General features: G+C 29.4%; 10 protein-coding genes, 1 long non-coding RNA gene and 1 pseudogene across 20 annotated transcripts in view; 5 read left to right on the top strand and 7 right to left on the bottom strand.

The window, feature by feature from the left end:
- The window catches only part of LOC114176419 (uncharacterized), a 1482-nt gene extending 946 nt beyond the window's left edge, over nt 1-536 (bottom strand). The window contains exons 1-2 of the mRNA XM_028061460.2: nt 251-536; nt 9-179 (exon numbers count right to left, since the gene is read on the bottom strand). Coding sequence (XP_027917261.1) covers nt 9-179; nt 251-531 — 452 coding nt within the window. The 5' untranslated portion in view covers nt 532-536. The remainder of the gene's footprint in view (nt 1-8; nt 180-250) is intronic.
- Nucleotides 537-3982: 3446 nt separating this feature from the next.
- LOC114177385 (transcription factor bHLH146-like) lies at nt 3983-6031 on the bottom strand. 3 transcript variants are annotated; one of them, XM_028062704.2, is made up of 2 exons: nt 5165-6031; nt 3983-4618 (listed from the first exon to the last, which is right to left on the bottom strand). In XM_028062704.2, exons 1-2 carry the CDS (start codon nt 5723-5725, stop codon nt 4532-4534), a joined length of 648 nt encoding a protein of 215 aa, XP_027918505.1. In that variant the 5' UTR covers nt 5726-6031; the 3' UTR covers nt 3983-4531. The 3 variants fall into 3 exon arrangements, with proteins under 3 accessions (XP_027918505.1, XP_027918507.1, XP_027918506.1); XM_028062706.2 differs by having other exon boundaries at nt 3983-4645; nt 5165-6024; XM_028062705.2 differs by lacking the exon at nt 3983-4618 and having other exon boundaries at nt 4956-6012.
- A 4964-nt stretch (nt 6032-10995) lies between these two features.
- LOC146888010 (uncharacterized) lies at nt 10996-12122 on the top strand. The gene is made up of 3 exons (XR_014993544.1): nt 10996-11541; nt 11824-11907; nt 11989-12122. It is a non-coding gene; the product is annotated as an uncharacterized LOC146888010 (long non-coding RNA).
- A 16990-nt stretch (nt 12123-29112) lies between these two features.
- Nucleotides 29113-29942, top strand: LOC146888009 (uncharacterized; annotated as a pseudogene).
- Nucleotides 29943-32963: 3021 nt separating this feature from the next.
- LOC114178425 (plasma membrane ATPase 4-like) lies at nt 32964-39931 on the bottom strand. Of its 2 annotated transcripts, none has more exons than XM_085670987.1 (16): nt 39751-39931; nt 37384-37503; nt 37055-37291; nt 36115-36876; nt 35893-36015; nt 35702-35806; nt 35465-35609; nt 35176-35340; nt 34918-35072; nt 34709-34741; nt 34532-34613; nt 34261-34421; nt 34014-34181; nt 33727-33909; nt 33454-33635; nt 32964-33290 (listed from the first exon to the last, which is right to left on the bottom strand). In XM_085670987.1, the coding sequence occupies exons 1-16, from the start codon at nt 39808-39810 to the stop codon at nt 33194-33196; spliced, it is 2778 nt and encodes a 925-aa protein (XP_085527113.1). In that variant the 5' UTR covers nt 39811-39931; the 3' UTR covers nt 32964-33193. The 2 variants fall into 2 exon arrangements, with proteins under 2 accessions (XP_085527113.1, XP_027920124.1); XM_028064323.2 differs by having other exon boundaries at nt 34834-35072; nt 39751-39930.
- Nucleotides 39932-66305: 26374 nt separating this feature from the next.
- Nucleotides 66306-71727, bottom strand: LOC114175608 (homogentisate phytyltransferase 1, chloroplastic-like). 3 transcript variants are annotated; one of them, XR_014993942.1, is made up of 14 exons: nt 71403-71727; nt 71251-71304; nt 70505-70782; nt 70289-70372; nt 70121-70195; nt 69214-69297; nt 69027-69116; nt 68520-68621; nt 68036-68131; nt 67867-67938; nt 67695-67790; nt 67266-67392; nt 66944-67048; nt 66393-66590 (listed from the first exon to the last, which is right to left on the bottom strand). XR_014993942.1 is itself a non-coding variant. In XM_028060370.2 (13 exons), the coding sequence occupies exons 1-13, from the start codon at nt 71452-71454 to the stop codon at nt 66549-66551; spliced, it is 1230 nt and encodes a 409-aa protein (XP_027916171.1). In that variant the 5' UTR covers nt 71455-71723; the 3' UTR covers nt 66306-66548. The 3 variants fall into 3 exon arrangements, 2 of the variants coding, with proteins under 2 accessions (XP_027916171.1, XP_027916172.1); XM_028060370.2 differs by lacking the exon at nt 67266-67392 and having other exon boundaries at nt 66306-66590; nt 71403-71723; XM_028060371.2 differs by lacking the exon at nt 67266-67392 and having other exon boundaries at nt 66306-66590; nt 71251-71298; nt 71403-71723.
- An 11741-nt stretch (nt 71728-83468) lies between these two features.
- Nucleotides 83469-86815, top strand: LOC114176341 (hydroxyproline-rich glycoprotein family protein). The gene is made up of 4 exons (XM_028061357.2): nt 83469-83810; nt 84744-84841; nt 86266-86336; nt 86426-86815. The coding sequence occupies exons 1-3, from the start codon at nt 83567-83569 to the stop codon at nt 86317-86319; spliced, it is 396 nt and encodes a 131-aa protein (XP_027917158.1). The 5' UTR covers nt 83469-83566; the 3' UTR covers nt 86320-86336; nt 86426-86815.
- A 9327-nt stretch (nt 86816-96142) lies between these two features.
- Nucleotides 96143-104378, top strand: LOC114178072 (Transducin/WD40 repeat-like superfamily protein). The gene is made up of 15 exons (XM_028063768.2): nt 96143-96586; nt 96687-96869; nt 97254-97659; nt 97785-97903; nt 98006-98083; nt 98680-98820; nt 98895-98939; nt 99070-99233; nt 99468-99546; nt 99629-99714; nt 100245-100374; nt 101137-101269; nt 101495-101640; nt 103033-103222; nt 103618-104378. Exons 1-15 carry the CDS (start codon nt 96290-96292, stop codon nt 103821-103823), a joined length of 2403 nt encoding a protein of 800 aa, XP_027919569.1. The 5' UTR covers nt 96143-96289; the 3' UTR covers nt 103824-104378.
- Nucleotides 104379-108393: 4015 nt separating this feature from the next.
- On the bottom strand, nt 108394-112413 carry LOC114179072 (putative receptor-like serine/threonine-protein kinase At5g57670). The gene is made up of 7 exons (XM_028065276.2): nt 111914-112413; nt 111580-111834; nt 111286-111443; nt 111096-111175; nt 110883-111018; nt 110586-110735; nt 108394-108772 (listed from the first exon to the last, which is right to left on the bottom strand). The coding sequence occupies exons 1-7, from the start codon at nt 112101-112103 to the stop codon at nt 108608-108610; spliced, it is 1134 nt and encodes a 377-aa protein (XP_027921077.1). The 5' UTR covers nt 112104-112413; the 3' UTR covers nt 108394-108607.
- Nucleotides 112414-125296: 12883 nt separating this feature from the next.
- On the top strand, nt 125297-130151 carry LOC114179751 (U4/U6.U5 small nuclear ribonucleoprotein). Its single transcript, XM_028066177.2, has 2 exons — nt 125297-126186; nt 129863-130151. Exon 1 carries the CDS (start codon nt 125408-125410, stop codon nt 126167-126169), a length of 762 nt encoding a protein of 253 aa, XP_027921978.1. The 5' UTR covers nt 125297-125407; the 3' UTR covers nt 126170-126186; nt 129863-130151.
- A 2040-nt stretch (nt 130152-132191) lies between these two features.
- On the bottom strand, nt 132192-133379 carry LOC114176527 (ribulose bisphosphate carboxylase small subunit, chloroplastic-like). Of its 2 annotated transcripts, none has more exons than XM_028061596.2 (3): nt 133031-133379; nt 132805-132948; nt 132192-132557 (listed from the first exon to the last, which is right to left on the bottom strand). In XM_028061596.2, the coding sequence occupies exons 1-3, from the start codon at nt 133175-133177 to the stop codon at nt 132327-132329; spliced, it is 522 nt and encodes a 173-aa protein (XP_027917397.1). In that variant the 5' UTR covers nt 133178-133379; the 3' UTR covers nt 132192-132326. The 2 variants fall into 2 exon arrangements, with proteins under 2 accessions (XP_027917397.1, XP_027917398.1); XM_028061597.2 differs by having other exon boundaries at nt 132805-132936.
- Nucleotides 133380-136244: 2865 nt separating this feature from the next.
- On the bottom strand, nt 136245-141463 carry LOC114176014 (VIN3-like protein 2). 4 transcript variants are annotated; one of them, XM_028060903.2, is made up of 6 exons: nt 141220-141463; nt 140995-141087; nt 139309-139990; nt 138212-138531; nt 137157-137597; nt 136245-137072 (listed from the first exon to the last, which is right to left on the bottom strand). In XM_028060903.2, the coding sequence occupies exons 2-6, from the start codon at nt 141017-141019 to the stop codon at nt 136399-136401; spliced, it is 2142 nt and encodes a 713-aa protein (XP_027916704.1). In that variant the 5' UTR covers nt 141020-141087; nt 141220-141463; the 3' UTR covers nt 136245-136398. The 4 variants fall into 4 exon arrangements, with proteins under 4 accessions (XP_027916704.1, XP_027916705.1, XP_027916706.1 ...); XM_028060904.2 differs by having other exon boundaries at nt 136245-137045; XM_028060905.2 differs by having other exon boundaries at nt 136245-137033.
- Nucleotides 141464-144179: the final 2716 nt, after the last annotated feature.

The raw sequence follows: 144179 nt of genomic DNA, 5'->3' as shown, positions 1-144179 counted from the left end.
GTCGAAACCTGGAATTGTTGATTCTTGGGGAGGAGCGCGGAGGCGATGATTTGAAGGACTGGCCACCGATTCTACCACCAGTCTTGGCAGCAGATGCATCCTGAACCGACCCAAGTGTCAAGACCCCAGCGGCCAGTGCAACGAGTGCTAACTTTGCTAACTTGTTCTCATTCTTGTTTCTGTTAACACATTAAAAGTTATGGAATTGAGTGAAATTGGAAGATGAAATAGGGATGGGGGTGATGATTACCTTGGAGATTGGTGTTGTTGGTGATGTTGCGAGGAAGTGCAGCGAACAGTGGTTTTGAGAGAAGGGATAGAAACAGTTCTTGCCCTGAAGTTTGGGTTGTTGTGGGTTAATGGAGTGAGGGCGTTGGTGAGGAAGGTGGGGTGAGAGGAGGGTATGCTGCTCGACATTTCTGGAATCACCCAAGATTTATGTATGTCAAACTTCTGCTCCGACCAACCTTTTTTATCGCTAACCAGACTCACTACCATCTGATATTTTAATTTCAACATGATGCTCATCATTTTCGTGGTTCTCCGATTGCCACGCGCCACCATGCTAATTAAGACTTTTCTTTTCTGTATATAAAACTATGGATGATGCAAATATATTAAATATATTATTATCGCGAAAATGATATTATGATTTTTTTTTAACATTGTTCCGTGTAATCGTTAATTAATATATTATTATTACTATTTTTAAATAATCAATGACTTATATTAAATTATGTCAAAATATAAAATATGATAGTCAAAAGAAATATGAATCATTTTTTTTTATTTTCATAAAAATATTACTAGTCCTTCTAATTAATCAATTGGATAGGTTTTTAATTTGCATTTAAATAGATTGGATAAAAAAGTTTTTAATTCATTTTAATTAATTAAAAGTTGATCTCATTTATTCATAAGATAAAAACCTAATTCAATCCATGTAATAATAATTTTGACACGTCCTAAATGTTAATATTGATTTAAAGGAATCAAACGAATAATATATTTAAATATAATAATCAGATTATTAATTAAGTTAAATTAAAAAACAAATGTTAACTTTTTTTTCCAAGTACAATAAATTTAAACCTAAATCCAATTTACAAAATAAATAATAAATGTGTGGCCATTCTTCAACCGTTTTCCTACTTTCAAAACCATTTGAACACCTACAAGCCTTACCGTTCTTCCAACTCTCGTTAAAAATTTTCAAAATTGTCAAATAAAAGAACCGTTCTTGTTAATCACATTTTATGATGATTCAAGGAAGAAGAAAAACGAAACAGGGCAGAAGAAGAATACTGAAAAAAAGAAACAGGAAAACTCAAGAAAAGGAAACATAAAACTCATACAAAAAAACATTGCGTATCTTTTCTTGTACAAAAACAGAGGCCCAAAGGAAAATGGGTCAAAAGATACGAAAAGGGCCCAAAGCTTAAACAGGGTACTAAAAAGAAAACTCAAAACAAAACCCTCCCTCAAGCATGAAAAAAAAAATGTTTAATATTCCCAGTTTGGAAACCATCTTCCTATGATTGCCACAATCAAGAGCTTTGGTGAAAAACTCCATGTTGATCAATGTGTGTATATATAACTGTGTACCATTTTCTTTTTCCAATATTAAATATGTAGGTAAAATATTTTAGCATTGTTTAGTTTGTTTTCTGATCAAATTTTCCTTATGACCAGCATTCATACATGAACATCAGGTGACAAATAAAATTAAAACAAGTACTTTTATATAAGAAAAATAAGATAAAAAATTAAAGGAACTGTCATTTATTAATCTTCATTCAATTTTTATTTCTTTTTTATCTATTTATCACTTCATCTTTATTTAAAAAACAAACACTTATTTTCACCAAATATTTTCCTATTTCTAATGAATTTCATTCATTTTCATCTATCATTGATTTTTTTTTTAAAAAAGAAATATACTTTAATAGTATGAACTTTTTTGATAAATAAACAAATAAGACTAAGTTTTCATTTTAGAATAAGCATTCAATTGCCAATAGCTTTACTGGAATACACGTGTTTAATAAATAAATTTTTCTCACTGGTTTGTTAATATTTTCAAACTTTATGTTTTCATATATTACAATTTTATCCAACTTGTATCTTGTAAATATTTATTATTTTATTTTATATTTTTAGCAACCACTTTTACCATGTCAAATGTTTTTAACTTCATAACATATTTTTAAATTTTTAACTAACTTTTTTTTTCTATTCTTAACTAAATTATTAGAATTTAATTAGCATATTAATAATTTAAACAAAACCTTTTTATTTTCCTTCTGCATAACTAGTTAAAAATCTTGCATCTTCAGAAATCACATTCCTCAAAATAGTGAACTTAGAACGTTACTTTTTTTATGGATATGTTTGATCATTAGTATTTACTAATTTTATGGAAAAAATATTAGTTAATTGAAATTGAAATTGAAAAAATTGAGGAAAAATGAAACAGGAATGTTAGATATTGGTTTCCTCTTCATTGAAATAAAAATAAAAATTGTCAAAAACATGAAAATATGTGACGTTGCCAATTAAATTATAGTAAGAAAATTATTTTTCATTACCTTCAAACAAATATGAAAATATTCATTTTATTTTTGTGCTTTCAAATATAAAGAAAGATGATGTGAAACAAATGTCTCCTAGAAGGAATGAATGACCATGTATAATGAGTAACATACAAATATGTAAATTTTAGGGTGTTGATATGTCAAAATTCATAATAATATTTAACATTACCTTATTTAGAATAACATACAAATATTTATTCACCGGTTAATTAAATTACAAGATTTTGTAAGTAAGCATACAAAATCCAGATTTCACTTTGAACAGGAATTAATACTCAAGTTTATTAAATAATAAACTTACAGATTCTTAAACGAACAAATGAATTTTTTTTTTTAATAAAATAATATTATTACCCATTACAGTGAACATTTGCTTAAGTACACATTATGGTTCATATAATTACACGATAAAATATTACGAGTGTTAAAAATTTGTAAAGATTGTAAAAATATGAGAGATAGATATAAAACATATGCTATAAGAGAAACTTGTTATTATTATTATTATTATTATTATATATATATATATATATATAAAATAAAGTGTAAAAGAATATAAAGTCAAATGACTAGATGTGATTTTTTGTGAAAATAAAGTCATAAAATTATTGATTCGAATACTTTCTCTCTCCAAATTGAGATTTAAACGGGATGCAAACTTAGATGAGTGTGGACTTAAATGAATTTTGAATGTAATTAAATCTAGCGTATGATTGAGAATTTATTTTCAAAAAGAAAATAAAAGTGAAATAAAATGCTGATTTTTTTCATAAATATTCTTTAAATTTTTTTTTATAAATACAATTAATATAAAATTTATTTGTAAAATTTATTTTCAATTATTTATCTCTTTAAAATATTTGCTCCTTTTTTTCATTTCACATGTCTCCTGAGAGAAAATGGACGAGATATTTTACATATACATCTAATATAAATATCTAATATAAATGTATATATAAATAATGAAATTTATAATCTATTTATATTTATAAACTGCCCAATTTATAATTAGTTTTTTCACCAACATTTAATGTTAATTTAGTGTATATTTTTTATTAAATTAAAATTACTTGTTTTATATGTTGGAAATATTTCACTATTTCAATCTCAGTAAAATTAAGAAACAATTACGTCCTTACTTTATATGAATTACGTCCTTGCTTTATAGAGCATGCATTCAACAGATGCTAAATCTAAATTAGAAAGTTGTTATTCCGTACCAATACCATATACATATACATACTAAAAAAACATATATATGTTACGTACGTTGTACGGATATAATATTTGCCTATCATACGTTAATGAATTATAAGGTATTATAATTGCATAATAATTGGTAGGGAAAAGACACAAATGTAATTAAGAGAGCTCACATCGATGAGATGTTTGATAAAAATCTTGGCTTCCATGACACACATTCAAAATCAATGGAAGATCAGATTCTTAATTAGAATCCAGACATGGATTTGTTGATTGGATGGGAGAGTTAGGTCGGATATATATACCACCAAAAAATGAAAAGGAACAAAAAACAAAAAAACTAAAATTACATTTATTATTTAAACGCTGAATTAATCAAAAACTTTTATTTTTCTTTTTTCCTGATTGAATAAAGATATATATATATATATATATATATATATGGCTCCCTCCATTTAACAAGTTGAAATCCAAAAGGTTTATGAGTGGGGCGAATGTGCATGTGATTCTCCTATCCTTTGAGTTAAAACTTAAAAATGTGTCTACTTTGTAAAACCGAAAATCCCAAGTGTAGTCCCCCTCAATCTGGTAATGGAAAAATTTGTCTGGTACTTGAGTATTAATGATACGTGTTTGTTCCTTTATAAGGGGTCTTCAGAAAATGTTGATCACTTCAGCACCTCATAAAAAAGTAAGCCAGTTGTATCATCGTTTTTTACCTGCTGGCAAACCTCTTAATGATGCATCACTTTGCTGCTCCTAAAAGGACACTTCGTAGAATGCGTAAACAAGGCCAAACCAATTCTCCGGATAGCTAGGTGCTGCTAGTGCCAAAAACAACCCACCATCTATCATATCAATATTCAACACAAATCACAAACATCATCAACAACTCACCTACCTCCCTGTTTTAACTCACTATAATTAACCAAACTCAATTTTCATCCAATCTCATGAAACACCACAATATATCTTCATTGCTTTGGAGATAATATTACAGAAACAGCTTTTGTTAATTGCACCACTTTCTTTCAACCTTTTTGTACTTCTTTTCTGTCCCGAACAATTTTGGAAAGGAAAAATAATATTTCCACACCCAAAAATACTAATGAGTGAGAGATAAAACAGAAAAGAAAAATGATAAATGATGACCGGGTGTTAAAAAAATGAAGTGTTTGGTTGCTCTTTGAAAAATATATATATGTGCAATAATCATATTCAAATTACATCAACAGCAAGAGGAAATATAGAACAATTAATTATATATGTTGAATTGAACATAGTTTATGGCTAAATTTGTGGAAATGCAGGAGGAGATACAAATTAAATTAACGAGTCTGTGGCAGCAGAAACTGTAGAGCGTTCACCTGCATTTGCAAACAGCTTATGTAACTCTCAAGCTCTTTAGCCATTTGTTCATCACACATCTTTTCTCCTCCAGGTATCAACCTCCTCAGCCTCTTCCACTGCTCCTCCATGTCCCCATCTTCATCATCATCATCATCATCATCTTCTCTGGCCAAATCCCTTTTCATTTCTGACATGTCCTTGCACCTAGGCTTCGAGCTAGGGTTTGAAGAGAATTCCATTGGGACAACCTCATTGTCCTCACAACCACTTGATGAACCTTCACCAGCCCCATTTTCAAGAAACGTAGAGCTTTTAGCTGCATTGACACGAACACGATCGTTTTGAAGCTTGACTTTGAGGCCGTTACTCCATGCAAAACCTTGTGCTGACAACACCATTGCCATGTCCACCTCATACTTCACAGCACGGTTAATATCACAATGGCTTCTATCTTTCTCCTTCATCTTCACCAACGCTGGAACTAAATGGTTCAAATAATTCCTAGTAAATATAGATTGCACTATCTGGTTTGGTTCCACAGAGTACACACGTCTGCGTTTAGCCACTTGCCCTTCCATTTAACAGATGGTTCCAGCAAGAGAAAGAGAATCAGAATGGAGATGGTTGGTGAGAAAGAAAGGGGCAAAGGCAAAGCAAAGTAATAATGATAAGAATAATAGGAGACGATTGAAGGAAGTTGATGAAGGTATATTGGGTGAGTAAGTGAAGTTATGAGGAGAGTTTGGTAGAAGAAAAAATGAAGGAGATTGAAGGAAAAGCAAGGAGAGAAAGAAGAGGAAGAAAGTGAGAGAGATTTGTGTGGAAAATGTTGGGAGTGGTCTACTTATTTAGAATGGCACATGGACTCACATGGTTCTTGCTTTCCACAACTGCCCACAGAACGGAGTCTCTCCCATGTGCACTAGAAAACAAAGACACGAAAACCCCACTATAAATGCCCTCACATGACTCCACCTCTTTAACTGGTACTCTTTCCCTTTGCTCCTCCACCCTCTCCCTAATTACAAAACCTTTTCCCCTCATTTCAAATCAACCAGCTCATCCTACTCCTACTCCTATGTGCCAGGGAGCACTCCAACTCAATCAATTTTTCTCTTCTCATTTTTCACTATGCTCATCATCATTTCTTTATTCAATTTCTCTCATAACATACAATCACACAAGCCTCATAAAATCCTTTACCTTCTTGCTTATATACTAATAATCAGTGAGAATAAGAGGTTTATGGTTCGAGAGGATCCTATAGTAGTAGATATATTGGAAGTCTAAAGTAAAACTAAATGCCAACCACCCTTTGAAGTTTGTGGGACAAGTGTGCATGTGAAGAGTCTGAGAACTCAGGTAATTAGTGTAAGGTAGGGTTGGGATTGTGGTAGTTAATAATTGTTACTACGTTAGTGGTAATATATGATAAATATCCTACCTGAGGCAGAAACAGTGGTAATAAGGGTATGTGTGTGTGTGTTTGTTGTGTAGGGCCAGTAGAAAAACAAGGATGAATTAGCCATGGTAGTAGCTAGGAGAGAAATAAAATAAAGCACTAACATTGATTGAATTGAGTTGAATGTTGGAGTATAGTGGTAGTGGTCTACAAGAGAGATTGCATTGACGAGTCATACACAATTAACGGGTTCGTCAATTTTTCGTCGATTTGTCAGAGCCTACGTCATTCATTGTTCTACGCTACCCTTTCAACAGCAACGTAGTATTTCTCACTCAACACAACAACACCCACTTCTAAGCAAATCTCCCTCACTGTATCAATTTAAACGTGTGAATATATATATGTAAGCAAAATTGTATCCTCAGAACCTGGCACCAAGACAATTTTTTAATACAAAAAAAAAAAAATCATGTCAATGGATGAAAGAGAGTCGTACTACAGTAGTTTTTTCGGTTGAAACATTGCACTTATAAAGTAGCTTTCGGATGTCACTACGTACCTTTATTTTCATTTAATACTCATCAATGAAATATTTTACTTTTGTACTACACACAACCTAAATACTAATAAAATGAATGCGAGAGATGGTTTTACTCGTGAAAAGTAGATTGTTGAATACACGCAATCAATCTACTAACGTTTTTTTACCCTCTCACAGATTTGCTCTTTATTCCTCTTGTACCCGATCTTCCTCTTCCTTGATCAATGGTGTATTTTAACAATTTCAAAGATGAAGAAGGTTGTGCAATGGTTGTTTGACGCCACCAACACTGAAAATTCCTTTGTCGAATGATTTTCTCTAAATTAAGTTTTTTAACCTTTCCATTGTAAAACTCATAAATTGAAGAGCATATAACGTTAAAGTACCATCAACTTAAGAAATTCGCCAAATAAAATTGAATATAAGATATTATGAATGGACCGTACATCTTTTAGAAAAATCCCCAACCAACATAACTGTATCCGAGCTTATATTCTTAACAAATAAATAGTAACCAGTCAAAGAGACAGAAACAGAGTTTTATTGTGAGATATAACAGTGTAAATTATTTTATTTGTTTGGATTGAATATGATATAAGTTGTGGTGTTTGAATATTTAGTTGTGTGATATAAAATTAAAGAAAAAAAAAATTGAAAGATATGGTTGGATTTTGAGGGACAGCAGAGGGAGCATTTAGTTTGATCACGTGCCGAGTGGAAAGCATACAGTTTGAGATATTTAATGAGAACAGTTAGAATTGCAGTTATATTAGATTGTATCTAACTGCAAGCCCAAGCCCAAACCCAAACCCATTCACATTCACACATATGATGATTTGATACCCAAATTGAAGCATAGGAAGAAATTGATCCACGCCATTCCATTCTTGTTCACAAAGTTGTGAGAAGGGCTCCACATTTGTTTGAGGTATTTTTGTAGGTAGACACATTTATTTAATTTTAGGAAGTAGTTTTGTTATGTTTGTGAAATGTTAATTTAAATATATGGTAATGATGATGCATTAGGTGTTAAGAGAATCGAAAAGGACATTAGAGAGTGAAGAGTAAGAGGTAAAATATTTGAGATGAAGATGGTTGAAGTGGCAATATCCGCATGTGTGCGTCCTTAAATATCTGAGATAGACATGCATGAGAATTGGCATGGGTGGGTCCAGCTATGTTTCATCCCACTAACATCCCAGGGGAATCTTATGTTTCTCACTGCTTTAACATTATTACTATTTATCCCCTTATTTTCGGATCTTTTAAAACATTTTTTAAATTACATGTTTTATGCATTATAATTTATAATAACAATAAGAAGAACACAGTATTAATATTACGCACATAATCATTTCAGACTCGTAATATAACTAAAGATCTTCACTTTATTCTCATCTCAACATAGCAAATAAAATTTATTAGTTGTAAATACCATGCAATATCATATAAAGAACAAGATATTTTCTATTTATCTCTCGATTTATCTCTCTTATCTCTTTTCCTAATATTAAATAGACATTCCTTATGCTTCTTTTTAATTCCCCACATTTATTCTACATAAAATAGTCCATGAATGATCATATATTTTTCTATTTATCTCTCTTTTCCTGAAATTTTAAGCATTTGTCTTGTTCAAAATTAAATCAATAAAAAATATTAAAAGTTGATTGAAAAAAAGGCAGTAGTTGATTACAATAAAAGAATAGATTAATTTATTTATTTTTAAAACTGAATAAATAAATTTTAAAATTAATTTAGATTTTTTAAAATTTTTTAGTTTGATTAAATTTACACAAATCAGTATAAATTCAAATTAATTATTTAAATATTATTATATTATCTATTATTTTATTGATATATAATACATGTTTATTTTACTATAAAGCACTTACAGTCAGTTCTCTTCTCTTACAAATTATACAACTTTAGTGATTTTTAAAGTTTATATTATTTCATCTAATAGTCATAGTGTTTTACATATGAAACTTGATGCTATTTTGATAAATATTCCAAAGTTGACAAAAAAAATTATAAAAGCTATGTTAAATATTGTTTTCTCGTAATATATTTTAGATATTTTACTATTTCAATTTGTTAGTATATATAGTTAGGAATGAGAATCACTTTTGAGTTATAGACAACCAATCTGAGAAGAAGAAAAAGATCTTATTGCAAATTTGAAAATTGATTACTTTTAAAAATAGTATTTTAAAAGAATATTTTATTAGAAAGTTGATGAAAAAAAGAGGAGGATTTCTTCAAATTAAATAAAACCAAACACACATAGATGTTAAATTTGTCATCAGTCACTTTCATTTTCGAAAGAAATATCAATATTATTTATTATATTTTTATTATTTTAGTTTATAATGCATTGTTATGATTTTTGAAATTATATAAAGAATGTCGAAAACATTATGTAGGCGACTTGTTTATTATTATATAATAAGGTAGAGACGTACAGATGGATTTAAAATTGTAAGTTAATCTTATTTATTATGGATTTTGAATTAAGTTGGGTCGAAAAAAAAATATTTTTAAATATGGATTAAACTGAATTTGATTAACTCCTTGATTAAATGAGTTTGAATTGAATTGATGGGTAACTTACCAACAATTATTTATTGTTTTTTAATTATTTGTTATAATTATTTACTATATTTCTAATTATGTAAGTTGTACAAATTTGATTTTTTTAGATAATGTAATGATGTTCAATGATGTTTAAATTATTTGAATGTTTAATTTATTTGTTTGTCAAATTATATAGATTGATACTTTAATTTGTAATTACTATTTTTATAATAATGTTTGATGAAATAAAAAAACGTTTTTTTATTGTACTCCTATAAACACATAAATTGAGACAATACATGATGATTGTATTATAATAAATATATTAAATAAATAAAAATAACAAAACAGGAGTAACTCACCTAGCTTACCAACCTTGAGTTGAATTATAAAATTTTAGCTCATCAAAATAAAATAAAAAAACATAGTTAAGTTAGCTCATTTTTACTTTAATCGGTAATAAGTTAATTCATCTTAGTCAAGTCGATTGATTTTGACACTTTTACGAGATTAAAGAAAACAAATATCTACTATATATCTAAGAAAATGTTAGGATAGTGAAGTTACTGAATTGACCATTCTAATTGATTGACACGTGTCTCAAATGAAGGATTTTTTCGTCTTTTCTGTCTTCTTTAAGATTTCCCACTTCTTCCTCCTCAATGGCTGATAAAATTTTTGAAAGAACCACATTCAATGCTTGATTAAAATCTTGATTTACGTCTGACAAATAATTACTAATTTTTTTTCTTCTCCGAGAAAAACTATTCGCATTCTTCTTCTTCCACAAAAATTAAATTTACAGAACCAAAAGAAAACTCTCAAGGTTGTCTTCTTCTTCTTCGTCTTTGTCTTAAGTCTTCTTCTTCTTCTTCTTCGTCTCCTACTCCTGCCGTCATATCCAGTTGAAGGTAAGTTATAATAACCCAACTTTGTTTTCGAGTTTTCCTTCTCGATCTTCATAAAAGGGTTTTTTTACTTCTTCTGATAACAGTTAACATCTGAAAGTTAGGTATTGTTTAATAGCTTGATTTCTCCTTCTTCATTAGAGGTTCTTCTTCTATTTTTTTAACTAAACTTTGTTTCTATTTTGTCTCTGCAGGTCTCCTTCATCAAAGGGTATTTTTCTACTTTTTATTCGGTGAAATATATCCAAACATTCTTTATCTTTCTGAAATTCTAGGGAGCATAATCTTTCATCTATGTTTGTTTTCTCTTCGGTCTTGATCAGGTAATATTTATTTTTATGTTGTATTCAGACGCTTTTTTTTGTTGTTGTTGAACTTAGGTACTTCTCCTTTGATGGTGTAGGACATATTATGGGTTTGATTTTCTTCAAAACTACTGTGATGCCCTAATCATGCCAAAAAGACCATCGATTATCGATTATCAAGTTGGTGCGTGCCATTAATTTTTCCCTCTTGATATATTTTCTTGCTAATGGATCGCCAAAAAACCAAATTATCTTTTTAGGTTTTTGAAAAATATTCAAGATTTGAGGTGCGGGAAGAGATAAGAAGGCATGACGAAGGAGCACAAATGGAGGGAGCTTTTGGCTACAGAAAACCATTTATTAAGTTGGACTTCTTTAAAAACCCTTTTTATTTTATATTATTAGTTGGTGTGTGTATTTTTTTTCTATGATTTTCGTAATCAAAAGCAGAGACATTGTTTCCTCTTAGTAAAAGGGTACTTTTTTTGTTGAGCTCTATTTGATTTATTTTTTATTATGGTTGTAATTTTTATTACTCATTTTGGTTTGTATGTGTTGTGAAGGATAATTCATCAAATATTCAAGGCTGCCAAATCAATCAAGGATAATATGGCTTGAGATATTTGTGCCATTAGTAATTAAGGAGGCACTCTTGAAGGTAATCTGCTTTGAATGCTTGAATTTTTATGCTCGAAGCCTCAAGCAAACTGTTTTCCATTTTAAATGGTTTGAAACAAGATAACAATGTTGTACCCCATTTTTATCAAAAAATATAACAATCACAATGATTTTCTGTGCTCCAATAAGAAATTGCTCTTGATTTCTATCAATTTTACAACGGCTCATAATGTTTGAAAAGAATAAGCATTCATGCATATTTTTTCTTTGAAAGATACAAGGTGCTTCATACAATTCTGTAAAATTATAAGTTTGATTGTAGGAACTTTATTCAAGAGCAAGAGGCAAGAGGCAAGAAGAGGAGTTCCTCTATTTCTGTGAATAAATTTCTTTTGTCTACTTGAAGGTACAAAATATACACATGTTAGTTATATCTATCTCTACATTTTCAACTTTTGAGGAAATTAACTAAATTTAATGACAGCAGGAACTACAGTTGTTGAATGAGAAACGCAATCTGGTGAGACAACTATCTTAACTAAGCAAGGTTAGTAAATGTCTTTGTAAATTATAGTTATATTTTAACATCTTACTTATATGATATTAGTCTTAAACTTTGAATGTCAAACATGTCAAATTTATATGTTCCAAATTATTCTTCTCATACTCGGTCAAGATTATTCTTTTAATGCGAGCATTCATAAGTTGGTAAAAGTTGTTTGATATTAGATTTTGTTCTAAAAATATATGGATTGTGATATATGTTAATGGTAATGTGGTATATGAATGGACAGATTGGTGTCCCATGGTACAAAGAACACCTTCTCCAGTAGACATCTCTTGGTTCTATTATTGTCATAATTCTTATGAGAACTATACAGTATCATTTGATGCAATTATATCTCATGTAGGTTATTTAAAGAGTTATAGGACCCTTCAGATGTTAGTGGAATAACTGAGGTATTTATTTACACTTCTAAAGTTTAGGGTAGTCATTTTGAGATTTCTGTCATGGGAGGTGCATTATTTCACACCATCGGAGAATAATGCATAAGAGCACCTGCAAAACTTTGATGCCAACATTTGGCCTTGTCTTGCAAAGTATAACTTATGATAAAACTTTGGAATTGTAATTAGTGGTAAGTTTGTCAAAGCTCTTATACTTTTGTTGTGTTATTTTTAGATATTAGAAAATAGTGCATGAATAATTGCTTCTAAATCATACTTAAAACTAAAGTTTTATTTTATTCTCATAATTTAATAAAAGTGGTTAGCAAATTGGTTTTTTACAAGATTTTCAATTTTCTCCCAATTGTAGTGAATAAACTATATATCATTGAAAATTCATCTTTCTCATTAGCTTTTTCATTGTGCAGCAAGTGCATACAAAAGTTTTAGTCCTTTGGAAGAGCAATATGCACAAGGAGAAACAATTTTGAATGATGATGGTGGAAGAGAAATTCAAAGAATTACAATTCAACATCAGAGCAAATACAAAGTTTGGGTCCTCAACACTAGAAATAAATCCTTTTATTTAAATTTTAGACTTATTTGCATATTTGAAACATTTTAATTTAAAGCAAATTGTTATCTTCATCCTCGGTTAGTCTTTGTAGCTTGACTAATACCAACTGAAAGGAATCATGGACTACAACTTGAAGATTAGTTAGTTTGGCTTTTTAATGAGCATGCCAAATGTTGTAGTTCCGTTAGGAACTAATATAGTTGGTACGTTTTATCAAGATAGGCCGCGAGATGTAATATTGTTCAAAACTTTATTAGCTTATAATATATTTTGTAACCTTCTCATCTTTATCACTATAATTAGTGATTGAAAATGACCAAAATCCATGAGCAGAACAATGTGAAAATAAAATGTGTATATAACTTAGGATTTTTTCAATCAATTACAGACCATTGGTTATGTATTAGCTCAAGTAAGTACAAATTGGAATGGATTTATACTATCAATAATTATATGATTTGTTTCTATTTTTTTTATTAATTGACCAATTAATTTCATTCATTGGTTTTAATGTTCTAATTATGAATGGATTTTTTTATATTATCAATTAATTGATTTCATTAATTATTTTAAATTTCTTTAATTATAAATGGAGTTTTAATTGGTAATTGCTAATACTATTGTAATTATTAGTATTTTTGTTATTATTATTTGAATCAATAAATTAAATATTTATTATATATAATAATAATAATAATAATAAATAAATAAAATATGTATATAGCATTTATTATGTAGCGCATAAAATTGATATTCTAATATATAAAATTGAGTTTATGCATCATAAAATAGATTTTATATTTATATTTATGTTTTATTATATTCATATATATATATATATATATATATATATATATATATATGTTTATAAATCTTTGTACAGATGTGATAAATGATTTAAGAAAAAAAAGTATAATGTTTTATAAGTTATTTTATAATGATTTTTTTATTTTTTTTCTAATTTTTAGACTTCTTCTTCTTATTATTATTAAGAATAATAATAATAATAATAATAATAATAATAATAATAATAATAATAATAATAATAATAATAATCAAAAAATATGTATACAACATTTATTATGTAGCGCATAGAATTGATATTCTAATATATAAAATCGAGTTTATGCATCACAAAATGGATTTTATATTTATATTTATGTTTTATTATATTCACATATATTTGTTTATAAATCTTTGTACAGATGTGATAAAAGATTTAAGAAAAAAATATAATGTTTTACAAGTTATTTTATAATGATTTTTTTTATTTTTTTCTCTAATTTTTAGACTTTTTATAAATATTATAATAATAATAATAATAATAATAATAATAATAATAATAAAATATGTATATAACATTTATTATGTTGCGCATAGAATTGATATTCTAATATATAAAATCGAGTTTATGCATCACAAAATAGATTTTATATTTATATTTATGTTTTATTATATTCACATATATTTGTTTATAAATTTTTGTACAAATGTGATAAATTAAGAAAAAAAAAGTATAATATTTTACAAGTTATTTTATAATGATTTTTTTTAATTTTTTTTTTCTAATTTTTAGACTTCTTGAGTTTTTATTGTCAAAACAAATAACATCTAATTGTGAGTATGAGTCTTACTTACTTTAAGTGTACAAGTATATTCATTGTATTAATTTATTGATGTTGTACTCTCTATGTTCTATAATTCTTTAAATAAAAATAAGAAAACTAATAATACATGTCATATATCATAGATAACAGAAACTATAATATTAATCCCAAATTCTTAGTATCTAAATTGTATCCAACCTAAAAAAAGTTAAATGTCTCATAAAATTTCAGGATCCATACTAAATATATTAAGAACTAATTTTAATAATTGTTATAGACGAAGACATGTCCTCAGACCAATTCCAATACGGTCTCTAGCCCGAAATCCATTTGCAGAAAAAAAAAAATTGTTTCCACCCATAATTGAGATAGAATTGTCTAACATATATTTATAATTATACATAACTAAATTATTTAATTAAAATTATTTAAACAAATTGTTGATTTAAATATAATAACAATAATAAATATTTTAAAAATATTAAAAACTAAGAAAAAATAAACAACGACCCCGTATTATTATTATTATTATTATTATTATTATTATTATTATTATTATTATTATTATTATTATTATTATTATTATTAGTATTATTAGTATTAGTATTATTATTAGTATTAGTATTATTTATATATACATATGTTTCTATTTAAAAAATTTACATCAATTTTGTGTTTTATTTATTTTTGTAAGAGACCATATTACATAATATATCTACATTTAGAAATTTTAATATCAATCTTATGTTGTATTTATTTGATACGGGACCATATTACACAGTATGCCTACATTTTACTCTAACAACGACCCTAACATATGCATTTCATCTTAATGTAATATACATATGTTTGTATCTGCATGTGTTTCTGTTACTATATTTAAAAGTGTTAACATCAATTTTATGTTATATTTATTTTGTACGAGACAATATTATATAATAAGCCCACATCTTACTTTAGCAACAACCCCTGCAGTATTTCATTTTAATCTAATATACATGTGTTTATATCTACATGTTTTTCTATTTAAAAATTTTAACATCAATTTCATGTTGTATTTATTTTATATGGGACCATATTATACAATATGTTTGCATATTACTTTAACAATGACACATTGATACACATTTTATTTTAATATAGTATACATGTATTTATATCTACATGTGGTTTTATTTAAAATTTTTAACATCAATTTCATGTTGTATTATTTTATACGGGACAATATTATATAATATGTCTACATTTTATTTTAACAACAACGTCCCGTGAATACACATATTATTTTAATATAATATACATATGTTTATATCTACATGTATTTCTATTTAAAATTTTAACATCAATTTCATGTTATGTATATTTTGTACGGGACCATATGACACAATATGCCTACATTTTACTTTAACAATAACCTGTGCATATGCATTTCATTTTAATGTAATGTACATGTGTTTCTATTTAAAAATGTTAACATCAATGTCATGTTATATTTATTTGTGTGGGACCATGTTACATAATATGATTACATTCTACCTTTAGCAACGATCCATGCATACTCATTTCATTTTAATATAATATACATGTGGTTGTACCTACATGTGTTTTTATTTAACAATTTTAACACCAATTTTATATTGTGTTATTTTATACAGGACAATATTACACAGTAGGTCTACATTTTACTCTAACAACGACTCGTGGATACATATTTTATTTTAATATAATATACATGTGTTTATATCTTTCTGTGTTTCTATTTAATGACTCATACATACGTATTTCATGTTATATATATTTTTTGTACGGGGCCATATTACATCATATGTTTACATTTTACTTGAATAATAACTTATACATACGTATTTCAATTTAATATAACATTCAAGTGTTTATATGTACATATGTTTCTATTTAAAAATTTGAACATCAATTTCATGTTGTATTTGATTTATACGGGACCATATTACATAATATGTCTACATTTTACTTTAAAGATGACTCATGAATATGCATTTTATTTTAGTATAATATACATGTTTTTATTTATATCTACATGTGTTTATATTTAAAATTTTTAACATCAAAATTTCATGTTGTATATATTTTATACGGGACTATATAACATTATATGCCTACATTTTACTCTAATAACGATACATGCATATGTATTTCGTTTTAATATAGCATACAAGTGTTTATATGTACACATGTTTCTATTCAAAATATTTAAATCAATTTTATATTTTATTTGATTTATACAGGACCATATTACATAATATACTTACATTTTATTCTAACAATGACGTATACATATACATTTTAATTTAATTTAATAATAATATTATTGTTAATAACATTAATATTATCATTATAAATTATTACAATTTCTAAATGTAGATATATTAAATAATAAAATTAATTATATGTAATTAAATCAATAATAATAATCATTTAAATAATTGATTTATATAATAACAACAAAATTTTTATTTTAAAAATTACATAACATAAAACGAAAAAACGCGACCCGTGCTCCTACTAGTTAAATTAAAAATAAAGTAAAAATTTAAATTATTGATCATTATATAGACAGATATATAAAAAAGATAAAACTGAATATCTATCCTAATCAAAGTTATACAATAAAATCATAAAATTGATCCTAACAAAACTTAAAAAAAAAATGTGTTTGATTTGATCAAATAAAATATAAGCATATATAATTTTTATATATGATTTAAATGTACTTTAACAAAATATCAACCAACTTTTATTTGGACTAAGAGATGAAAAAAAAAATAATAATAATTAAACTATTTGAAAAATAATTAGAGGAAGATGAAGTAAGACGATGAGAGATGATGAGAGATGAAGGGAGAAAAAGAACTAAAAAAAATAAAGAGCAAAAAAGAAAACAGTTTCAAAATAAAAGGTAAACTAGATTTTGTATAAAGGAAATAATTAAATTGAATTTTTTTTAAGAAATAATATGATTCAATTAAATAAAAAATATATGTAAAAATCAATTTGATCATAAATCTATATATAAAAATTATTAGTTGTATTTATATTATTTAAAGAATTTTAACAAAATATAAAATAATTTTTTCTTGAAAAATAATTATTAATTATAAATAAGCTGCAACATAGTAGTACCGTTTCAGCACAAGTATCGTTGTTTTCTAAATGAAAGTTTGTTTTCTTAATCTTCTTTTTACTTTCCCACATTTCTTACATGAAATATCATGTGAAGAACGAGATATTTTCTATTTATCTCTTTTCTTAATATTGTAAAGGCACATTCTTTATATTTTCCAAGAACAAAAACTCATTTTTGTTCTTTTAATTCTCCCACATTTTCTTCTGCGCCGAATAGTTTATGAATGATATATGTTTTCTATTTATCTCTCTTCTCTCTTTTCCTCAAAATTTCAAATATTTGTCTATTGTTAGTTCAAAATTAAATCAATAAAAATATTAAATATTGATTAAAAGAAGCAGTAATTGTTTAAAATTTAAAATTTGGAATTTTTATTTATTTTTCTAGCTGGACAATAAATTTTGATTTAATTTACACAGTTAAATTGAAATTAATTATTCAAATATTACTATATTATCTGTTATTTTATTTAATTATAAAAAATGTATATGCAAGAGGATAATTAAAAGTGTTTAATTTAGTTTACTTCTCAATTTTTTTTATCCTTGTACTGGGGTGTCACTTTCTTTAGGATTGAAAGATAAAACTTTGAACGTTTTAACTGATGTCATTTGTTAATGATACTAACTTAAAACAATCATTCAGTAATTCCATATTCAAATAATATAAATGAACAAATATATACTAGGTAAATGAAAATGAAGAAGATGAATGTGAACATAAAATATAAGTATAAATGACATTAACGAGGAGAAGAATGTAGATGAAGATTAGAGAAAGAAAAATAATTGAAGGAAATTTATGTGAATGAAAAAGATGAGATTGAATGAAGAAGATGTATATGAGTAGAAAATGTAAGATCGGATGAGAGAGATGAATATGGTGAAAGAGATGACTATGAATAAAGACATGAGTGTCAGGATATTTATGAATGTAAATTAAAAGTATAAGTACGAAAATATTTATATAAAAGATCAAAGAAGAAAATAATAAGTGAAGAAATTTTTCAACTTTAAATATGAACTTTAGATTAAAAATAATTTAGAATCCATATTAAATATAGAAAAATGCACACAAAATCAGAACATATAACTTTGTGTGGCTTAGTCTACACCAACTTAAATAAATAAATGGTTAAATATGATTTTTTTCCTTGGATGCAAAATTGAATTTTGTTTGTGTCTGATACTTTGATATATTTTCTTTAAAAAAAAATTGATATAATCTCCTTAATCCAATTCTGATAAATTTTGTTTTTACGTATTAAATGACGTTTCAAGGTGACATTTGATCTATAATATGTCAAACTATATAAACAACTCAAAGACTAACTTGAAACGCTGCTTAATATGTCAAATTTTTTTATACATATACCTTAGAAGGACTATATTTATTCATTTTCAAAGTTTAAAAATCAAATTGTATTAAAGTTTGGATTAGAAACAAATTTTAATTTCACATTTAAATTTAAGAGCTAAAATCATATTTAACTCATAAACTAAATTATAAGTGATAAATAAGGTTAGGTCTGATGTTAATGTTACTTATTTTATTTAGTGTTCACTAAATTGAAAATAACACAATATTTATTTAATAAAAAAAATTGTAAATAATTTTACAGTTTTTAAGTTTTTTTAAAAGAATGAAACTTAATTTGGGTTAAACCAAGCTAACAGGATATTGATTTATTTATTTGTTAAAAATAATTTTAATTTCTTTTTAATTTTTTAAATTAATTTATTATATCAAATTAAAGTCGGTTAAGTACACGTTAATAATATTGTAATCTGTCCGAGCTAATTTATATATTTATATGTGCCATATAATTATAAATTATTATGACTATAGATTAATAATTTTACAAAAAAAATGTAAACTAATTAGAGCAATCAGTCTTATTAGTTATTAATATTATTGATACATTTGATTAGTAATAATATTGTAGCATAAATAAAATAAACTATTTAATTTTAATGCAGAAAATAAAAGACAAGTAAAGCAAACACAACCAATGGAAGTGGTTGACAAGTGAATAGGAGAAAGAGGTTATTATGCCTTCATTTAATGCATGTCAACACTCACAAAATTATTCATCTATGCTTTCACATGCAGAGTTAGATGTATTTACTAGTTACACACTAAATTCAACCAAAATTTCAACCACACCTATTTCGTGTGATTGCCAAATTCATTTAATTACTTCTCACAATTTAGTGGGGTCAAATTTATTACGATGTCAATTGTAATAAAAACATTGAGGGGTTTTTATAATTTGTATAATTATTATATTATTATTATTATTATGAAATAAAGCGAATAACATAGAGAATGACGACAGATAATAGAAAAGAGAAGAAACAAGAGAAAATAGAGAATGAGAGAATAGGGAGCAACTCATCTGTGTCTTATTATTGATAGGAAGAGTCCTATTTATAGATACAATATGTAATCCATAAAGGAAACAAATCAACTTAGTTAATACAAATATCTACCATAAAGAGTAATGAATCATATGAGTAAATGTATCAAATCAATGGACAATCATTAATTCATAACACTCCCCCTTGAGTGTCCATTGATAAAGAATGTGCCTCGTAAAACCTTACTAGGAAAAACCCTTTGGGATAAAAAAAACTAGTGAAGGAAAAAGAGTACAACATTCTGTATTCTTTAATACAATATTGTTTATCACATATTCTATTTCTCCCCCTCATGTAAACTTACATCATTAAGGTGACAGAGTCCGAATTTGTGAGTCATTTGCTCAAAAGTTTTTCTTGGCAAAAACTTTACAAATAGACTTGTCATATTTTCAGATGAACGAATTTTTGGATATCTATATCATCCTTTCAATTGAACAATATACTATTGTCTTCATATATGGTTGTTGATTCCATCTTTCTCGGGGATAGTCACAAGTTTCTTGCACATGTTAAATTATAAACCTTAACCAAACATATTCACAACTTTCCTCGTAATTTTGTATGATTAGACGATGTTGCTACTATGGTTTGTTTCATATACCTTAATGAAACCATTGTGCTACCACATTTGAACAAACATCTTGTTTGTGATCAACCATTGTGACATTGTAAGAATATGTAAAATAACATGCATATCCATAACCCATTGGTCTGAATTTGAATCATTTGGATGGAATATATTCGTAGTACCCTTAAAGTAACGAAGTATATGTTTTACTCCAAACCATTTTCTTCTTGTAGTTGAAGAACTATATCTTGCTTAACAAATTTATAGCAAATGCAATATTAGATCGAGTATAATTTGCAAGATACATTAGTGTTTCTATGACACTAAGATATGGTGCTTCTAGACCAAAAAGATTTTCATCATTTTCTTGAGGTCTAAGAAGAGTCTTTATCAACATCTAACGACCTCACAACTATTGGAGTGCATAATGAACATGACTTGTCCATTTAGAACATTTTAAGTACCTTAATCATATAAGCCTCTTGACGTATAAAAATACTTTTATTTAAATACTCAATTTCTAATTTCAAACAAGATTTTGCCCTTCAAAGATCATTAATCTCAAATTCTTTCAATTGCCTTGTGAGCTTATTAGTAGTTTCAACGACGTTTATGTCATCTACATAAACAATAATTATGGCAAATTCATTATTTGGATCTTTTCATATAAATACAAGACCAAATAGGATCATTTTTTATATCCTTCTTTTAATAAGTACTCAATAAGACGGTTATGCCACACACGTCTTGATTTCTTTAATCAATAAAAGAGCATGTTCAATTTTATTGAATAACCCTCTTAAGAATTTGTCTTGTTGGGCAAATAAAATCCTTCAGGGATTTTCATATAAATATGATTCTCAAAAGAATCGTACGAATAGGTTGTAACATCATCCATTAGATGTAAATGCAAACCTTGTTGTGCAACTAGGATAATCGAATATTGCAATGTTGTTGCATCCAATACTAGTGAATATGTTTTTTCACAAATCAATACAAGGTTTTGTGAACAACCTTGAGCAACCAATTGTGCTTTGTATCTAACAATTTCATCATTCTTAATTTGATTTTTGCGCAAAAATTCATATGTACCCAACGGGTTTCATAACTTCAGGTGTGCGAACTATATGTTCAAAAACCTTTCGTTTAGCAAACAAATATAATTATGCTTCTTTGCATATTTTCATTTTGGCCAATCTTTTCTTTGCCGACAATCTTCAATGATCATTGCTTATTGATCCTCATTGTCATTCATAGCATTCATCGCTATGTTATAAGTAAAAGTTTCGTCAATGTTAACTTTATTTTGGTTCCATATTATATGATTGATGACATAATTTATTGAGATCTCATCATTTTCAACCATTTCAGGTACCTGAGGTTCTTCTGGAACCGAACCATTAATTATGTCAAATGAATCTTTTTGGGATTTCAACCTTTTCGATTAGGTCATTTTGCATATTAGCTCCCTTTCTCATTCTAAGAGTTTTTATCTTTGGAACCAATAGGTCTACCACGCTTCAAACGTGTCCACATGAGTTTTTCAACCCTTTTTTTTTCGCATCATAATAACTGATCATGTCAAACAAGGTAATCATTTTGATTTGTAAACTTCTGGTTTACCATGACATGCATTTTAATTGTACTAATAAACTTGTAGTACAAACTATAAGAGAATGTTGATAATTTCTCCAATACACTTTCTTTTTCAACTCAATCATAGAGATATAAAGATATTTCATATCTTTTTCATTGTTTGTCTCAATATAATATCCATTCAGACAAATATCATTGAAACTTAATAAGTTTCTATTCAACTTCTTGGTAGAAGTATAGTAGCTCTTTTAGAGTCTTCAAATATATTTGTAGTACTATAAATAATACTAACATCGATGTCTCACATTATCAAACAAGAGAAAAATTTATTACTCTTGAGAATTGTATAAGTTGTTGCACTATCAATAAGACGCATATCTTTTGGTACTAGTGCAAAACATTCGTTTTTCATATAAACGTAAATATCAATATGAGATTTTTTTTCAACACTCTCATAATCAATTAGGTGATCAATGCTTTCATTTGCTTTAGCAAAGAAAATAACAATATTAAGATGAGTAGCATCCATATGGCCATAATCAAAATCACCATCTTCATAAGTAAAATATGTTTCTATATTTTTCTCATTATTTGTAAGATGCTTTGGTGTACAATAAGTACAACTCAAATGGCCTTTACCACCATAATGATAATATATACTTTCATCTTTTTGTCAGCATTTTCACATTTTTCTTTACCCTTTTTCACATTATTGTGTCACTTCTGGTGACAAAATGTGTCTTTGAAATTTTCTTTATAACCATGTCCATAATCAATATCATGATCACGATCATGAAAATATAAATCAAATGTTGCGGCATTCACTTCTGGGAATGGAGCAGAACCAATTTGGACAGGTTTCTTGATTTTCTATCAAAAGCTCATTGCTTTGTTCAGCCATACAAAGGCATGAAGTAATGAAATAAATTCATATATTTATTGCTGCATTCACTTCTGGGAATGAAGCATATTAGGCGGATCTCATGATTTTTCATCAAAATCTTTATTGCTTTGTCCAGCCAGCCATACATAGGCATGAAATAAATCCATAATATTTGTGAAATCTCTTTTCACAATATTTTTGTCGCATGAGCAAATTAATTGCTTAGATGCTTTATTTCTTTATTCAATGGTATCCCAATATCAATTGCATATAAATGTATTTCAATATTTAAAATTCCAATATAAGGAATTCTTCCTTGTAATATCAAGAGTCACAAATCCAAATTTTGCAACTTTTCGCGTGTTTAAAACTAGCATATAACATAATAATATTAATAATAATAATAATCACCATCATAATAAAAATGAAAATAATAAGATGAAGATGAAAATTGATAAAGTTAAATAATTCTTATCACAAGAGGAAGAATATAAGGTAAAATTATAATTTGAGAAAGGATTAGAAAGAGTCTGGATTGAGACACGCATAACATTGTCGTTATAGAGAAAAAACTTCCACTAGTCCTCAATTGGTTGGAGCATCGTGCTGATAACGTATTATGAAATAAAGCGAATAACATAGAGAATGATGACAGATAATAGAGAAGAGAAGAAACAAGAGAAAATAGAGAATGAGAGAATAGGGAGCAACTCATCTGTGTCTTATTATTGATAGGAAGAGTCCTATTTATAGATACAATATGTAATCCATAAAGGAAACAAATCAACTTAGTTAATACAAATATCTACCATAAAGAGTAATGAATCATATGAGTAAATGTATCAAATCAATGGACAATCATTAATTCATAACAATTATGAAATATTAATAAATTAATTAACATATTTTTTTATTTAAAAATATTTGTAATAGCTTTAAATTTTACTGGTCATTCCCTCACAGATAAGTATTAAACATAGTTACATTATGAACTTTATATTAGTTTATATATTACTGATTTTAATCACTCAAGAGGAAAAAAAAATAGGAGAATGCATAAATTTCATAAAAGTAAATTGTTCAAAGACCGATTAATGCATACATTTTTAACTCAATTTTTTTATTAAGAAATGAATATTTGAAGTAAATAATTGGATATTTGTAGGTGGTTTAACAAAAGTTTAATAGTAGATAGCACAACAATTATAATGAATCATCGCAAAATACAGACAATGATTATGGTATTATCTTAATAAATAATGTTATGTTTAAATTTACTTCTAATGAGGTATGTGTTCCACTTAATAGTTTAATTATATTTTTATTTTATTACACAATTTTTTACATCGATAATAGCATTTTAAGTATATATAAGATTAGAAGTTTTGAAGTTGATTCAATAGAAGCGCGAGAGAGGATGACAAACAAACCAATTCTAAGTAATCTTATCAAAATAAATTTTGAATGTGTTTAATACCATCTTAATAAGTAAATTTTTTAGCCTACTATACTTCTATTATACTTTATTATAAGGTTAAATATGTTTTTGGTTCCTTAACTTTTAGTTAATTTTAAAATTAGTCTATTTTGAAATTTTGGACTAATTTAGTCATTCATCTTTCGAAATATGTAGATTTAGTCATTTTAATCAAATTTTATTAGGTTTATTTGATGTTTTGTATGTATTTCACAAGATTATATTTGAGTTGTTTATAATATTTGATATATTTTTATTTTAATGTTAGGTCAAATACTAGTATGAAACGACTTGAAATGTCAAATAAACTTAATAAAATTTGATTAAAATGACTAAATACATGTATTTCGAGAGATGAAGGACTATATTGGTTCAAAATTTCGAAATAGATTAATTTCAAAATTCACTGAAAGTTAAGAGACAAAAAAACATATTTAACCCTTTATTATTGTTATTTAATGTATTGACTCACCGGTCTACTATAATACGTGACAATTATCAAATATCACTCTCTTTTTTTCGTTTAAAAGATAATATTTGTTAGTGTTTTAGTTGCCAAACTAAATATGCAAAATGTCATATTTCTAGCACCAGCTTATTTTTTGAACTAGACTATTTTTGTTTTGCCTCCCAAACTGGTTATATATAGTTTTTGTCTAATCTCAATTTTTCTTTTCGAAGCTTTACTCACAAGAGAAAAAAAAAACTGACAAATTTAGTTAATAACTAGAGATTTTAATTTTAAACTAACTAAGGAAGGTGAGTATAATTATTCAAATATATGACATGATTTAAATGCAAGAGACTTTTATTTATTAATTTCTGATTTATAAAATCATACTTTATTAAATTAAATAAAGCAAAGTGTGATGCAAACTTATTTCACGGAAACTGATTCAATGAATTTTTTTCGAGAAAAGTCACGTATCATTAATTAATTTTTGGCACAAAGCGTGGTGTTGTTGAGTGCAACGTGATACAGCATTTAGCACTTTAGAAGAAGATTATTATATGTAATTATTTTATCATTATGGAACATTAGGATCTTTTATGTCGATATTTTGATAAAAGTACTACTTTGGGATATTTTTTCCACATAAATCAAATAATTAATTAATATTGTTGATTAATCATTTTAGTGTTAAATTATTATCACTATTTATAATTGTATATTATATTTTGAATTGTTTTTTTAAATTATGAGCTTAGAAATCTCTAGTGATTAATGAATATAAAATATCTATATTCAAAATTAAAATTATCATTATTTTTTTATTATTTAGGATGATAAGGAATATTAGAAACATTAATTATAATAATGATATATATATATATATATATATATATATATATATATATATATATATATATATATATGTGTCACAAAATACCTTTAGTGCCACATTATATTGTGACTAAGTAAGATCTATGACGTTGTGAGGAATCACAATGCGTATATATCAGTAGTTGTCAATAATATTAAATATGATAAAATATCTTTATTGTTAACCTATTTTTCAAACTTATTTTGAAAAGTTTCACCGGCATTGTCCATTTTGGATAAATACCATTTGTTAGATAGTGCTCCATATGATGTTGGAATCTATCCACCTCGAATTGTACAGTCAAAACTTGTTCCAATCAAACCTTATTCAATACATGTAATGTGTTAAGCACACTAGTGTAGTTAATGTCATTATTTGAATTTGCACTGTTAAAGAAGACGTATCAAATTCACAAGTACACTTACCTTACAATTTCAAGTTTGATTATAGGTTTTGCATGATATTTCGACGGATTGTCCATTCCAACTTACTAGACAATATTCCGTTCTAGTGTATATAATCAAGAAAACCTAACATACTTTAAAAGAATCACATGTGTCTCCTGTTTGAAATAGTCTTTCAACGTCTGAAATATTTGTTGAAATTTTTTCATATATGTGATATATGAGATATTCATATTGTTAATTATTTTTATAGATAATTAATTTTACAATTATTGCATAATTTTTTATACTGTAACTTCACATAATTGACAATAATTTAGTATGGTAACTATCTGTGATAGATAGAGAACTCTTCAAGTGTCACATGTGCTATGTGCTTTGGGTCATCAAACAAAAAAGTACATTAAAAGATTTTCATGACCGTGACAATGGTGAAGGTTAGTCCTTAATCTTCTTTCCACATTAGTTTTACATTTGGTATCAGAACAAGGTTAAATACTTTTGCTTTATTGTTTGAATCTGTAGTGGTTCTCCTTTTGGATTCTTTAAATATGTTTTTCCTGTGCATAATATTATTGGCATTGGAGGTGTCACTATTGGTTAGGTGACGCTACCCACGGTTGGGTTTTGTGGTTATGGGTATAGAAGAGCTCAGAGTATCCGCATTATGGACCTTAGACTTTGCCAAAATCGCTTTAGGAATCCAATATTTGTTTTGTGTACTCATTTAATGCAAAAAGCGATCAATGCTTATGGAAATTGACACCATTCTTGGACAGTGGGTGTGCTGATTATTTTAAGGTTGAAGATGAATTAAAAATCCACTTTTATGTTGTTAAAATAATGAGGAGTATATAAATTTCTTTTATTACAATATGTTAACGTATGGTGTGATAGTTGAGTAATGTTGTTGTTTGAATTATTGTATGACTTCATTAAGTAAAAACATATGATTTTTACTTTTAAATACTATGATAAAAGAACTCTTTCATGTAAAACTAAAGAAAATCGTACTATAAGGTTTTGTATGTACTATAAGTTTTTGTACATAATATATGTTTTGATACGTATTATAAGGTTTTATACATACTATAAATTGGTTTTCTACGTACTACATGCTTTGTACGTAATATATGTTTTTGTATGAAACCAATAATAAAGTATAAAATCATATGGTTTGACACAATTATTTTGTGAAGCTTTAGACTCATTTCTTTAATGCACCATAAGAGGGATAATATAAATTATATGGTGTATGATTAATTTATATACGTGAATATTATTATTTATCTTGGTTGCATTATAAATAATGTTGATGCAAATATTTATTTTAAATGTTTGTATAGTGAATATATTTTTAATGAATTAGGGAGTGACCACATTATCTTTGATAGATTGATATTTATTGATCATGTAATAAACATTAATTGTAATTAATTATGTGTGATGTGATGAATTTTTACCCACATGAATTTTCTTACATCTGTGTGATTAATTAGTGTTAGAAAATGATTACTCAAATAATACTAATAATAATATAAATATGAAATAATATAATAATAATTATTAAATCAATAATAATACTAAGACAAAAGGTAAGGTAAGGAGTAGAAATATCCTGGGTTGAGACACGCATATCGCTATCCTTAGAGAGAAAACGCCCCTACTGCACAGGGCTAAACAAATATATCAATACACAATCATATGTGTTTCTTATCATATGCGTTTCTCTCCCAAGATACAACAACCGTCAGATCGATCGAGTGTAACGAAGGATCTCCGAACCTTATAAACACCAATGTCTTAAAGATAATATAGAGAAGAAAAGAAAAATACTTTTAAGAAAGACTCTAGTGTTTGTTATCTTTGTTGTTGTATTTCTTCATGCACCTAGGTGGTGGTATTTATAGGTAGAAAAGGGAGACAAAGAAGTAAATAGTAATAAGAATATAGTCGTTAGCCATTAAAAACATTAACTCATAAATTAAAGGTTTATAAACACATGAGCAACAATAGAATTTTTATTTTAATTATTTATTTTTTAAAATATATTAAAATATTTCTAACAATTAGGATGAAATATTGGATTATATTTCTCAACTTGCCCACAATAATTGAGAGAAGGAATATAGTCTGATAATTTTATCATTTGGTTAGATGAGTCTAATCGAGTAAGACTTTAGCCCACAAGCAAGTTTTATGTCACAAGATTCTCTCTTTAAGACGCGTGTTTACATCAGTAATACATAATAATCAATAGTTTTATCATTTGGTGATGTAAGTCGTATTGAGTAAGACTTTAGCCCATAAGCAAGTTTTATGTCACTAGATTCATTCATTAAAATGTGTGCTTACATCGGTAAAACATAATAGTTAATAGTTTTATCATTTTGTGATGTGAGTCTAATTAAGTAAGATTTTAGTCCACAAGCAAGTTTTATTTCATTATATCCATTCATTAAGACGCGTGTTTACATCGGTAAAACATAACAGTTAATAGCTTTGTCATTTGGTGATGTGAGTTTAATTGAGTAAGACTTTAGTCAATAGACAAGTTTTATGTCACTAGATTCATTCATTAAGGTGGGTGTTTACATAAGTAAAACATAATAATTTTATCATTTATGTCACTAGATTCTCCATTTAAGTTGGATGGACATTGATTATACTATTATAAAAGTAGAATCGTCATTATTACTAAGACCAACACTCTAGATGTTGTTGATCTCTATAAAAAGTGGGAGATATTAAATTGTCTCTTTATGATAACAATAAAGACAACATTTTCTGTTGTTATTCGGGGTTTTATTGATCAACATGACAATGTGAGAGATTTTCTAGAGGTTATTGATGAAGAATTCTTCATATTTGATAAATCTCTTACCAACACTATTATCATGTATTTTCCAAAGCTTATCGGGACTAAGGGAATGCATGATCAATCATGCGCATAAGGGACATTGTGGCTCAACTAAAGGCCTTAGAGGTTATCATGTCTGATTCCCTTCTAGTACATTATATTTTGTATATTTTGACTCATCAATATGCTCCATTTAAAATTGTTCATAACACACATAAGCATAAGTGGTCTATTAATAAATTAGTGACCATGTGTATCCAAGAAGAGGAAATGTTGCTATGAAGGAAGGTCAAATTGTGAACTTGACTACTTATCTTAAGAACAAGAAGAATCAAGTTAATGAGAAGAGAAATATGTTTGCTAAGCCAATTATAAAGAAGGAGTCCAAGTGTTTCTTTTGTAAAAGAAGGGACACAAGACACATGAAGAAGGATTGTGCAAAGTTTAAGAATAGGTCAGTGAAGAAAGATAATTATTTTGATTTTGTTTGTTATGAATCTAATTTGACTAGTATTAATCATCATAGATGGTGAATTGATTCTGGAACTACAATCCATATTTGTAATACCATATAAGGTATGAAAAACCTAAGGAGACCAATGGGAAGTGAATATTGCATCTATTCAAGAAGCAAGATGAGTTCAAATATAGAGGTCATTGGGACATGCAGTTTGATTTTTAGTAGTGGTTTTATTTTGTGTTTAGAAATTGTCTTTTGTATTACTAGTTTTGATAAAAACTTAATTTCCATTTTGCGATTTGCACCTTTGGGTGTTATTTTTTAATTTTATGGAATATGGTTTTACTTTGTTGAATAAATCGATAGTTGTTGGTTTTTATGAACTACGTGATGGTCTTTAATCCATTAAATTAAAATTTACAATGCTTATAGTTCAATGCATGTTTATGTTAGGTTAAACAATGTGTTGTGAATGAGAATTCCTCTATGTTATGGCATCGGGGATTGGAACATATCTCCATTAAGAGAATTAAGCAATTAATAAATGATGAAGTACTTAGTACTTTATATTTTGCTGATTTTGAAACTTGTGTGGATTGCATTAAGAGTAAGCAAACTAACAAGTCCAAAAGAGGTTCTAAAAGGAGTTCAAACTTACTAGAAATTATTCATACAAATATTTGTTGTCCAAATATAGATGCAAGTAATCTGCGATACTTCATCACCTTTATAGATGATTACTCATGATACATGTATCTTTACTTACTTCATTGTAAGGATGAAGCTTTAGATGCCTTTAATGTTTGTAAGGCTAAAATAGAGTTACAATGTGGAAAGCAACTTAAGATTGTGAAATCAGATAAAGGTGGAGAGTATTATGGTAGATACACTGTGAGTGGACAAGCACCTGGTCCATTTGTGAATTTTCTTCTAGAACATGGGATTGTTGCCCAATACTCTTTGTCTGGTTCTCTGGATCATAATGGTGTGGCAAAAAGAAAAAATTGAACTTTAATGGATACGGTGAGAAGCATGAGAAGTCATGCAAAGCTTCCTGAATTCTTGTGGATTGAAGCACTTAAGATGGTAGGGTATATAGTGAATTGAGTTCTAACCAAGACTGTTTTAAGAACACTTTTTGAGTTATTCAAATGTTGAAAACCCAATTTATGCGCATACGCCTTTGGAAATGCCCATCTAAGGTGACATTTTATAACCCACAAGAGAAGAAACTAGAACCTAAGACTATTAGTCGGTATTTCATTGGATATGCTGAAAAGTCCAAAGGTTATAGTGTTTTATTGTCCATCTCCTAACACTAGAATTGTAGAATCAAGGAATGTAAAATTTCTTATAAATGACTTGATTAGTGAGAGTGATTTAATTCAAAATAATCATAATGAAGTACAACCCTCTAAATCGTTCAAGAGTGTATTAGACAACTAGTTATTCGAGTTCCACAAATTGTTGGAAACAAATCAAGTTGTTGAGAACAAGTTGAGCAAGTTTCTAATCCATTATTTTCATAGATGTAGTCCATTTATCAATCAATTTTATAATTGTTACATTTTTTTTTTATACTGTAATCTCATATAATTAGCAACAATTTACTATGGTAACTATTTTGTGATGGACAGAGAATTCTATAAGTTTTCACATGTGCTTTGGGTTATCAAATCTATATTATACTATACCATCAAAGTTTTAGAGAATGAAAGTTTGAAACAAAACAAAAAAACACATTAAAGGATTCTCATGACATTGATAATGGTCAAAGGTTAGTCTTTGATATTTTTTCCGCATTAGTTTTATATTGTTAGATCTCTTAATTATTCATCACTAAATGATCTTCCTACTTTTCTTACATATCTATATATTTACTTATGCACTCCATAATCATCATGAATAATGAACAGATCTAACGATTCAAGATGTTGAAAGACTACTTCAAATAGGAGACATATGTGATTCTTTTCAAGTTAGGTTTTCTTAACTGTATGCACTAAAAACGGAATATTGTCATTGCACTCCATAATCATGCTTTCATCATTTCGAATATAATTATCTCTTTATGTATTGCATATCTACATGTCAACACACACAAAAACATAAATACACAATATATCTATTTATGCACTCGTATCCACATTTACATGTCAATACACAAAATAGTAGTGTATTTATACAAAAGTGGAAGGCCAATTTTTCCAATTACACCAACCCTCATTTACAAATATTCATCATGTTGACAAATCTATGCAATACTTATTTTTTTTAAAACTAGAAATTTGATTAATTATAAATTACTTTTGGTTTAAGTTTGATAAAAACAATTATATACTCGATGAAACACCCATGTCCATTTCATTCTCGATTATTTTTATTTTTGTATACCCATTTATTTTTTCAAATATTACTTAAATATCTTTTTTACAAAAGTTAAAAATTACAAGAAAAACATGGTATTATCAACTATTCTATATCAAAAGTATACACATTTTCTTTTCTTCAATATAAAATATCAATAAGGAAAAAAGGATAAAATTGCTTAGAAAAAGGTTGAATATAAAATGTTCCAAATATTAGTTAAATATTTTTTACAAAAAAAAAATATCAAAATAAGGAAAGCATTATTAAATATTTACCTTTTATATATGAATATAAAATAATTATAAAAAGAATAAAAACGATCAAATTTATGTCTCAAAATTAAGTTATAAAAGTAAAAACAAAATAAAAGTTAATATATGTTTATTAATGAATTTAAAACGGAATTTGAGTGTGAAGATGACAACTAGTAAAGAAACAGATAAATTTAAATAATACTCATAGAAACATATTGTTTTGTCATCTCTAATAAAACTCGCATAAATAATGAAAAGGGGCTTCTAAAAAAAATAAGTACTTAGGTAATGATTAAATTGAAACAAAATTTAAGCCTAAATTGTATTATTAATATACCACCAACATGATTATGAGTAAAAAAATATTAATTCTTTTAGTAGATTAATTTCTTAAGCAATTTATAAGTGCGTAGATACTTAATTATTATCTTCACTGACGTGTTTAATGATTTTACAATTTGGATGATGCTGGAAAAACTTTATCTTGAAAAATCACAACGTTGGCAGAATACGAATGGTGAGAACAGAAATGAAAAAGCGGCCAAAGTAATACGAAAGCGGATAAACAAGGACTATTATAGAAAGAAACTAACACTTTGTCTCTATCATAAAAAAGAAAAAACGGTAAAGACAACCATTTATGCAGAACCAAAAATACATGGAAAAGGGAAAGTACATTGCTAAAGCTACATGACAGGCGAAGACATCCTCTCATTTTGTTTCAGACATGCCACTGGATTTCTACACTTTTCTTATCTACAATTTTCCAGTGTTGTCTCACACCGTGTAGTGCTGCTGGATAGTATCAATGTCCAAACCCTTCAGCTTCACCACAGACTCAACATGTCCTTTCAGAGTGTGAAGCTCACGAAGCCTGTAAACATAATGAATTAGTAATAAACACGCAGAGATTATAGAATCATAAATATTTATAGACAATAATTTCTATGCTTAGTACTATGAATTTTTTACACCGTAAACCAATCAGAATCATGTAATGTATGACCTTTAAAGACACAAAGGTGTGGTTGGCTTACCTTGCAACTTCAGCTCTTTTCCTGGCCTGCTCAGCAATCTCTGAGAGTTCTCTGTAACTGTTTTTCTCATTGAAAATGCTAGAAGTTTCTGGTGGTTGAAGTCCATGCAGGGTCCTCTGAGCATGAGCCCACTGAGCTTCCCTCTCCTCCTTGCCGTAGTCTTTCTTGGTGGTGAAGGCAGTCTGGCAGATTTTGAAACAACCAATTCAAATCAATTGTCATGAAAGCTTTCACCATTATAGAAAGAAAGCTAACACACGAACAGATACATACCTTGTTTTCTAGGAGGTTTTGCCAAGCCTTGCCACTCAATATGTAACGAATGGCAAACTTCATGAGGTCAAGTGGAAAGTAGAAGACAATACTGTATAGCCAGATGACTCCTGCCCAACCCCAACCAATTCCTTTCACCTTTGCAAAGCTCCAATCAGCATACACTGCTATGATTGTAGCAATCTGCAACAAGACATACAATTTGATCAAAATGGTGTTCCCTCCCCCTCTGATCTCGTAGCGTGGCTATAACAATTCTGGGAGATTAAAAGGAGCATCATGCTTACCAGCTGAGCAATAACGAAAGCGATAACTAAAAGCATTCCAGGGCGTTCAACAAAGGACCAGCTTCGAGAACGCGTAACAAATATCAGAGCCTGGCTGACTATACTGACTTGCAAATACAAAGCAGACATCATTTCATCATGAGTCAGGTGTCTAACTCCGAATTTTTCCTGCAAGAACAGTCAAGGGGGTGTTATTTGTTTGATCCAAGAAAAAGAATTGAACCTGTTTCAGTTGAATAATTCTTACAGGGAAGAAATCAGTTTCTCTCATTGCCCAGAAGAATATGATAGTCATCAGTGCCAAGTAACTCCCAAGCACAACCCCAGTAGCAAATATTTCTTGCAGTTTCCAGCTATCAGGCAAGGGAGATGGCTTCACTCTGTCCTTGGAAATTGTCATGATTGTTCCTAATAGTATGCCAATTAGTGTGTCAGACCTCTCATGTCAATCAGCATAGTAATGAAGAGAAATCAAGTTTAATTCAGAGGATTATCTGCCAAAATCATAACAACTTTACCATCATTTAGAATGGCAATGATCAAAACCATGAAAGGAGAGAAATCGAACTTCCAGATCAATGCTATGAACATAAAGCCAAACTGTAACCAAAACAAGAGAGAACCCAAACTTATTGATATGCGCTCATTCTTTATCGTGACGATTACATAAAATCATAACATTAGTATCTACTTACCACTATTCGGATAGTGATAGATACTGCATATATCTGAAATACAAAGAATATATAGCAAACAATGTTAATTTAGAAACAACAAGCACAAAAGAGAATGTTTATGAAGAAAACAGATAGCAACCAACCGTATAGTTTTTCATTCTCTGGAAAATAGCCCTGCTGGTTAAGACGGCACTAATAATAACACTCAAACCAGGTTCTGTCAATACAATATCAGAAGCACTTCTTGCAGCATCAGTTGCATCAGCAACAGCGATTCCGATATCGGCCTTCTTCAAAGCAGGAGCGTCATTGACACCATCTCCAGTCATTCCACAGATGTGCTTCCTATCTTGCAACTTCTTGACAATTTCGTACTTGTGCTCTGCAGATACAAAAAGGGGTTGGTGAGGACAATGTATAACATTCAGGAGAAGAAATGAAGATGAAAAGAAAATCATCGGGGTCAACTGGTAAAGAGTGTGAACCTGGAAACACTCCAGCAAAACCATCTGCCTTCTCAATAAGCTCTTCTACTGGAAGAGCAGCAATACTTGCATCTTTGTCTTGACCAAGCAAGGAAGCAGATGGGTACATATTAGTTCCCATCCCGAGTCTTCGTCCAGTCTCCTTAGCTATGGCAAGTTGATCCCCTGGGGTGTATAACAGACAAGACACAGGACATTAAGTTGAGCATTATTGGCAATAAATACCATTTCATTCAAGAGACTCTTTGAAGGGAAAAATACTTAGGTTTTAATGAATTAGATTATTTACCAGTAATCATCTTGACATTTACACCAAGATGGAGAGCTCTTCGGATAGTTTCAGCACTGTCATGTCTGGGAGGGTCGAACAGTGACAACAAACCAACAAATTGCCATGAACTACCAGCGCTTTCTTTTGTTTTCTCAGGAACTTCCTGCAGAAGTAGGACAAAAGGACCAAGAGGGATTGGTAAAAGGAAATCCATAGTTTCAACACAAACTTCAAACGTGAAGATGCTATGAAAACCTGTCTAGCAACAGCAAGTGAACGAAGCCCTCTCTCTGCAAACTTGTCAATAATACCGTGAACCTTCCTCTTGGCATCTTCCCTGAGGTTACAAAGGGTCATGATCTGTTCACAAAATAAATTACATTAGCATCATCATTGGAGTAACAAGAAATCTCACCATTTCTGAACAAATTGAGTCATGAGATTACCTGCTCAGGAGCACCTTTGCTTGCACGGTGCCATTTTCCATCGGCATCAATGTAAGTCAAAGCAGTTCTCTTGTCAACAGGATTAAATGGCAAGAAATGCACTTCTCTTACCCCAGCCCTTGCCTACAGAATCACAAATTTGTTCATCATAAACCGTCACATATTTTTTTTAACAATTAACTGAAGTATAAAGACCGATGCAAATGAAGATAAGTTTAAAACCTCTTTTGGATCAGCAAGCATTCCAACAATGGCAGCATCTATTGCATCCTGGTTTTCAGTCCTGGAAGCCCTTGCGGCAAGAAGGATCACATGATCCTTGTCGACACCCTTTGCAAAGACCTCAATCAAGTTCTTATCTACACTCAACTTGTTAAGGGTCAGTGTACCTGTCTTGTCACTGCAAAGAACATCCATACCGGCCATTTCTTCAATGGCTGTCATTCTCTTCGTGATAGCACCCTGCTGAGAAAGCCTGTGAGAACCAATGGCCATTGTCACTGACAACACAGTGGGCATAGCAATGGGAATTCCTCCAATCAAGAGGACCAGAAGGTTGTCAATTCCATCTCTGTACTTGCGGTGCTGAATCGGGTACATGACTATGATCTCAGCCAACATACCAACTGCAATGGAACAAATACAGAAGTTTCCAATTGCTGTAAGCACTTTCTGGAAGTGGCCAACTTGGTTGGTACTATCGACCAGGTGAGCTGCTTTCCCAAAAAATGTGTGGACACCAGTTGCAATGACAACAGCTTCAATTTCACCTTGCTTACAAGTTGAGCCAGAGAAAACTTCATCTCCAGGACCCTTGGTAGCAGGAAGTGACTCTCCAGTCAAGGCGGATTGATCAACCTTCAAAGCATCACCCTCGAGAAGACGAGCATCAGCAGGAATTATATCACCTAGTTTGATGCTTATGATGTCTCCAGGAACTAAAATAGCAGCTTCTTGCTCGGTCCATTTACCATCTCTAAGAACCTACAACAACGAAAGTTCAGCCAGCCACTTAAACATACTTAAACTTGTTTCTTCTTCGAATTACACAAACAGTTCAAAATAGTATGTAAGTAAAACAGATACATTATAGTTCACAACGATATAGTTTTATTTTTAAACAATGAGAAGTTCGAATTCTCATTAAACTTCAATTCGTTACCTTTGTCTTGGGGGCAAGACCAGCCATAAGAGCAGCAGCCGCATTACCGGCATTATTTTCTTCAATGAAACTTATGGTGGAGTTGATCACCAGCAAGCAGACGATACCCACAAAATCTTGCCAATCTGGGGGTCTCCCATCCCCATTTGCAAGAGCAATTGCCATAATAGCAGCAGCTTCCATCACCCATGAGAGAGGGTTCCACATGAACCCAAGAAACTTGAGTAATTTGCTTTCCTACATCAATAAAATTGCTACCGATCAGCATTTACATTTAACAACTGTACCATAGAGATATATTAGCCAAAATGTATTGTAATGAAAGGAACCTTTTTCTCCTCTAGCTTGTTTGGCCCAAATATCTGAAGCCGATTGGCTCCTTCGTCCGAGGACAATCCTTCTCTGGAACATTTCAGCTGCTGGAACACCTCCTCAATAGGAATACGTTCCTGTGAATCAGCAAATCATGTTAGAAAAATTGATTCCTTAGCACATTCGCCACATGCATCATCTCCCCGCTCAACAAGTAACCGTAAATTTAGTCGCTTCTTGAATACCATTTAGCAATTGTTTGCTTTTGCTTTTCAAAGATTTATGAACGCAGTTATTTAATTTTATTCATTCATGCATGGGTATGTGCTTCTGGTTTAGGTAATATTTTACAACATACTCAAGAAAGAGACTTTTTTAATAATTTTAAAAACAACTCTCTGTTTCTACGTTGACTTTGAAAGTGAACCAAACTGCGCACAGCGGGCTGTGACCAAAGTCAGTGGGTGCAGTAATCACAAAAGCGTTGACTGAACACCGCCCAAGAAAGTGTTTCTGTCAGAGAGGACAGAACAACTATCCCTCCATGTGTAACACCTTGCACCGCCTTCCACGTTATTCAATTCAATTTTCTGTTCACATCTCACCAACAACTTCAACAAGACCAAATTGCTCTACCTAGTAACAGTAAATTACTGGTACAACTTAATGTGAAAAATAACTCTGGATTTAAATAGCAAAGTGATTCCTCTAAATAATTCTTTGATTTTAATTTTTCATTGCACCTTGAATTTATTTTTTATAATGATGGTGTTGAAAATTGTAAAAGGGTGGTGTAGTTGTAGTGAGTTTGTAAATAAAATAACTATAAAAGCTGTGGACCCCGGTGTGTCAGGGCTAAGGATCATGGCACCATAAATGTGAAAGTTACGGTTAAGCAGGTGGGTCTGAATGTACAGAAAAGAAAAATAAAAAAATGAAAAAGCCCAAAGTACCACGGAAAAGTACTTAAAATTCCTTCAGACCACACACGGCGCATAGAAAGAGACAGATAATACATAATAGGCATATAAATTAATCGAGTAATTAATTATGATAAAAATATGCTTTTTTAATATTTGTTTTTAGCTTTAAATTGAATATTTAGTAACAGTTTCTTAATACTTTAGTAAAAAATTAAAAAATAATAATTAATCATTTTTTTAAAATATACAGACTAAAATCACGAAAAATATTACCACATTAATTATTATTTACGTACTGTCAACACGGAGAAAAAAAATATGTCAAAAAGGAGAGCATGTTGTGCAATTTATCTTTTTTTTCATCTGACACGTTAGATCCATTAGAATAAAAGGTTGAGCTTTCAATTTATGAAAAATTCTATTACGTAAGCTTTTGAAAGACTTAAAAGCTCACAGAATTATTATATAAATCCCTAAATATTTGGGCGAATATTAAAAAAATGATAAATAAATTGATCCTGAAATATTTTTTTGTTTTTACAAAATTGTAAAAGGCTGTTATATCCTTGCATAAAAATACTGACACAAGATTCGGTGATAGAGTTGTTTAAAAAAATAAAAGAAGGTTTTGTCTTTACAAAACTGAGACTAAATACTGGAAACACTGTTCTGGTATTAAATTATTCCCTAAAATATATATAAAAGAAACTGACACGGTGATAATTTTTAAAAATTATTTTTTATCGTTAGAAAACTTACAGAGAATAAAACGTTCACAGAGATATATTTTTAAAGCAGTGTAATCCTTTGCTTGATTAAATTATGCGAAATTCACGTGTTTGATAGCAGAAAAAGTGGAGAGATTTTTTTCTGAAAAAAAAATTAGAATCCCAAATCCCATAATTGCGGGTTGCTTTTAGAATCGTACCAGGTCCCTTTCGGAGCATGTTGCCTCACCTAAACTTATAGCCCTCTATAAATCATTCCCTAATTTTTCTCCACAATCAAATAGAAAAAAAAATGGTTGCAAAAATATGTAAAATGACCACTTTCTTACTCAGATCAATCTCTCAAAAAAGAAAATATTTAATTCAACTTTTGTTTGAAAAATAAAACCAGAAAGAATTTTTTTTAAAATGAAAATATAGTTAATTCGAGTAAGACGAGAAGAAAGAGAATTTGAATGCAAATGTGTTACGCAACCTACACACCTCACTTTAGGTGTACAGCAGAGGGAAAAAGGGATGAGAAAGATGGTGAAGAGAGGGAGAAAATGCAATAATGTGGTAAAAGAAATTGGTTGTACATTTAGCATTATGCTGTCATTGCAAAGAAAGCTGAAAGGGAAAGAGGAATCGTAGAGACCGAAATTGGAAAACGGGATCTTAGAAAGGTTTTGGCACATAAACAGTAGAAAACGGCAGAACATAAACAAAAAGTGCGGTGGGTGAGAAGACATACCAGATCAACAGTCTCGTTCTTGATTTGGTCGAGGGTGATTGCTGCTTTGTCAGCAGCCATGTTTGAGATGAAAGAGGCACAGAGCAGAGAGGAGAAGAGAGAGATCTACACCCCCAAACTCACCCTAGTGATGAGAGAAGCAAAGAGGAAGGGTAAGAGATGAGAATGAGAATACGAAAGAGAAGAGTGGTGTGTGTGTTTTATACCCAAAACTCACCCAAGGACGGTATCACAATTAAGACTTCTCCCACACAATTATGATGTTGACCGCGCTGATGTGCCTTGGACTTCAACACCCCTCACTTAAAATATTACTCTTTTCCTTTCTTTTTATCTTCTCTTTTTCTTTTCATCACTTTCTAAAACTTTCTAATTTCATGTATATTTTCAGTAAAAAAATAACTCCAGTAGGCCAAACATAAATATCTACTCACTAATTATCTTATGCGGTTAATACTTATAATAAAGATAATATAAAAAATAGATAACCGTGTAATATATAAATAATGTCTGAAAAACCTTTATTTCTAATCATAAATTATCCTTATAATAAATTTTCTATTTATCTTTTGTAATAGCTACCATAAATGTTTATCAACATATATTTATAATTAAATGACCATATTCAATTAAACATTCTATAAATTTATTAACTTTTATAATAAGTATCTAAAAAAACATGTTTTATTAGTTAAAATTATATATATATATATATATATATATATATATATATAAATAAATAAAGAGAAGAGTTAAATATAGTGTTTGACAACTTTCTACTTAAATAATAGGTGAGAATAATATTTGAAATGTAAAATAGACTTAATAATATTTGAGTAAAAGAATTAAATTTACACGTTTTTAGAGATAAAAGATTAAATTAATTTAAAATTTTAAAAATAATTAATTAAAAATTAAAAAATAATAACATATTTAACCACTAGAGAGAACTACAAATTTAACCAGAGTTATATTTTCTTTATTATATATATATATATATCAATTTTATGAATACAAATTTTATATTATTTATTAAGATATGTAAATGTAATATTATTCAAAATTAATTACATACTTTTTTAATATTAATTAAAAAATTAATTAATAAGATGGTAAATTGAAATACTCATTCACTAATTTTTTGAGGCATTTATTGACAGCACCTTTATCATATTGTTGACACATCCTTACGATGTGAACAATTAGTTTTGAAATGGTACTTTTTTTCTTTCCATTGTACCATCAAAATAATACTTTTTTATGATGCACTCAAATACACTAAATAATTTCTACCAAAAAATACATTGTATAATGACAGGTTTTATATTTTAATTAAAAGTAAACATAATCAGTGATGAGAATTTAAGTGTGTGTTTTTTAATTGCGGTGGAAACACGGTCAACTAATGGTGAATCTTATTAAACTTGGTTTGACTAAAATTTGTTAAAATGTTTAGTTACCAAAATAAAATTATTAAATACTAATTAATTGACTAAAGTCGTTGCAGTGTAGATGTGATAAATAGTTGTTGTTAATCTGTTCAAATAATTTTGCTAAGTTTTAGTGTTCTAACTTTTCCAATTTCCCCTCATACTTTATATTTTAATCTTAAATTAGGCACTTTGTCACTTATAACTTCTACCTTATTTCCTTTAAAATCTATATGTTTTCAAAAGATATATAAATTTTATTTCAAAAATTAAAGGCTTGAATATGTTTTTTCCTTCAATTTTTTTTGTGAAAATTGAAATTAATCCATCTTCAAATTTTGAGACTATATTAGTTTTTTGTTTTTAAAAATATGTGAATTTAGACTTTTTAACCAAACGTGTTAAACTATCATAAAACGTGTTTAAAACATTAAATAAATTTAACAAAAATTTATTAAAAATATTAAATTCATGTATTTATAAATATAGAAGACTAAAGTGGTCAAAAGGTTTAATGGTAGACTAATTTTAATTTATAATAAAAATTAAGGAACAAGAAACATATTTAACCAAAAATTAAAATATTATATATTTTTGTTTAATATAGAATTAAGATAAGTGAAAAAGTATTAACTTTATTAATTTGTTAATGTATATATAAAAAAATAGCTAATTATTATAATAAAAAATAACTAATACATGATTATTTTTGTGTGAATCTAAATTAAAATCAAATATATTAGATATTTTTAACATAAAAATGTATAAATTATTGTCATCATAAAAACATCATTGATTTATATATTAGATATTTCATTGATAAATATCGATAAAATATCCTTAAATATTATATATAAATACGTGTATAAAAATACAAATACATAATACAAATTGAAATATGAGTACATTTGAGCAACACCACTTAGACTTGTTGAATTAACAACATGATGCTTAGGAAATATTTTGTCTAAAAACACCCCGAGATTGTATTGCATTTGAATTCTCTAATTTATCCAACACTCCAATTTCATTTCACTACATTCGGATTCAATATTTCATCATAATTCTTCAACACATGAAAACGTCCTAAAAATTCAAAAAAATAATATATTTTTTAATTTCATAATTATCAACGGATTCATTTGTCTAAATTTATACTGATGCATTATATCATCAATATACTTAAATATATCATTCATTTAAAACAACTAACATATCATTTAAGATATAATATTTTCTCTTTACCTAAATTGAAGTGTCTTTTATCCAAACACCATTTAAAAATCCATAATAGAAGTTCACAATTAAAGTAAACTTTAAGGAAACAATTTTACAATGGCGAGATCTCTTAATCAATGCATTAAAAAACAAAATAAAAATTTTAAAACTTAAATAATTAAGGTGGATTATATTCAGCCAAAAATCAAGTTCTAATTGATCTAACTCAATTTACTTTTTTCCATTTTCATTATAACAATCTGTCAAAATTTCTCATATAATTAGAGAGAATAAAAAAAAAATTTTTTTTTTCAAAAAACTAAAAAATAACATGCGACTTAATAAACACCACATCTAATTTATTTTTAAATTTATTAATAAAATATTACAAAAACACATATATTAACAAATATTTAAAATATATTTGTATATATTAAATTTGTCATTTACCATATGTATAATAATAAACTTTGAGAGCATAATATAAATTTAAATTTGGTAATAATCATATACTAACTAAAATCAAATTTTAAGTAATATACTTTTTTTTCAAATTTATATAAAAGTGTGCTAGAATTCACCATGCATACATAAATACGTTTGATTATCACTCTCTAATAAGGCATGAAAAACAAATATATGTAAAAAAATAAATAATATTTGTTTAATATGTCTCTACATCCATATTTAATGCAATGAATGGAAAGACTGTGATTTGTTTGGTCTGATTAACAGAGATTTCATGCATCATGCCATCCATGCATAGACGTTAATATATCTTTATTTAGTTAAGTGTGCTTTTTTTTATCAAAATTTTGTTGTAAAGTTGAAGTTTGTATATATTTGAAATTTTTATAAATTATAGTTTTTAAATTTTAAAAATAAATAGATATATGTATTTTAATCTAATTACATTAAAATTTCTTGACATATCAAATATGTTTCTTAGTAAATATTAAGAAAAATGTCAAAATATAACTTAAATATTAATATGAAACAAATTTAACATGTTCAAAAAATTTAAGATAATTAAATTAAAATATTGTATTTATTTATTTTAAAAGTTTGAAAATTAAAATATCAAAGTTTAGAAATTAATAAAATACTTAACCCTATTTTTTTTAAAATGTGTGAATTGTTTTTTGTACTAAAAAAGAAAAATACTAAAAATAATGATAATTGATTATAAATGATAGAATCACACTCATTAAATATTCTAAATAAATATTTATATATATAATATTTGTATTTATAATAAAGCAATTCTATAAATTCATAAAATGTCGATTCTTTCTGTCATTCTTCTAAAGATCAACTTTTAGGAAAACCAGTAATAAAATTTAAAGTTGATAACAAATGATAATTTATTTTTCAGTTAAAAATATTATATATATATATATATATATATATATATATATATATAATAATTTTTATTTATTGTTATGAAAAAGAAAACTTTGATCAAAGTTGAGTTTTGACCTTTTTAGATTGAGTTTTATTTGTTTTTTTCTTTTGTTTATGGGCTGCTTTATAAAATGAATGATTATAATTGAGATATTAATAAAATTTTTGTCATTTGAAAAATAAATAAAATATACATTGCAATAAATTTATCTAAAAGCCTTATTTTATTTTTTTTTTCAGTAATTACAATTCACTTATTAATATTTGTCATATTGAAATAAATTAAAAAAATATAAAATGACTAATATTATATCATTTATTTTATTTATGACAAAATAATTAAACTTATAAACATTAAGAAAATAAGTTAAATATATTAAATTATACTAATATTTTTTATTTTTTTAACATCTTTATTATTAATATTGTAATATAAAAAACACACATAATAATAATGTAACTAAAAAGATGACATTATTTAAAATAGAGTGAAAATGTTATAAAATAACATTATTCAAACTTCTAAAATATCATTATTCAAACTTTTTTTAAATTTTTATAAAGTATTATAACTTTATTCTTTATGTTTCGTAATTGCTCTTTTATGTACATTTTTTTTCTCTTTTCCAAATTTAATAAACTATTTTCCATAAAATTATAAAAAAATAATGAAAATAAGTTCTTTTAGTTACTTTTTAGAAACTTTTATTCATATTTTTAATATGAATTTTGGAAATATTTTTCATTTTAGTAATTATTATAAATAATTAATTTTCCATTATCATATGAAAAGGAAATACATGTACGTACTTTTATACAGCAGAAAGTAAAAGTAAAAGTAGTTAAAATATGTTTATATTTAAAAAAATAAGATAATAAATAAATAGAACAATTTAAGAAATATTTCTTTTACCGCTAAAAACTGCTACAAATAATTTTATTTATGAATAAAATCCAATTAATTTTATCAGTTTTCTTAAAATGATAGCCATGAGTCGTCTGCGACTACTCAGAGTTTCAGTGTACACTAATGAGTACGTGGGTCATCAATCGTAAGCATTTTGGGTCAACTCTTATCCAATATAGCGATCTCGCCTCTATCACGTGAGATGACATCATATAATCTCAAAATGTTTTGCCACGTACATCTCGACCGTTGTTTCCCCCAAGAGGTAATTATCGTGGCGGTGCTATGCCCTAGATTTATAATTCATTATCGGATGCGCCAAATCCCATGATATGTCGTCTTCATCGTCTCATTTCCCGAACTCATCACACTACAGATATGAATGCAAATTTTCATTTGTTTCTATGGTGAGTTATAAATGAAATGTCTTCTTTCGTATACAAAAGTCTGTGTAATAAAGAAAGGGATTTAATTACTTTAAAAACAAAATTAAAAGTAATTATTAATCTATTTAATTCTAAATTAATTAAAATAATTAGAATATTCTGTTTCTCTCATATGGAGGAAATAATATTTAGTATGAATTTATAATATTTAAATATTATAAGTTTGTTATCTGATACATATTATAAATACTATAATATATTGTAATGTAATTTTTTCTATTCCTTGTTAATAATTATGTATAATTTGTTACAAATAATAATTTATAAAAATTATTAAATAATTCAATTATTTAAAGTATTGAATAATAATTTCGCAGTAAAAAGTATTTAAAACTATAGTTTATGACAAAAATATTATTAATTATTTTTAATCAAATTAATCATATATATATATATTGTTAATTAAAAAAGTAAACAATTTTCTCTGTTTGTTATAGATAAATAGTAGGATGACAAAAATACTAATAAAGTACTCATATTTGTGGATAAAATTTGTTATTAGAGGTGTTAATTGGACAAATGGTCCATATATCTTGTTAAGTCCCCTTAAGGGAGTCCTAGATGAGAGGATAAAAAAAATCCTCAAGCCCCAAAAATCCCTCTCTAGTGAGTTAGAGTTAGAGCCAAGGACCCAAGGTAGGTTTAACCCAATAAAATATTTTAACTAAATCTTAAAAGTAATATTTTGAGTTTGAACCAATATGGAGTCAAGTTGTCTTAGGCCGTCGAAACTAGACAATCGGACTAGGCCAAACCAAAGATCGAGACGGGTTAGCCCAGGCCGAAGGTTAAAATGGGACATCTTGGGCCAAAGGCCAAGATGAGCAGGAACAGTTTGGACACACAACAAATAAAGGCCAAGTCGAGGTGACGGACAAAACGGGTCAACCCGAGCTTACAAACGAGACAAACCAGCCCAGGCTCGTAGCTAAGACGGGTCAACACAAGCTAAAGGTCTAAACTGTCTAGCATGGGCCGATGGCTGAGACGAGCCGACATGTGTCGACGACTGATACGGTCCAGCTCGACCCCATGACCGAGTAGGATCGGCCCGAACCGACGCCAAATATGGGTCCAATGCCCGAGACGGGTCAGCTCGGGCCGATGTCTAAGATGGGCTGGTCTAGACCGACGGCAGAGAGAGGTTGTCCCAGGCACATGATAGGGACAGGTTGTCTCGGGCTAACATTCGAGACTAGTCGTTCTGGGTCCACGTTCAAGACAAGTCCATCCAATCCATGGTCGACATTTGTTGGCTCGGGACGATTGACAAGATGGTCCAAGGTCGATTGTCTAGTCAGGTTTACCTAAATCGAAAGTTTAATGGCATATTTAAATAAATAATAATATATTTTTCATGTTTAAAAATAATGCCCATGGGTTGGTCCTGACCCACAAGACTTTTGTGGGCGTTTTGGTCCTATGAACTTTTTAAGTGGGACTTTTTGGTTCTATGGGTTTTTTTAGCCCCAACTCACGTGGGCTAAAGCCAAGCCCAATGGGCTGGGCCAAATTGACGGCTCTGTCCCCCGTGGATGGTTGGTACATGTAGGTATCTATTACTTGTTGATAGCATGCATTTTAATACCTACTTATCAACTTTTGGATGTGAGTATCATACTACTCGTACCCGTATCTATCAGTTAACTACAAAAAGTTAAAATTAAAATTTAATTTATATTTTATTGAGTTAAATTTGATTAAAATTAAATTTTAAATTTAATTTTATTACATTAAATTTAATTAAAATTATATTATATTTATATTTTTGTTATTTTATTTACATTTTACTTTAAAATTTTATAAAATGTCTTTGTTCAAATATCTGCAATTACCCGATACCCGTGGATTTAAAAGAACCTGAAAGTATTCTTTAAAAAGGTTTCCGACAAGTAATGAGATGTGTAACGAGTAAATTATTTTGTTACAAGTCGAATAGTGAGTAAACATTATCTGTGCCCGACATGACTCATTATCTGTGCCCGACATGACTCATTATCATCTAATAAATACATATAATTATAATAATAAAACTTAAAAGTAAGAAAAGAAAACTAATTTTGTTTTTTATAAGTTTTACTCTTTTCAACATGTTATCTACATGTGTGATATATTTTCCTTTTTACCAATAATATATTAAGTAATATTTCAAGTTCACTATTAAATATAGGTTAAATTACTATTTTGGTCCTTGTTTTTATTAAGAAGTGTAAAATTGGTCATCCAATTTTTTTCATCTCAATTTGGTTCTTATTCTTTTACAAATGATTCAATTTGGTCATTATCGTCAGTTTGACCAAACAATGCTAAAGTCAACACACGTGTCAATTTGTGATTTTTTGAATTTTATTTTATTTACACATACTTCACAGTAATGCCACATGTCAAGAAGTCTCAATTTAGTCAATTTAGTCATAATTTTGTAAAAATAGAATAATGTTGTCTCTCCTTAAATTGATTTTTTGTATAAATGTTATAGTGATATTCTTACTAAAATTAACATTTTTATTAAATATTTCTTGAAATATTTTTAAATTAACTTTAAAATCTATACGAAATACATGTTTGAAATCCTGTTAGTTAGAGTTTGGATGTGATTATTAGATTTAATGTGAAAGACAAATCATACAACCAAAAAATACATGAACAAATTAAAATTAATAAGTTGAACAGCAAAATTTTAAAGATTCAAGTATTAACTCCATACCAGTTCACCCATGTGAGTTGTCCTAAATAGTTCGTATAAATTTTAAAGTTTGTGTAAAAACATTTATACAATTATTTAATAAAAATGTCAATTTTAATAAGAATATCAGCATAAGATTTATACATAAAGTAAATTGAGTCTTAATTTAAAGAATGACAATATTGCTTCATTTTTATAAAAATTGGGACTAAATTGAAACTAAAAACAAATATATAGACCAATTTGAAATTTCTTGACATGTGACACAACTATGAAGTGACATGTGTAAAGATATAAAAAATTTTAAAATAATAATTTTTTTTAAAATTTTTAAAATAAAAGAAATAAAAAATGCACAAATTGACACATGACCTTGACTTTAACACCGTTTGATCAAAACTAACGGCAAAGACCAAATTAAATCATTTTTAAAAAAACAAGGACCAAGTTGAGATAAAAAAAAAACTAAAGAACCAATTTGTCTTAACAAACACTGGCGGACCTTGCTTCGGACTAAGGGGAGTCATGTCTCTCCCAAGCTTTTTTATTTATTTATATATATATATATATATATATATATATTTAAAATTTGTATTTATATTTTTTTGTTTAATTTGATGAATCTTGGTCAATAAATGGATTAAAGGGATTAATGTTCTATTTCTAGTTATAAGATTTTTTCATACCAAGTCATTAAGAAAGTGCGAAGTTTAAAAAAAGAGAGAGAAAAGGCAGATTGAGGAAAGATAGTGGAGGAGAATAGAGAGAACAAACGATGCATATTCACAAGATCTCATTAATTAGTATCCTAGTATAATTTATGTATGTTAAATTTATGATTCTTTCATTACGATTTTTTTTTTTCAAATTAAATTTTTTCCAAATTAGTATGAACCCTAACTATAATTTTAAGAATATTTTTATAAAATTGGCATGAACCTTAATTACATTTTTATCAAATTAGTATAATCCTACATTATAAAATGTTGATATTTTGTATTTTTGGCTGCATACAGTAAATTAGTTAGTATAATCTTAAATTGAAAAAGAAATTAGAATAATTATTTATGTGAATTCAATAAATTTTAAAAATTGAAAAATGTGAATAGCCGTATGAGAATGATTTAAGTAAAAAAAGTATTTTTTTTAATTAAAATATATATATATATATAGAAAATCTAATTTGATACTCTGAATATTTTATCTGAGTTTCGTCATTATTGACAAAAATAATTTACCCTTAAATATAGTATTTTGAATCACATTTTTCAATATTTTCTCTGTGACATATTTAAATCTCCAAGATTTCAATTTGGTTTTTCACTTATTCAGGGTCTCATCTAGTAATCTTTGAGTTTAATTTTATACCTATGGTAAATGTATTGGAGATATCATAATAATAACTAGACACTGAGTATTAATAAATAGGAAGAAAGAATTGTTATCTAATGTGTCACCCTAGCGAACAAATAAAAGGAAAGATCAGGAGGAAGTTCGGTTAAATTCTTTTATATTAATTTAATTAAATTTAATTAAATTTTTATTTTATTTTAAATTATATACTATTTAATTTATTTTATTTTAAAAATTTTATCATATTTATTTATAGTTATATTATTTAATTTATCTTAAATTTTGTATTGTTTTATTTATTTTTTCCATTTAATTTCTCTTTGTACTACTTTTTTATCTTCTGTTATGTTTATTTGCATCATCTAATTTATTATGTATTTAAGTCATACTTATTTAATTTATTTTTAGTTATGTATTGATTTTCTTATATATTTAACCTAATTTATCTTTTATTCATTTTTACATACTTATTATAATTATGCCATTTAATTTATCTCGATATCGAATATGTTTATTTATTTTGAGCTATCCATTGGTCATTTATATTAATTTATATTTTTTATTATATTTGTTTATAAAATTATAGTCCATATGTAATTATTTATTTAAAGTGTTTGTTTTTATTTTATGTTATTTAATTTCTATGATTATTTTTATAATTTTTGTACTTATTTAGATGGTATATAAATTATTAATCAAGAAAGAAAGACATGTCTTAATAGTCATCATATTTTATGATTTTTAAAAATAGGATGACAAAAATATCTATATTTATGAATATTTAGAAATGAAATTATAATTGATATTTATTTTAATATACGTTTATAAATAAATTAAGTGTGAGTATTATATTCTTCGTACTCAGTATTTGTTACACATAAAATTAAAAGTAAAAATTTAATTTATAACTTATTAAATTAATTTTAATTTTAATTAAAATTTAATTTATATTTTATTAAATTAGATTTATTTATATTTACTTTTATTTTTTTGTAATTTTATTTAAATTTTACTTTAAACATTTATAAAATATTTTTTAAATATCGAGTATTCATATATTTTAAAAAACTCAGACATATTTTTTCTAAATAAGTATTCTATAGGTAATAGAAGAAGAAATAGATGAATTTTATAATTGTAGATAAGTAGATAGGAAGTGTATCTATGTCTGACATGATCCTTTAACGTCCTAATGTGAGTTGAAAAAGATTCTTAGGCTTGATTTCAATGAGATAAAATTAAATGTGTTTGGAAAATTAGAGTCTGGTGTACCGCAGGATGAAAGACAATTAGTGGATTTTAAATACAATTGAAGAAAAGAAGATAAAATCCAACATTTTACTCCCGCATTCAATTAAGCTCTCTATATAAAAACACATTGAATCTCGAGATAAATACTCAATAATCTTATCAAATCCTTATAAATACCATATTTGTTGATATTACGCAATACACTTGCTGAGATTTGATTGATAAGAAAACCATATCAATACTTATAAATTTGATTTTGGCTCATGCAGCATAAATACTAATGAACTAACTCTGTTAGCGTCGCTTTTTATTATTTTGAGTGAATTTGTTGGAGTTGTAATTTTTTCTTGTAATGTGAAAGGAGGTTAAAACAAATATTATATCATATAAATTATTATTTATTAATAAAAGTTTTTAAATCTATATTATTTATTTATTCATCAGTGTATTGTACTCTTAAAAAACTATTATTTTAAAACCGATAAAATATTCATTTAAATCTTATTCAACGTACATGTAATAAAATTCATATTCAAATAATTCTTGATTTCATTTTCAATAGAATTAACGTTACTAAAAAAGAATTAACGGATCAACTTTTACCAACATGTAACATTCCGTCTTTTTTTAGAATTTCATTGAGAAATGAGTTCCACAATGTTGAATTGGATATATTTATTTATTTTATTTCTGTAACATGTTATTTACAAGGATATTGTTATATTATATCGTGTCTGTAGCTATGAATTGAATTTTAGTATGTTGTTTGACTATGTTGTCTATGTATAATTAATGTAAGAAACGAGAGCTGCTTCTCGTAAATGACACGTTTAGTTTATCCTCCCAAATCTTTGTTCAATAAAATATCAGTGTGAAATCCTTAGTCAGAATTGAAATTCGAACAAACAATGATGAAAACATAAAAGCTTTTAAAAATGAATAAATTGTGTCACAAGTTAAAATTAGTTTATGAATAAATAAATATGTATTAATTTTTTTATATTAAATTTATTTATAAGTTAATTTTATCTTATAAAAAAGTTATCTAAAATGGACCTTAGGACAACACAAAAGTAGTTGTAAACCTCCATTTCTGGAACAAGAAGAAAAATTCAGGTTAAACCGCCAGCAGTTATTTGGTGACAGTAACAGATATTGATAATAAATTGTATATTTTTTTTGACATTATACATCATCTAGAGACTTTATTTTTTTAATTTTCTTGAGTACCGATTAACATGTGTCTTATAACACATTTCTTTATCAAAAAATGATAATTTCGCCGTTGTTCGTGGATGTTCTTTTCAAAGGAATTGTAGTTATCAGATTTTTTTTTTTTTTGTCCGCAAATATATATTGCTGCAATTTCTATAAAGATAACGATTATCATTTGTGGAGTTTTGTTAGTGATTTAGCAAATTAGTAGCTTCACCTTTATACAATTGATTTTGGTATTGGCCTTTTCATAGTCAACAGATTTGAATGTATTTTTTCAAACGAATAATTTGTATTAATCATTCACCAACCCATTAATTCTTAAAGCTTTATCTTAACAGTTACTATTTTTTTCGGTCTTTAAGGTTTACTAGTCAAAAAGGAAAACTCAACCTAATTGCGACCTTAAAAGGATATCAATAAGTTTTATGAAACTATAATGTTATAACGACTTCTCCGTCCTTTAACATTCCTTTAACAGTTCTTGAATTATCTGATAATTGATTTTTTTTCAAGACTGTATTAATAATTTAAGGTCTACTTAGAAAAGTTAATGATTTGAGTTTGTCCTTGAATAACATGTATATATATGATTGAGTTTTAAGGTTAAAAATCATACAATTCTCATGTAAAGCTATAAACACGTCTCAGTTAAAAAAAAATAAGGCCAAAATCATTTTTTCCTATTTTTGTTTTAATTATTTAATTTGTCTTTCTTTATTTTAATTAAATTTTATTTTCTGTTAAAATTTTCAATTTAGTCATTTTAATTAGATTAGCAACGATATATTTAACCATGTCATATGTGTAGTACTTTTAGTTTTTTCTTTAATATTTTATTTTTTTGGTGTAAGGTATTATCAATGTTACTATCATTACAGCGGCACATAATAATGTAAGTGTTTGGTTTTAATTTCGTCCTTATTTTTTATTTTTTATTTAATTGGATCTCAATTTTTTTTAGTTAAACAATATTGTCTTATAACATAGAATCAAATTAATAGTTAAACTTAATTAAAAATATTAATATTAAATTCTTATCGTAATTTTTAAATTTTAATATATAAAATAATAAAAAAAATATTTTCCATTTTATCTGTTACTACCAGTCACAGCCGAAGGATACGTCAATTACTTTGAAACATATTTAACTTATTTTTTTTATAATTCTTTGACTTTGTAACCATTCGTTCCATCTTATTCTAAATATTACGTTCTAGATTTTTTTTTTTCTATTGATTCAAATATGTGATCCTATATTTAAATAAAACACATCCAAAATTAGAATTATAACTTCATCACATATTTTTATCACGAATACTGAATATGGGGACACAAAAGTAATATTAAATGATATCAAACATTGTTAATTACATAATGTGATAAGAAGATAAATAAGAAGATAGATAGGAAAATATTAACAAAGGAAAATACATTTTTTAATTATTTCACATGTTACAATTTAAAAATTACAATAAAAATTACATATTTTAAAAAATTATAAATTTAAAATAGGTATTTTTTAATTTTAATTAAAAAATTAAATTAATAGTGAAGTGATTTGACATATAAATTTTAAAAACTTATTTTAACATGAATATATAAGTTATATTAGACTTAATTATTAATTTGGTCTCATTATTTTAGAGAGATAACATTGTTCCATATAAAAAGAATGAGACAAAATTGAATACAAAGAATTAACATTGTAATGTAGCATTGATATTGACACGTGACATTAATATTAACATTGACACATGAATGATTTGAAGGTGATATATTGTTCACTTATGCGAATTTGAGAGAGAAGAAAAGGAAGGAAGAGCGGGCTTACTCTTTTTTCCAATCATCTCACTTATGGGATGATTTGAAAAGAAATTCAGTCAAATTACATTTATGACCTCAGTTTATTTTTCGCTTTCTTAATTGAAAAGATCATTCATGGGAATTTTTCATGCCAGCACCAACACTTGTATTCGGTTCAGTGGGCGGTTATCTAGATCTATACGTGCGAGAAAGGGAAATGTATTAGATTCATCATTGCATAATCCTTGCGTATCTGGATATACACGAGAGAAGAATGTATCCAGATTCAATCCTTCTATATATGGATCCATTTAAAAGTAATTTTTAATTTTTTTATTAAAATATTTTTATAAATATTTTTTTTATTAAAATATGTTATTTTAATTTATTCATTTTAATATTGTTTATAAAATAAATTTAACTCAACTAATTATAAATTTTAAATTACTTTTAAAATTAAGGGCAATTTAGTAATCTTGTTTTTCTTTCTATTAAAATAATATTTAATTTAATTTTGCTGTTAAACCCATTATAGGAAATTTTATAAATTGTATTAGATAATTATGGTAGAAGTAAATATAATTAATATAAAATTTACAAATTATTGGGATTTTGAGTTGGAAAATTCTGGTGAATATTTAATATTTATTGTGTTTGTTTATTTTAATTTATTTTTTACCATATTCATAAAAATACAGTTGTCCTCTTACTGTCTGCCTTGGTGGTGGTAGAAGTTAGCTTTTGAATATTGACTAGTTTATTGAAAAAATACAGTTGTCCTCTGACATGTATTGATGGTGGTAGAGGTTGACTTTTAAATATTGAATGTTTTATTTTAAAACAATGAGAGAGGTGAATGGTGTTTTTTTTAGTGTTTAGAGGAGGGTGATTTCTCTTCAAAGAGAGTTTGTTTTGTTTGATTTGATTATTCTGTGAATCTAGGTAAGTTTTGTTCTCTTTTTTGAATCCAGGAGAAATAGATAGTTGAGCTTATATGTACAGAGTAAACTAGTAATTTTATTTTCTTATGAATTGAACTATTTTTTTTAATTTATCATATTCAACATCACTCACTAATTCTCATAAACTTTTCAATCATTTCTCTTCAAATCTTACCATCTTTCGTTTGATCTAAACAACTAAACTTCACTCCTTTTTTTCCTTTAAATTTCTCAAATCCAGTCCCTGAAGCAAACACATGCTTAAAGTGAACAACACAAATATTATCTTCTAATACACTTAAATTCATCATCTTCCTCTCCCTCAGATCTTCACAAGTGAACACCCCTAATATGTTTTATTTGATCTTATTTTTATCGATATTATTTATAATCAAACATGTATCCACAATTACTGTTTCATTTTAATAATTATTTTCTTATTAAAGATTGTTTAGTTTCTGATTATTTTTATTAATATTAACTAGATTATCTTTCATATTTATTTCAAATTATGTATTTATTAAAATTTTATTGTGATAAAATTATTATATATTTATGCGAGACAAATATACTCCGCTTTATTTATTAATATTTGTATTTCATTGTTCATAATTAGTCTTGAATAATAGACTTACTGAGAATAAATCAAAATTCTACCCATTAGCACACAATCACTCAATCTTAGTAATAAAACTTGTTAAAGATTATATTGTCTCTTGATCTTGAACGATATAATTTGTCATAATAATAAATCAAAATCACAACTTCTCAATTTTGAATTATAAGCTTTATTCAATTCAATATATAGGTTGGGATCATACCTATAAAATGATAAAACTTATTCAAACAACAGTCCAAATTGTAACTGTTACAACATCGTCTTGGCTCATCAACTATAATATACTTCACAACATAAAACTATACTTCTCTCTACACATTTTGAAGTCACGGGAAAAATTCTACAGATACTTTTATGAAATATCTGTCTTGACTCATTTTTTTCTATTAGGTTAAAATTATACCGCACACAATTGACTCACACGTAGAATCTAAGTATATTATAGACAAAAATGGAGATAATTCAATTGATTTTCACACCAAATCAATGATCTGTTCCACATGTTCCAACATGGCTAAGCTAAACAAGTGTGACAAATTACAGCGAAGTGACATGACATAGAAAAATGAACGCATGATTTGGTAATGATTCTGTCAGACTAAGATTTATTGGTTTGGTCGGCTATGCATGCATGTATATATGTTTTCAAAAAATAACGATTTTTGACTATTTATTTATTTATTTTTAATTATCACATTACTTTAAAAAAATTAAAATAAATAATTAAAGTGATAAATTAAAAAAAGTAAATAAAAGTAGATCAAAATATCATTATTTATTTCAAAAATAAATTATTGATGTATTATTCAGGGTAAACCAATAAAGTGAATGGTTACGTAGAAGCTTATTCTTGAACCTTATTTGGAACCCCATTAATTTGACCTTCAGTTATAGCACAACGATTATTTGGTAGGTTAGTGAAAGACAAATTGACTCTTGCTAAATCTCCGAGACTGGCGCATGAAATAATGCTCCCATTACATGTAAACAGTTCAATTACACACTAATTAACCTGTAACCATGTGTGGAGACAACAACTCATTCATCACAACAATTAATTTCAGTATGACTTAATTTCTATATATATAAAAAATATAAACAATAAAAATTAAAGAGGTGAGGGTAATTTTTTTAGTTAAAACATTATAATATAAATAATATTTAAAAAAAATAAAATTTCTAAGATTTGGTTGTGAACTAAATGAATGAAAGAAAAAAGTTGACCGAACTTAATTCAGGTTCAATTTTTTGAACAGAGTTTTTCAAACTATTTGAGTTGACTCATATTAGGTCGATTTCGTACCTCAAATTCTCACCACCGACTTTTTTTTCATCTGAACATGTTCTTAAATAAGCCGATGTATCTAAATATATAAGACGGTGCCCTTATTGCAGCACAAGTAACTTCTTTAAGATTTTCTGTCAGAATAATTACTAAATAATTTTATTAATAATGGAACATGGATAAAAAAACAAATTAATGGGCAAGAGGAATAATATTAATAGTAAAAAAAATTGGTCTGAAAGTTCCTTGGAAATCCGTACTTTTTTTGCTGAGTTTTTTGTCGTTTTTGTGGTTAGCAAAAGGCATGATTTTTAGGGTTAAAGTGGAATGATGTGTTCCCATGTTGATGAGCATTTTACCAATGAAAGGTGAGTGTCCTTTGAGTCTCCCTTAAAATTACCCGTTGGGTACGCGAGAGGTCACACATGGGTTGCCCCTCATCTGGAGAACAACACCAAATGTTGTGTTATATTTTCTTCTTACACATGTTCATATTCATAACTCTGCTCTTAACTCTTAAGTTATCATGCTCTTGCTGCCATTGTACTTTCTTTGTATTTTTGTACCTTTCTTCGACCTAATTATTTGTCTCTTCCATTCTAAACCTAACTTACCAAGCCTCACATAAAAAATTAATGAATTGGAGAAAAAACAATGCAAAGAGGGAGATATTGCCCCTAAAGAGCAAAGCATATCCAAAAGGAATCTCATGTTATTGTATATCATTTTTTGTCTATCTTTAATAATACTTTTGACTCATTTTACCACCTACTTTTTATTTTTAGTTTTTCAGGATGAAAAGCTATATGTTAGTATTTTTTTTTAGTGATCTCATATTAATTAATTACAAATAAAATCATATTACAATATACAAACTTATTAAATTTAGGGTTAAATATGGTTTTGGTCCTCAACTTTCAGTAAAAATTGAAATTAGTCTCTCCTTGAAACTTTGGTCCAATTTAGTTCCCCAACTTCATAATTTTGTGAATTTAATTCTTTCAAGCAAATTTTGTTAAGTTTATTTAACGTTTCAAATACATTTCATGATAGTATCTTAACTAATATTGAAGCAAAAATGTGTCAAACGGTGTAAACATCTCAAATGTTATCATGAAACGCATTTGAAACATCAAATAAACTTAAGAAAATTTAGTTAAAATGACTAAAGTCACGCAATTTTGAAGTTGGGAGACTAAATTAAGCCAAAGTTTGGAGAAAAGACTAATTTTAATTTTTACTGAAAGTTGAATGATCGAAAACATATTTAACCCTTATCTAGTTTTCATCTTGAGAAGTGAAATTATTTATAATGCAAAAATAATAATGAGATTGAAATTAACTAGTTAATAGATTTTTCTATTACTAGACAGTATGAAAATTTTGGTGGGCAATGGTCATAGGTTACACTTTTTCATATGACCTATTTTCTTCCTTGTCCTCTAATCATGCCATATACATCTTACACTACCATAGCCCCCACCTTTGTTCTTTCTTCAAATGGGCCTCTCAATTTCAAAGGGGAATAAAAGAAAAATGTTACCCAACTCATGTCACCAATCCATGGAAACACAGTTAGGTATGAATATTATCATAGATTCTCGGGTCCACAAGATTTCGAAGCTTTAGAAATTATGATGGTAATGCAACAAATGGTATACGGTTGTTGGTTAAACTCAATTCACGTACAATGAGAACCATTTTTTTTAACCATTTAAAGCAACGCTCACTACAATTGACCAAATAAACCCACTCTATTGATAGTTAATAAAACGAGTTAGGTTAGATTGAAAAAAATATAGTAATATATTGATTCTAATCAACTTTAATTTGATTAGTTTAGTTCATTTAAGCTCGATCAGTAGGTAGGTTTGTGAGCGGATCTATTTTTAAAAGTAATAATAAGAAAGAAATATTATTTTAATAAAATATTTAGTATTTTACATCAAATTGTTACATTTAAAATTATAATGAATTTAATTTCTGTAACTTACATTTTTTTATTTTTTTTAAAAAAGTAGATTTCATTTTTAATTTTTCTAAAACTGAACAAAAATAACTTTTGCTCCAATATAAGAATGGACCAGACCAATTATGTCATAGACCAAAGGAAAACGTACGATGATTTAACTGACTTTTTAAGAAAAACAATATAATAAAGGTCAACATTTTTTAATTTTATAATATGATTTTCCTTTATCTCACCGTGGAAAATGTGTGTTTGACTAAATATAAGTTAGTGTTAACGTTTATCTCACAAATTTATATAACTAAGATAGTAGAATAACTTACAATCACTAGTTTATAGTTTTTTCTTTAAATGACACTTCATAAAGTCTTTGAGATTATATCACTTTTTTTTTTTTTTAATTTCTATCATCACCATCGTATTAAAACTTCTCCTTTATCCTTTTTTTTTCTTTTTGAACTTAAAAATCCTTAACATGTCTCACTCTCATCAAAATATCAAATATTATCAAATTTATAATACAAATTATTTGTAAAACCTATTGAATAAAATAAGCTCAAAACAAGTATTCTTCCAAAATATAAGTTGATAAAGTCATTTAAAATACAAAAGCAAAAGCATTTAGAATATATATATATATATATATATATATATATATATATATATATATATATATATATATATATATATATATATAATGAAGTTATTGTTACTAAATAAATATGTGTAGCCTATTATATTTTTATTCTAACACTTATATTGGTTAACTTTTAGTTTCCAACTTTGGTAGTATTTCCAATGTTTTGTCAAACACCTGCCACACCCAAAATGAAAAAAAAAAAAAAGAGACTAATTTAATATTTTTTTTAACTCTTTGGCACTCATGAAAATCATGTGGGGCCTCATGAGTCAGTTATGAATTATTAGAAGCAAATTACTGCACCAACCTAGAGATGGCAAATAAACCCGTGCCCGTGGGTATCACCCAAACCCGTCCCCGTTTTGACGGGGAATCCCCGCTTTGACTGGGTATGGGTATAGGTATGGGTAATACCCGAAATTTTCAACTGGGGATGGGGATGGGGATGGAGATATATATATATACCCGCCCAAATACCCGTCCCCGCTTAAATTACTAAACTATTTATAATTTATTAAATAATCTAAAAAATATATATAAATAAATAATATATTTACACATAAAATATAATATAATATAATATAATATAATATAGTATATATACATATAAATAAAATATACTTTTATATATATATATATATATATATATATATATATATATATATATATATATATATATATTTACACATATACATATAATATAATATAATATAATATACATATAATATATATAATATATACGTATAAAACAAATTAATCATTTAACTAGTGAGATCTTTTATAAACAAATTTATAACATTACAAATTTATAAAAATTTAAAAGAAATATATATATATATATATATATATAAAAGTATATATATATATATATATATATATATATATATATATATATATATATATATATATATATATATATATATATATAAAAAAGCATAAAATATCTACGCATATACATATAATATATATATATATACATAATAATATAATATATATTATTATATTTATATTATTATATAATATAATATAATATATACTTAAAATAAATATATATCTATAAATATATATATATATATATATATATATATATATATATATATAAACATAAGATATCCACACATATAATATATATACATAGTAATAATAATATAATATATAATATAATATAATATATATAAATAATTATATATATATATAAACATAAGATATCCACACATATAATATATGTATATAATATATAATATAATATAATATAATATAATATAATATATATATATATATATATATATATATATATATATAACATATTTCTCATTCTCTTTGTTTTTTGTTATACACTTTGTTTACTCTCTCAATTGTCTGGTTTGTTTTTCAAGATTTAATTTTGAAGGTAATTTTTCTTCTTCTTATTACATAATTTTTACTCTCTGTACATGGTTATGTTCAAATAGGTGTTCCTCAATTTCATTCTATGAAATAATTTTTAGGTTACACATTTGATTATCTTTATTTATTTATTTATTTTCATGAAAATGTTTGACTCTTATTTTGTAGCTCTTCTTTTTGTTACTTTGGTTATACACTTTTTTACTCTCTTTTAATTGTTTGGCTTGTTCTTTAAGGTTTAAGCAGATCTTCAAGGTACTTTTCCTTTTATCATAATCTTAATTATACATTTTTTTTTCCGTTATGTTATGTTTAAATGGATATTCTCAAATTTGGGTCACACATTTAATTATCTTTACTCCTTTATGATAATGAATCTGATGAAGAAGGTACATTATATTCTAGTAATTAAAATTTTCAATTTCAATTATTATATCATATCTAATTTTTCATTTTTTTTTCTATGTGTAGGTGGATCGAATGCAAATGAAACCACTGATCATTTGTAAAATTAATAAATATTTTGGTTATTATAAAATTTTAGTAATGTGTAATTTTTTAGCTTTTATATAATTATTTGAATTTTATTTAGTTGTTATTTGATACTTTAATTTGAGATTTATACTATTATAATATTTTTCTTAATATTTGACATCATGAAAATCAAAAAGAGTATGTTATTTTAATATTGAATATTTTGATAGTATCATGATTCCGTTGGTGTGATTTTTAAATTTTTTTTATAAAAAATATTTAATTGATATATGGAACAATAAAAAAATGGGTATGGGTATGGGTATAAGAAAATACCCGTTACCCGGTGGGGATGGGGATGGGTCAAAAGTTGTATACCCGTTGGGTTTGGGGATGGGGATGGGGATGAATTTTTATTATGGGGATGGGGATGGGATCATGATACCCGTACCCGCCCCGCCCCGTTGCCATCCATACACCAACCTCACAAAACTTAGAAATTGAGAAAAAAAATGATAAATGAGACCACTGACCTGATTACCAATTACCTTGTTCTTATGTTCAGATAAGCATGCGCAATTTTTTATTTACTATTTACAATATATAAATTATGAAAAGCTCATAATTAGAAATTTTTTTAGGACCATATTATGATTTTGATGACCACATACTTAGAAATATTTTTGAACCAGTGTTTGCTTCATTACTCTGATTCATATTTGGATTTGTAGGACCTCATATCAAGAACTTTCTCCATCCCAATTATGAAGTTTTGCATCATGGAGCATGCTCATGTCACTTTGCTTTCACCAACTTTTATTTTATGTCTATGCACACCACCCTTTTTAGCTAACAAATTACTATTTGTCTCACTAACTCAATCATGCTGTCCAAAATATGGGCCAGAAGTAAGCCCATATTGTTTTAGAGGTTAGGTTTTTGACAAAGGCCTACACTGGCTAATTACTAACTGCAACCCATACTAAGAAAAAAAATAATCATTATTACTAACTGCACCCTATATACTAAGAGAAACAAATTAAATATCATCTCTCACTGCACCTGTGTCATTACCGTTGTACTCCCTTCTTAATTACAAAGGAAGAAGAGAGAGAGCTCGTTCTTCTGGAAAACAGCTCACCCCAAAATGCATTACGTGAAGCTTGTTCCTGAAATTTTATTTTAAAAAATTTCAAAAAACTTGTTTCAAAAATTTCTAGAGCAAGTAATTTGAAAATCACTTTCACAAAAAGGAAAAATGGTTACTTTATAAATTAAGAAGAAAAACTATACAAAAATTGATTTTATAATTTTCCAAGAAAATTTACCCAATTAGCACTCTAGATTCAAGGATTATACACACAATTATTAAAACAAGAATGAAAATGTTGAATGATGTAAAAAATTGATTTGATGGCAAACTTTTTTTACCCGAATATTACCTTCTAATTAAATATAAATATAAATTCTCAGTCTTTTATGAAAAGCTTTTTGTTCGTTTTTTCCTTTTTGAAGGATGCAGAGTTTTCTTACAAGGTATACTTTATTCAGAAACCAACTCTTCAAATTTAACTAATCTTAATTTTAATCTGAAAAAAAAAATTAGATCTTCACGTACCTTATCAAATTTTGTGAGCGTAAATTTGATCAATCTCATTTTCAAATTAATTTTTAAACTTTATTAAATCATATGGAATTAATAGACGTAGTTATAATATATTTTAATTCAAAATTCTTCTTCATAATTTATTCATTATTTTATTTTAATTAACTATGTAACTCTTTTATTCTTATATATTGTAATATAGTCTTTATTCTATATATAAATTAGAATAATTATTTTAAATAATAAATAAATAGACATTATTCAATTAGAGCATAAAAGCTTTTCAACATTTGAAAAAAGAAAATTAATTTATCATTTTAATTTCTTCATAAATAGTAAACAAAGTTATCTAATTAATTTGTTATTTAATATAATACAACCTTCATTATCCTCTAAATATAACTTACTCCAACATTTGAAATTGTATTTTAAATTTCAAATTCATCTTTTTCAGATTTATAAGTTTTATTTTAAATGTCTAGAGAATTATAGATAACTAATTGGGAATATAAATTGTTTACCATATATCTAAAATATAATTTATATGTTCGAACTATAATGTATTGTAAATTATAATACAACTCACATGTTTAGTTTTATTTATTAATTGTAAACGTTTGCTATATGTCAGATATATTAGATTAGATATTTTATATCTTCTTTTTATTTGTTATTATTTTTTATATCATTTGTAATTTGGCCTTAATCATAATCTTTTTATTATTAGAGTATCTATTTGTATTTTCTACCCAAAGGAAATTAATCACATACCTAATTTTTTACTATATTGAATATAATATCTAGAGTCAGGTTCTTTTGACAAACTTTTTCGTCACCTCTACTCCTGCAATTCTTCTTATCACTGTCGTCATCGGAGTTTGTCATTGTTTGTGCCATATCCACCATTGTTTCTGATGTCTCCATATTTGTTTGCGTTGTTGAAGCGGCTTTTTAGGTTAGCGATCCCCCCAATCAGATCATTCGAGTCAGGTGACCATCATGTCGTTGAGATTGTCGCTATCGAAGTTGCCATGTGTAATCACATGCCTTTCAACGCTTTTCGGCGCACGTGGAGACCTGATCTGCCTCGTCTCCAACAACAATCATCATCATCGAGATCACTTCTTCCTCCTCTTTTTGGATCTAGACTTGTTGAATTGATCAAAGCTCTTTGTTCTTTTAAGGATATTTAATTCTCTCTCTTCTTCCACAACTTCTTTTGTTGCCTTTTCAAATATTACAGACTAATATGCTATTTTCAATGAATTTTTCAAATAGAATAAGGATCGTCAAAACTCTAGTTTCACTACTTTTGTTGCACGCACACGTTTATCTTTTGATGGCTTAACTCAACCTCCTTATCTTGGACCTTGGGTTCTCGACTCAAGTGCCCCCGATCACATTACTGGTAACAAATCTTTTTATTCTATTCAAATAATTTACCTCAGTTACAATGGTTGATGAGTCTAAGGTCTTATCTCGTGGTGTTGGAATTGTAAATATTCTTCCATCTTTATTCATTGATAATGTTCTTTATGTCTCTGAGTCCCCCTTTAACTTATTATTCATCAGTCGTCTAACCCGTTTTCTAGATTGTGTTATTTCTTTTCCTAAATATTCTATTTGTTTACAATATCAGAGTTCGGGACAAATGATTGGCACCGAATATGAGTCTCATAGTGTTTATCATCTTCGGCCTTATACACATGTTATCACAATTATGGAGTCTCCATCTCTTCTTCATGCTAAGTTAGGTCATCCTAGTCTTGCTAAATTGCAATAACTTGTTTCCAGTTTGTCCAATTTGTCTAGTTTGTCGTGTGCATGTCATTAGGAAAACATAATCACAGTTTCTTTCCTCGTAATGTCTCACAACGTGCTTCATCACCTTTTACATTAGATCACTCTGACATTTGTGAAACTAGTAGTATTAAGTCTAATTTAGGTTTTGAGTATTTTGTTACTTTCATTATTGGTTGTTTTTAATGAAAAATTGTTTTGAGTTGTTTTCTATATGTCAAAGTTTTTATAATGAAATTAAAACTCAAATTAGGATTTCTATTTTAAGGTTATGAAGTAATAATGGTCGTGAATAGCTTTTCTATTCTTTTAAACATTTTGATGGCTTGTCATGGCATTCTTCTTCAAACTTCATATGCTTACACACCTCAACAAAATGGGGTGGTTGAGCACAAGAGCAGACATCTTGTTCAACGCACATCCATCCCATTTTGTTGAGATGTGTAAGCACATAAAATTTGATGTAGAATGTCGAAAAGCCATCAAATGTCTAAAAGAATGAGAAAAAAATTCACGACGATTGTCACTTCATAAAGTTTGAATAGAAATCTCAAACTGAGTTTAATTTCATTATAAAAGGTTTGAAAAATAGAAAAGTAACTTAGAACGATTTTTCATTCAAAACAACCGAGTGCATCTCGAATAATCATCAATAAAAGTAATAAAATACTAAAATCCTAAATTAGACTTAACACGACTAAGTCCCCAAATGCCAGAGTGAACTAACGAAAAAGGTGACAAAACACGTTGTGAGACACTATGAGGAAAGGAACTACAACTATATTTTCCTAATTGACATGACTCACACACCAAATTGGACAACATGGATAAGCTAGGAACAAATTGCTGCAATTTGGCAAGACTGAGATGACCTAACGAAGCATGAAAAAGAGATTGAGACTCCATAATTGCGTCAACATGTGTACAAGGGCGGAGATAATAAAGGCCATAAGACTCACATTTGATGTCAATCACTTGTCTTGAACTCCAGCCATGTAAACAAACATAATATTTGGTAAAAGAAATAACACAATCAAGATAATGAGGTAGACAACTAATAGATAATAAATTAAAAGGAGACATAAGGACATAAAGAACATTATCAATAGATAAAAAGGAAAAAAAAATTAACAATCTCCATACCATGGGCTAAAACTCTAGATCCATTGATCACGATAACAGAAGGCAAAGTATCCGAAGAGGATAAAGAGAAAAACAAATATTTATTATCAGTAATGTGATCGGTGGCTCCTAGGTCAAGAACCCAAGGACTAAGAGAAGAAGATTGAGTCATAACAACAAAAGACATACTTGTGCATGCTACAAATGCAGTGGAACTAAAAGGTTGTTAATCCTTATACCATTTGAGGAAGTTACTGAAAATAACAAATTCGTCAGTGATATCTGATGAAGGAGGATCCTTAGTAGGTGATTGTGAAGGAGGATTTGTCTGAGCAACAACAAATTGAGGAGGATGGTGATATAATGCATAACACCTGACAATCATATGACCTAATTTGCCACAATGGTCACACTTGTGACGTCCTTTTTTTGGCTTACGAGAGCAATTACGATCATCACGTTGAAATGCCAATGCAGAGGAATCATCAACAGAAATAAGTGTATCATTGATTGGTTTACTTGGTACACACAAAAGAGCGAAACAAGTGAAAGTCAGATTAGGTACAAAAGTGAACCAAAAACTTGATCACGGACATTGAACTATTTATCAACAAGTTCGTGTAATGACAATATTATGAAGAACTTTGATTGTTACTCTATTTCTTGGACAGGAGACAATAACTCATTAAATTCATAAAAAATAGCATGAATTTCATTTGTATAATCAACTATAGAGTCTTGATGCCGAGGAACAACATTGAAAAGATCATGACTAATACCATAAAGACATTGAGTATTATTAGTGTATAATAATTTAACATGTTCCCATATTTCAGAGCATGTTTCATAGGAACGAAAAAATTGTTTTAAAAAAGAGTGAAGAATACCTTTGAGAACAATGCATAACTGAGCTCAATTTTCTGTCAGGTAACCTCGCGAGAAGCAATAACAATCACTTTAGGATACCAGTTATTCGTATGTTTATAGACAAAAGAAATGAGAAGCGCATAAGGTTTAGTTTTCCTTTCTTTTCTAATAGTAACACGTAGAAAAATCATAAGAGAAACCACCGAATGCAGAGCAGTACAGAAAAATGAAAATCCATCAGAAGTTTATTTAAATTGGTAATTATAAACACTTAAAACTAATGGAGCCCCATTAAATCCAAGCTGGCCAGGGTCAAAGGTAGCTCCATTTAAACAAAACTATTTCTGAAGTCAACAACAATGCCTCTGCATCCTCATCTAACAAAAGGAATGAGTAAGTACTCTGCATAAAATAGCTGCAATAAGAAACAAGACATCAGTACAAGATTGAGTAAACAATTTAAAATTAAATATACAAATAAACTGGAAATAATTCATGTCCCTATTGTCACGTGCTTTCAAAAAGAAGCATTTTCATCAGAAGATAAAATTCGACCAATTTCTTGACTATCTTCACCAATTTAGATAGAAATAATTTCACTGTAGTAACGTACCCTGGTGTGTTATATATTTCAATTGGAAATTGGAAGATAGTAGAAATCAAACAATCACTGTTTCTAAAAACGGAAAAGTAATCAGATAGCTATTCCTTATTTCTTTTGAACAACGACCTAATAGAATGATAAAGTCTTTTAAGGTTGGCAATTACCTTCCAAATAAACATATAGAAGGATGTTATCGAAGCTTTGCTTTTCAAATCTACAGATTTGGCTTGATACCAGAGAATTGAAGCCAACACAGCGTGTCCAAGACCCTAACACATTGGCAGAGAGTAAAATTCAAATATTGTAAAAAAGTTTACATTCACTTAGCATCATTCTAAACAACAATAGACCTAAGATTGCTTCTGAAAGTGTGCCCGTCTCCTTTAAAGATAAAATTGAATTGTGCAACAATAACATAGACAGCTATACTAAACTAAAGAAATATTTCCTTATAGTATATGCTGAATTGCAATTGTAAAGGAGCACCTCGGTTTAGTAATTCAGAAGACAATTGCCAAAAGGCACAAGACTACAACCCAGTGGGGTCTGGTGAGGGTAGATGAAGATAGCCTCGGCCCCTCTACAAGTGGAGAGGCTACGTCGAGATTTGAACCTGTGACATCCGGGTCACGAGGTCAATGTTACTTATCTAACATGCAGTAAAAAAATGCAACACGAGATGGGAAGCAAGTTTGCTGAATGTTGATACTAAACAACTCACGTACAATAAAAGTACTGCACGTGAAGGAAGGTAAGAATATAGATCAACTTCTTGCCAACTTGATATATAACGAATCCAAATCACAACTCATCCTCCTCACCCTAGAACCAAATATATAACTGCTAAAAGCGAAGCAGGATCCAGCACACCCATAACTGCAAGTGTATACATGTAATCACTAATAAGTACAATACCGTGGCAATTTTGCTCCAAAGACAGGGAGATGAAGCTCCCACCAGGAGGGCCACTCCGTAAGCTATTTCAAGGAGGGATACACAAGTCCAGAATACCTGCAAAAAGGATAGTTAGGTACAAACAAGGGATGTAAGAGGGCAGAAGCAATTCTGCTGAGATAGTATGACATACCGGCTTCTGACCTAACCGTACTGAAAAGGATTGGATGCCAAATATTTTATCCCCTTCAATGTCAGGAATATCCTAAAAAATGAACCCAAAATTTTACATTAGGCAACATAAGAACAAAAAAATTGTCAGTGAAAACAAACGTATTCCACAAGAAATTAAAGGTCTTTACCTTAAACAGTGCTATAACTACAGAGAAGAAGCTCATGAATGCAGTAGCAAAAATCAGTGGTCTTGAAAAGACAGGTGGCCTCTTGTACACGTGAGTCTGGACGTTGTTACAAGAATTAGCAACCAAAAACATCAAATTTCCTAGGGATATTGATTTGTTGTAAGGAAAGTTATGACATACTAGTCAGATACTATAACACAATTGTTGGAAAAATGCATTGATTCCTTCCAATTTTTTTTCTTTTGTCGTAGTGTAATACTTATGAACGGTAATTAGAGAATATATGCCTCACTGGGACAAGATGGTGAAGATAGACCAATTCAAATTGACGGCAGATCCAAATAGTTTATCACGAATCCAACAAAGAAAAAACATAAAAATTTGGGATAAAGATTAGTTATTGCTGTTAATCATGCAAAAAGCTAATGCATGTTCATTCAAAACGATGAGTCTCTAAAAAGAACAGTTAGCTATAGGACATAACCTGCATGTGAAGGAAAAATGCAAGTTGAACTATTACAGCCCGAACAGCAAGAATGCACATAGCTGCGAGGACTGCAAATCTCTTCCATCTCAATAGAGGCACCTGAAGTTTTTCAAAACGACAAAATTTGTAAACAATGTTGTCAGCACTCAATTACAATACAAGTATAAACGCAGTTAATATTTTTATGAGCAAAATCAATATCAGATGCACAGCTATTATTGTCCACTTAATTTTCCATTTGATGAATTGCTATTGCTAAAATTTGAATCTCAGGGCTAACCAATTTCAACTCAAAAATCCTCCCCTTTAGTTTGGATTGACTTTTTTGAAAAGGAAAAAAAATGGATAGTATTTGACATTTATTGCCATGTAATTTGGCAATGCAAGTAATGTGCAAGACCAAGAACAGGCACGATTTCAGAATTGAGACATATCATGACTCTTAACTATGCTTTTAATAATGAGGGGGGAAAGGGAGATTGAACGCAATCCAAAATAACTCACATTGATTGAATAAGCAGTCCCTAGCACAAAACTTACGAAAAGAGCCCAAAATAATGGCCATGAACCTACTATCCAGCCAAGCCAGAAACTCTGCAGAAAAAAAATAAAGCAATAAACTTCCTTCCACCCAGTCAATACATTTTGTCTTGACCAATATCATTGAAAAAGGGACTAATCGATATGGTACCAAAATTGAAAAGGATGCAACAATAGCAACACCAGTTCCAAAGGAATATTCCCCAGATGCCAATGGAAGATATGGCTTGTTTATCTGGAATAAAACACAAAGCATGTATTATGGAATAGCTCACAAATTCACTCAAAAACATCTTACCACACAAACAAACCAGAAAACAGAGATAAATAGCAAGTGTCGGAGATGATAGAAGGTAAATAGAGGAAGAGAACATTAAACACACAGAAGTTAACGTGGTTCAATTGAAGTATTAACAAACTTCAGTCCATGTCTTCGGAGGAATTCACCATATTAGAGATTACAACTCAGGTTTCTCTCTTAGCAACTCTCTCAAATGTTCAACTCAAATGCTAGCTTTCTTATGAAGCCACAAGGGACCTATTTATACAGTTATAACTGTCATGCATGAGACACCCTATACAAGTTGTCGACGCTATAAGACTAGTCGTCTACTTACATGTTCTACTATATTATAGAATCATCTAATACATGTCAACTGGTCTAGGAACCTTCTATATAACATTTTACGGAGCCAATTTTTCACAGCATGGATTAATAATAATACAATCCATATGGTAGTTCTCCTGAAACTTTTGAAGCTGTAAAAGGTTGCAATTTTTAGTAACATTCAAAGCTTAACAAAATCATGTTTAAACCAGATTCAATGGTCAAGATTATATAAACTGCTCAAATTGTGCATGTGAGCAGAGAGACTCTTGTATGCACTTAGTCTGTAGGAATTATAGTATCCATCCAAATTTAGATAAACCATACAGGAATTTTGTCAGTATAATAAATACTATGCTTTTACAGAAAAAATTGAGAAGCCTGGAACACAGTGGAAAAAAGTAATTCATGATCTATGTCAATTGTTTATTTCTTTTAGTAAGTTTCATACCTTGTCGATTTCAACATCAGATAATTGATTCAACCCAACAATATAAATATTCATAAACAAGGCAGCAACCACAGCCTGAAACATATAAAAGAAGTCAAAAGTATTGATGAAGCTAGAAGGGAGGAGCAATTGGTTATTTAAAGGGAAACAACATATTTGGGGTCTCACCTCCAACACACCAGTAAAAAATAATGGAGAAATGTCTGATATTTTCTCAACGGCAAGGAGAGACACAGAAATTATGCTTAATGCCTGCCCAAGCACAGAAAAAGAGAGCCATTTTAAAACCTTCAGAATATTAGAATTATCTTGAAGTGCAAATTCATTGTATTAAGCATTCAAGGAATAGTTCCAAGATATATTTTACAAAAGCTTGAACTTAACTGTTCCAATAACTGTATGCGGCCTTGAAAACCTGTAGAAAGCATCCAAGGAATTTTTGACAGAGTCCAAAACGCTTTTTGGAACAAAAGCTTGAGATTCGGACCCAAAAGATTTTTCAGAGGTGGCTTTCACAACAAATTTTATGTTATATTTTTGAAACGTATACCCTCCCCCAGTGCCTTTGTAACGATGGTTCAAACTTGGCTTCCGAAGCCTCAAACAATTATATTCATTTTGGACTTTCCTTTTGTTCCACGAAGCATTTGGCCCATAAGAACCTAGACCACCAAATGTTGGATGTTAGTAGCAGTAATCATGCACAATACAAAACACAAATAATTTCCTGTTTAGGATGAATCAAAAAACATGTACATGGAGAGTTTTACAATCAATATCAAAACTTACGGAAACGAAAAAATTATATACTGCTCTACCAAAACGTATACAGTTCTCAATATGTAGATGGACATTAGAGATTCAACTGATTGAGACTATTATCACCAATGCTAACTTCTCAATGACATAGAAGTAACAACAAATAACTCACACTTCCAAACCTAATTTTATATCTCAGTAAGGTCACACCTAAATTCCAAGAATAGTCTCGTATTTTATTTAATCTTCTCTTCTTTTTTTCTTTTAAAGAAAATACAAAGTCACGAGTGTTTTCCATATTAATAATTACAACAATAATTGTGAGAGGAAAAGAAAAAAAAGGAGGGGGCCTATCTGATTATCAAACTTACTTGCATAGGAGATGGCAGCACAATGTCTAGTCCTGCAGAAATCTCCACCTGCCACTATCAACGGTTGCTGCTGTTAGATGGCTGTTAGATGTACGGAAAACAGATAAAAAATTTCCTCAGAAGAAGAAAAACAGAGATAGAGAAATAAATACCAGCGGTGAGAGAAGAAGCATTAGGCAGAGATCGGAGAAGCACCGAATCCATGTATTCCTTCAATAATAAGGTTGATTTTGAGTTGCATGAACCCAAACACACTGCACACTCACACTTCACTTCGTTCTCTTCTCCTCCCACCTTCCCCGTAATTTTTAGCACATACTACCAAAACAGATTTTTTTTTTTTGTTCAGAACGCGCCCTCTACTCACACGAACACGTCACCCTCAAATGAAGCCAGACTAAGATGCCACGTGTCGTCCCATGTGGATCCTCCATCGAACAACATCAAGGAGCACTGCAATTAAACTCTTCCTTTCTTTTTCTTCTCTCTCCAAAGCTAACCCATTACTCAAATGAAAATGGATCCATTCTCATGTCACATGTAAAAACGTGTTGCGTTTGATTTGATGTCTAGATTTTTTATGCCTATGGTTTAGATCTAAACATATCTCAAATTAGCTTCAACTTACGTCTACATCATAAATTTTAATATATCTTCACTACTTATTTTTCAATATTTATAAATTATTTAAATTGTAAAAGTAATAATTAAAAAAGTATACAAATAGCGTAACGGAGAGAAAATAAAAATGATGAGTAAATTATTACACTTAATAGTGTGGATGTAATAGGAAAGTTGAAAACAAAAATTATTATATTAAAATATAGAAAACATGTTTTTTTTTAAATAATTTAAGTAAAATATGTTTAATGTTTTCACGTAATGTATGATGGACTTGCAATGAAAAGTATCTAATAATTTTTATGAATTATAACTATCAACTAAAATAAAGACATAGACATAAAGCAAAATCATTATCCTTGGACGTGACGTCGACGAACTCTCTTTCTTTAGTCATTCTCAAAACTTTCGTTGTCACTTTCTTTGATTGTGTGAGTCAATCGATTTGGATGGATCGCAACAATCAACTTTTCTAAATGCTTCCCCCACCTTTACCTCTTGTTTTAGTATTCTTCATTTGTTCAATTTTTTATTTTTTAAAATACTAATTAATAAACTCTATAAGAGAATAGGTGATAGAGTCAAAGAGAGATGTACTTCTATGTTATTAAAAGCTTTCATTTAATTGCATGTATTATAATTGAATACATGACATATATAGATGCTCATGCTAAAACTGAAATGTGTATTAGTTATTAGGCCATTAAGTTTCTAACTTCCCCGACTAACTCCTCATACTTTTGGTTTTAACTTTATGTTATCTTAGTACTGTAATAAATACAACACAAACTAACACTTTTTTACCACTAATATAAAATGATGGACCCTTGCACCTCTAAATCAATTATTATGATTCAGTTGAGTTAGTTCTACTTGTTTAATAAAAGCACGCCGAACCTCCACCAAACTAAACTAATGTAATGTCATTGCATTGATTAGTAATATAAGTCTGTAATATCTACAAACTCTTTTTACTTGTGAAAACTTGTTTTAACAACAATTGAAAAGAAAGTCACAAGTTAATGTTTTGGGTAATTAAAAAATATACAATTGTTTTATATTATTTATTTATATACAAGGTAAGTGAAACAATATAAAAAACTTACTTACAATGCTTTGCCACCTTTTGCGTCAGATTTTCAAAAGACAGAAATACAAAAGTTTTGAAGATCTTCGGTGATAAAAAAAAAAAAAAAATCATCAAGAGAGTGAAGAAAAAATAAATAAATGATATTTTCATGTATTTAATTTCTTGTGTTGTTTAGTTAAATACTTATTATTTGTGTTGTTAAGAGAATATCGTTTGTTGATGTTTAAATGTTTTGAGAAAATTTGTAGGGTACCAATTAATTATTAGTAGAAAAATAAAAGAGTGATCAATGTTTCATGTGCAAATTTGTGCATATAAGCTAATTTAAAGAAAAGGTTTTATGCACATTTCATATATTTGGTTTCCTCTTTGTTTAGTTAAATACTTGGGAATATTCTTGTGTTGTTATAAGTGAGACAGACGAAACTTCTCTATCCTCTAGGGGGCTTGACCCCTCCCATTTTTTAATAAAAAAAAATTATATACAAAAAAAAAATCTTTTAATTTTATGTATGTGAAAATTAATTTAATATTATCTTGTATTGAAATATTTTAACCTAGTAAATTTTATTATTTGGAATTGTTGATTAAATACAAGATTTATAATAATTTCAAAACTTCAGTTCCATTATGAAAGCCCAAACAAACACAAATCAATTTGTTTTTCTCAACTTTTTGCTTATGGTTTGCTTATAATAATTTTGAAACTCCAGTTCTAACATGAACCCAATCAAACAATTCAATCATTTAACTTATTCAATTTCTTATCTTTTTTAAATAGGAATAATTAGTTAAACATTTTGGTGCGTATATGATAAATTATTTTTAATTTTTAATTTTGTTTTTTTTAAAATAGGTATATTAATAAAAAAATAAAAGAAAGATTATTTTTTTAAAAGTGATAAAAAGAAGTCTACACGTAAAGATAAAAATAAGATAAATTTAATTCCTTCACATATTTGTAAGCATGATGATAATAATCCAATTGTTCTAATAGAAAACCTTTTCTCAAAATCTTATCAAGTGAGGAGTTTGATATTAATGATCTGTATAGTAATCCAAAAACATGTAATCAATTATGGAAATAAATACACAATAAGTGAAAGAGTTGAAATTAGAAAAGTTACTTTAAAATAGGATCCATATTAAATATAACTTCAAAACTATCATTTTTATAAAAAGAAACATCCAAGTAGATTTAAGGTTAAAATATTTTTTTTGTCTCAATTGGTAAAGTTTTGTCAAATCAGTCATAATTTTCTTTTTGTGTTTAGATAGATCCCAATTTTCGTCAATTTTGTTCAATTTGATCTTTTTTTGCTAACACTCTTTAAATGATTAACTAATGAACAGCGACTACCACATGTTACTTTGTTGTTTATTTTTTATATTTTTTAATTTTCTTATTTTTTAAAATGTCCATGTGGCTAATTTTTTTAATCCCATTTTTTTAAAATGAAGCAATTTGGTCAGTTCTTTTACAAAAATGAGTGGCTTTGATCCATTTATTACAAAAATTGGTCAGTTTACTAATTAATTACATGGTAGGGTCAATTTACTAATGATTTGACTAGTTTTTTCACAAAATTGGATCGTTTTGATTTATTTATTACAGAGATGGGTCAGTTTATTAATTAATTACATAGCAGATTTGACTAACAATTTGATTTATCTTTTTTTTTTAACTTTTATAATAATTTATAAAGTTTTATATATTTTTTTTAAAATAAATTTTTAATAATTTGTTTAAAAATATTTTAAATAAAACTTTATTATTGTAAATTTTATAATAAAATGAAACAATAATTTAAAATATCAAAATTTATATAAAATTTTATTTAAAATATTTTTAATAAAATTTTATTATTGTAAATTTTTTAATAAAATGTAATAATAAAATCTAAATTATTAAGTTTTAAAATATCAAAATTTTAATAATTTTTTTAAAATATTTTTAATCAAATTTTATAATAAAATGTAATAATAAAATTTAAAATATTAAGTTTTAAAATATCAAAATTTGAATAAAATTTTATTTAAAATATTTTTAATCAAATTAATAAAATTTTATTTTAAAAAATATATATAAAACTTCAGAAATTATATAAAAGGTAAAAATAAATAGAGAGAAGTCAAATCATTAGTAAACTGACCATGTCATGTGTAAGTCCCTAGAAAATGGCGTTTTAAAAGTGATAGTGGTTTAAAAATAGTGAGACTCGATTATTTTAAAATTAAAAGGTATTAGTATAAAATTAAAAATAGTGAGTTTTCGCTCTCTTTTGTAGTCTTTCTCTGTTTTCTGTTGCATGCAAGCCCTTTTCCGCTTGCATGTGACGTTTTAATCATCAGTATGAGTTTCTACTGATCAGTGATCATAACGATATGTCCTTATCGTTCTTGTGATGTTTTTATGTGTAGATAGAGCATCTTGTGGAGTTAGAGGTGTTAACGTTTTTAAGGCGTTGATGTTTATAAAGCTATCTAAACAGGATAACAGGTAAGGGAAGCTAGCCTTTTGCTCAAATTCAGTAGAAATCTTCTATGAGAACTTAGATTTGCATGATCCTATGTTTGATTGATGTTTGAATTAATTGTTGTATGGAAATTGGGTTTTCTGGTATGAATTGTGGGGCTCTGCATGTGAAAACAGATTAAAATTTTGTTGATTTCGTCCAGGCGAGCAGCTTTCGCTTGAGCGAAAATACCAGAAATTCACCCCTGCAACTGCACGAGGTCTCGCCTAGACGAGCTGGATTCTCCTGAGCAAGAGACACTCTCGTCTAAGCGAAACAGCTTAGCCTGAGCTAGAATTCGCTCAGTTTCAGAGTTGCCCATTGTTTGAGTCTCACCCAGGCGAGAGTGACTCGCCTAAGCGAGAATGACCCTCTCGCCCAGGCGAGAGCTTCTAGCTTGGGCGAGTTCCTATGCAGAATTGTTGATTTTTTCCTCTGTTTTAATTATTGGAAGTTATAATAAATTATTTAATGTGATGTTTATTCATATTATGCTTGGATTATTGTGACTGGTAGTACATGTGGTATAAATTGTATAAAATCATATCATCAGAAGGTGTGGTTGCACTAGAATTTTGAGGGGAATTCTAGAGAATAAGTTAGTGTATGTGTAAGAACATGAGGACTCCTAATTTGGTTGGTATCTTGAAACTCCAATAATCATTCACGCTCAGGTAGAGCATAATGGATTATGTCGTGAGTAGTAGCAGGAGGTTCTAGTCTTTGGACTTGATCAAGTCTTAGACGCGAAGGGGACTTACCTTGTGAGCGGTCGGATGATAACTCCTTGTGTCCAATTTTGCAGAGTTTGGGAACCGTCACAAGTGCACGCCACCAAGAGATCTAATGTCACTTACATAATTCGGATATCGAGTCTAGAGTAATATATATGCATTGTGTTTGTGGTGGTCTATGTGATTCTGGTGAAAATGAGAAAGATTGCATGATTTATGTTTATAATTGAACTGTATGATTCCTTTAATCAGATTAGCTTACCCTTGCTTTTTGTGTTCCTGTCTTGTGTTGTATGTTTCCTTTTGCGATGATCACCTATAATGGTGGGAGCAGATGTGGTTGCAGTGTCAAAGACACTTCTGGAGGATGAAGAACCATCGTTTTTCTTGTTGAGGAGGAGGTTTCCAGTGGGAGCTTTAGCAGTAGTCAGTTTAAGTATAGAGTTTATTAGTTCCGTTTAAGTGTATAAGTGATATATTTTTATAGTCATATCTTTTGTAAGACTGTATTAATATATTGTGTACACTGAATTATCTATTTTGGAACTATGATGAAACTCCCTATTTTTATTAACTTTATACGACTGAAATTGGGATGTTACATCATGTAATTAATTAGTAAAGTGATCCATTTTTGTAATAAATGGGTCAAAATTACCCATTTTTGTAAAAAAACCAATTTTGTTCATTTCCAAATTGAGACCAAATTGACTTAAACAATATTAACTTTAACACGTAGCACGTTGTTGGGTTGACACGCAAACATTTTTAAAAAATTAAAAAAAAAATAAAAAACAAAAAACATTACGAAATGACACATGACCGTCACTATTCATTACTGTTAATAATTTAAATGATGTTAAAAAAATCAAATTAAACAAAATTAACGAAAACTAGAACCTATTTAAACACGAAAATAAAATTAGGTCTTTGACAAAACTTAACATAAATTAAGACAAAAAAATATTTTAAAGTATATTTAAATACCAAATTATGTACTTTTATTACATTAATAACAATGATTAAATATATAAATTTTGAATATATTATTTTCGTCCTTTCGAAACTTTTAATCAAAATCCAAGATTCACTTGTAATTATTATTTACCTTGTTGATTAAGGATAAAGAAAATATTATATATATATATATATATATATATAATATTTTTAAAAACTTTAAGAGAATTTATGATGTATTTATTAATTATTATTATCATCAGTGAATGATTTTATAAAATTAGGATCGATGAATTTTTCTTTTATATTGTGGTAGTTTATATCTTCGTTGTTTTCTATGTTTTATTATTTTACATAGTATTTATATACAGAATATTTGATTTGAGCTTTATTTTTTCTTGTTATTTTTGTTATTTTCTGAACAGAGCATTAAGAATTAATATAACTAGTAATTGAAAAGAGCAATATAAAATAGTTATGAGGAATGGAGGAAGAAAAAGACAAAGTAGAAGTTGTTATGATTTTTGAATACTCAAAGCAGATAAAAGAAATGGATGTGCAAGTTTCGAAATGAAGGAAAGGTTGTTACCTGTTACAGGAGAAACTAGGAAGTTTTGTTGTCATCAAACACAACATTGCAATTTTGCAAGGAGATTCCTTCTTTTTTTCAAAGAAAGCAACATCTTGGATTCATTTGTTCAATAGTAATTGCATTTGCATCCAACAACTTGCACACAATTGAATCATGCGCAATTCTCAAACCTCATTATTGTTTACCCATTAATGTCTTGCTTTCTTTCAGTCTGACCCGTATCTTAGTTTTGACCCCTATACATAAGAAAAACTTGTCAAATCGTAAAATCTTAATTAATAATGCAATTATGGAAATGAAAAGTTTCAAATCAAAACCTCCAATTGTGACTCTTGCTGCAGTTTTCAGCAAGTGAAATTAGGCAGAACGTAGAGAGATCCTCGCGTAATATAAACATCTTTCTACCAAGTTCTTAAGAGATTTTATTTTTTAAATTTAACGATACAATATGTGATATTTTGTATTTATATATTAGCGATATATTCTTACTATATTTTATGTTTTTATTATTGATGTGATTTTTTTTATACATATTTAATATAAAGGAGATTCTCATTCCGGTATCATTTTTTTTTCACTTTTACCTCTAAGTTATGGATTTATGTATACCTATATATAAAGAGTATTTCTCATTTTAGTGTTTTTTTTTTTTCATTTTTACCCTTCGAATTACCGTTTTATTTAAATTTAATTAATTTTATTAAATTTAACCATTTTTAAAAAATTTAAATATTTTTCTAAATTAAATAAATAAAAACCATTTACTAAATAAATAAAAATCATCTACAAAATAAATAAAAACTATCTAATTCTAAAACTTATTCATATTTATTTTCATAATTATAATTTTATTATTTTTTGTTGTAAAAAATATATATATACACATGTGCACGTATTTTCATTAATAATAAACACGAAATCATGTGAATGGTGAGGATGAGTCAAGATTTTTCTTCCTCTTTTTCATTTACTTTCTTTTTAGACCACTAGTAAGGGACATATTTTTGAAGTGAAGACGACATATTTTGTTTTGTTTTTATTTTATTTTTCCATTTTAAGTTTTTAATTTTCTTTTTATCATATTTTACATTTTTTTTTGCTAAACATCTCATTGGTCTTTTTGTCTATGTATTTTGTCTAATTAAAAGTTTAAAACTTCTTTTATATTCTTACATACTGTGGGCTCTATTTTGGGCCAGTTTTTCTTGTTTAAGCTTTTCTTCGTACATTTCTATAATTTCTAATTGCGCCCTATAACTTTTAAAAGGCCCATTTTAGACGTTGTAAAAGTGTCTTCTGAATTGTTTGTTCTAGAAAAATTCTAGAACGAATTTCTTGAAATTTTCAGAGCATGGCTTCTGTAACTGAATTTTCATATTAGGATTTTTAGTTTAAGCTTTTCGAAAATATGAAATACAAAACACACTTTTTTAAATATATGTGACACTTTTTAGAATAAGTTTTGTAGAGCACGTGAAATGTGTTCCAAAATTATCTCTCAAAGAAAAAAAAAATCCTGAACAAGTTTTCTAAATCATAAATGACAGCTTTCAAAACAAGTTCTCTAAAATGACTTCTATCTCTTCTTTTCTTTTAGTGTTCAAATATTATATTAAAAAATTTAAGCATAACGGAATGAGATAGTTAAAATCAATATTATAGTATGTTCAAGAAATCTTACTTCATAAAATCATAACACAAGTAATATATGTTACATTTTATAAAACTATTATATATATATATATATATATATATAATTAATTAATTGAGATTCATTCGGTTGAAGGGGTACAACAGGAAAACACGATACCCATAACTTTTTATTGAGTTTGAATTTGATTTTGGTTGAAACTTCATAATAACATAAATTTAATTAAATTTAAATTTTATTTATCTTGAACTAGTTCATCCAATGAGGTGGTACAGTGGATAATTTAGAAAAAAACAACAATTTATATGATTTTATTTAACTATTCTAACAGTTTTTTTCATACCATAATCAAGAGTGAAAGCGTAGGATGAGAAAAAGTTGGGTTTTTCTTTATGCACCCCTATTTTTCTTCCTACACCCCAACTTTTTTATAATTCCATTGCTACCCTTTTGGTTTGTAGTTACCGGCTTTCAGGAATTGATGTTAGTGGCTTCAAAAATCGGTGTTACCAGCTTTCAGAATTTGGTGTTGTTGATTTTCAAGATGCAGGTGTGCCAGTTTGTGAAATTATGTTTTGACTATTTTTTTTTCTTGGTTGGCGACCCCTCAAACCCTTGTTGACAAGCCAAAGTTGTTGGAGAAGTGAAATATGAGTACCAAAAAGGACTTGAATATCCTGAAGGTCCATACGATACCTCTTTACTCAGTAGTTAGTAAGATCATATGTTCATGCTTCCTCATCTACTTATAATGGAAAAATGTTGTCTTATTGTCCATTTGGATATTGTCGGTGCTATGGCACCACTAATTTAGTTGTTAGGGGTATTCCACACGAGTTTACTTGTTGGATCTTATCAGGTGCATAATTTTTGCAGACAATAGTGGAACATACATCAGTATCTTGTACCTATTGTTGTTCAGAGATCTTACGACATGTGGTGGATATGCATGAGGGGTCGTTGCACTGGTTCATATGTACCCAATGTTGCCATGACATCCTAAATGATGTACACGTACCCAAAAGAACAAAGTCATTAGGCAGTCTACGAGTGAGTAACTTTATTTACATAATCATTATAACACTCTCATTAGATAACATTCTTATGTTTTTACTTGTTACCGTTGCAAGATGAACTAAGACGCGTTGCGAGCATTGCACATATGATGGTTGTGAAGAACGTGTGGTGAGTAATTGAGGAGATCGAAACGTTTGTGGTCGATGTTGATCTTAATTAGGGATGACAACAGGGTGGGACGAGACGGGTTTTGTTATCCCATACTCATATCTAAACTTTATATTTTTAGATTACAGTATCTCGTCATGGTTGTAGTATGTCACAAAATTTATTTTATTAAACTATAGGATCCAATGTTACTGGCGTTCAAAAATAGGTGTTACTGGCGTTCAGAAATCGGTGTTACTGGCGTTCAGAAATCGGTGTTACCGGTTTTCAAAAACCGGTGTTATCGACTTTTATAAATGGGTGTTACCGACTTTCATTATTGGGAGTGCCGGCTACAAACATATTAGTTTATAATTTATATATATATTTTTTAAAAGACATAATGGTCTTCAGAATCATACTTGGAGGGGCAGGAAAAAAAATTGGGGATATAAGAAAAAGCCGAAAAGCTTTGGTTTTAATGAAGCATTATACTTAAGGCCCAAACCGAAAAATTGGGGATAACACTCGAAACAAAGCATTATAATTAAGGCCCAAGCCCAAAGTGAGAGTACCCACTGTCTAAACTAGAGTATAAAACAACTGTCCATCATTACTCAATCACAAACTACTAGAATTTTTAATGTTTATAACTTTTTAAAATGATGTAAAAAAATTATCTCTGATTAATTAACAGCATAAAAATCATATTAACAAAAAACATTCTTCCTGTGAAGAATATTGATGTAAAAAGGATGTTAATTCCCGTTAAATTTAGTATTATTATGATGGTGGAGACACTTATTGTTATTCTAGTTTTTCTTTTAATACAATAATAAAACATATACGGAAGACTAAACCTGTATTGTAGAACAGGTACGTGTGCGAATAAAATATTTCTATACTGTTTATTTAGAATGCGGTTTGGTTAGTTGACACACAGTTTTTTTTTTGTGGTAGTTTATAATCATGTCGCAAAGCCCAGTTTTTGCACATGTTTTCTTTCCATATTTTGGTGACAGGCTCTTTGTAATATAGTTTAAGTTATTATATATATATATATATATATATTTAATTGAATAAGAAAAAACTTTCAAAAGGGTACTAGATAAGTTAAATCGTATTTGTAGTACATTTTGATTGATGCCAAACGGCACCAAAAGTACAAAATACATGGTATAATTTCAGTCAATTAATTATTTATTTTTAAAATTAAGATTTCCTAAAAATCCTTTTACCTAATTCTCCACCTTCTCCCTTTCTCTCTCTTTTATTTGAATTAGTATTTATTCCAAATTCACTTAAAATAGAATGTTTAAAATTTATAATCCTACAATCTACACATTCTTAAAAAATATTAATTTTACATTAATTTCTGAATTTCTATTTTTATATCTCAAGTTTATTACAAAGCTCTGAATATTTAGACATGAAATTAAAAGTATAAGTAAATTAATAGGACAAATTTGGTTGGATTGTGGAAACCGAAGGGCTTTGGTCTAAAAAAAGTTAGGCGACTAAGTCTAATTAAGATTTAAGTCCTAATTTTTGTATTATGATATATATTCTCATGCGATTTTTTTTTATTTTTTATTTTTTTACTTTTTGAAGACTGTTCTTTGCTATCTCAATTTTAATATGGTAGTTTTTTCATTTCTCTAGTTATCGAAAGAAATTTGTTGTATGTACAATGAATTGAAGTTAAATGGCAATCATATTGTTACCCACAATTATGATTTGTTTGAAACTTTATGCGTGATTTATGTAGAACTATTACAAAGGATTGTTTTTATAATCATTAGTGTATTGCATATTATATTATACATTTTATTCTTACAAATATGACTCGTTTTATTTATTTTATTATTTATAAAAGTACTATTTAACCTTTTCATAATTAATTTTTTAATATATATACATTTTATATTTTATATTTTAATTTTTTATCATTTCAAAATAAAATTTTCTATTTTTTTAACAACATTGCCATACTTAATTATTTATATTTATTATTATTATCATCATCAAATAACATGATAATTTTTAACTATATGATAACGAACGTTTTCAAATATTATTATAACTTTCTTTTTTACCGTAAACGACTACAAGTCTTTACATAACTTAATCATTTTCAATTTCATAATAACTAAAAAATTTTAAATACTGTTATTGAACTTTCTTACATTTTAAACAAAAATTAACATAATTTTTACTCTTCCTTACCGATTATCACAATCTCTTTCATGCATTTTTTTGGAGGATGTGATGGAAAATAAATAAATATATTAATTTTTATATCAATAAATATACGATGTTAGTTATTTTTATATTAAAGCTTTTACTATTTTAATATAAATTTAATCATTTCTTTATTTTAATGTTTATTATAATATTTTTTTTAAATAAATTTTATTAAACACGTCTGTTTTAATGTTAGCATCTTTAACTATTTCTTATAATTTAACACCAATTTTGTTGTGGAAACTTTTTTGAATAAATTGAAACAGTTTTTTTCTTTTTCATGGTAATTACTTTATGTGAAAAGAATTCAATTTAACTCCAACATATCTAATATCGTTTATAATTTATACAGTGGCAATGAGTTTTTGTTGGTCTTGTAAGATTAAATGTATAGAGAAATCCCTTGAATAAACGATAAAAGCTTCACCCAAGAAGCAGCATCTCATAAAAGGTTTATTATTGAAAAACATAGAGAAATTGCCACTGAAGTTCCTCTGCATTGCATTTTCACTTTATGAACCCTTTATCATTAAAAAGTTCATTGCTTTAATGAAACACTGTAATAAAATAAAGAAAATAAATAAATAAATGTAGAGTTGAGAGAAAGAAAAGAATGGAAAAGAAAGAACTTGTGAAGTACAACTAAGATAGGAAGACAAAAGATCCAACATATCACACACAACACAACACAACTCAACACTCACTCTTTAGACTAAGCATTACTTTCACACTCTCTCTCCGACCAAAATGCCGATTAACGCGGAATCTACGCCGCCACCGGTTATCGGAAAAATCGGTCCTTACACTGTTTTCATGACGCCGCCGTCTACTCCCAAACCTTCCGATGACACTGCTACCACCACTACCACCACCAAGATCGCCCCTCCGCCGCCTCAGATTCCTAAAACCGTTCCTTCCCCCAAACCCCTCTCCGGTTCCGACGATTCCCTTTTTGGCATCTTCAGAAACGCCGTTAACAAGGTTCAAACCGGTACGTACTTTACCCTTTTCAGCTCTTAGGTTAGGTTAGATTCTGTGTCGACGAAAACAAAATGTGTCAAACATTTATAAAAATATAAAATTAAAGTTATAAGTAAGGCCTAAAGTTGGTAAGTTAAAGCTGTTTTTGGGTTATTTGGAATTTGAACTGAGTTGCTTAATAGAGTGTGACTGTTGTGATGGATGACGTTTATTTTTTGTAAATGGTTTAATCATAATTCTATCTACTTTTAGAAACACCTTGATTTGATGCCAGAAATATATATTATGCGTGCGACTCCAGAGTTATTATAATGTATGACCTAGTCTTGTTGGAATCTTTTTGGGTATTGGCATTCTTGTTGGTGTTTTTGGTTTACTATTTTGGACAAAACGCATCTTCTTCTTCTTCTTTTGTTAAGTTTTGTTAAGACTCCTACCAAATACCGCCCGGAAGTTTGGTATTTCTTTATAAAATGTGTATTATTTGGGGGGTAAGAAAACTGGAAATTTGGTAACTTGGTTACATAGTGATCGGAAATAACCGTGGGTGGGTCCTTTGTTTTGCACTTCTCTGGTTTGCTGAAGTGAAAACAAACATGCTCTGGATTAAGTAATTTCAAGAACGGCCATGGGCAGTGGAAACCGTGGCTGAGCATTTTATGGTAACTCTGCAAATCACCTTTTCCTTATTCTAGTAAAAAATGGTTGTAATTGATTGTGCCTATGTGTGTATTGCTTTCAGTATGGTTGGGGTAGTGCACTCTATATTTCTAATGTTTTGCATTGCACAAAAATATATGAATCAACATGTATTGTGCTCCTTTTAATTTTGATTTCAGATCCTACAATACAATAGGTCTTTTGATTGAGGCTTTTCCTTATGTTGTTTATTCTGAGAACCACTACTATTATCTTACAATAGCCATGAACTTTCTTTTTACAGCTCACTCAAGTTTGGATGACCATGTGGCACGTTGGTTTGGATTAAATCAGTCAAAATATCAGTGGGCTCTTGATGATTATTATGAGAGCAAGGGAATGGTAAGCAATTTACTGGTACTCATATTTGCAAGATTAGTGTTTGTGTCCTTTTAAAATTAGATATTCTTTTGCTTGTTTTGATGTGGCTCCCTTTGGTTGTTTAATTTAGACCAAGTTACCACCAAATTTGGTGGTTTCATCTGAGAACCCCAAATTGGTTCATGGCTACCTATTCACGGTTCTTTTGTGAGCTGGGTTTTTCTAATTTGCAATTTGATACATTAAACATGTTGAGCCAAAGTTGAGGCAGAGGATGTAGGGTGGTGGAGCCTCCAATGGAGACTTTTGGGTTCGGAATTTGCTAGTTTGATTTTTGGGGTGAATGGAAAACACCCATGTAGAAAGATGAGAAGGAGAAATAAGAGAAGAAGATGTATCTTGTGACCAGGACCCCATATCCTGTAAAGCTGAATTTCACCTACCAAACGGACGAGGTAGCGAGATGAGGAGATTGGAAATGTACTGTCTCTCAATCACTGCGATAATTCCACTTGCCTTTTAAAAAGAACTGTGATGACTCCACTTCAGAGTGTCCTAGGGAGACTAAATGGGGCTGTAGGTGAAACAGTAAATGGTAAAAATGTAAGAAATGGTTAATTACTCCTCAATTGGATTGTTCGTGAGTTTATCAGTCCAAAGGATTTCACTTTTTCTAAAAAAGAGTGTTATACTAATAACTAGAATAACTCATGAATATGTTAATGTTATGTAATTACGATTGATACAAAATATCACATTACCTAGTGTAAGTATAATTGTTGCAAAGCCAAATGTACGAACTAAGTGTATCCCCCACATGTCATATATTTGACATGGTAGCTTGCTGCATACCAGATACCTGTACCCATACTGAAGAGTATTGTGTATCAGGTAATTATGATTTGAACTGTTATGTTGATATGCTAACTTGTTAGACTACCAGTTGGACTTATATTTCAACAAGAACCTTTTTGTTTTTGGACTTCTGATATATATCAAGTAGATGTGGACATGGGTTAGTTAGTTAGTAGTATGTCATGCCCTGGTAATGTGCCATGTACCTCGCTTTTCAACTATGTATAAGCATCAGCAATGCTTGAATACTTCTACAATCTTATTTCAGGAAGTCTGTATAATCTTAAAAGTAAGTATAAGTTCTGTCATTGCTTGTGTTAAAAAATATACATAACTATTAAAGTTGGATTGTTGTTAAGTTGTGTTTGAGCATCGAAGAGCATCAGTGTTATAGGTGCTGCATTGACTTGGTAGTGAGAGGGATTATTATGCAAGGTTTTTTAATGGTGTCGCATGAGACTTAATCTTACAAGAGGCCTATCTGCTTGTTTCAATACCATAAGTGAATTCTCATCTGACCTGCACAATAAGCAATGTGAGTGCGTGTGAGTTTCTTTTTCACTTCTAACGAATAGAGATTTTGACTGTAGGAAAAAGGAGACATCAAAATGAAAGAGGTATCAAGCAAAGTACAGAATGTCTGATTTGCCTAGAGTCGGTGGTAAGAAGGAGTATCTTATTTTTGCAATTTATTTATCCTTGAATTGTATGCATAATCCTTTTAAGTTGATGATTGGTATCATTATGCAGGATTATTCCAAAGTGAGGTGTGAAGACACTTGCTTTGAGTATATTTATACCTTTGTATTTACATGTGGAGTAGAATGAATGGGTCTGATATATCAAAGTTATTCCATCTACATCCATTGATATGATTCAATGGTTATTTTCCATCTGCTGCCAGTTGAGTCTGATTGGACAGTCTCTGGTACCTGTAATCTAATTACCAAGTTATTTTCTGGGGCAAATGTTTTGTTTTTGTATTGTAGTCTGGGTCGTGTTTTTGGGCTTCTCTTGATGGCAGGGTTGTCTCGTAAGCATTTTGTTTGCCCTATTTGGAGTGAACTCTGCGAAAACCCTATGCAAGCAATACTGATTATTAGATATTCAACAGAAAAATCATTAGTTATCAGTAGTTAACTGGTTTTCATGTGTGTGGAGAATCTTAGTCATGAAAATGCAGGATTGTGTAGTAAAAATAGTTGTAAACATAATTGGTAATAAAGAGTTAGAGTAGCACGTTCAGGTAAGTCTTGAGGTTGGAGATTGGTATCCGGAATTGGAGATATTAAAAAACTGAACATAAGATATATTTAATTAAAATTTAAACAAAAGTAGTTTTAGTTCAACTATTTTGTTATTTGATTTTGAGTCATTTTTTTAGATGAGTTTTAAATGTAGATTTTAGTTAGTAAAATTAAATATAATTTTCTAAGCTGCAGAGGTTGTTCAAAATTGCTTAGTATTAAGAATCTATTTGAATATATATTAATTACATTGTATTGTAATGTCTCAAAAAGTGACTACTCTTTTCATATTCTTTGATGAGAAATTCTATTTTCATTAATGGTGCGTATCAAGCCCATGTTCGTTATGATTTGGGCCACTCAAAAGGTGCTCTGACCCAATCCTTCACTAGACGCAACAGTTCCTTGATTATGGACTGATAGATCCTTACTTTTCCTATTCAAATCATTTTTTGGGGTTTTGTCCTTGTACCTCCAACTTTTCTTTTCTTCTGCGCCTCCAAACTTTTCTAAAATATCTTAAATGACTCTTGAGTTTTTTACTGGCACTTTTTCACACAATTATCAGTTCACACACAAGTATCGGATCCTATGTAGGGTAATACTGGATTTCGAAATCTAGTCAAGAAGATTATCGATATTCCAAAGATGATTTTTTTTCAATTTTATTTATTTTTTAAAATAAGAACATTAAAAATAAATTAAATTAAAAGAAATTAACATTTAAATAAAATTAAAGAAGAAACTTAAAAAAATTAAAAACAAAATTAAAATAAACATATTGTTTTAACTTTTTAAATTTTATTTATATATATAATTTTATTTTTATATAATATATTAACAGAGATTAAAAATTAAATAAAATTTTAAAAAGTTAACCTTTAAATAATATAAAAAAACCAAAACGCAAATTCAAAAATATATATATATATATATATATATATATATATATATATATATTCTATTTTATTCTTTGGTTTTTTTAGTGTAAATTCTTTTTAGTATTGTTTATTTTTCAATTATTTTATTAGTATCGATGAATTATTTAAAATTAAAATTAAAATGTATTAACAGGATCGAAGATAGAATTGATACAATAAGGTGATTTTAGCGATAATTTGAAATAAGATGACTGAGAAAAAGTTTAAACATAAGAAAAACAAAATAGAACTTACATTTTTCATCGAAGAGAATGCTTTAAAATGAAAACTCAAAACTTCATAAACATTATTTCATAAAACTTTTTCACAAACTCTTAAAAAATACTTACATCTAAAACTCATTATTTTTCTTTGTTTTTCAATATTGGGATACACTTATTTATAGATACATAATAAAACACTATAACTTACATAATTTAGTAAAATACCCTTGCATAATTTACAATTTTGTCCTTATTTTTACTTTTTAAGATTCTTTCATGAAAATATCTTATCTTTTATCAAGGTAGTCGTGATAAACATGTTGTCACTTATGTTTTTTCTTTTTCAACTTTCAATTACGAGAATCTTGTTGAGTCTCCTATCTATACTCCAAACTTTAATGATGAAAATTTTGTCATGTCTTATTTTCTTTAATCAAACATGTCATAAGTATTGAATTGACTGCTTTCTTCTTCAAAGTCAGTCCTTATGATGTTGATTTTGTCTTGATTACTTGTTCGAATTCCTTCATATTTGTCGCTATTGTTAATTATGCTAATAACCTTTGTTTTTTCTACTACTAATAATGTCTCTTAAGTCAATGAAGACTTGTTTAGTCCTTTTTTTTGTTGATAATTTGCTTGTCATTGATCCATATTTCTTTTAGTAATAAGACCAGTATTAAACTTTGACTACCAGTTGATCTTAAACTTTCTCAATAGGGATTTAATGTCTACATTTTCATATGCTGGTTCAATGATGTATTCTCAGGCTACAATTCAGGTTATAGATTGACTAACAATAAAGGATATCAATTTATATCCGAAATCAAACAAATTATTTTTTCAAAAATAGAAGTAAACTTCAGTAATTTGAGAAGGAAAGATTGCCCATAATTAACCAAAGTCAAAAAATCATTTAATAAACCATTTTGAGAATTATAGGAAGATTTATCCCTCGACCCATATGAACACGAATGTATTCCAGGAGGGACGTGTAATGTTTTTTTTAAAACCATATATATGTTTCTTTTTTAATTTTTTATATATATTATTTTAAGAAAATTAATCAAATTGAAAAAAATCAACTTAAATAATATAAGACAATAAAATATATATATATATATATATATATATATATATATATATATATTACTCTTTGGTTTTTTTAATGTTAATTTTTTAAAAATTATTTTTTTCCATTTCTAAATTTTTATTAATACATTATTTAAAAACAAAACTTGAAAAGGTTTGTTTGAAATCGTTTGAAAGGTGTTTGTTAATAAGATGTTAAATTTAAAATGTAAAAGACAAAATGTCAATTTGAAAGTTTTTCTTACAGTTTTGGATATTTCCTGAATCTATCAATTTTTAAAATTGACTTATTTGGATTATACATTTTGGAATTTCCAGAATAACACTTCATCTCCAATTTGGAGATGAGTTGTCCGAATACAATTTTTGAAACATGTGAAAGACATTTAGGTACACAATTTTCTGAACAGATTTCCCCCAAAATTTATATCATAGTTTTTCAAAATGAAATTGACCGACATTCTAAAATGAAAGGAGTTCTGGAAAAACTTTCCGGAATATGTAAAATACTTTTCGGAAAACCTTTTCGAAATAAATTCTTCTAGCATCCTTTTTTAGAGTATTTTTGTTATATTGATCGGGGTGCAGGAAGTAAAGGAAGCAATTGCCATCTATCTTTCTTTTTCTTTTGACTATGAATCTAATCTATGATGAATCAAGATTAAATATGATTTTCATTTCTAATTTATTTTAAAAAGTTATAGTTTATATTTAAATCAAATTATATACTTATTTGATCATGTAAAATATGTTTTTATTGGTTATTTTTCATGAACTAACGAAAACACAGGCATTGTCACGTATGTCTGTTCACTTTTTTTATGTATCTATATGTATAATATTAAGAATAATCAGTGATAATTTATGATGGGTATACGTAGATGGGTTGAAAAAAAAAACAGTAAATTACTAATTTGTAAGATTGTGTATCAACTAATATTTAATACATTTGATCAAAATTTGGAGTTAATGAGCTATATATAATGGAGTCAATGGTAGGTGTCTATAAACATATAAACTATTTTAGTTAGTAAGTGTCTATAAATATACATTCGTTAAAAAACTGAAATATATATTTACTACATACATTATGTAGAAAAAAAATTAGTAAATGAAAGTATCATAGATTTACATCCTTAAACATTTCTTTAATTGGGAGGCCAAATAAAGATTGATCTTTAGGATGTGTTTCAGCTTTCCTGCATTTTAAAAAAAGTAAATATTATTGTTAATATATATATATATATATATATATATATATATATATATATGTATGTATGTATATATATGCAAATAACAAAAATATAATGTAGTAATTGAATTATGTATAAATAAAAAAAAATCTTTATTTACCTTGGAAGCAGTCTTCTTAATTCTTTGTAGAAGACATGGTCCATAAGTTGTTGAGTTTTAAATAACTAAAAAATATCATTGAATATTGTTATTTACTTATAAGATATTAAATGTATATGTAATAGTATACAAATATTGAAGAAATAGTAATAACCTCATTGATGCATATATTTTGATAAACACAAAGATTGTTGTTGTGGTGAGTATGAATTGGTAATGATTTTTGTTGTTGTAGCAAGAACACAGGCGTTGTTGCGCCTGTGTGTTTGTATTTTTTAGTATTTTATAGAAATTTGAGTTAAGTTTAACTCCCATGCTAAAAGCAAAAATATTAAAATATATTTCATTGTTGAACCATGTCATTGTGGCTACCGAGCCTCCGCATTCGTCGCTATTGTCACTACACATTTGTTCTCCATTGTTGTTGCAATCATTTTGAGAGGAAGCAATAAGAGAGAGTGTAAACCGATGATAATTTATGGGAAGCTTGTTCAAGAAAACTCGTTCTGAATAATTTGTTTAGAAAATCTTGTTCTTAAAATCCTATTCCAAACTGCATCTTATAAGTTTTGAAAAGTTTGTTCTGAGAAGTTAATCTAAAAAAGTATTTCATATGTTCTAGAAAGCTTATTTTGAAAATTCTGGTCTAGAAAGCTCTTTACAAAATGTATTTCATATGCTTTAGAAATTTAATTTCAAAATTTTTCTTCCAAAATATGTCGGAAATCATGTTCTTAGAATTTTATAAAATTTGTTCCAAAAATCTTGTTGAATAGGTAATCTTGAAGTCCTTTTAGGAAGGGTAGAAGGTTGTTTTGAAACATGTGATTGTTGTTATGAATCATAGGAGTGAAAAAAAAAAAAGTCTTTTTCATTCATCTATAACAATATATAAAGAATAGACGACATAATCAATCATCTTAATACAGTAGAAAATGTATTTTTTATTTCTTCTTGTAAATATTTTATAATTACTTGTTGATTAACCTTTAAATGTATTAGATATTTCCTTCCTTCATACTTATTGCATTTATAATGTCACGTGCTTGCTGGAAAAAAAATTGGCATGTGCTTCTTCATTTCTTTTATTTGATTATCTAGTTATTGTCTATTAAATAAAATTTTCAAAATGGTATAAATTTTATATTTTTACCCTTAATATTTTGCCAATGTATAAGATATTTGTAGTTATTTTAGACAAAATTTAACATCTACATTGGGATAGATTAATATATCTCATAATAGTAGTAGACTTTATTACTTTTATTATAACATGGAATTATGTGTACGCTCAATCATATAAAAATGTATCCTTAAAAGAAATTATTAAGATAAATCAAGATTGTAAAAATATCAATTTGGACCTTTTGAAATAAAACAAAAAGTAACAAAAGGCTAAAAAATAATCAAGGAATTAAAAATTAAAAAATTAAAACATATTAAAAGGAAGCATTAGTTATTCTGTAAAAAAGAAAAACATTGATAAGATTGACTTGACCAATATATTAACGATAGGTCTCATGAATATATATCGAATATCTTTGATATCTTCCTTTAGTTGTACGTTACTTTTGCTATTTTTTTGTTATGATTTTTTGTTTATTTTATTTTCTCTTTATATTTAAGAATATATCATTTTTATAAAATTATTTATCTTTTAGGGATGAACAAAATTAATTTAACAAAACTTAACTATAATTATCTGTATTATATTAAATTAACAAAAAAAAACTATTTTTAATAAAAAATAAATATTAAAGTAAAAAAATGAATAAAATTAAATAGTATTCTTTTACCGTTTACTTTCAAAAACTTGAATTTCTATCGGTTAACTGCTCACTAATTGAATTATGTATTTTATTTTCTCCTTTTACTTCAATTGCCTCTTATTCTAAACACCATGCACACTCATTTTTTAATTCAATCACCACCATTGAGACAATGATCGTGAGCTTCTCATCTCCGTCATTACTATATAAGGCCATGTCGCCTTGCTCTCGTCGTCCCACCTTACCACCTTCACTGCAATTCTAACATCTCACATCCCACCCAACTGATATGTCCTTTTTTGAACCTTAACCCTAACTAACATTTTTTTATTATCTTATATGTCTTTTGCATTCTTCTCATTTTTTTTATACTTAATGTTTCACTACTCCCATTTCACCTTTTTTTCTATCGCGTCTTATAATATGTTTCTTAAACATTTATGCTCTTACCAATTTCGGAACTCTATGTTCTTCACTTTGACAAATTAGTTATTTGTGTGAAAGGTGAATACAAATCAATTCAAGCTTATCCTTTGGATGTTTTTAATTTATTGAAAGTATACAAATTGTTTATGTTATTGTTTATACACTTGCTATATTTAATTTGGAAAAAAACATTATGTTTCAATTGTTTAAGAGGGACCTTATGATTGTGGTGTTCGTACTAAAAAAAACTTTTGGGTATGACATTTTTTGCGCCAATTACAAAGTGACTCTCCTTTTGCTCTATATTAATTAATTATGAAAGTGTAAAATTTTCCCTTAAATTTTCTTCAATTTTTTTCAATGTGTTTTAAAATTCAACACAACTAAAGAGTATTTCAGTTCAGTTTGGGTTGGTTCGGTTCAATTCAGTTTGGTTTGGTTCGGTCCAGTTCGGTTTAGTTCGGTTTGGTTCGGTTTGGTCCAGTTCGATTTAGTGCGGTCTAGTTCAGTGTGGTTCGATTCGATCTGGTTTGGTTCAGTGTGGTTCAGTTTGGTTCGGTTTGGTTTAGTATGGTTGGGTTCGGTTTAGTGCGGTTCAATTCGATTCAGTGCGGTTCGGTTCGGTCCGGTCCAGTTTGGTTTAGTTCGGTTCGGTTTGGTTCGGTCTGGTCCGGTTCAGTTTAGTTTAATTCGTTTTGGTTCGGTTTATTTCAGTTCAATAAAGAATATATAATGAATTTTTAAAATAGTTGTTAAATGTAAAATTAGAAAAATAAAACATGTACATAAGAGAAAATTTTAAAACAATCATTGAAGATAAAAGATGTTTGTAGACTACCGGTTAAAAGTAAACTATTTATAAAATAATTAGTTTTTAAAATAATAATTAAGAATAAAATTGGAATAACGAAATATGGACACAAAAGAGGGTATCATCTTTATATATTGTTATAAACGAATAAAATAAATTTAACCAAACTTAACTATAATTATCATAATTATCTCTAATATATTAAAGTAAAAAAAAACTATTTTTAATAAAATTTAAATATTATTTTAAAGGTCTTCGATGATCGGGGTGCGTAGACTGCCACGTGCGTACGTACATTAATACGCAAATCAATAATTCAATTAGTGATATGCTTAGAAGATGGATGCTATAGCGATTGTAGTTTTGTGAACTGTTTAGGCTTAGAAGATGGATGCTATAACGATTGGAGTCTTGTTCGGGGTCTCCCATACAATATAATTATTTATTTAATTTTTTAAAATTATTGGTTATTTTTACCTATTTTCTATGAAATTGTTTATCTTTTTTTTATTCATCAATAATTATTAGGCTTAGAAGATGGATGCTATAGCGATTGGAGTCTTGATAGGGGTCTCCCATCCAATATAATTATTTATTTAATTTTTTAAAATTATTGGTTATTTTTACCTATTTTCTATAAAATTGTTTATCTTTTTTTTTATTCATCAATAATTATTTTCTCTATTCATTTCACTTTATTTTGAATCTATTCATTTCACTTTATTTTTGATAAATATAAATTTATTTTATATATTAACTTAATAACACTATACTATTATCATCTACTAACATACTATCATTTATATTTAAAAAGTACATACACACAGGCATGATAGTGATAATGTAATATTTTATAATAAATTATAATACAACTTTTACATCTAACTTATAGAAAAATAATTTTATATTATTTTATAAAATATTGGTGAAAATAAATGTTACATGTTATGTTAATTTTTTATACAATAAAAAAATAAAATTGTTACTATCAGTATTATTATAACATGTGTAAACACATACATTATCATGTTTGTGTGTAGAGATGTTAACAGGATGGGTAGGGTATAGATAATAGTTCCTGCATACCCTACTCACTGGATAAATATACATTTGTCGAGTATCCGTTATGCGGGTACCTATATAATTTTTCAATATCAACAGATACTCGCGCGTATTTCAAAAAAATAAAAATAAATATTTAAAAACATATTTTAGTCAATTTAAATAAAATATAATATGTAACATTCATAAGTTTTAAACAAAGTTCAAATAACTCATTTAAATAGTGTTGAATGACAGTTTACAAATAAATTATTTTTTTAAAAAACTAATTGATTAAAAAACAACTCATTTAAAATCAATATGTTAATATTTTAATCATGTTTTTTTTTAATTTAAATTAGAATATAGCGGGTACGAGTATACATGGGTAAGAATGTTATGATCATGTACCCGTCCCGTTAACATGCGGGTATTCAAAATATCTGTATCCGTTATTTGCCGGTATCCATTTACAATATCCATATTTTACCCGTTGCGGGTTTTATGCGCAGATACCTATGAGTACAATTTTTTTTTGACATTCCTATTTGTGTGTACACATTTCATTTTTTAAATATGCACGATATTATATTAGTAAATTATAGATTTAATTAGTCAGATGGTACCCACTTTCGTTCAGATGTGTCAGTTTGGTACCTATTTTTCAAAATGTGTCAATCTAGTTCCAATTTTTGACAAAAATGTCTTAATCAGATCCTTTTCAGACAATAATTACTAAAGTCGTTAACTTAATTCATGACTTTTATCACTAAATTTTGATATAAATATCAATAGCGTTAACGGTGTTAATAGTTTTTTCATGAAAAGGACCTAATTGAGACATCTTTTCAAAAGTTGGGACTCAATTAACATATTTTTAAAAATAGATACCAAACTGAAATATATAAATGAAAATGGATACCATCTGACTAATTAAACATAAATTATATTAGTAGAGGATGATATGATAATGTTATTAAGTTAATACACAAAATAAATTTTTATTAAAAATAAAGTAGAATGAACGGAGAGAAAATGAAAAAAATAATAGTTGATGAATAAAGAAAAAAGAAAGAAAGAAGATAAACAATTGTATATAAGAGATGTAAAAGTAAGGTTAATTTTTAAAAATTTAACAAATAATTATATTGAAAATAATAAAATTGGAATTATGAAAATAATTTTATTATAAATAATTTTTATTTATTTGTAAGAAATGTTTTAGTTAAAGATAGTTAAATTTAAAAAAAATAGTAAAACAGAAAAATGTTAAATTTAAACAAGTAATTACTTAAAAATAATATTGATAAAATAATTATTTTAATTTTGAAAAAAATTATTTTAAAAATAAAATTAGGAAATAAATATTAACATAAAACAACGAATCATATATATATATATATATATATATATATATATATATATATATATAAAATTAAAATATAATTTTTTAAAAATAATTTAAAGAGAAAAACAATATTCGACCTTTTATTTATTTATATAATTATGAAAAAAAAAAAAAATGAAGAACGAATAAACATAGGGCGAGGCAAGGTCTGTGAATTAAGTGGTATGTTTTGTGGGTCAAGTAAAACCCTGCTTAAAATCGAAATCAGGGCCCAAAAACCCTAGTAAAGGTGGTGCCGGCTCTCTTCTCTTCTTCTACCTTCCTTTTTCTTCTCTTCTTTCTCCCTCCCTCACAGTTCCACTTGCGGCCAGCGTTTTGGCAGCATGATACGCGGAGGGCTAAACTATGTTTCTTCGGCTCCTGCCTTTTCAAAGGACGGGAAGCGCCTCCTCGTTTGCAGCGGGTCCTCCGTCTCTGTTTTCAGCACCGCCACCGGTTCCCTCGTTTCCTCACTCCAAGGCCACACCGCCCTCGTTACCACCGTCGTTGTAGTTCCCACCGCTGCCTCGTTGCTATCCTACTGTTGGACTGCCTCTATCGACGGAACAATTCGCCAATGGGATTACTCCGTTCCCGAATGCGTCAAGATTCTTGACCTTCACTTTCCCATTTTCTCCCTGGTAACACGCTCATTTGTTAATTCTTAGTGCCTATTCCGAGTTTAAATGCGAGTAAAGGAAACCTAGTGTTTAGTTTTCATACATTGTATATCCTATACAGGTGGTGCCTTCGGCATTGTCCACTAGCGAAGAAAAAGACGCCAAGTCGTCGCCCAATGTTATTGCTTACGTATCTGTTGAAAGTAGACTTGCACAGGACAATCGCCCCAATGCAGGTTTTGGACAGATTAGGAAGTGTAATTTGACCAACTTTCATACTGTTAGCAGCCTAATATTGAGACAGGTAATTGTTTTTTTGAAGAATGAATGATTGCATTATGAAAGGTTGGGCTGTGAAAAACCCAATCTTAATGAGCGCATTCTGCTCACAGATTTCAATCAATCGCGTGCATTTTCATGTATTTGCTGATAATAATGTGTGGACGGCTTGTTTTGTTGTTTGTTGGAGTATCTGTTTTTTTATTGTGGATTAAAACCAGTGCCTGAAGGTTGTGGTTTCCTAAACAATGTCTACTTGTAGTAATCTGCCCTTGAATCAGAAATGGTGTGATTTCTGTTCATTGGTTCATCCTCAGATGTCGTCAGTCAACATATATGAGAGTGCACTTTAATTATTTTCATTTTTGTTGTTTCTTAAGTATATCCATGCTCTCTCAATTTTTGACAGACTGAACAACCAGAATCTTTAACCATAAGTCCCTCGGGAAAATTTTTGGGTATAAAAGACAAGCGGAAACTTCATATATGGAAAGTTCCTAAAATGGATTCTGATTCTGCTGTGTCTAAGAAGATTACCCTGCATCATACAAAGACCTTTACAGTTATTGCATTCCACCCTACAGAGAGAATTGTGGCTGCCGGTGATGTAACTGGAAGAATTTTAATATGGAGAGGATTTGGAGCCCAGAAATTCCTGAACAGTAGTGGATTAGTGAATGGAAGACCGACATATAACGATGATAAACCTGGGGTAAGGGAAAATGATGATGCTGAATCATGTTGCACCTGGCATTGGCACTCTTCTGGAGTGAGTCATTTATCTTTCTCTTCAGATGGAGCCTATCTCTACTCAGGTAAAATTATATTGCCTGTAGTAAATGAAAGGAGTCATTGAACTGGGTCATATATGTGTGTTCGAATTCTTTTACGCATGTCAAGCAATGTAATTTATTGTTTATATGACTTCATTTGATATCAGGTGGGAAGGAAGGGGTTCTTATGCTTTGGCAGTTAGACACAGGAAACAAGAAACCCTTACCAAGAATTGGGTCGCCACTTCTTTATTTTGTAGATTCTCCTGATTCATCTCTCTCCTCAGTAAGGATTACTAATATTTAATTGAATATATAGAATTAGAAGTCTCGTGGTCTGTCCTGACAACTACTTCTTTAAATTGTTTAACTAATTAAAGGCCTGCAGCTATCTTGTGCAGATAATCAAATCCATATATTGAAAATGCCTTCAATGGAAATAATAAAGTCTATTTCTGGTATCAAGGTTAGTTCCTATGATTGTTCTCTTTGTGTTCATATTTTTTTGCTCACCATGTACTAATGTCATTCCTAATGCACTGTAAAGCCACTGATTTTGATTATATGACTTCATTTTAGAAATTATTGTTAATTGTAAAGTTAAAAGGTCAACCATTTAAGTTTCTCCTAAACTTAGGCTTGTAAGCTTGAAACATCATGGCTAATTTTAAAAAAATATTTGATTTCGATGAGGTGAATTTTTTAACTAATTTCCACATCAAACTTTTCTGAGTATTAGAGTAGTGTGTACTCTTGATACGTTTTTGTACAATGAATCAGTTTGTTGTTATATGTCTATCTATTATACTCAGTTGCTTTGTTATGACAGGTCAGTTTGTTAGTCTGTTAGTTTGCTTTTTTTGTTGGGTATATGAATCCCATTTCGTTTGGCTTTTCAAGAACACAGTTTACCTTTCATCTCTTTTAAGTTTCCTCTCTATTATCCTATACTGGGAAATTATAAAAACTTCCATGCTTGGACATCTTTTCTTTCTAAAACAAATCCAGATAGAATAACTTTCATTTATGTCAATTTATTCGTATTTGCCCATGTGCTTGCAGCCCCCTTTGTCTTCTCAAGATATATGTGAAGGTCTTTCCAGCCGAGTTTCCTTCGACTGCACTTCTGGCTCAGTGGCTGTACAGACAGAAAACTATCGTATCCAATTCTACAGCTTGTTTGCTAATCGGGGAGTTTATGAGGTAGTGCCTTATTTGTTTCTTCTTTTTAAATTAGCCATGTCAAAATTCTAATGTTGGAATTTGTTTTTCTGCAGGTTCAAGTATGTGAAAGAAACCATCAACCAGTTGATGAGATCACGGTATGTGCTTGTTACATGTATTTCTTCTAATTTGATTTGATAAATTCTAAATCTTATTGTCACATTTTAACTCAGCTTATAAAGGATTTGATTGATGATTAATCTATTAAAAGGAATATTGTGGTTACAGCTGGTAGTGAGCTTGGTGGAGCTGTCCATCGATGGCTCTATGATGGGTACAGTTGAAGTCAAACTTCCTGAAGATGGAATAGGAGGTCTTGTTTGTTTGAAGTTCTGGGATTTGGATGATAACCAGAGATTTTCAGTATCCACCCTTATTTACGAGCCTCACAGGTTTGTACACGGATTTTTTTATTGAGAAAAATTGAAAATCTCAAAGCTGTATCATGGTTATATTAATGGCCCTCATAATGTAATAGTATGGCGTATTCAATTGTTTTCAATGTTGTGATTGGTTTTTTAAAACTATTCTATAACTGCACTTCTTCCTTTTATGGTGAACTTTGAGTGGCTAGTGCCTTTAGATATATTAGAAAGTGGAGTTGACGCATATCTACTTATTGATAGGGATGCTCATATTTCTGCTGTTGCTTTCCATCCAACACGACACATGGCTGTAAGCTCATCGTATGGTGGAGATTTCAAGGTCATTATGGATAGTTTGTTATTCATGCTTAGTATGCTTAGTATTAGTTTCTGGTGCTTATTTAGTTATCTTCATGTTTCAGGTATGGGTCTGCAAGGAAGAAATTGAGCACAAAGGCCAGATGCTTCAGAATTCTGGTTGGATGTGTCATGCTGTTGGGTCATACAAGTATGTAATCGCATTATGTTATAATTAACTCAATTTTGTTGTAGGCTATAGACGTTAAAGAAAAAACCTACCAAACATTTTGGTAGGTTTTTTCTTTATGAGCCCTGAATTTGTAATAAAGGGGATAACATTATTGAACATATTAGTTATCATTTAAATATTGGACGGATCACTGGTTATGGATATCAGATAAGAACAAAGTCTTTCTCCTACATTTATTTTTAAATACAATGAAGATGATTACTAGTGGCATGAAGTTCTCTTTGGTTTCCAGAGATTCCTTGCTGAATGCCTAATTGTGCGCAGCTGTTTTATTACTTTGTTGGTTTTTCCGCTTGGAGTATTGCATGATGTTGGAATTTGGCTTCTTGGCAGCACTTCAAGAGGATTACTGATTTGCAAAATTAAGAACATAATTATAGTCTTCAGCAGGATGATCAGAATATGATTTAGCTGTTGTCTTCTGTTCGAAATAAGTTGATTATACAACTAACTGATTTTTATGATGTGGATACATCACGCCTCTGCAGAAATAAAGCCATGAGAGCTGCTGCTTTTTCAGCTGATGGTTCTGTGCTGGCTGTTGCAGCAGACACTGTTATTACGTTGTGGGATCCTAATAATAATGTCCTTGTTGCTGTTATAGGGGAAACTCCGGTGGTAATCTTCTTGAACCCTAGTCATCCCTATTTTTTTATTACTATTATTATCATTCCTTTGATTCTAAACACATTATAAGCGTGTTCTATGTTTATAAATAAAACATACTGATGCAATATGTGAAATTTATAATTTGACTATTTGCTAGCACTTGTGTTGTGTGTTTGACAGTTGACTTTTCTTAACAATTTAAGGCTTGGTATAGGAGGCAGAACAGCTTGCAATTGTTGTTTGGTCTGTATCTAGCAGTATGCATCAAAACTTCAAATTCTGGACCATTAGACTATGAAAAAAGAAAAATAAAGAGGCTTAAATATGTTTTTGTTTATTGTAATTATGGATAAATTTCATTTTAGTCCTCAAACTTTGTTAGTTTTGGACCTTTTAAAAGCCCCAAAATAATTCACCGTGGCAGGACATGCAGCCAATTTTGTTTTATCATCATCGATTCCGTGGTGGCTTATCTAGATGTATGCCATGCCACTATAAGTGATGTCAAGAACCATTTTTAAAATTTATTAAGCTTATGAAGATCAAAACCGACTATTTCTTGCTGAAGAATTAAAACCAATTTAGCCATATATTTAGAATCTATAATATATTTTATCCAAGAATAAGAAAACAGGTGAGAATAATTTCTATTTGTTGTATTTGAGTGTGCATAGCTATGATATTGCTTTTGGGTTATATAGTTTAGGATTCATCAAGTACTGCTCTTACTCATTCCCCCCATTATCTCTAATTTGTTGTATTTTTCGCTAGCCTATCACAAGCCTTGTCTTTGCTGGAAGCTCAGATTATCTTCTGTCCATATCACATGGTTCAAAACCACAGCTGTCTGTTTGGAGTATGTCAAAGTTAGCCACATCTTGGTCATACAGACTCCAAATAGAAGGTTTGACGATTTATTTCTTTTCCTTATGATACATTATGATTTGAATGTCTGTTGTATTCAATTGTAGAAATCATGTATCATTTGAATTCGTGTCTCCTTGCAGTCAGTAGAACAGTCTAAATTATTGATTGATATTTTTCATGCATGTTCTTCCGTTATATAAACTTGCGACTACGTGATGAGAGTTGTGTTGGTCTGACAGAATTGTGATGCATACTTTTGCAGCTGTCTCCTCTGCAATAGATTTGTCATATTTTGCCGTCCTTGTTCTCCTTCCTGAATGGAATGATTGTACATTTAAAGGTGATGGGATTATCTTGTTATTCAACGTGAAAGATCCTGTTCCTGTGGCTTCCTGGTCTGTAAGCAAGGTACAAATCCTTTACATCTCTGAAATTTGACTGCAGGTCAAAAATAGAGTATAAACTATTCAGTGGTTTTAAATGCACATTACTAGTCCCCTCAGGAAGTTATGTCTATTTAACGAAGAAATATATTTTATTTTATTCTCTTGTTACCAAATATCGGTTATTACGGTGCAGAATTTAGTCAAACTGCATTTCCCTGAATACCATCACTTTTTTGACCATTTTTCCTTTTAACAACAAAGGCAGTGTTATCATTGGCACATGGTGGTCCATCATTGAAAGGCAAAAATCTACTTAGCCTTTTGGATGTTGTATTGTGAAAAAATAACTAAACTTACAATAGTGGTCTATATCACAGGCATGTTATTAGACAAGAAATATGCTATACTATAAAAATAGAAACTAGAAAGTAAATATGATTCATTCTCAATTTTTAGAAGTTGACATAATATAAACCAGAAAGCTAAAAATACAGAGATAGTCCGACTGACCCACTTTGAAAATGAAACCTAAAGAAATGAATGATGAGAATCTTAAATAGAATAGAAGAGAAAGTGGATAACATATTTTAGAAGCATAAAACCGAGTGTGAAAAAGTGGAAGAAATTAATGAATCTAAAACGAATTAGATAAATGAAAACAAATTGAACTCACGTCAATTTAAAAAGATAAAAAAGCAGTACTTAAGATATTTAGAGACTGACATCTTTATTGAAGACGATGGTGCTCATTGCAAGGAGTGATGGAGTGGACCTCCCTTGACGATTGACAGAGTGGGTCATGTGCACTGGCATAGCCATGGTGGATATGGCATAGGTTGATGGATATTGGTGGTTTGAGATTTATTAAATTTGAAGTTTGGAACGAAGAAATTTCTGGATTTAGATTCCCGTTACCAAATCCCTATAATGTTTTTTTAAGGCCTAAATATGTATAAAATTCAACCAGTAAAATGGCAAGATGTGCTACACCATTGGTGGCAAATTACCATTCTGCAATATCTGCAATGCTGTAGCTCTGGTGCTGGTGCCAACATAACAAATGTTTGATAAAACTAGACAAAACTGTCATGCCATTATGTTAGATGTGGTGGTCTGGGATGAAACTCGTGGTCTATGTCATGCTTACTGCTGAACAATAATGAAATGAGTGCAAACCAGTCTCTGCGTTGGTTTTTTGAGATTTAAGTAGACACTAAATTTTCGTTTTATTTTCCCCGCACTTTGGCAATATTCAGGGTATGCATGATAATAATTCATATTGTTTAGGAATTGTATTGAGAAATATCTTCCAAAATTGATTTTTTTAACGATTGAGTGCCTGACTAAATTCTATCGTATGTTTGACAATTTATGTTGCTTTGCTTGTTCTTCCCGTCTTGTTTATCTCATTCAGGCCAAGGGAGGGGGACTTGCTTTTCTCAAAGGAGAGCCATCTGAATCAGCAATTACTGACGGGAGAGCATCGCACGTGCTGCTTGCATATATAAACGGAGATCGTGAATATGTCATCTTTCATCCATTTGGCAAAGAAGCCCGTGAGCTTAGTTTCACTGGGCAGGAAGATCGTGTGTTTGAAGAAACAGGTGCGATGATTTCTATTGTGTTCTGTTTGGTTTTGTACTTTTCTGCTTCATGCCTAGGGACGAAGACAAAAGGTCATACGTTCAAGTTCTAACCCATATGATGAAAGTGAGAGGAGCAAATCATGGCCATACGATTAAAATGAATGGTTAAGTCTGGTTTTGTTTGAAATGATCTTCAACGTTATTGTTTAATTATGTAGCCTAAATTAACACCTCTAACACTCTTATTCGAAACGTCCCACAAAGAAAGAAAGAATTGAATGGGTTGTATTGTTAAACAAATTTCACATTCTTCTTGTTGTCTCGACTTAAATTTGTTCGTTTTAGCAATAAGGTAGCTTGTACGGTAAAGAAGCCCTTCATAAATAGATTGCATTTTATGCTCTGAATTTCAGGACAATCTGGATACACGTCAATTTATGGAGAGCTACCCAAGTTCGATTTGAAAAGGAACATAGCTTCACCAATTCCATCTGCTGCTTCCGAGAGGCCCTGGGAGACCATATTTAGTGGATCATCCCATTCCTTGCCCCCCCTCACCAAATTGTGCTCGGAATTTTTGGAGTCTTTGCTGGAGAAAAGGACAACGACTGTAGAATGACACACTACATACACGAAACCCATCAGTGGATTATATTTTTCTTTCACGTCACTCAGCAGACCTCAAGAGAGAGACATAAAGACCGGGCTATAAGATATTTGTATGTGCCCTTCAAGACTGGTTCAAACACTACCTTCCACCCTCTGCAGGTTGGTCTGGCATTAGCAATTTGCCATTTTCACATGATGGGACTCTAAGTCAAATTAAGTGATGCAGGAAAAGATGGGACAACAAAAGATTTCGGCTTTGAGTTGTTACCTCAGATCCTCCTTCCAACACCGATTTTGTCATGCTAGTGTGACCTTTTATTTATATATTCTTTAGTTATAAGTTATTTGATGAGGTAAAATTTTTGAGAGTAATGATTGATGGTAGTTTGCAGTGTAGCCATGTTGTATGCTTGTAATCGTTGTCAACGAGTCTAGGTAGTATAGCGGCGAATGCCGTAGAAGCTACAGTGCTTAATTCTTACGTCTTAATGTTAGGAATTTTGATCCTAAATACCTAGTGATAATCTGGTTTTGCCCTCTTTATTGCTTATTCATTTTAACCTAATTTTTTGTCCATTCTTCGTTGGTTTATTATGAACCTATACTATAATTGCATTTCCCCCTCAATATTTGTCCTAGACACTAGCATTATAATGAAAGTAAAACCATTTGGGGATATATGTATATATTTGATAGCAGGACCACGTCCGTTGTTGGTAAATGAGTGGATGTGTACACATCGAAATTGAACAATGGAAAGTACAAAGGGACGATGAAAAGGAATTACAGCAAACGACTATCACAGATTATGACGTTGGTTTATTTGGATAGACAATATCCCTATTCTTTAGGAAAGCATGTCAGAAATTCATAAAGCCAATGATCACCTACTCCCTTTCCATAAGAAAATGTATGTATTTATTGTTTTTTCTTGAATACTATCACTCTCTTTCAACATGGCTTACTTGTGCCCAGTTCAGCAAGCTATGCATAGCATTGAATTGATTCTGAATTAACTGTTTCATCATTTTGGTAGCTGACGGAGTAAATCGACAAAGTAGATAACAAATCACGATCACACATTGATCTACGTGAAAGGAAAATTTGTATCTCTATTGTTGGGAATTAGTGGTGGGTAAAGAGACTAGTATTGCAACTAATTTATTTGTACAGTTCATACCATAAACCATCTTATTTTTCACAAACTACAGCGCACTATACAGGCCAATCTGCAAATTTCACAATTAAAATATAACCACTAAATATATTAAGTGTTAAGAAACTAAGTTTCAATTATAAATTAACAAAATAACATAAAATTCATTCATTAACAGTTGTTTCTTCCTATTTTTGGCCACTTTTTTTTTGCAATACAATACAAATTCATTTTCTTATTCCTAGAAATTCAACAGTGATATCCTAAACAATTTATATACGCTCTTCAACATATTCAGCTAGAAAGTGATTGCTTTGCGTGATATCCCTTCTCTTTGACATAATGTTATTCAACGATTATAATGGAAAAAATTATAGTAATTTGATGGCATCTTATGATTCATCAATTTCTTAAAATCTTTCTTCTGTGTGTTTCTTTCTATTTACGTTTCAAAAATGTAGGACATGTTTGTGCCTTTCTATTTTGAAAACTACATGCTTCAGCACCAAAAACACTTTCATCCCATTCCCATGTAACCTACCACCAATATAATAAAAATACTAAGCTATTAATATTTATTCCTCTTGGTCTTTTCTTAAGTTGAACAACATTCACTTCAATAGTAGCATTGAAAACTAAAAGATATTTACATAATTTGTCCACGATTCTTTCTTGCTTGCCCAACCAACTTTTTAGGATGTTTGGGGCAACGTTCAACTAACACATACTATAAATGCAATGTTTTAATTTGTTAAGTTAACTTAAAAATAATATAATTTTTGTCCCAAGGCACCATCAATTACCGTCAACTTCTGCTCTTTTAGCATTAATTTTTGTATGCAATTTATATTTTATTTTATGAAGTTCGGCCTAGGCCTATAGGTGTTTTAACAGTATTCGTTAAAGAATTAGTATATATATGTGTTAGTTTTTCTTTTTTCAGCATATAAATGTGTTAGTAACATTTTTTCAGCATAACATTTTTTTAATAAAAATTCTTAGAACTTATGATACTGATTACAATTTCCTTTTTTTTTTCATTTTTTGATATTGTTTAATTAATTGTTATAAATTCGTTATTAATTAATTGTTCCTTCTCCTGATATATGATTTTATGGGAATAATGTTATATTCTGTTATTATTAATGTTATAAAACTACTTCATATTACACGTTTTTATATTTCTTAAATAGGAGAATTAAAACAATGATATTGGGAGATTTAAAACTATTCTTTTAAAGATAGTATTTTAAATAAAAACACAGAAGCACCTTCTCCTTTGAAAATTCTTCACCACTAACATCAAACATAATTTTTCAAAACCACTTTTTTTTTCTTTTTTTTTTTTCCTGAAATGCAAACTGTGGATGCAACAAAAAATACACCATACTCTGCTGTCTATGGATTTATTCTTATTATACTCATTGAAATGCTCCATTGATATATTCATATTTTTACTATAATAATTAATAACACCATTTGCATCCACAAGTACATGACAGCTCTTCCAATTTTCAAATGGGGAATTGTGCCATTCTGCATATGACAACTTGCATGACAGCAAATAAATCCATGAATGAAACCTTTGTTCATACATGTTCTTTATTATGCTTGAATCATTGATTCCAAAAATATTTTTTCTTGGTTATTCTATCAATAATTCTTTACTATTAAGCAACAAACATATATCATTTTTATTAAAATATTTCCCATGTTAGATGATAACATTATAAGAGAAGTATAAAAGAAATGATATAGTTTGTGATAATCATGTTAAGATTATAATGTTCATGGAATGGTTAAATGTGAGATCTTGAGACAGAAATTACTTTGTTTCTTTTTAATCATTAGTTTTTCGGGGCCAAAGAGTATTTTTAATTATGCAACTTGTCCTTGGTGATTAGACATTTGGGCTAATTTTAATTGCCTGCATTATTAATATTTGCCATAGTGTTTGGATTTTGTATATGATTTCAAATGGCCTTGTGACATGTTAATGTTTTTTTTTTATGATTTGTTTGGATCAATGAGTAAAGAAAGGAAGTGAAAAAAAAAGTGAATTATTTAGATCAGTGAAACAAGTTTTTTAGAAAAAAAAGAAGAAGAGAATTAAGTAAAATGTTCTTAAGTAATTTGACTGTTGTGGTTAAATAAAAAATTTCAATTAATATATTTAAAAAATAATAAAGTACGGTTATAATAAATATAAAATATAATTAAAATGATCTCAAGATTTTAATCAAGTTTCATTATTTATCTTTTTAATAGGTACTTAAAATTTTTATATTTTTCAATTGATTTTTTGTCAATTTTTTCATTAATTGAAAAATGTCGTTGTTATCTGATTATGCTACTTCATTGTATCTACGTGTTAAAGAATGAGATGTTTTGTTAATTGTCATTTCACATTAACCATTGTGTTATTAATCACAAATTTTCACATTTCTTAACTTAACATATAGACAATGAAATAAGACACGAAAGAAAATAACAATTACTCAGATCAATAAATTAATGACAATAGAAACATGCAATAGAAACTCAATTAAAAATATGCAAAGAAACATAAAAAACTTAATTAAGCGTTTATAAAGTAATATTTTCATAATATACATAGTAATTTTATAAAAAAAAATTCAAATATAAATTAGAATTAAACTAAATTTCACATTAAAATGAGGAACCAACATTAAAAACTTTCAATAAAATAATTATATTCTACATAAAAAAAAGAACAAGGTTATTTCATAAAATACCAAAATTTAAATTATATTACCTTATTCATTATTATAATATATTTGTATTCTAATCATTTACTTTATTATAATATAAAATTATATAATAAAATAGTAACTATTAATAAAAAATTATAAATTATGCTGGATTATTAAGTAAGAAGATGAGATACAATCACTAGTTTCCTCATGAAGCTACAACAACGATCATCTTACTCAGCTAGCTGTTACCCAGCATGTTGATTTTAATTCCAGATTAAAATAAAAAATTTAAAATCTCACTACTTTATAAATTATATATATAAAGAATAAAAATATGATTAAAATATTATTAAATTTAAGAAGGAATAAAATTCACTAAAAATATATTATACAACTAGATCTGAATTAATTACATAAATTATTTTCGACTTAAAACTTTAAAACAATAAATTTATGTATGTTTTATAATGTTTCAATTTATTTATTTTCTAAAACTTAAACTCATCTCTAACCATATAAACTTAAATTGAAATAATCCATCGAAATCATCGCCTCTAGTTCCTCCAACAGCATGAAGCATCATTTTAAGCTCAATCTTTTTCCAATGTCTCTATCTAAACTGCTTAAAACCTCATATTATTGATAGTTCAGTCACATCATGTGGAAAAATTGCAGCGAGTGGACATTTTGGACCCAATCATCATCCCTTGTTTCACAAAACTACCAAAATCATTGAAATTGATTACTGCATCAGAACAACCTTCTCTGTCATTTTCCTCTCCAGTTGCCGACACATTTGGGGTTTCAATTACAATCAAATATTTCACATTCACAGAAACCAAAATCAAATGCTACAACAGATTCCATTATATAGCCACAGCCACATGAAATTTCTATATATACAAACACTTCATGTAATTCCTAACTAGTGCTTCCAATGGAGTCAAGTAATGACATTGAAAAGGAGCTATCATATTCATATTCCAGATCCTCAAAACCCCAGAATTCTTCTTCTTCCTCTTCTTCTTCCTCTGGCATTTTCCACTTTTCTGCATCTTTTTCTCCCTCTTCCATTATCTCTAATACCTGTCAATGTCAATTCTTCTTAAGATTAATGTGTGCGTGATTCACAACAAGAACAAGTGGCCCACAATTGCAATGACATGGAACCTAATACAACTACGCATTTATTTTGTCTTTCAATTTGTGTTACACATTTTTATTATATGAATTGGCCATATATTATGTGTGTTGTCGTGGTGTTAGCATAAACGGATAAAATTAGGTAGAAGAGAACATCAAGTGATTCATGAATTTGCATTGCATGGGAGAAAAAGGGTTTGGCATTCACAAAATTATGATGAATCTACCCGAGAATGACGATGAAAGCCATCATAATTAAATAAATATTATATTTTGGTTAATTCATTGTTTGAACTTTGAAGCCAGAAAACTGTTTTTTATATGCATAGTTTTAATTTATTGGTAACTTGGAAACTGGTTAATCTAAAACGCAATAATGGGATTCGTGAACACGCTACACGTGCTAATAATAGATAACGTGACAAATTCACAAACCTCGCCAACAAAGAAACTCAGCCGTTGAGAAAATTAAACAATAAATAAAATACTTGCTTATCAAATAATTATAATATTAATTGAATGGAATAATAGTCATAATAAAATGATTAAACAATAATAATACTTTTTTGAATTACTTGAAAGCGTTGCTAGTGCTAGAGAAAATATCACGTCTAAATAAAACTTGACTTAGCAAATGATAAAAAAAATGACAAGTGTCACGTTTCAATATAGTTTTGCTACACATCAAGTGTGTTTTACTTGTGCAAAGTATCTTGGTGGTTATACTAGTCATTTTATTGTTCCTAAATAATCTGATGATAAAATCGAAGTTGGTGATTAGTTTCCATGGCAAGAAGAAGATTGATGGAAAAACACGAAGATACCTACTTATATGCAAATATTATGGGTGTCTTTAAGATGTTGTTGAGAAAACTAAATATAAAAAGTATTTTGAAGATGTTTATTTTATTATAAATAATATAAAACATATTTAATAATTTAAGCAATTGAAATCTTTTAGTATAGTATATTAAATACTACTTTACTAGTATAAATAATTATCTTGCAACAGATTCAAGAAGAGTTATTATTTAATGAGATTGTTTATTTTTTTAAATATTAACATTTGTTTAATTCTTAATCTTTTTTATCTATTTAATATAGCCTTTTATTTTTAATACCGAAAACGTAAAAAAAGAGTAGTTAATCCCCAAACCAACCAAATTAATTAGTTATTTAATATATTATTTTAGTTGAAAATATTCCATTGACAAGTATAGTAAAATTAGAATATATACATCTCTAATATATTTAACGAAATAATTTATAAGTCCACAAAGCATATTTTACTATTTTGAGGAAATAAGTCTTAAAAAAAGTACTCTTACGAAATATTTTATAACTATTAAAACGATTTTTTTAAAAGATTCTTGTCCTTTTCGGAAGATATAGATATATAAACAATATAAAATATGTTAAAACATATTTTTAATCAAGAACACACTGCTTTTCAGTAAATGCCAACCAAAGCTCCAGAGATACTACATAAAGAAATAAAAACAAAAATATTTAAATAAGAAAAGGCTCTTTTAAATATACGCTTTCTTATTATTTTAAAAATACTAGTGCATTCTCTTAGCCTTCCTTAAATAAACTCTATTTGTGTTTTTTACGATTTCTAATAAAATTGAATTAATAATGGAGTGCACGTGAGAGGTTATTTTAGAAAGTAATATCAATCAACACCAGTAACTTGTTTTATTAATGATTTGTTAATGTTGTGGTAAAAGAAGGGAAAGAAGTGGAAGTAAGGTACCTCAGTCATGGTGGGTCGCCAAGTTGAAGAAGCCCGAATGCAGAGAGATGCAGCAAAGGAAAATCTTTTTAACTCTGTCACATCATAAGCTCCTTCAAGCCTTGGATCTACCAACTCTTCAATCCCACCCTTGTTCAAAATTGGTTTCGCCTATTTGTTCAAAATGCATGCTTAATTAATCACTTAACCACTGTTAAAACTCACCATTAGACCAAACAAAACCCCATGGAACACGCCAAGTTCATAACCAGAGAACAAAGTCACAAAGGAAAAAAGAAAAAAAAAAAGGTTACTTACCCAGCTGTGTAAGCTCTGGTGTGACCCATCCACTGGTTTTCTGCCAGAGATTACTTCCAGCAAGAACACACCAAAGGCAAACACATCTGTCTTCTCATCCACAACTCCATGCAAGTAGTACTCTGGGGCCAAATGTCTACAAAAAGGTTCTAAAATATAAACATTCATGTATTTTATTCAAATTATTTGGAGGGTCCATGGAAAGATGAGTACCCAAATGTCCCTTCTATTGGGGCAATGGAATGATGAGTCCACTGAGATGGAAGCCATTTTGCTAGTCCAAAATCAGATATCTGCCACAATCATAAAACATCATGAATACTTTGGGTAAAAATAAACCCATATAACAACACTGTTTCAAATATTGGTTCAACTAAAATTGAAATACAGATTCAAAAAGAACCTGTGGCTCAAAATCTTTTGTTAACAAAATGTTTGATGCCTTAATGTCCCGGTGGATTATCCTCCTCTTGCAGCCCTTATGCAAGTAATGGAGGCCGCGTGCTGTTCCAATGGCTATCTTGTGCCTCGTTTTCCAATCTAAAGGGGGCAACTTTTCATCTACAAAGCAAAATCCACACACCAGTAAAAACCCTTGTTTTGATTTCGGTAAACCCAGAACGCATGCAGTTTTTTTTGCTGCCAAAGTTTCAATCTTTATGAGAAAACAAAAGATTTGTTTTTGGCTTGTAATTACCGTGAAGAAGAGATGCAACAGAACCTCTAGAAGATAGCTCGAAAACAAGGTAAAGGCCATTGTCAATACAACACCCCAGAAGAGGCAACACATTGGAATGGTTCACATGACCAATTGTACCAATCTCTGTCAAAAACTCTTTCTCCTTTCTCTCGTCCCTCGAAGTTCTTGTGAGTCTCTTCACAGCAATTTCTTCTCCCCCATTCATTATTCCCTTGTACACCTCCGCATACCCTCCCTTACCAACCAAATTTTCTGCCACAAGAAGTTAAAAAAAGTTTAACAGAAAGGAAAAAAAAAAAGTACTTAATTTTTCAAACCAAACCTGAATTACCTGAGCTGAAGCCATTGGTGGCATCAAACAAGTCCTCATAAGAGAAGCACTTCCAAGAGGGTCTTCCGGAAGGTTCTTCTTTAAGAGTCTCGTGACTTTCTACACCGTCAGGACTCAGAACCTGCTCCTTTGAACTACGTCTTCCAAAGGAGAAGAGCCTCTTGAAGCTGTTGTTCCGAATATACCTCATTGCAAAGAGCAATCCAACAGGGTACTCTGTTTCATGCAGAGCAGAGCAATTGAAAACAGAGAACAAGTGAAGCAACGCCGCGTTTTGGTCTCACAAACATAGAGGCACGACCACGAGCGGTGTGGCGTAGGTTTTGTTTTCTTTGTTGAAAGCTGTGGTGTGAAGAAGTGGGTTGTGCTAGGGAGGGACCATTAGAGAAGCTTAAATGCTTAAATGCTATGATAACTTTTTGTAGATACAAATGGCAAGAAAACTTAAACTGTGGAGAGAAGAGTAGGAAGAAAGAAAAATATGGATTGAATAAAGGGGTTCCGATTTTGGTTCTTATAGGATAGCCTCACCCCTATTGTCTATTAATCTGCTTTGAATATTGTTAATTCACCTAATTAATTTGCCACCAGTAGTGACCCGTGCTTTTCACAAATGTAATAGTAACATAAGTTTATCAAATATCTCTGTCATTCTTAATCCCATCTAGAAGTTAGACATGCGTGTTCCATGACTATTTCTTCCATTGCTGATGTAATGAAAGTGAATTTCTTAAATAATTTCTCCAACTCAAGTTAAGAACTAGTTAAGGATAACATAATAAAACTACATATAATGGAATTTCCCCTTTCATTTTATCAATATCTTTCTTGTGATTTATTTTCCTCATAAATTCATGTTCTTAGATTAAAGAAGGAAAAATTGGAGGGAACCCTCATTCCATGTGTCAGTTTCTGAGTGAGCTACTATCGGTGCTACAGTAGATGGCCATATCCAACTAAGGCAATTGGTTCAGGTGAACCACTTTGCATTTATGATGGAAAACGAGTTGTAATGAAAAAGTAGTTTTTAGTAATGTCAAATTATTTTCAGACCAAGTTTATGTTAAAAGCCATATTTATTGTATCACCGCTCCATAACTCCATTTTCTGAAATGTCTCCGGGTATTAACACCTATACTGAGATTAGTCCAAACGGGATTAAAATTAATTGTCATTTAAAACGTAAAATTCACTTTATATACTCAAAAAAGATTGATGTCTGTTCCCATCATGAATGAAATCCTACATTATGCATGCTTTTGAATATCATCACTGTTTTCAAATTTCTTTTATTACAGAACGGTGAGTTGAATGCATTTTGTTTCTTTACAAGAACATTAAGAACTGTTCTTAATCATGCAGTAAGTATACAAGTAGAATCTACCTAAGGTGAATTGAAAATCAAAGTCAATTGTTAAATCTTATATCACATTGAAGGATCACAAAAGGTAGGTTATATCCTATAATGAATTCCAACAGAGGAGTTAGTTCATTACTGTTTGAATTTGGATGTTTTTAGCTCTTTTGAAAGCTGGAAAATTGATGTTGATAATGTAACGGTTCCATGTGCCACGGTCCATAATTAGGTGGGACTTAAGAGCATGTGACAAATTATTAATCCAAAAACCAAACTAATGCTACTTGAAGAAACTGTACGATTTTGTTTTGGGATGAAGAACTCGTACCCTCTGGTGTATATATTAAACCATCTTCACAGAGAAGAAACATAAATAAACCAGAAAATCTGAGTTCGTTGAGTGTATTTAAACAGTGAAGGAATAAACACTTAACCCCATTACATGTGAAGCAGTTAAATCACAGACCCATTTTTCCTTCTTAAACCCATAATAATCAAAGTAATCTCATTACCACCAAACTAAAAGATTCTACATGATCGTCATTAGCTAATAACAGCACTGGATATAGTACGTTCTTGGCAATGCATGTGCTCCTTTCAAGTAACAAAGAACATGTCATTTGTTTATCATTAACCAAATTATCTAATCTATACCCTCTTGATGTTGATGATATCTTATATATACAACAGGCAACATCACTAAATCATTTGAACTTCCCGTGATTTTAGTTTAATACTATTATATGACAAATGGATGAGTTAATTTATTTTCATTAATAATTTTTTCTAGTTATGCCAGGATATGTAAAGATTCGTCAATGACGCAGTTATGCAGAGAGGCTATAGAGACAACTGAAGGCACTTGAAGAAGACATAAACATCTAAATGCCAAGAGTTTCCACCATAAATAAATATTAATATTATAGTCACGAAGCACTGATGCTGATACATTTCATACAAGTTGCATGTCTTGAAACTTTGGTCAATCTTGCGTTAATTAAAGCTTATGATGTTATCTCCCTCGCTCGTTTTCAAGGCACCAAAATGATCTTAGATTATGAAAGGTTACTCTGTGAAGATGGTTTTCTTAAATTTGAAGTCGATGGCTGAAATAAACTATAACATGATTTTCTGCAATAGACTTGTAATTCTCCATTTTCTCTTGTTCTGAACTCAAGTATGTGGGGTGTCAGGTTTATAAAGGAGAGGGTATCACTGGGGAGATACAACATCAATGAGATATGAGCCTAATCAGACAAGACATTGACACCACTCTCAACCCAAAACCTTAAGGCAATGGGTTTATGGGCTTTGATCCTTATATGGTGCTATACTTTCTCAATTTTGGTCAATGTGGGACTTAGACTCACACTTAGACTTATGTGGTTAGGCTCAGATCTCATTGGTGTTGTATCTCCCTAGTGATACCCTCTTCTTTATAAACCTGACAAGTGGATCAGAGCCTGGTTAAAACCGGCTCAAACGAGTGCAGTATGGTCTTAGTATCGAAAGTCTTCCTGACAAGGGTCCCAGGTAAGGGTTCCAGGTAAGCGTGTCCCTTAAGAAGAACGGCGGTACAGAAAATGAGTACTCATGGTTGGGCAGCTTTCGCTGGAGGAGGAGTGTACCAATGTGGTTGAAGGGACTCACCCTTGAGGGGGAGATGGTTAGGAATGAGTCTAAGTCCCACATTGACCAGAAATGAGAAAGTAGAGCATTATATAAGAATAAAGACCCATAAACCTATTGCCTTAAGGTTTTGGGTTGAAAGTGGTGTCAGTGTCTTATGTGGTTAGGCTCAGATCTCATTAGTGTTGTATCTCCTAAGTGAAACCCCTCCTTATGTGGTTAGGCTCAGATCTCATTAGTGTTGTATCTCCTAAGTGAAACCCCTCCTTAAAAACCTAACATGGAATCACTGCATTTTTTAACTTTTGTTTACCTCCTAAACAATGTGGGTCTCCGTTTAAGATTTAAATCTTTATAATTTTTTGAATGGTCTCGCTTTTTTATATGTATTTTTATTTGAACAAGGTAGAGAGCATTGTCATGTTAAACTATCAGTGATATTTAATTTGAAATTAATTGAATCACGAGGTATTTGACATATCTACTATCAGAAATACATATACTTTTTCAGTAGTGTAAATATATATGTGCATGGCAGGACCACTGTGGTGAATATATATAAATGGTGATATTTGAGTTTTCTTTTACCATGATGTTGGAAATTGGAAGCGACAAAGTCCTTTTCTGGCCAACTACATATATATAAACATGATTTTGTGGTCACCTTTAGCCATTAAAGTTTCTTAGCTAGAAGCACATGAACAATCTCCAATGAAAATTTCAACAGAAACAACAAGGCAAGCTATATGATATGCTCTTTTCTATTCACGAGCTTCACATACTTTCCCTCACTAGGTGCCTTCTGCATTGGTCTATTTTAGTGCCAAAAACAAAACTTTGAGAGACCCCAAAATTGAAAATGATAACAAAACACTATCTTTAAATAAGATACTTCAAATGTGAACAATAAGAACAAACTAGGATGACATCAATGCACATTATATATTATGGCTTGGGGTGTAAAAGTGTGAATTTTGTCTTTCATTTGTTTGTTTCCATTTATAAGATGGCCTTTGGTACGTGGTGAAAATATGATTGGCTGAAGACAAGGACTGATATAAAATAATGAAATTTGAATAAAATAATGTGGTTGTGTTGGAAAGCGTTGGATGAATAAATATGGCTCACCAGTTTTTCACTTTAGTGTTGTACCCAATATTCGGGCTTCTTGTGTTCATCAAAATAACCCAACAAATATCAGAAATTGCCTTACGCGTGCAACAAAGTTTGTGAAAATTGTGACCACCATTTCATCAATTCGATGCACAATTCTGCATGCTCTGTTAGTGTGCACACTTTTTGGAACAAAGAGTCTTTTTTTTTTTTTCACTAATGCCAACTTTAATTCATAATGAAATTGTTACATCACAGGGAAGAAACTACATATGAAACAGTAAATTTAGTATTTTAACATGAAAATCTAAGAAGCTGGATACAAACTTACATGTTTAATTTATCTGATTTCGTGCGCGGATTAGAAATGAGTTATCCGACGGTGATTTAAACAATATGTTCAAAAAATTTCGTTAGGATAGGTTTTAAATATGACTCTATTGTATTAAGAAGTGAACTTTAACTCTAACTCAACTCAATAACTTTGGTCATATACCGTGAAATTCTCTAGGAATTCTAACCATTTCTGAATATACTAAAACTACTTTTAAACATTTATTTAAAATCATGTTACTGATGTTTATGAATGATGCTAGATTAATTTGATTTTAAAAAGGTGAGAAACTTTTTGTTTGTTATTTTATAAGACTTTTTTTTGTTTGATTGTATTGTATCTGATCTGATCCATCCCTGCCACCAGTTTTGTTTTTTCATTTTCCAGTTTTCTTTTGTTGGTGAAAGTGGCAGGCCAGAGAGGATCTAAATTCGTAACTGAATACAGTTTTATGGTGTGAGGAATGACACAATATTATAATTGTCGCTGCTGCTCAACTGTTTTGTTGGATTGCAGAGTTAAACACTCAAACAAATGTCTAACCTCGTGCACCGATTTATGTGGTCTTGTTTATCTTTAAAATAAAAATTTATAATTATTTTTATTTTTTTATATATGATTAATATAAATCCGTATCCCATTTTTGTTTGAGGTCTCGTATCATATATAGATAAAATTAATCAATTTATATATAAATAGTCACAGACATATTTTTACTACACTACTTTAGTAGAATCGAGTGAAACTTAAATTTATATTACTATATAGTAATAGAGCATTGATAATTTATCCTAATCATATTTGAACCTTTTCAGGCCTCTTTCGATTCCCGCATTCAATATCATATGCTTGGAGCAGTTGTGGTAACTTGTGAGTGTTATGCAAAATTATTGTGCATGATGGAAAAATTTTAGTGGATATACGTGGATTTAATTAGATAATGTGAAAAATGATCTCTTATATCTTATATCGTATTTGGACAAGAGATTTCAACAATTCTAAAAAATTAAAATATATAGTATTTGAATTACTCACAATTGACTTTCATTCATTTCTTAAATAGTTTGTTTGGCTTGAGTAATTGAAATATCTTAAATTTCATTTTTTTTAGATAAAACAATTTAATTTATATTTTAAGACAAATTCAACTCTATTCTTAAGTCTAAGTTGAGTTAACTCGACTTTCGAAATGAGACGATTCATCTCAACTTTTGATCGGATCGACTCCCGAAGATTCAACTTGGATTCACTAGGTCGACCATCGGCACGAGCTAACTCGGCTCAACCACCATCCTTGGCCGACTCCGCTCTACCTTTGTCTTGGACCGGCTCCGTTCGACCATCACTCCAAACTGACTCGACTTGAACCATCATCATTAGCCAACTCGGCTCAACCTTCGTTTTGGGCCAACTTGACTCGATTTTGAATCTGGATCGTCTCGACTCAATCGTCGTGTGTAGAGTGGACATGAGTGAAATTTCAAATTTCTTATAATTTTGGGGTATTTGAAACGCTTCCATTTTATTCATTTGAATACCTTCTCAAATACTTTGAACTTAAATTTCTTTCTAATTACTTTATTTAAATAAGTCATTTTAGTATAAAGAATTTCAAATTCTTCAAATAAATGAATTACTCTTCTAAATTATCTCATCCAACCACAATATTAATGTGATTGAGTTAATAACCTTACAAATGTGTGATTTCTTTTTTATTTATGATAACATGTGCCTTTAGTTGTATCCATATACGTGTATTACAAACCATAGTATAAATATTTTTTTAAATATTTTTTTATCTAAGTATAATAATATAAAAATATTTCATCTCTCGTTCATTATTTGTTTCAATATAGTATTTATGTAGACAAATATCTTTAAAACTTAAATAAGTTTTTATTAAATTGATGACAATAAAATGCACTTTTTAATGTGCAACTTAGTACCTCTGGTTAGTAATACAGTAGTTTTCATAAAGCCTTGGATTATACTTGCATTACCAAAAGCCATACTAGCACTAACTTCACACGTTTCAAAACCATATAATTATTGATAAGGGGCTAACATTCATTACAATTCAACACATTAGAATCCTATTACTAATAATATGTTGTGAAATATGAATTATAGTAGAGATAAAAATTAAATTGATAAATTCAAGCATTACTCTACCTTACAAAATTGGGTTAATAAAATATTTTTCACACACTTTTATATTCAAGCCTTATTCTACCTTACAAAATTGGGTTAAAAAAATCAAATTTTCACACAATTTATATATATATATATATATATATATATATATATATATATATATAATTTATTTTGGGTGTATTTCTAACTAATATGAAATATCCAAACTAACTAATCTCCATTATGTAGACTCTTTTAATAACTTTAATGTTATTTTAAAATAATAAAATTTAAATTTAATTCAATCTAAAAAAAATATTTATAAAAGTGAAATTTAAACTTACTTATAATTAGATTTAGTAATTTTCAGGTCTTAAAAAAAATCGAACATCTTTAATTTGAATAAAGAAATCTGGTGTTAATAATTTATTTTCTTAATATTTGATTTCCAGTGAAAAAAAAAATCAAGTATCTTTATATTATTATTTTTATTTACAAATACAAATACAACTAAAAAAGATTAATAAATATGTAAGGTCAACGCTCAACTATAAAAATCACTCTGAACAAATAACTTGTTTTAGTCAATACAATAGAAAAATAATTTACAGAATACATTTTTTCACATAAGTGTTTAAGTTCTAATTTAAAGGCCCAGAGAAAAATTAAGAAAGACAAGTGAATGAAACTTTACATTAAAATCTTACCAAATGTGAATTTCGAAAATGATATTAAAGCTGAGTAAAACCCTGACCTCGAAGATATAAATATTTAAAATTATAATTTCAGCATCAAATGCTTATGTATTCAAATATTGTGAATTGATATAAATCAAAATAAATCAAATTTTAAAACTGAAAAATAAAAGGAACTTAAACTTTTAACTTCACTAATTTGAATTTTAAATATAATTTTAAAAATTAATTCAAATTAAGTTTTATATTTCTATCTACGTTTATATTGATTTAATATTGTATTATTCTCTTATTTATACACGTATTCTCACACACTATCCCATAACTGCTTAGAAAATTTACCTTTTAGTTATTCTAATTATTTTTATCTTTGTATGTAATGAGAGTCCTCATGACCAGTCTTATTCCATCAACTGAGCTGATTCCACTTGCCTAACTTATATGTATAATTTAGTTTGAATTAGTTTTCAAAATTATATTAAAAAAATAAATTACTGGAATTAAAATTAATTCCTTAAAACCTTTTAATGTATACTGAACATCTTTTTAATTTTTATATTTTGAATTATAATTTATACTGACTTATAATTCCTCACCTCAGTTTCATTTTTCATATGGATAATATGTAAATTTAAAAAAATGATAAAAAATCTTAAACTTCTGTTCTATTGCCTTATTTGTTTTTTTATCTATTCCCTTTCATGGTTTTTCTCATTGCCTTGTGTGTGTTTTTGGAAGAATTTTATAGGTATGAATGAGTACTACAATATTATAGGAATTAAAATATAATTAACTCAAACGAAAATTATAATCACACTTACGAAAATGATTTCAAAGCAGCCATTGTCACGAGTTCCAGACGTTACTTCATTTTTAATTTGCAGCTGTACCTTTTAAGCTGTCAGAACAAAAAAATGGATAATGAAGATGAAAAGGTCAAAACTAATTTATTTGTAGGTGGCTTCTGGAAGGTTATTTTTTTTATTCCTTGGCTGATTTACTTATATTTTTGTAGACATCAATGTTAACCATGACATTCTATAAATAATTGGAAATTTAATTCAAGCCAAATTGATGATATGGTCACATATAATAATATGTACTTAGTTCACGTCATGGTAGTTACTTTTTTTTTTTTAATCTGTTTCAATGGTGGAAAACTGTGGCGTAGATATAGAACGATTATCCTCATAAAGTGATATAAAAATAGAAAAAAATGCTTAATTGTTTATTTATTTCATCTATATATTTTTTTACATTTTATATTTCATCTATCTATATGTTTAAAAGTTTATACTTCATTTATATTCAAGTATTTTTTATATTTTTAATATTTATATAAGTTATCAACTAATTATAATAAGTCTGTTGTTAACGTTATGCTTTTTTGATTTATCAATTGAAAAATTGTCTATAGAATAAAAGAATAGTTAAATATCCTGATGAATATTAACGGTTATAAGGTTAGAAATCAAATATCATAACTATTAGTTAATAAATATTAATTAAAGTTATAGATATTTAGAATTTGTGTTGTATAAATATTATACTTTATTAATATGAACTCAAATTTTTATAAAAATTAAAAAAATTATAATAATAGATAAAGATGATACTTTTTTTTCTATACATATTTTATTATTTAGAATTTTTTTTTTGTCTTTAACAGTATTTTAACAACTTTTTTTGTATGTATATGTTATTTTTTTAATTTTATATTTAACTATTATTTTAAAAATTAATTATATATTTTTTATTAATTTAAATTTAAATTTTTATAAAAAATTAAAAAAATTGAAAACATATTGATGGGACAAGACCTGCGTTTTCACTGATGTGTTATAAAGGAAGGATTTGTACTATTTTTGAAAATTTATTTAAACAAAATGACGTGTTTGTTAAGACTTTAAAATACGAGGGACATGTGTTAAATTGCTATTTTTTTACCAATAATTTATTGATACCAATGTTTCAATATTTGTTCATTCATCTTGGTGAAATGGTTCTACTAGATAAATATAGATACGTTATTGGGTTATTACCGATACAAATTTAAGAAACATGGATTCACTTAAACAAAGTGTTATGTAAATTAGGTTAAAATATTTTTTTTTCCATGTTTTTGTTAAAAAATCTCAAACAGGTCCTAAAATTTATTTTAGTCTCAATTAGGTTCATATATTTGAAAATGTGTAACAATTAGGCACATTCTTCTGTTAGTATAGAGTTAACGGTGTTAAAGATGTGTCACGTGTCAGCTCTACATTTTTTTAAATTTTTTGTTTGAAAATTATTTATGCCACGTGTCACGTCAGTATTGTGCCATGTGTCAAGTCAATAAGGTCACACGTGTCAAATCATTGTCTGAATCTCAATTTTGTCTATATATTTGTTATTTTTATTACATTTCAGTCAATTTTTTTAAAATTTTTTAAATATATTTATTTTAACTTTTTACAAAATTGTTTTAAAATGTTATATTTAAATTTATAAAATTGTTAATTTTAAACCAACTCTAACATTTATATATAGATTATTTAAAACAATTTTGTAACAAGTTAAAATAAATATTTTAAAATTTTAAAACAAAATATAAAATAAACTTAATATTATTAAAATGTTTAATAAAAATGTCATTATAAAATTTATATAAAAGTTAAATTTGATCTCAATTTGGAAAGGATGTAATTGAAAATTAAAAAAAAAAGGACTGAAATATAATTAAAATAACAAATATATGGACCAAATTGAGATTCAAACAATGACTTGACACGTGGCACAATATTGATGTGACATGTGGCATGAATAATTTTCAAAAAAAAATTAAAAAATTCAAAAAAATGAGAAGTTGACACGTGGCATATCCTTAACACCGTTAACTCTATACTAACGGAATGAGCCTAATTGTTACACATTTTCAAAAATATGAACTTAATTGATACTAAACAAAATCTTAGGACCTATTTGAGATTTTTCAACAAAAACATGGACCAAACCTGCACTTTTTACTTTAAATTATTTTAGGTTTGATTATGTTTTAAGTTACTTTGATATATTTAAAAAAAATTCAATTCAATTCTAAATAAATTTGATAGTTGATTAATTATTTAATAAATTTAACTTTTTTTAATGGAGTTTTTACAGTTAACTTGTTTTATTAATTGAATTATGTGAGTATTAAGTATCTTATCATATTATCTTATTAAATTGTCATATTTTATTAAATTAAAACATATGTAATTTGTAATTTTACAATTTATGATTTATAATTTTTAAATTTTATAAATTTATAAATTTATAATTTTAATTTTAACTTATATAATTAAAACAGTAAAATAATAAAATGACACATGAGAACCATTCAAGGACATGACAAAATAATAACCACGTCACCCATACAAAGTATAAATGATTTGCCATTACCGTCATCCCAAATTATACTGTAAAGGAATACTAAGGCACAATGCCACATAACTTAAACATAAAACAGTTGTCCAAAGGAATGCTCACAGAATAAGGAACTACGACATAAACGGTTTCAAAAGGACTCAAAGGAGCAATAACAAATATGCCTAAACTAAACAACATCATCTCTGTCATTCGCACGATCACATAAGTTTTCACATCTACTCACACCAATATTGATGATCTTTGTAAAAAGAAAAATGAAACAAGTAACAGACACATAGGAAAAGGGTAAGTTAGTGAAAATGATTTTAACATAATAATAACCAAGCAAATTTATTAAACATAAGCACCATGTGATAGTAAACAATGATAGACCCTTTAACTCAATTATCTAGATATGTGTAATGAAATCAGATTCACGGGTTACTTGCACTTGTGGTGACCTTTACTGCTTTGTAGAGCCATTGTCAATGAGTTTCACCCTACCACACATAAGGTTAGTCCATGATCATCTAAGACCATTATCCTGCCAAATATTAAAACCTCCTGCTACTCTCACCACATGAACCAATATACTCTATGTGAGTCTAACCGATTCATTAGAGCGTCAAGATGCAACTTTACTTGAATCCTTAAGTCACCACACACACTACTTTATCATCAAAAGGGATTTCTCCACTAAATTCCCTCACACAATTCACATATTATCTCAAAACATTATCATCTCATGTCCATCATATGAAATACAGTTCTAGATACCACACCATACATGCACAACATCATTTATCATACCTTTAAGGAGTAAAACAGTCAATCATGGAAGAGTAAGTAATAAAACACATCTTTGCACCAGTCTCGCTCAAGCTAGAAGCCTTCCCTTAAGCGACAAAGGTTCTATCGCTTAACCTTGGCATTGTCGTCTGAACGAGAGCTCGAACAATTGCACTATGAGTTTTCTGCGAGTTCTCGCTTAAGCGGGACCTTTTCACCTGAGCGAAATTGTTCTTCACTCAAAACTGAAGCTCCTTGCCCGAGCGACAACTCGATGCAGAGGTTAGTTTCTGCTACTCTCGTTTAGGTGAGGGGTACTCGCTTAGGCGAGAATAACAGAATTCTCACCTGCTCCACGCATGCAAAACCAGAATCACATCATACATAACACAGTCCATACCAGTTTAGTAAAATCATCAACCCATATATCAATACAAAATCAAAGATCTAGACAAACAACTTATTTTTGCAAAACTGAAAGAAAACCTAGCTTCTTTTACTTTGATAGATGTTAACCCAGCCAAAACAAAGACCAAACGGAGGAGTACAATCACACGTATGTAACTTAAAAGAACTGGTAAACAAAAATAAAGGGAAAAGAGAGTAGGGTCTAAGACCACCAATCCGAAACAGACTAGGAACTGCAGAACTAAAAAGAGATGAACAAAATGGTGATTTTTTTGTTCAACTTACATGGAGGGAAAAACATTTGTTCAACTCGGAGGAGGATCTCGCTTAAGCCCTATCTAAGGTTCTCTTTTGAGAAGAACAAGAGTGAGTGAGCTATTTTTGAGAGAAGCTGAGTAAGAGTAAAAAGAAAGAACTGGAGAGATTTTTCTAGAAAAAGACAAATGGCTGGCCTTGTCCAAAACTTGAAATAAAAGTAGGTCTAACAGTCATCTAAGGATCACCTAACAACTATATCACCTAATTAATAAAAAAATTAACCGCAAATACTCAGTTTGAAAACAAAATATTAAATTTATTAAGTACTCAATGTATTAAAAAAACTCAATTAAAAATTCACAAATTTATAAGAAACTTAAAACATAATTAAGTTATTATTTTAATTTAACTCTAAACAATATTCAAACTATATTTTAATCTAAGATGAATAACTTACGTAAGTAGTTAATTGATGTGAAAAAAATCTTCAAATTGCACAACTAACTTCCTTTTATCGTAAATAAAAGCTATTACATAAAATTATTATTTATATTTCATCAGATATTCATCTTCATTCCATTAGAAAACAAGTTGAAAAGGAAGTTCGCATGTTCGAAAACACTATCTAATTGTTGATGTCTTATAAAACCAGCTTCACTTCTATTATCTCCAAGATAGATGAACATCAACAACATCATCCTTCCATTTTGAAGGAGGCTATTAGTTAAGCCAGTTAAGTTATACAGTTTCTTTACCACTTTTTATTTTGTTTTTACATTATTTTATTTATAGTCTTTGTTCACGTATATTTTTCTTTTCACCATAACAAAGTTGTTTTCCTATCGTAAAATATTTTCTCTTCCTTTCATAATAGAAAAGTTGTCTCCGTTAAACTTTTATCCAAAAAGTTGTCTTAATTATTCACTCTAGTTGTTTATATCGCGATAAACAATTTAACATTTATATCTATCTATATAAAGAAATATTTATAGCATTTTTTAATTTTATTTTTTTAAAATTAAAATAACTACATTTTTACTTGTTCTTTTGTAAATGACTGTATTAAAAATAAAAATAATTATTTCACCACAATTTTATTTGAATTTAGTTAATTTTTTTAAAATTAAATATGAAAAAAAGTGAACACACTTCTATATTAATTATAGAATTAAAAATTATAAGAATAGCAATTTTTCTACTATTACATCTTTCACATTTATTAATAAATGCAAATTTTCTGTGAGTTTAAGAGAATTCTTTAATCATATAGTAAAGTAGGAGTCAGTGCTCAACAATTAGCAATAGCACCCCTTGTTGGTTCAGCATGGGTTTGTTTATTATAGGGTTTTGCCAGAGCCAACCATGAACCTCACTCCCCTTTCTGCACCATGACGGACCGTGAGCGTGAACGTGAGCGTGACCGGACTCGGGACAGAGAAAGAAAACGAAGAAGAGACAAGGACGACCGCGACCGCGATCGTGAGCGAGAGAAAGGCGACCGCGACCGCGACCGCGAGCGAGAGAAAGGCGACCGCGACCGTGAGCGAGAGAAAGGCGACCGCGAGCGAGACAAAGGCGACCGCGACCGTGAACGAGACAAGGACGACCGCGACCGTGAACGAGACAAGGACGACCGCGAACGCGAACGTGAACGAGAACGAGAAAAGGATGACCGCGATCGGGAACGTGAGCGTGAGCGTGACAGAGTGCGAAGCAAGAGATCCCGTTCGCGTTCGCCTGACCGTGGGCGCTCCCGCCACGCGCGCTCGCCGTCTCCCAGCGACCGCTCCCACCGGCGGCGCCACCACCGGACGCCCACCCCCGAGCAGCCGAGGAAGCGCCACCGGAGAGAGTCCGTGGAGGAGGAGCACAAGGAGACGAAGAAAGCGGTGTCGGACTTCGTGGATGGTATCGCTAAGGAGCAGCAGCAGAAACAGAAGGAGAACGGAGGAGAAGCTGAGGGCAACGAGGACGAATTGGAGATGATGAAGATGCTAGGCATTCCCGTAGGATTTGACTCCACCAAGGGGAAACCGGTTCCCGGTGCTGACGTCAGCGGCGTCAGAGCCGTCACCAAGCGCCAACCGCGTCAGTACATGAACCGCCGCGGTGGCTTCAATCGTCCATTGCCTGCTGAGAGGAATCGCTAGGTTTTTTATTTTTTCAGGTTTGTTCATTTTCTTTCCATTTGGAACAGATGTATTAGGGTTATGTTAGAATTTGATGGTTGCCGCTTGCAATTAGACTCGGATTTAGTTTAGTTCAGCATATGATTGAAATTTGGATTGTTTTTTGTGTTCCAGACAGTGACGATTAATAATAAATTAGCGACTGTGTGTGTCGATTTGTGATGATAGCTTTTATTCATATTGTTTGATGGAGTGTGTCGTTCTTATTGTGTTATACATTCTGGAGTTTAGTGCTTATGCTTAGCTCGATTTTGCTGTGGATACATAGTTCACTTTTGATGCTAGCGTGTTTTGTCAAAATCGTGTTATCTTTGACAATTATTTTGTAGTGCCTTATCTGTGTGACCTGTCCCAATAGATAACTGTTAATACTTCCCGATTTTCTCCTCTTTCACCCGGTTAGAATAAGTATTAAATGTTGGGTAGGAAGTATGGTAGAGTAATTATTAAATCTGAGTATGTTATAGTTATTATTAAATCTGAGTAGAGAGTAGTGTCTTGGGAATATTTTCCAGCTGTACCTAGTTCTGTACCTAGGTGTCTAGTGCAAACTTTTGATCTTCCATCTTGTATCAAATTTCTATCATTATAAATATTATATCATAAAAGGGCTTCCAAACATATACATCCTCTTCTCTCTTTGTAATCTTTACCGACCTAAAATCCACTTCTTAACATGATATTAGAACTATTGGTTAGAATCCATCTTAGTGAAATTTGTTTTTTTGGATCTATTGTTCCATCCGCTATTGGACCATCCATTAATGTCCAATCCCATGCACGATATGCATATGCCTCGGCATGAGGGATGTATTGGAAGTTTCACATTGACTAGAGATAAAACTAATTCACAATATATTAGTAGGTGCAAACTTCACCTTACAAGTTGATTTTGTAAGTTTGAGTTAATCTTAAAGTTCACTTTACATCGAAGAACATATGTTTGCTTTTCAAAAGACTAGATGGTGGTCTTTTACAAATGATATTGTTCTATAATTTGTAGGGCAACCATGTCTTTCATCTAAATTTCGTTGGACATAACATATTCCAGTTTAGGGTTTTTTCAGTATCTGTCATTGAAATTAGTTATACTCAACAATTCTCTAACAATAGGGATGAAAATGACCATGATAATCACCATGATATAGTTCTTTATGAGTATGACCCAGAAAATTATCATCATTCAATGGTCAAGACTTTATCCAAATCTGAGGTTACATGCTTCTCACTGTACTTGAAATGTAGTTTTGGTGAAAAGGCTTTGATGAAGAAGCAAAAGCGCTATCTGTTGGCAACTTCAGAGGAGCATACTGGCCCTGTTCCATTAGAGGGACAAGAAGAACTAAATCTGAGTGCTATCTGACATCTGGATGAAAGCAATTATGCAGTATGAATGGATTAAGAGCAGGAGATGTCATCAGATTGAGAGTAGACTACTAGACAAAGGGCAGAGCAAGTTTATTCATATTATGAAACTTTAGTTGTTTTTGAACTTTATAAAATGCCTTTGTAATGTATGGAACAATAATTTTGTTTTGGGTGGTCCATTATTATGTTTTTGGAACCTACAATCCAGAAGAATTATCAACACTTATCTTTAAAATGATTTTTAAATATTTATTGTATGGTTAGAAAACTGTTGGAAGTCTCACATCGACTAGAGATAAGACCAATTCACAATATATAAGTGTATGCAAACCTAATCTTACAAACCGGTTTTATAAGGTGAGGTTTGCACCCATTTATATACTGTAAATTAGCTTATCTTTAGTTGATGTGGGACTTCAAATACACCCTATTCCCGACTATGGTAACTTAACACCAAAAATAGAGTTTCATATCTGTGTTTATTTAGTCATATTACATGCCCACAACAATTAGTAAAGCTCTACTCCCTTAAAAATTAATGCCTGTTACTCTCCAATCAAGCTTACCCTCAGAGTAAGTAAATTACTCTCACCTTGCCTATGTTGTACCCTTTTAGACAAACTGCGTACCCTCTATGATATATTTTTGAATTTATATTTTCATATTTCACTATTGTTTTTTAGAGTTGGTTTATTTAATTTCAACATATAGGAAACATTGATATAATCATAGAGGAATGTGAGAGGCAAGAGTAGTACGATGATATACTCTTATTGGACTCTTGTAGTTTGAATCTCTCTACCAATATGATGGCATGGTCCTACATTGAGTTGTATGAGATGCTTGATGAAGTACATAAGTGGCTTTGTTCTCCCCCCTTGAAAATTACCTTTTAAGGAAGGGTCTCCCAAATGCTTGGGTGCTTATGACATAAGTTCTGAATTCTGACTGGGCATAATAGTAGTAATAACTGACTATATATATGCTCTGATAAATCAGATTTTATGTAATTGAGCTTGCAGCTCGACTGCTCTTTTGTTTGTATCACTTTTGTTGAACAAAAGATTAGTCAGTATGTTAGCTTTTGAAAGGGATAAGCTATGTCAATCATTGTTATTAAACTTGCAATTTAACTTGTTAAGTCGCCCTAGATCACGAGCTCACTACCCCTTTTCTAGTTATATCAGTTGTAGTGTAATTTTTTGGTAAACTCGGTGGCCTTGTTGTGAACTTGTCCAATCTAACGAGTTCAGGACTGAGAGGACAAGTTTAGCAGTGGGTTGTTTTAAAATGAAACGACTCCTTTCTGGGTTGTTTGGATTTGCGAAAATAGGAGAAAAGGAGAAAACCTACTATTAGGGTTTTTCATTATCGCATTTCTTAGCTTCCCTTCTCTTTGCTGTTGACAAGGGTGTTTCTTCTCTTTGTTCTTCATCTGTGATTTAGTTCTCTTTCATTTTCTCTGTGATTAGGCCTTGTTCCTTCCCCACTGCAATTTGGTTCTATTTCTTCCTCTCTTTGATTTGGCTTTCTTGTGAGCTTATTTAGAAGCAATCCACCACTAGATTTAGTTCATTTTTTGTTTATGTATACTATTTTGTCTATTTGGGATTGAAATATCGACTCATTATGTTATTTATAGGTGTTTTAATACACACACAAATTATATGAAGGAAACTCTTGCGAGTTTTATAATTCGAGCATGAGTCGAATTTACTAAGCTTCCATGAGTTTGTGAATTCTCATTTTTGACAACCTTGGTGTCATTGTAAGTTGGAAAATATTATTATTGGCAAGGGTCGATGGTTATCCACTATCACTCCTTAGAAATCCATGTTCTGGAAAAGCCACCCCTTGACATTAATGAACATGTGCTCCTAGTTATATCTTAGTATCTGATAAAAATGTTCTATTACATTCTTAGTTTGTGTAATTGGTGTTTCTAAACTCTGAAACATCTTGGGTTAATTTTCCTGCATAAATATTTTTGTCTTGTATATTTACGACAGTGTTGGTTGGATGTCTTTTCCGCTGTAACAAGTCACAGTCACCGAGATTCTGTTCGTGTAGCTGGTTATCTTGCTTAAGAGTGGTGTGATTTATACAATATTGTTTGTAATATGCATTCAGTTAACCAATCAGGCAACCCTCAATTCAGCCATTTTTTTTTTCATTTTCATTTAAAAAGTGCAAAACGCAGATTTCTCCGTTTACTTGGTATGAAATATCTTTCTCACTACTTCGCATTTTGGCTTGCCTAAACGACTTTGCATTTGTTCATTGCAGATGAGTAATATCCTTTGGCGGTGGTTCAATTGTGTTGTGAAATATTGGAGCCAGAAACTCTAGGCGCAACTCAAAGTGAAAGTTTGTAAGATATCCTGTGCTACTTTCAGCTCGATACCCTTTGTAGGCATGTTTATCTTTACCTTACATTCATAGAATTTGTGAAATTTTCATGCGGTATCTATAATTTTTGCGGCATGCCTTAACACGGGCGATGCACATGTTTTATGTTATCAAGTGATTCTGGATTTCAATATAATTAATGCATGACCAATGGATTTCAATATCATATATATTTAGTTTTGGTATCTACGGGTATGGTTCACGTTTAATGTACAGAGCAAGAATGATATTTTGATCCAGGAGTAACACAGTATCCCAAACCATGAGTCACGAGATGCACCAGCTCTGATTCGGGACCTCTATATCCTCACCAAGGGATGTGAATGTTTCTTAACTCTGAATGAATAATCCTCGGTCGCGGGACATGACAAAAATGTTGTGGATTTCAATGGAAGATACTGTTACAATATTTTTACGATTAATCGAAAGAAAATTATTCTGAACATACTTCATAAAATAATTATTATAAAAAATCACTTATTGCCAATGTATGACAAATCATAATTATATGATAGTCTAAATTAATTTATTATGAAGTGTATATTTCAATTTAGTTATGAATTTATATTCATACTATATCTTGAAAGATAAATGTTCCATGTTAGACCATTTAATTAGCAGAACATTTTGAATTCTCTTTTTTCAACATTTACTGTCAATGTGACCTTATAGATAAAATAAAGATTTAGATGAAAGTTTGAAGTTGATGATATTATTTGAAACTGCAAACTTCATTTACACTATTGAAGTATTAAAATCAGAGATAGAATGTGAAAATTAGTTAACGAGGTCATAAAATGATATAAATTATAGAAAAGTATGGGAGAGAAGTAGAAAGGTAGTAATTTTCATGTCACATTTTAGTGAAAAAGTTCTCAAAATCAACATCCATTTACTGCTAAAAATCTTGGAAGTGTTGTTGACCGAATGACATGTTTTGGAATTGGCTCTATTGTGAATTTTGAACCGCAATAAAAAAGAAGAAACTTGAAAGGATGAAAGGTGAGAACATGTTATGCAGCAAAAGTTGAACTTAGAGAAGAGAAGAAGCATATGATATAGGAGTCACACAGAGCCTTCAATGAGAATCTTATAACGACTCTTATCGCATCACAACATAAAATCGTTAATTATAATATAAGTATATTTTATAAGTTATACTCGTACGTGTGATCCAACGGTGATTTGGCACTAAACAACATAATGTTATATATAATTGATATTTTAATGGTGATTTGCTTCCACGTCTTCATCAGGACCACATTCGTGCTTCACTTTCTAGGAAACTAGGGGCTGAATCCATTACTTCTCTAACCCACTAACTTCACTGCTTAGGCAAAATACTCTTGTTCTTTCTCATCACCAATTATTCATCTAACAAACTTAACACACTTCAAATCTATGGGCTGGTTTTGCCAAAAACAAAATAACTAATTTAATTTCGCCTATTCTATCTCATTGTTAGTTTCTGAAATCAATAAAAAATTATACTAGTCTTATTCTTTTTTTAGAAAGAAATTTATTCAATTTTTTTTTTCATTTTAATCCCAAAACATATAATATTATTATTATTGTTGTTGTTATTATTTCCGTTTCTAGACTAGAGATCAAAATAAAAAGAAAGTTAAAGAAATTAAATAAATTTTAGAAAGTTTCGGTAATTTACAGAAACAATATAATACCACTATAATATCAGGACAAATTAATCATTATTCAATAAAAAGATCTCAATCCTTCTTGGCGAAAAAAAATCCATTCCTGAACCCCTTACAAACGGAATCCAGAATGTGTGTGGAGCATATTCAAAGGCCAGATCATTTGTGCTTGACATGGTTTTAAACATTCTTTAAAATGAACTCATTTTAGAGTTTTGTTTTCCATCATAATATTAGTACATAATATTTATTAGTTTATTGATGATTCGTATCTGTTAACTGATTAATCATTTCTTTTATCAGATTCTCCTTCTATAGATCACGTCTTTTCTTTTACAAAATTTGATATGAAGAATCCAAAACCATTTTAATTCGAACTAACACATGTTGAAAAGAAATACACTGCGATATTAAATACTTTTGTTGAGCATGTTTCAAGGTTCAAAATGTAACCTTCAACTTCAACATTTATGTTTGCAGTACGCACTAAAAGTGCACTTATTCGTAATTTAATAAATACACCACGATGCTATTTAATTACACACACTAAATGCGTTTTAAATTATAACTTAAGATTGAAATCAGATTTGCGTGTCTACTATAATTTGAAACAAACAATAGCAACTTGTCTGATGAGAAAACTTATAAACTTGATATTACATGAAGAGAAAGAGAAGGAAAATGGGTCAAGTGGTAGAAGGTGTGTGAATGATAAAGGCCATAGACTGCATGTGACGCTTGTTGTCAAATGCTAAGCAACGTATATATGCATTTGGATATGCCTTTCTGCATTCATGGATTTCGTTCAGAACTTGAGAAGACTCACTGCAACCAAACATTGGAAGCTTCCACAATGTCCAATACCTCCCATCATAGTACCCTGGCATATGGCTGTTTTCCCTACGAATACACCCCAACTGTTTCCATGTTCCAATTACATCCATCTTTAGTTTTTCTAATCAACACTCATAAACCCAATTTTTTATTATCTAGAATTCACTTTGGATCTGCTACACTGAGTTAGACTTAAAATCTACTTTAAAGAAAAGACAGAAATTTATATTGTAATTATTAAGAAATAAAGTTTAAGACCAACTTAACTAAATTCTGCAAAACCAGTTTATAAGGTGAGATTTTAAGAATAATGTAATTTATGTTACTAACCTCGTCAAATTCAAGGCAAGGAATCCATCCCTTTTTGATCATGTAGTCAATCTCCTTTGCAATGGATTCATCTGAAAGAGGTGGCAGGTAGGACAGTGTTTCGAACTTCTTGTTGTTGATGGGATTCCATGTCTGAAACAAGTTCTTAAACATAATATATACACTCATCATGTTAGTTTAAACACATCAAAGATATGTATGTGGATAAGTGATTTGATGACTTCACCTTCATGCAGTAAGTCTTAGAAGAGTTGGAAGCAATCTTCCTTTTCCATGTTATAGATCCTGAAATTTGGCAGAGACTTGATGAGTTGGACTTCAAGCCAACAAAGCCAGCTCCAGCAACCTGAGCTGAAAAAGTTGCAGCAGACATTTTACTCAATTGAAGTTTTGATTTGAAAACAAAGGTTATTATGCAGTGTTTGTTTGATCTTGAATGAGGCTTCTGGTCAGAGAAAAGGAAGAAGAAAATAGGATTTAAAGATCCTGGAATAATGTGTGAAGTAGTATTTGCAAACGGTGGGCGCAAGAAAAAGGGAGAGTTTAATCAGGCTTCAACCTTTGGTTTCATCAACACTGCCAACACCATAATTTGTACCTTTGCACAGTTTTAGTTTATTAAAACTTCAGAAGTGGAGGTTGGGGCCCCCAATTTCTGATGCTGGCAAACTTTTACCATCAAGTTGAAATAAAATAAGGAAAGATTTTTTTTTTTACACTAAAAAAAATTAACTTTTATATTTGAAAGCAAGAAAGATTGAAGGGTAAAGTGGTTGATCTAAAGTGTGTGTAAAAATTTGTGGAATGTCAAATAATACTACCCATAAAATAAAGAAACGATTCCTTGACTCTCATATCAACCATGCAACGGATGGTGTGCCACGTACCAAACTTTGCCCTCTTTACTCTTTTTTGACCTTTTTTTTATTATTTGCTTAAATAATAAATGATTGAAAGTTAAAAGTAATTTTTTTTCATATTTGTTTCCACCATTTTCATTTTGTCATTCTTCATGCAATGGACAAGAAGTATGACAGAGTTACAACAGTTTTTGTGGTCTTTGGTTTATAAGAGCATATACAAAGAAAATATAGTTTTGAAAGAAGCCTTTACTTAATTTTATTAAAGGCTCTACGCAAAAACATAATGCATCAAATTACAATAAGGTGAATTACATTATAAGCCCTTATTTCATGTAAGTAATAAAATTATTTGAAACTTTAAAAACTAGAACAATATAATTAACGTTCAAAATATAAACTGCATATAGTATGATATTTTAGGACTGAGTCATTAGTTGTTCTCTTTATTCTGGTACAAGATGTAGTTTGGGTTAAATGTAGCAAATTTGGGCCATCTAAGTCCAATAGAAACCCAAGTCATACTCTTAAAGGAATTTGTGCTTCACTTATTCAGCAACATAATCCATTCAGATTAAATTCGTGTTCAGTGACAATCTTCATTTAATTATTGTCTTCTTCCCATCGTAAACATCCAATCACCATTAATTATTCTCTTCATTCTAATTTGTGAGAAAAATATTATATGCAACTTTCAATTCATGTCATTTATTAGGTGTCATTTCAAACTCTTTAAGCATCAAAATGTTAGAACTTCTCTTTGAGTTTCTCATAATAATTTATTATCACAAGTGGATCATGAACATAAATAACAACTACGATGAAAGTTTAGTAAACTCTAAACCGTAAATCTTAAATAAACTTCACATCTTTATCAATATCTTTGACTTAACAAAGATGATCATTTATCTTGTCACACTACATCCTTAGAACCCCTTTAAGACCATAAAAGGTATTTTCCAAAATGTAAACTTTTTTTTGTTCTCCTATGATTTAAAACTCATATAGTGCCTCCTCCTACATGTAATCATATAAAAAAGTAAATTATTTTCATACACAACCTTGAACCCCTTTTCTACAAGTTGTGAAACATTGATCAAATTTTGGTCAATATTAGACACATAATATATTTAAAATATGCCTTTCTTTCCTAACTTTCAATAGCATAAACTCATTTTCTCATGAATAAAATGAGATTATTATTTGCGATTTATAATTTGAAAACAATGAGTTTGTTTGTCCAACTATATAAAGGATTTCTAGTTGTTGGTCACGTGATTTGTGCAATTATTGTCTATCAAGCATGAAACATTAGAAGTGTTAATCATAGCAAAACATGTTGCAACAAAAAAAGTTGCTCATCTTATTCCTCTATGGTCTCATTTGCCTCTTCCACCAATCTACACTTTAAAATATGCTCTACGTGTCCAAAATCACTACATGTTTTGTCCTTGATATTCAACCTCTACTAACATTTTCTTTGAGGATGATTTGTCTTTTTATAATGTAAACAAGGGGAAAAAGTCTCATGTTGCTATCTATTGAAGTCTTCAAACTTTTTATTCTTCAATTTGTTGTTCTTCTTATCTTTACACCTTTCAAATTATATGTTCTCACATCTTTATCACCTTGTAAATTATATGTTCTCACGTGAAAACACACAGCTTGTACAAGTTTCCCATATCTTAATCAATCTTTAGTGCTTTTGAATAAATCCAAAACCAACAAGGCTCAACGCAATATTCACTTCTTAACTTTATGTATGAAAATCTTTGAAGACATACTCATTCTTAACTTCATGTATAAAAATCTTTGAAGACATACTCAGTTCAGTGAAGTCATTTGTTTTGAAAAGGATTTAGTCATAATGATAAGATGTGTTGGAAAAAAAAAAAAGATAAATCAAATATCGTGTTTCATTAACCAATTCATGCAATAATCACGGACCAAGATGGTCCAACAAAGCATGATATTGATCCTCTTGCAGAATGTTTGGTCAAGCACGCAATCACTAACTTGTACAGTTTCATGCATGCTTGACAACAGAACTCACTAAGAAATAGTTTAAGCAGAATCGAAAGACTTTAAAGCACTTGCAAAATTGAAGTCTTACTTTATAGACAAAACATTTACTACTTATTAGTCTACCAATGATTAGCAACAATTACTGTTAACTATTGCTAATTATTGCTCTACCAATGATTAGTTACAACTACTGTTAACTATGGCTAATTATTGATCTATAAATGATTAGCTATAACGATTGTTTACTAACAATGTGTCTATACACGTTCACTTAATCTTCAGGATGTCTCTGTCAACACCGAAATATCTGCTGTACAATCAAATTGGTAGAAATTAAAGATGCAGGCTAACAATAGATCTTCCATCCACCAGTCCGAACACTTTTAACTAAATGAGAGCCATACGTCAACATGAAAAGACAACCCACAGAAACATTAATTTTAGCATAAATAAATCCTTCAATGCGATCCACCAAAACGCGCAACGAAAAATGTGAATTTGAAATAGTAACCGTATAACAAAAGTAAATCTAAAATTCTTACTTACATGATAATATGAATGACAATGTTGAAATAAATTATAATTTATAAATATATGTATTTGAACTGTGTCTAAATGAAGAATATTAATTTAAAATCTAAAGAATTACTGAGTAAGAAAACAGAAGGGGGTTGAAGCTTGAGGGTAGTAGCAGGACCTACAAAACTGGTCAATGCCAAAGCTTCATGCAGAACCCCGCCGGAACCACTGATATTCTCTTGCTGGATATACATTCTGAGAAGGTGTCCACAAGTTGTTCTGCAAGAGATGCTGGATCTTCAAGAAATGTATCAATGTATATTTTCACAATCCTAACTTCTTGAGGGGTGGCTCTTAAGCTGTACCAAGTCAGAAATTTCTGCCTGAAGTTCTTCTCTATGTGCCCTTCACACTCTAACCACCTAATCACCTTCACATAATACTCAAAATCACGCTCCGAAAACCCATTCGTGATGCGCCCTTCATCTTGTCTTTCTCCGCTTCTCTTCTTCGATGTGCTTCCATCCTGGGGACCCTCCCTTTTCCCTGATCCATTTTCTTGATCTTTCGCACTCGATTTCGATCTTCCAATCCTTCCTGCACCATCTTTAAGGCTTTCCAACTTGCACGGAGTATTTGGTAACCCTCCTTCCGAGCTACCTACCAACGGCACACATTCCCTGCCCGTTACAACTGGGGAATTCAAACCTTCGTCAATGCTCATGATGTCCTCGGTCACTTGTTCCTCCGGCGAGTGCTTGTCTTCCAGCTTTAGCACATCGGAACTGGGTATGGAGGCAGCCATTCCTGTAGCATGCTGCTTGTCTGACAAAGAATCTGCATCAGGAGGAATACCCACAACATCTATGTTGGAACAGTTAACAGCATCATTAGATAAATTTCCAGAAGCAAGCTGGTCGCTTTCCTTGCGAAAAGAAGGATAATGACCTGCTCGGTGGTTATCGGTCAGCTCACTGTATGGATTGCAGTTATTAGTTTCATCTTCCACTGATGACGGATTGGAAAGGCTGCTACAGTTGGTTACTGGGCTCTGACTTCTCTCTGTTGCTGAGCAATTAGGAACTTCATCCTCGCCAAGCTCTGTTGAGATTTGAACTTCGCACACACCTGACTCCCTCGAATCATTTGGAACAACTTTGAAACTGTACTCTGTACCTGGAAGTAGACCTCTCACACTGAACCTTCTATTTGGTACGAGCGAGGTGCATGTCGGCTCCATCGGATACTCCACTTCATCAGCTTTGCGGTACCACATGGTGTAAGCAGGGATGTTTTCACCACAGGGTTCTTCGGAACCCAAAATAATAGTGAGGGATGTGGCGGTGACATCTTCAAACCTCACCATATTTGGAGTCAGCAAATGTGCACCTGAAAATGTGATGTATACACAGAGATCAATGTTATAACATTATTCGAGAATCTGAACCCAGTCAAAAAATTTAATCTACCGATAACAGTACAATATTTGCATCCAATAGGGAGCGGATTCAATGACCCACTTCAATTTTCAAAAAAGAAATAATAAAAAACAGATGAAAATAAGTTACTTGACTTTTTCCTCAAAAAAGTCACTGAATCCGCTTGACATCCAATACCATGGTCATGTGCTTTGAAACAAAAATGTAAAAAGAATAACCTTTGTAGTCGGTCATATATCGTGTTTTGGCTGCTGATCCCAGAAATAGTTTTTCACAAAAAGTAAATTAACATTATTACATCTTGCCAAAAGTAATTTTGACATCCCAACCAATTATCAAAAATTAATTTTGGGAGACCATTCCCAAACATAAATCTCATTCTTATAAAATTACTCGAGTGTTTCAATGTCTTACCAATGACCCAAACAAGTTCGAAAAATTAAGATAAAATAATTGAAAGTCATAAACTAGTTAGTTCCATATATAAAACAAATCAGAAGGGAAATTGCAAATGATATAGATTCACAAGGGAAATTGAGAAAAAAATAACAGCAGAGTGATCACCTTGAGTTGTTGGATTGGGTGATGATGGCAAGATCCTTTTCGAAAGCAGTGAATCAAGCGATTCAAGAGCAAAACCACATTGCTTCTGAACCTCAGGTCCTGATGAAAGCCTGTTCACAATTCCCCTACCAATCTTCACCGGTGAGCCAGTGAGTGGGCCCACTTCAGGTTCAAGTTTCTTCACTGCTTCATCAACAATTTTATAAAGTTCGTCATACTTTTCAGTTCCTTGTAAAAGTCTCTGGCTTAAGGAGACACGATAACAGAGTATATCTACACGTCTAGTATCCTTTGCTACCATCAGTTGTTTTCTCCAGCATCTAATATATTTTGATAAACAAGCCCAGATGAGATTGATCTAACCTTACAAATTGCCAAAATTTCATCCTATGATTAATTTGGCACATACATCACGCAGTAAAAAATAACTTTACCATATTTTGATAGAGTAGTGTCTTTGCCATAATGTTGAGTAGAGTGTCTTACCATAGCTAAGCAATCAAAAATAACATTCAACAAATAATCAATCTCTCTCTTTCAGAAAACTGATCATGCCTAAGATTCTTCTTGAAATATCAGCCCTATGCATGTATAAAGCAAATTACGCACTAAATAAAGCCATGATCCAATTTGCTATCATACACAACCTAGAGCTTCATGATCACGTAAAAAAAAAGGGAGCAAGATTTTTTTCTTTTTGAAATGGGAAGAGACAATCTACATCTTAATATCATTGACTCATTTTATACAGTTGGACCAGATGTGAACTTTAGAATGAAAGGTATTCTAAGACTACTCAGTTGACTTTTTATCCCAATTTTTTTTGTCTATTCTGAAATTCTTTTGATGGATTTTGCAAACAGCAAATGACTCAATACAATTTTCTAGAACCCTGATACATATTATTTATTTGCAAGTGTAGCAAAAACACTCCAAGAAAATTGATACAATCTTCTAAAACCCTGTTGCATATTAATTATTTGCATGTGTAGTAAAAAAAAAAGCAACAAGTATTTAAATAGAGAGAGGGAGAAAAGAAGCAGAATTTTAAATCAATAATTGATGTAATCTAAGAAATTGAAAAGCATAAGTATTACCCGAGTAAATCATTTACTTTCCCACAAGCAACACAGTAGAAGCCTCCATCAAGCTTGGGACGCTCCCCATCTTTGCCAATTCCAGAACCATCATGTTTTAAAGCACACTCAAGGTGGCATGACAAGCCACATGAAACACCTGGAAATGGATTCTCAGAACTACATATTAACCACAGGCTAGGGTCTTTGTTATCATCATATTGATGACAAATGCAACATGAACATCTTTTACAAAATGCATCTGCTTGATTCAGGGTAGCTTTGCAGGCTGAGTTCTTGCAGTATGTAGTATTAACAGAATCACTACCATTATTATTGACTGAAATGCTGGTCACAGGAACAGGTAAGTGAGAAGGATTCTCAGATTTTCTCTGCCTTTTAGCAGGTTTCTGACCAGATGCAGGAGAAGAAGAATGTGGTTCAGGGTCTGTTGCAGCTTCATGGCCCCCTGATTTCTTTTCAGAAACAATTTTTAGAAGATTTTCTATAATTTTCAACTTCGTCAACCCAGTATACTTTCTCTCTTTTCCCATCTCTGCACACAATATTTGCAAAATCTCCTGACGGCTCCATGACTGCAGCATCTCAGATGCACCATGAGACCACTTAGATACTTCATATACAAGTTCTCTTTTTTCCTCCATACTCAATTTACTGCACTTGGAAGGATCAAGAGCAAGACCTGAGATTAAGCAAAAGAAAACACATCATTATCTGCACAACAGATACATGAAAACACTCCAACATTAAAACATCCAAGTAGTGAAGGAGACAAGCTAGATCCACAGAGACTCATACCATCATATATTTTTTTTTCAAATTTCTTCAGAATAAATGAATTATTATTGCAATTATCGTTCTACATACGTATTAAATCAGTAAGTTATCTGCCAAGTTATGGCCTCAATTTTGTAATAGTATAAAACTTTGACTACTTAAAAAATATTGCCAAGAAGGCCAAAACAAGTAACACAAGGAAAGGTATACAACTGGAACCAGTTGACTTTGCACCACAAGGACATACCAACCATTTGAAACACTGTAAGAAATAAAAACATAGGAGACATCGTGCAAGGGACTAGTCAAGTAAGACAATTAAGCAGTTGGACATAATCTTCTTTGACCTTTATTGGAGACTCCATTCTCCTAATATAGAACTCATAGACCCGCTAATTTATTAGCTGGCCCATCGTACACCAAATTACAAACTGACTAACCATACTCCCTCCCTTATAATACAACAATAAAGTATTTTGCACTTCTCACGAAGCCAGTTCTACGACCCTAAATACACAATCACAGAAACAAAATAAAAAAATATATAAAAACAAAAATCAAATCAAATATAGAAACAAAAACAAGCATAAACACCTCTATTATGATGAACTGAAAAATAAATAAAAAGCTAATCACCACCCAATATTCAGAAAAGGCACACAGGAAGAGATCACGATAAATTAAATCAAACTTCGGGAAAATAAGAGAGGCCACAATGCTAAAATACCACCATACGGATTAATCTATACGTGGATCGTCAAATTGAGCAGAAAGTAAATCTCATGAGCCTGAACAAAGCGCAGATAAAGAATTCTTGAGAGAATTCAATCACCCCAGTTTCAACAGAACGGAAAAGTGAGCACTATGCATGAAAATTAGAAGAAACAGAGTGACGAATAAGCAATTCACCCTCAAAAGACGAATCTGTAGCCATAGATATGCAACACGAAGGAATCACTCAACCCACCACATTACCGCCAAAAGCCCAAAACTTGATCGAACCTGCACAACACAAAATCCAACCCGCATCATGGGTCGCCGTTCATAAACCAAAAAATGATAAATTAAAGGGAAAAAATTATGAGAACCGAAAATATTAAGAGAGAGAGAGAGAGGGAATGGAATAACAAGTACCAAAAATAGATGCTTGGAATTGTAGAAGAAAAAAAGGAATCCATTAACAGAAAAGTTAGTCTCAGTCACAGTTTCTCTGCGCGTGTAAAAGAGGGAGATTGGAGGTGGTGGTGGTGGTGGTGGTGGCGGAGGACCTTGCTTTTAGAGAGAGAAAGCTCCCAAGTTGTATAGAGAAAAGAGTGAGAGAGAGAGAAAGAGAGAAGAGTTTGCTTTGTTTGTTTGATAAAAATAAAAAATAAAAATAAAAAAATAAAACAGCTGCATGCTCTGTTGCTATTGATATTGCGATTCTCACTCACTCGAGACATTTTTACATTTCAGCCTTGGTTCGGTTGGAATTTGGAATAATCCAAGTTAGAAAATTACCGAACTATCCTTCACCTGTTATGTACAGCAGTATCTTCTTCCACCTCATACACAAGTTTGTTAAAAATAAATTTAGTTGTTTAAAACAATATTTTTTTCTAAAATTAACCAACAAGATTTGTGGGTAGATAAGATATCTATCTGAAAATATAAAAAAAAAAGTGTATAAAATAAATTCCACAAAAAATATCAATGAGATCTTTCTTAATTACCTAATTGACGTAAAAAAAAATCTCATATTGAATTGAATCTCGGTGGTGGAGGGGTTAATATTGAATTGAATTAGGCGAGAGTGCATTTATTGTGTGGTGCATCCGAATTAGTGTAGCATCCACATACACCATATCCCATCACTAACCTGCACCATAAATTCATACATCATACCCATATATGAAAGGGAGTGTTCTGGTGTGACATGGCATTGCATTCTAGGACAATATTTTACCTATATGTCTTGTCTATTTCTCTCCATCTCCATTCATTGTCATTTTTCACACCTTTTTCATATATTTCATCACTCCTACAAATTTCATGCACAACTCAAATGTAAACAATGTTAATACCTCTAACTTTTTTTCATTCCTTCCTCAAATTTCTTTATAACCAGCAGTTATCGTATTAGAATGAAAAATTAGATAACTTTATACATCTTTCAAGGAAATCAATCAAAATAAAGACATGTAGATATTTAGGTTATTTTAAATCATGAAACACATTTTTTTGTGACTTTTCGTTTTGAAAACAGAACTTATTATCGAAGGACGTGACACTTTTACCTTTAAATGAATTCAAATGAGAAAACAACACTTTTAAATCTTGAAAGTTATAGTTATCATAATTTCTATTTATTAATTAACGAGTTAAATAAGTTTGTGATTATCTTCAAAATTTTGATATATTTTAATTATGGTTCTCTTGATATATATTTTTAGTATATATAGCCATTTTAATATAGTTATGTTATTTTGTTTAATAATTTAAACACATTTCTTTCAAATGTTAGTATAAAGTTGATGCTAATATTTTAAATATTCACAAAAATATATTTGAGATGTTAAAATAATTGAGTTAAAATAATTATATTAATAAATTAAAGTTTTGTATACGTATTATAATTCTACTTGAAGTTCATAAAGCATGTTTAATCTTTAATGTATATAAATAATGTTATCAACAATTTTGTATAGATATTAATTATTATTTTTCTGACAGATGTACAAAACTATCCATGGCGATGCTTAGGTTTGAAATATGGGTGGGAGAGTTAAATTTTGTTGTTGACAGTACCGAAGGAACACACATGGGTGATGAGTGATCAGGTCAACTAGGGGTATCATAGTCATTTAACATTAATTGCCCCCACAAAATTACTGCAGAAAGAAAAGTACACATTTTTTTTTAATTTATAATCAAAATTTACACAGCTTATCCATCTACTTAGCCAATCAAATTACTCCTTTGCAGAAAGTACATTATTATATTATATATATTTTTTATAATAAATGAAATTATTCACATTTTCAAGAGAGAGAAATTTTTTTTCCCATATTAAATTATATTTTTGTACAATGAGGATGTTGTGCAGTGATCTTTTCCCATCCGAGGCCACTCACTTTTTCTATTGGTTTGGCTTATAATGCAGCCCATGTTTGGTTTGTATTACACTTAAAAATTGTGTAAATTGTATGAGCATCATCAATCATGCTCTGTGGTTGTTGGTTTTCTTCTATATGTGGTACAGTACTTAAAAGATACTACTGCTTTAAGCAAATTTATGGATATGAAAATAGAAAAATAATAAAAGGGCACTTCTTATTACTGTTTTAATTAATCCAGAAAATAATTTAAGAGAATAAGGAATAAGAAAAAAAAAATAAATGGAGGATAAATGTGGGAGATCTCAACCGAATAACAGATATTTAAATGGAGTGGAGCGTTAGGAATGGTAGAAAGAAAAGGAAAAGATAAAGTGAATTATTTATAGTTAAAATGAAAACGACGTTTGCCTAAACAAAAGAGTGGCAGAGATAAGGAGGTGCCGCATAGAGCGCCGACGAAATCAAAATTATGGGTACCACCCAATGCTTACAAACCTTTCTTTCTGCTTTTCTATTTTTATTTTACAATTTTAATTCTTTTTTTATGAGAGCTCATTTTTAGAAAAATAAATTAAACAGATTTATGGTACTGTTGGAGTTGCTTAAATTTTAATATATATATATATATATATATATATATATATATATATATATATTTCGACATTAAACAAATAATGGTGCACAGGTGTTTATTATTATTTTCTTTTATCCACCTACTCTGAATAAGAAATATAAATTCGTACAGAACCAATTACTCAAGTGACGCTATTTCATATTAAATATTGAACATGAAACGTAGTTATCGAGTATTTGGGATAACTTATCTATTCTATTTTAGTATAAGATTTAAATCTTGAGATCAAGGTATACTTTGATCTTACAATAAAATTAAAATTATAACTAGTGTAATATCTATTAAGGGTAACAGAACGTACCATTGGGAGGAAATATATATTTATTTTTCACGACAAAAATAAAATAATTCAAAGATGGTAT

Source organism: Vigna unguiculata, chromosome 3, assembly GCF_037176805.1.
Source record: "Vigna unguiculata cultivar grain cowpea cultivar isolate G323 ecotype 2 chromosome 3, ASM3717680v1, whole genome shotgun sequence".
Classification (NCBI taxonomy): domain Eukaryota; kingdom Viridiplantae; phylum Streptophyta; class Magnoliopsida; order Fabales; family Fabaceae; genus Vigna; species Vigna unguiculata.
This window is presented reverse-complemented; position numbering and strand designations above follow the sequence as displayed.

What these genes read in the sequence shown, in the direction of transcription:
- LOC114179072 (XM_028065276.2), bottom strand. Translation starts at nt 112,103, where the DNA reads ATGAGGTATATTCGGAACAACAGCTTCAAGAGGCTCTTCTCCTTTGGA. An exon ending in TGTTGCATCTCTTCTTCACG is followed by an intron (nt 111,444 to 111,579) that starts GTAATTACAAGC and finishes TTTGCTTTGTAG; the next exon opens with ATGAAAAGTTGCCCCCTTTA. An exon ending in CCAATAGAAGGGACATTTGG is followed by an intron (nt 111,019 to 111,095) that starts GTACTCATCTTT and finishes ACCTTTTTGTAG; the next exon opens with ACATTTGGCCCCAGAGTACT.
- LOC114176014 (XM_028060901.2), bottom strand. Translation starts at nt 141,019, where the DNA reads ATGGCTACAGATTCGTCTTTTGAGG. An exon ending in AAAGTAAATGATTTACTCGG is followed by an intron (nt 138,532 to 139,308) that starts GTAATACTTATG and finishes AAAATATATTAG; the next exon opens with ATGCTGGAGAAAACAACTGA. An exon ending in ACCCAATCCAACAACTCAAG is followed by an intron (nt 137,598 to 138,211) that starts GTGATCACTCTG and finishes TCACATTTTCAG; the next exon opens with GTGCACATTTGCTGACTCCA.
- LOC114176341 (XM_028061357.2), top strand. Translation starts at nt 83,567, where the DNA reads ATGCCGATTAACGCGGAATCTACGCCGCCACCGGTTATCGGAAAAATC. An exon ending in CGTTAACAAGGTTCAAACCG is followed by an intron (nt 83,811 to 84,743) that starts GTACGTACTTTA and finishes TTCTTTTTACAG; the next exon opens with CTCACTCAAGTTTGGATGAC. An exon ending in ATTATGAGAGCAAGGGAATG is followed by an intron (nt 84,842 to 86,265) that starts GTAAGCAATTTA and finishes TTTTGACTGTAG; the next exon opens with GAAAAAGGAGACATCAAAAT.
- LOC114178072 (XM_028063768.2), top strand. Translation starts at nt 96,290, where the DNA reads ATGATACGCGGAGGGCTAAACTATGTTTCTTCGGCTCCTGCCTTTTCA. An exon ending in AACCAGTTGATGAGATCACG is followed by an intron (nt 98,940 to 99,069) that starts GTATGTGCTTGT and finishes TTGTGGTTACAG; the next exon opens with CTGGTAGTGAGCTTGGTGGA. An exon ending in ATACAGACTCCAAATAGAAG is followed by an intron (nt 101,270 to 101,494) that starts GTTTGACGATTT and finishes ATACTTTTGCAG; the next exon opens with CTGTCTCCTCTGCAATAGAT.
- LOC114177385 (XM_028062704.2), bottom strand. Translation starts at nt 5,725, where the DNA reads ATGGAAGGGCAAGTGGCTAAACGCAGACGTGTGTACTCTGTGGAACCA. An exon ending in TAAGCTGTTTGCAAATGCAG is followed by an intron (nt 4,619 to 5,164) that starts GTGAACGCTCTA and finishes TGGCACTAGCAG; the next exon opens with CACCTAGCTATCCGGAGAAT.
- LOC114176527 (XM_028061596.2), bottom strand. Translation starts at nt 133,177, where the DNA reads ATGTCTGCTGCAACTTTTTCAGCTCAGGTTGCTGGAGCTGGCTTTGTT. An exon ending in CTAAGACTTACTGCATGAAG is followed by an intron (nt 132,949 to 133,030) that starts GTGAAGTCATCA and finishes ATTATGTTTAAG; the next exon opens with AACTTGTTTCAGACATGGAA. An exon ending in CTTGCCTTGAATTTGACGAG is followed by an intron (nt 132,558 to 132,804) that starts GTTAGTAACATA and finishes ACATGGAAACAG; the next exon opens with TTGGGGTGTATTCGTAGGGA.
- LOC114175608 (XM_028060370.2), bottom strand. Translation starts at nt 71,454, where the DNA reads ATGGATTCGGTGCTTCTCCGATCTCTGCCTAATGCTTCTTCTCTCACC. An exon ending in TGCTTCTTCTCTCACCGCTG is followed by an intron (nt 71,305 to 71,402) that starts GTATTTATTTCT and finishes AACCGTTGATAG; the next exon opens with TGGCAGGTGGAGATTTCTGC. An exon ending in TCTATATGTTTATTTGGAAG is followed by an intron (nt 66,591 to 66,943) that starts GTAATTGCCAAC and finishes TTCTTATTGCAG; the next exon opens with CTATTTTATGCAGAGTACTT.
- LOC114179751 (XM_028066177.2), top strand. Translation starts at nt 125,408, where the DNA reads ATGACGGACCGTGAGCGTGAACGTGAGCGTGACCGGACTCGGGACAGA.
- LOC114178425 (XM_028064323.2), bottom strand. Translation starts at nt 39,810, where the DNA reads ATGGCTGCTGACAAAGCAGCAATCACCCTCGACCAAATCAAGAACGAG. An exon ending in ACAAGCTAGAGGAGAAAAAG is followed by an intron (nt 37,292 to 37,383) that starts GTTCCTTTCATT and finishes TTATTGATGTAG; the next exon opens with GAAAGCAAATTACTCAAGTT. An exon ending in AAAAGAGCTGAAGTTGCAAG is followed by an intron (nt 33,291 to 33,453) that starts GTAAGCCAACCA and finishes TTATGTTTACAG; the next exon opens with GCTTCGTGAGCTTCACACTC.